The 144,179-nt window shown below is 37.2% G+C and overlaps 8 protein-coding genes, 2 long non-coding RNA genes, 1 other non-coding gene and 1 pseudogene across 12 annotated transcripts; 6 read left to right on the top strand and 6 right to left on the bottom strand.

Annotated features, from left to right (window-relative positions):
• The first annotated feature begins 23,476 nt into the window (after positions 1–23,476).
• Positions 23,477–24,208, top strand: LOC130466159 (uncharacterized). Its single transcript, XR_008926175.1, has 3 exons — positions 23,477–23,645; positions 23,819–23,863; positions 23,963–24,208. It is a non-coding gene; the product is annotated as an uncharacterized lncRNA (long non-coding RNA).
• A 2,193-nt stretch (positions 24,209–26,401) lies between these two features.
• On the bottom strand, positions 26,402–27,732 carry LOC130466158 (uncharacterized). Its single transcript, XR_008926174.1, has 3 exons — positions 27,232–27,732; positions 26,999–27,152; positions 26,402–26,894 (listed from the first exon to the last, which is right to left on the bottom strand). It is a non-coding gene; the product is annotated as an uncharacterized lncRNA (long non-coding RNA).
• Positions 27,733–27,994: 262 nt separating this feature from the next.
• Positions 27,995–30,756, top strand: LOC110804402 (probable aquaporin NIP-type). The gene is made up of 5 exons (XM_022009998.2): positions 27,995–28,354; positions 28,647–28,871; positions 29,327–29,524; positions 29,624–29,685; positions 30,423–30,756. Exons 1-5 carry the CDS (start codon positions 28,235–28,237, stop codon positions 30,640–30,642), a joined length of 825 nt encoding a protein of 274 aa, XP_021865690.1. The 5' UTR covers positions 27,995–28,234; the 3' UTR covers positions 30,643–30,756.
• Positions 30,757–35,545: 4,789 nt separating this feature from the next.
• LOC110804386 (putative disease resistance protein RGA3) lies at positions 35,546–41,569 on the bottom strand. The gene is made up of 3 exons (XM_022009984.2): positions 40,604–41,569; positions 37,154–40,066; positions 35,546–35,810 (listed from the first exon to the last, which is right to left on the bottom strand). Exons 1-2 carry the CDS (start codon positions 41,331–41,333, stop codon positions 37,176–37,178), a joined length of 3,621 nt encoding a protein of 1,206 aa, XP_021865676.1. The 5' UTR covers positions 41,334–41,569; the 3' UTR covers positions 35,546–35,810; positions 37,154–37,175.
• Positions 37,717–44,816, top strand: LOC110804381 (probable aquaporin NIP-type). 2 transcript variants are annotated; one of them, XM_056841135.1, is made up of 6 exons: positions 37,717–37,902; positions 42,821–42,959; positions 43,049–43,267; positions 43,385–43,582; positions 44,219–44,280; positions 44,374–44,816. In XM_056841135.1, exons 2-6 carry the CDS (start codon positions 42,849–42,851, stop codon positions 44,633–44,635), a joined length of 852 nt encoding a protein of 283 aa, XP_056697113.1. In that variant the 5' UTR covers positions 37,717–37,902; positions 42,821–42,848; the 3' UTR covers positions 44,636–44,816. The 2 variants fall into 2 exon arrangements, with proteins under 2 accessions (XP_056697113.1, XP_021865668.1); XM_022009976.2 differs by lacking the exon at positions 37,717–37,902 and having other exon boundaries at positions 41,666–42,959; positions 44,374–44,815.
• Positions 44,817–48,391: 3,575 nt separating this feature from the next.
• LOC110804380 (protease Do-like 7) lies at positions 48,392–77,340 on the top strand. Its single transcript, XM_022009975.2, has 24 exons — positions 48,392–48,877; positions 48,963–49,033; positions 56,325–56,459; positions 57,180–57,238; positions 59,680–59,716; positions 60,716–60,841; positions 61,578–61,667; positions 63,592–63,657; positions 63,751–63,807; positions 63,893–63,958; positions 64,425–64,532; positions 64,636–64,716; positions 65,541–65,590; positions 65,773–65,938; positions 69,856–70,374; positions 70,928–71,110; positions 71,187–71,292; positions 71,681–71,851; positions 72,028–72,107; positions 72,188–72,415; positions 73,831–74,046; positions 74,150–74,307; positions 74,563–74,674; positions 76,554–77,340. The coding sequence occupies exons 1-24, from the start codon at positions 48,589–48,591 to the stop codon at positions 76,728–76,730; spliced, it is 3,351 nt and encodes a 1,116-aa protein (XP_021865667.1). The 5' UTR covers positions 48,392–48,588; the 3' UTR covers positions 76,731–77,340.
• Positions 77,341–78,495: 1,155 nt separating this feature from the next.
• Positions 78,496–79,300, bottom strand: LOC130466157 (leucine-rich repeat extensin-like protein 3). The gene has a single exon (XM_056834857.1). The coding sequence runs from the start codon at positions 79,231–79,233 to the stop codon at positions 78,646–78,648; it is 588 nt and encodes a 195-aa protein (XP_056690835.1). The 5' UTR covers positions 79,234–79,300; the 3' UTR covers positions 78,496–78,645.
• A 5,341-nt stretch (positions 79,301–84,641) lies between these two features.
• LOC130466156 (uncharacterized) lies at positions 84,642–86,424 on the bottom strand. Its single transcript, XM_056834856.1, has 2 exons — positions 86,406–86,424; positions 84,642–86,305 (listed from the first exon to the last, which is right to left on the bottom strand). Exon 2 carries the CDS (start codon positions 85,970–85,972, stop codon positions 85,586–85,588), a length of 387 nt encoding a protein of 128 aa, XP_056690834.1. The 5' UTR covers positions 85,973–86,305; positions 86,406–86,424; the 3' UTR covers positions 84,642–85,585.
• Positions 86,425–88,334: 1,910 nt separating this feature from the next.
• LOC130465631 (uncharacterized) lies at positions 88,335–88,757 on the bottom strand. The gene has a single exon (XM_056834467.1). The coding sequence runs from the start codon at positions 88,755–88,757 to the stop codon at positions 88,335–88,337; it is 423 nt and encodes a 140-aa protein (XP_056690445.1).
• A 13,841-nt stretch (positions 88,758–102,598) lies between these two features.
• Positions 102,599–102,717, top strand: LOC130466458 (uncharacterized; annotated as a pseudogene).
• A 6,133-nt stretch (positions 102,718–108,850) lies between these two features.
• Positions 108,851–109,690, top strand: LOC110804390 (uncharacterized). The gene has a single exon (XM_022009987.2). It carries the CDS (start codon positions 109,052–109,054, stop codon positions 109,274–109,276), a length of 225 nt encoding a protein of 74 aa, XP_021865679.1. The 5' UTR covers positions 108,851–109,051; the 3' UTR covers positions 109,277–109,690.
• A 10,914-nt stretch (positions 109,691–120,604) lies between these two features.
• On the bottom strand, positions 120,605–120,711 carry LOC130466465 (small nucleolar RNA R71). The gene has a single exon (XR_008926690.1). It is a non-coding gene; the product is annotated as a small nucleolar RNA R71 (small nucleolar RNA).
• Positions 120,712–144,179: the final 23,468 nt, after the last annotated feature.

Raw genomic sequence — 144,179 nt, 5'->3', positions numbered from 1 at the left:
TAAAGAAATATACTTGACTTGAATTGAAAATGAAGATCTTGCTTTAAAAGTGCCTATTTGAAATGAATTTGAAAGCAAATTAAACTAAGCTAAAGATGTTGAAGTTAAACAAGAAAAACAAATAAAGTGGTAAAAGTGTGTCAAAACCTAGAAAATTTAGAAAATTCAGAAAAACTATATTACACACTCCAAACATGTGGGCTTTAGGGTAACGTTCTATTTATACAAGGGGGAACATATGCCCAAGAAGTGAGTTTAACCGTCAGATACGCACGGGGCTATGCAGATCTGCATAGCCTGTGCGGACGGGTCGTGCTGTTTTGCGAATGGTGGCAGAGCAGGTGTTGCACGGTCCATACGACACAATGTGTAACTGATTTGCACAGTCTGTGCCAATGTGCACGCGCGGTCTGTGCCACACTATTCTCCTTGGATGATGCAGGGTGAGTATAAGGGATGCACGGTCCGCGCAAGCACTAGAGGAAAAATCGGCATGTGCTTCCTTTCAAGTGCGGCTCATTTAATAAATTGGCAGCACTTGAGAGCACACAAAAAAAAAAAAAACATTTTCACAAGTGCGGGCTCATTTTAGAAAATTGGCAGCACTTAAGTTCAAGTGCGGGCTTTAAACTCAAGTGCGGGCTCATTAAAACGAGCCGCACAAAATTTCATGGTTTTTTTTTTATATTTCCATTTTCATTTCCTCGCTCCTCTCTTTCCCCTTCTCTGCTTCTTATCTTCTCTGGATCTTCTCTAACACGTCGCCCCTGCTCTTCCTCTGCGACGCATAACCTCTCCTCCTCCTTCTGCGTCGCTCTCCTTCTCTAACACGTCGTCGTCGCTCTTCCTCTCCTCCTCCTTCCGCGTCGCTCCTCTTTCCCCCACCGCCGCCGAGCTCTACCTTCTTCCAAATCGAACTAATTTAGGTTTGTTCTTCGATTTTTTTTTAATATTTTTGGCGATTCATATTTCTGTTATGTTGCTTTGCATTGAAAAAGTTCGATTCTAGTGTAATTATTGTTAATTTCTCTTAGTTTTTGATTTTTTTAGGTTTTTTTATTGTTTGAATTGTGATTGTGTTCACTGGTGATGTATGCAGGGTTCGGATTGTTTGATTTGGAATTTGTTGATGGTTTTGGATTTGAATGGATTTTGTTAGCTCATGAATTTTACCTAAATCATATTTAAATATTATGAATTATGAAATTTAGCATAGTGGCTGAGCTTGTTTGATTAAGTTATGTTATGTTGAATTTTGGTGATTTAATGGATGTAGGAAGTCTTCTATGTTGGAATTTGTCGAAAAAGCTTGTCTTATTTGTTTCACATTCAATGCTTGTTCATCTATATAATTGTTATCTTCATTCAGTTTAGTTTCCCTCTTTTCTGCAGGAAAAAGGTAAAATTTCTCCTCTATCCTTTTATTACTGTATTTATACAGTCCCTAGAGGATGCAGAGATCAGAGCAGCTTATGTTCGATCAGGTTGTCTTGTTCTTAACTACATGTCATCTAAAGTTTGTGATTGTTTCTTATGTGCACGATCTTCTAAAAACCTCATTCACTTCTGTTATAAAAGAATCTCAACAGGTAACAAGGTTGTTTTTGTTAGGTTATGATACATATGACAATTCATAAATCATGCGGAAACAACCATTAAGCCAGGAATACATATTATTTACACATAATCATTTAGCATAGTTTAGATGCATACTCTTTGTTGCGTGCCTTCCCTAGCTGCGCCCGAACCGAACAAGAACAAGTCTTTAGGACTCCAAGTGTCGTCCCTCCGTAGATAGTCCACAGCACGTCCGGATCCGCCTTAAAATTGAGCAACTAGAATCGCCCCTAAGGTACTATAAATTTTCGGCACTTTTGAGCAAGATGTGTGACTGAATTTTTCTCTCAAAAACTCACTTTGAATACTTGAATAACTCGTTATAAATTGTGAACCCAGGCCACATATTTATAGGGGTATGGAAAGAGAATTGGAATCCTATTAGGATACGAATTAATTAAATTAGAATTATAATAAAACTCTTATTTAATTAATTTATCAAATAGAATTAGGAATTTAATCATTAAACGAATTCTGCACGTTTTAGGTTTCGTATGCGAACACAAACACTTACGCGAGCATGACCCGCAAGCGTGCGCACAGCCCACATGGCCGCACGGCCCACGCGAGCTACAAGCCCACGCGAGCTGCAGCAATGCTCGCAGCCCACTGCTCGTAGCTGCGCGCGCTGCCACGGCCTGCTGGGCCTGGCCTTGCGCTGGGCCTGGCGTGGCCTTGGCTGTTCGTGTGGCGCGCTTGGCTTGTTGGGCGATGGCCTGGCTTCGTGCTGGGCCCTCGTCCGGCAGGCCTCGTCCGATGCTTATTCGTACGATACGCTTCCGATTAAATTCCCGATTCCGGAATATATTTCCGATACGAACAATATTTAATATTTTCGATTCCGGAATTAATTTCCGTTTCGAACAAATATTTAATATTTCCGTTTCCGGAATTATTTTCCGATTCCGATAATATTTCCGATTCTGACAATATTTCTGTTTCCGGCAATATTTCCGATTCCGGCAATATTTCCATTTCCGATAATATTTCCCGATACGTACCATGTTTCCGTTTCCGGCAACATCTACGACTTGGATAATATTTATATTTCCGATACGATCCATATTTCCGTTTCCGGCAATATCATCGTTTCCGGAGTATTCATTTCTTGCCTGTGACGATCTCAGCTCCCACTGAAACCAAGATCCGTCGATTCCGAATATCCATAGATGGAGTATTTAATGCCATTAAATACTTGATCCGTTTACGTACTATTTGTGTGACCCTACGGGTTCAGTCAAGAGTAAGCTGTGGATTAATATCATTAATTCCACTTGAACTGAAGCGGCCTCTAGCTAGGCATTCAGCTCACTTGATCTCACTGAATTATTAACTTGTTAATTAATACTGAACCGCATTTATTAGACTTAACATAGAATGCATACTTGGACCAAGGGCATTATTTCCTTCAGTCTCCCACTTGTCCTTAGGGACAAGTGTGCATTTCCTAATTCCTTTGTCGCTCGATGCTTGCTCTTGAACATAAGGTAAGAGTTGTCATCCTTATTATGTCCAGAGGTGTTCCTCGGTTTCAGAGTTCAACTGATCAAATAAACAGATAATCATAGCCTATGATTCATCCGAGCACGGCCATGCATTTCACAGTTTCTAGCTCTCCGAGTGGCCTTGTACAACTTTTAAGCATCTCATCCCGATTTATGGGAGGACAATCCCAATCTTGTGATCTTGAGATTAGACTTCGTTTGATAGGTGATTACCTGAGCGTTGCCTTTATAGCCTCCTTTTACGGTGCGACGGTTGGTCAACGTCAAAGCAACCAGTTCTCAAACAAGTAATCTAAAATCACTCAGGTATTCAGGATTTAGTGTCTAATAATTTTAATGAAATTTACTTATGATAGATTTTCATCTCTTACAGTAAAGTTTCATAGGTCTTGTCCGATACTAGTCTTCCCAAAGTAAGTATCTATGCAAATGATTATGACATTGCCATGTCCACATAGTACAAGAAACAGAACTACTGGTCATCTTGCATTCTAATCGTCTAACGTTTTCTATGCGTCCAATTTTATAGAAAACTCCGACTAGGGACCATTTTCAACCTTTGACATTCAAGTTCACTTGATAGACATTTCTTAGTCACAGGACTGGTCCTGACAGTCTATCTTGAATATATCGTCAAATTGAAGGGACTCATCATTTAATAAACCACAAATTAAATGGAAAAATGAATTCTTTTCATTTATTGTGAATGATTAACCAATAATGTTTTACAAAGATTTAAACTCTAAAACTTTAAAACATTAAACAGAGACATCAAAGCCATTCTCCAATATGCTTGATTCCCATAGCTGCAGTGTGCGAGTTGTGCTTCGCCTGCGGCAGAGGTTTAGTTAATGGATCTGATATGTTGTCATCAGTACCAATTTTGCTTATCTCGACTTCTTTTCTTTCAACGAACTCTCGTAGAAGGTGAAATCTACGAAGTACATGCTTGACTCTCTGGTGGTGTCTAGGCTCCTTTGCCTGTGCAATAGCTCCGTTATTATCACAATACAGGGCTATTGGTCCTTTAATGGAGGGGACTACACCGAGTTCACCTATGAACTTCCTTAGCCATATAGCTTCCTTTGCTGCTTCATGTGCAGCAATGTACTCCGCTTCAGTTGTAGAATCCGCAATGGTGCTTTGCTTAGCACTTTTCCAGCTTACTGCTCCTCCGTTGAGGCAGAAGACAAACCCAGACTGTGATCTGAAATCATCTTTGTCGGTTTGGGAACTTGCGTCCGTATAGCCTTTAACAATTAATTCATCATCTCCACCATAGACCAGGAAGTCATCTTTGTGCCTTTTCAGGTACTTCAGAATGTTCTTGGCAGCAGTCCAATGCGCCTCTCCTGGGTCTGACTGGTATCTGCTTGTAGCACTGAGTGCGTACGCAACATCCGGGCGTGTACATATCATAGCATACATTATTGAACCAATCAATGATGCATATGGAATCCCATTCATTCGTCTACGCTCATCAAGTGTTTTTGGGCACTGAGTCTTGCTTAGAGTCATTCCATGAGACATGGGTAGGTAGCCTCGCTTGGAGTCCGCCATCTTGAACCTATCAAGCACCTTATTGATATAAGTGCTTTGACTAAGTCCAATCATCTTTTTAGATCTATCTCTGTAAATCTTGATGCCCAATATGTACTGTGCTTCTCCTAGATCTTTCATCGAAAAACATTTCCCAAGCCAAATCTTGACAGAGTTCAACATAGGAATGTCATTTCCGATAAGTAATATGTCGTCGACATATAATACTAGGAAAGCAATTTTGCTCCCACTGACCTTCTTGTATACACAAGATTCGTCCGCGTTCTTGATGAAACCAAAGTCACTGACTGCTTCATCAAAACGTATATTCCAGCTCCTGGATGCCTGCTTCAATCCGTAGATTGACTTCTTTAGCTTGCATACCTTTTTAGCATTCTTTGGATCCTCAAAACCTTCAGGCTGTGTCATAAACACAATTTCTGTTAAAACGCCGTTTAAGAAAGCAGTTTTGACATCCATCTGCCATATTTCGTAATCGTAATATGCAGCGATTGCTAACATTATCCGAATAGACTTTAGCATTGCAACTGGTGAAAAGGTTTCATCGTAATCCACACCGTGGACTTGCCTGTAACCTTTTGCAACCAATCTAGCTTTGAAAACTTCAAGTTTCCCATCCTTCTCCTTTTTCAGTTTGAAAACCCATTTGCTTCCAATGGCTTGGTAGCCATCTGGCAAATCGACCAAATCCCATACTTGGTTTTCAGACATGGAGTCTAATTCAGATTGCATGGCTTCTTGCCACTGCTTGGAGCTAGGGCTCGTCATAGCTTGTTTGTAAGTCGCAGGTTCATCACTTTCAAGTAATAGAACGTCATAGCTCTCGTTCGTCAAAATACCTAAGTACGTTTCCGGTTGAGATCTATATCTTTGCGATCTACGCGGGGTAACATTTCTAGATTGACCATGATTCTCACCAGATTCTTCTAAAGATCTCTGAGCTTCATCCTGAATGTCATCTTGAGCATTCTCTAGAGTTTGTTGTTCGACTCGAATTTCTTCGAGGTCTACTTTTCTCCCACTTGTCATTTTGGAAATGTGATCTTTCTCCAAAAAGACACCATCTCGAGCAACAAACACCTTGTTCTCAGATGTATTGTAGAAGTAATACCCCTTTGTTTCCTTTGGATATCCCACAAGGATATATTTGTCAGATTTTGGATGAAGTTTGTCTGAAATTAATCGTTTGACGTATACTTCACATCCCCAAATCTTAAGAAAAGACACATTTGGAGGCTTTCCAAACCATAATTCGTATGGAGTCTTTTCGACAGCTTTAGACGGAGCTCTATTTATAGTGAGTGCAGCTGTATTTAGTGCATGTCCCCAAAATTCTAATGGAAGTTCGGCCTGACCCATCATTGACCTGACCATGTCTAGCAAGGTTCTGTTCCTCCGTTCCGACACACCGTTCCATTGTGGTGTTCCAGGAGGAGTCAATTCTGATAGAATTCCACATTCTTTCAGATGGTCATCAAATTCATAGCTCAGATATTCACTGCCTCTATCAGACCGCAGTGCCTTAATCTTCTTGCCTAATTGATTCTCTACTTCACTCTGAAATTCCTTGAATTTGTCAAAGGATTCAGACTTATGCTTCATTAGGTAGACATAACCATATCTACTGAAGTCATCAGTGAAAGTGATAAAGTAGCTGAAACCACCTCTAGCATTTGTACTCATTGGTCCACATACATCTGTATGGATTAAACCCAATAGTTCATTTGCTCTTTCTCCAACTTTAGAGAAAGGTTGCTTTGTCATTTTGCCAAGTAAACATGATTCGCATTTACCATAATCCTCTAAGTCAAATGGTTCTAGAATTCCTTCCTTTTGAAGTCTTTCTAAGCGTTTCAAGTTTATATGGCCTAATCGACAATGCCACAGATAGGTGAGATCTGAATCATCCTTTTTGGCCTTTTTGGCCTTTTTGGTATTTATGTTATATACTTGTTTGTCGTGATCTAATAAATAAAGTCCATTGACTAATCTAGCAGATCCATAAAACATCTCTTTAAAATAAAACGAACAACTATTGTCTTTTATTAAAAAGGAAAATCCCTTAGCATCTAAGCAAGAAACTGAAATGATGTTTTTAGTAAGACTTGGAACATGGAAACATTCTTCCAGTTCCAAAACTAGCCCGGAGGGCAACGACAAAAAGTAAGTTCCTACAGCTAATGCAGCAATCCGTGCTCCATTTCCCACTCGTAGATCAACTTCACCCTTGCTTAACTTTCTACTTCTTCTTAGTCCCTGTGGATTGGAACATAAGTGTGAGCCACAACCTGTATCTAATACCCAAGAAGTTGAATTAGCAAGTATACAGTCTATAACGAAAATACCTGAAGATGGAACGACTGTTCCGTTCTTCTGATCTTCCTTTAGCTTCAAGCAATCTCTCTTCCAATGCCCCTTCTTCTTGCAGTAGAAGCATTCGGATTCAGAAGTGGGTTGACTGACCTTCCTCTTTACAGATTTGGCGCCAGTTTTCTTAGTTGGGCTGGCCTTGTTGCCACCTTTCTTAGCATTCCTCTTCTTTCCAGATTTCTTGAACTTGCCCCCACGCACCATAAGCACATCCTGCTTATCACTTTTGAGCGTCTTTTAAGCGGTCTTCAGCATACCGTGAAGCTCAGTGAGCGTTTTGTCCAGACTATTCATACTGTAGTTCAGTTTGAACTGATCATACCCGCTATGAAGAGAATGGAGGATGGTGTCTATAGCCATTTCCTGAGAAAATTGCTGATCCAGCCGACTCATATTCTCAATGAGTCCAATCATTTTGAGAACATGTGGACTTACGGGCTCGCCTTTCTTAAGCTTGGTCTCAAGAATTTGCCTATGAGTCTCGAATCTTTCGACTCGAGCCAGATCTTGGAACATGTTCTTCAACTCACTGATGATTGTGAAAGCATCTGAGTTGATGAACGTTTTCTGCAGATCCGCACTCATGGTGGAGAGCATTAGACATTTCACATCCTTGTTGGCATCAATCCAACGATTGAGGGCTGCCTGAGTGACCCCGTCGCCTGCGGCTTCGGGCATCGCCTCATCTAGGACATACTCCTTTTCTTCCTGCATAAGAACTATTTGCAAGTTCCTTTGCCAGTCAAGGAAGTTTTTCCCGTTCAACTTCTCCTTTTCGAGAATTGATCGAATGTTGAATGAATTGTTGTTTGCCATATTAAAAACTACAATTGAAAAGAATAAACAAATAAATAACCATTCACAGTTTCTCTTAATAAACTTAAATTCTAGCATACATGCATAATTCAATGTTTATTAAGCATTTTATTCAAGTTATGTGTTCCGGCAGGTGTGAATAAAATGATTCCAAGATCCTAAAATCATTGAAGAACTAAGCACAGTTTGTCGACTTAATCCTAAAACATCTTAGGTAAGCAAAAGCCTTTTGCTAATAGTCTAGAAACTATTCTTGGTTGATAGGTACGTCTAAGAACTTATTAGGTAAACCTATCGATTTTGCCACGACATAAAAGGACTCCTTACTTATATCGTTGAGTTTCACCAAAACTAACATGTACTCACAATTATTTGTGTACCTTGCCCCTTTAGGACCAATAAGTAACACCTCGCTGAGCGAAAACTATTACTAGATTGATGTAAAGGATATCCAAGCAAGTGTATATTTTGGCATGGCACCTTTTAACTCAATTTTTAAGTTTGGAACTTAAGGCTCTTACTATGTTGGTTAGATTTTAAGTGAACTAAAATCCTTAATCATGCAACATAATCAAGCCACAATCTTATGCATAATTAAGACATATTTAAAGCAATTAATAACTTAAAGCATGCATAAGATAAATGTGATCTAGTATGGCCCGACTTCATCTTAAAGCTTTGACTTCAAAGTCCGTCTGTGTAATCCCCCGTAAATTTATAAATTTTATAATATATATTAACGTACATTATTTATATTTAAATAGAATTTATGAATTTTAAGTAATAAATATATAATTAACGTATATTTATTTTATTTTAATTACGTTCTAAATATTTAACGATTTTAGAACTTTATTATATATTTAATGTATATTTAATTTTATTTAAATATATCCTAAATATTTTAACGGTTTGTGCAATCAAGAATGATTTTAGAATTTTATGTTGAAAAGAATTTGAATTACGAAATACATTGGAATTTGGAAAATAATCATAACCGGTTTTGGATTCAAACAAACTCAATTCTAATTCCTAGCCCAAGTTGACAAAGCCCAAATAGATAAACCCAAAACTCCCCACACTTGTTGAGTTCACGTAAAACAAAAGAAACAAAAGCCAAAACCATTCCCTTTTCAATTTCACGTGGAAATCAAGCACCAAAAACCCTCAACCCTCATCCTCCCAATTTCGTGGAACCTGCTTCCTCTTCCTCCCTTTGCTCAGCCGCCAGCCGGCAGCCTCGCCGAACCACCGCCAGCTTCCTCTTCCGTTCGGTAATTTCGTCTTCCTCCCTCTCCCTCTTCTTCTTGCTTCTCCTTCATTCTTACTCTTCCCCTCTTTCTCACTTGCTGCTCTGTGTTCGAACCAGCAACCACCAGCCCAGCACCACCGCAGTCACCTTCGGCTCGTCGCTAACCTCTTTCCGCCACCCCTGCTCGCCGCCGCGAAACCCTATCGCCGACCAGCACGTTCTCTCTCCTCTCTGTTTCGTCACTACTCCACGCGGGCCATCACCACCTTCGGCAACCAGCCCAACCGCAACCTCCACCGCGCCCAGCCGCGTCTCCTAGCTCGCCACCACTGCCGTGCCTGCACCACCGCCGGCCAGCACTCTCCTTTATCTCCTTTTTGGTTATTTCTTAAACCCTAAGTTATTTAAATATTTTGATTTAAGTTATTGATTTTAATTTATGTTTCTTGAATTAAATTATTAATCTTTATAGCTAAATTATAATTTTCAGATTTGATATTGATATTGTAAATTAATTAATTTCAGTTTTGGTTGATTAATATGTGAGTTAAGGTTTTAAATTAGTTTAGTGATTTAATTCATGTTTATTGAATTTAAATTATAAGTTATTATGATTAAATTATATTTTCAGATTATATATTATGTTTAAATAATAAATTCAATTTTCAGATTATGCGATTGCATTGAAATAATGATTTTTAATTATTAAAGCATGAATTTTTAAGGTTTTAATAGTTTTAAAATCATGGTATGATGTTTGTGAGTTATTAAGGTTATTGTTTTTATGATTTTAAGCATATTAATTATGGTTTGGCGAAGTTGTAAACTATTTTATATTGCTGGAATTTTAAAAAGGGATGCTTTATTGGAGCTTATGATAATTGGTGATCATTAGTGTAGTAATCACTATTCTAGGAAGTTAATTAATTAAGTTTCGATTTTAGGGAATGTTCTAAACATGTTTAGGATGTGTTTAGAATACGTTAGTGTTGCTGTAAATTATTAGGAATTGATTTGGGTACGTTTCTTGATTATTTTAGGCGGAGAATTCTTTGTGGGTGACTTTTGAATTCGTTAAAGTGGCCTATCAGTTTTTTTACACAAGGTACGTACATACTTGTGTGCTTGGAATGTGTGTGATTTGTTGAAACCATATTGAAATGATTGATGAACTTCGTTATGTTGAAACGATTGAGGAACTTGGTTATGTTGAAATTGTTGATGAACTAGGTTATGTTGAAAGTGCATGTTTAATATTGTTGGATGGACATGTTAAGCATATATATTTCGTTATGAGAATTATAGCATGTTGGTATGGATGATTGATGCGAACATGTTGGTTGGGAACATTAGATTATTATACATATTGATTCAGATCGATTGTTCATTGTTCCCTTTTAGCTTTTCACTACTTTATAAGGGCCGAGGACCTTGTTTAGTAAGTTGAAACCTTATACCCATATAGAGGGGTTGATCAGTATTAAAGGAAAGGTTGAATTAATTGGAATAAGTCTTGTGTGACATCTCTGTGATCACTTGTTTAATTCAAAGATAAAAGAAGTTGTGTTTACTTGTTGAATATAATATTTATGTTTGATGAGTCATAACCAAGTATTAAAAGTTAAGTCATGTAAAGTGAAGCTGAGTAGCAATAGCTTTAGACTGTGCACGTCTAAAGTGACGGACAATCAGGAGTTGGGGTCATGGGTCGCCTATGGCTTTTCTGGGGCCGGATTGATCACCGGTTCTATTTTATTTAAAAGTCCCTCGATATCGCAGGTCATTGGGGTTTACGGAGTCGCGCCCGTACCTCGTCTTCCTTAGTGAAGAAGAAGAAGTTTCTAGTAGACAGCTCAGTCCATTGCCTATTTCAATTAAAATAATACTCTTGTTATAAAAGTCTAGTCCAGTCTAGCTTAGTCTAGTCAAGTGTGGTATTCAAATTAATATGTGTCGTTTGCCCTTACTTATATTTCATTAACATCATGTTAGGATTGTTCGTTTAATAGAATTATGTTAGGATTATTATTGTTTTAGTATGTAGTACTCAGCTTTGCTGATTGCGTGCTTTTGCTTGTGCATGTTGATCATGGCTATGCCTTATTGATCCTGTGATGACCCAATCTTTGGTGAGCAGTCTCTAAGGATCAATAAGCATTGTCCATCTGCAGGTTTGAAGATGTTGCATCATTGGGATCGGGAATAGAGAGCTTGTATTTAGTTTTGATTTGCTAAGTTGACTTGGGTTTGTTAATTGGGACTTTAAACTTGTCGAACTATTTATATTTCCTTATTTTCGTTGGTTGGTTGTTTTTATTTTCTCTAGTGATTCGGATACCATAAACCTGTAATCGATTATTTATAAACCTAAAGTTAGTTTTATGTTTTCCGCTGCAAAATTCTGAATAAGCCGTTACGTTTTCACACGGGCGATAATGCCTTGATAATTCTCTACGTTTTATATTAAAATGTTGTTTTAGAAAAGAGAGAATTGTCGGGGTGTTACAAAGTGGTATCTAGAAGCTAAGGTTTTATTTTAATAAATTTTTAGGCGCCTATTTAAAATAAATTTCTTAAAAATCGAGATTCTATGTATTATAGTGTTCAAAAATTGGTACTTTTTTTTGGGGGGCCGATTTCATTTTACCTTGTTTGAAAGTATATGATATTCCTTATTTACGTTCGAAATCAAATTATTTTTCCAAGTTAAAGTGATACTTTGGACATTTTTATTTTTCTTATTATTTATTATTCAAACAAATAAATAAAAATAATATGAATACATTTTTTTTTTAAGAAGTAGTTCAATTTTTTTTTAAAGTTGTTTCAAGAGTTAGAATTCGTTAATTAGGAAATATAAATCTTTTCGAATTAATAACTTTATTCTCGAATTTATTCGCTACGCATTTTCTTAACTTATTTCATTTTATTTATGTTATATTTTTATTTATGTTATTACTCTACGTTATAATTTTATTATATTTTCGTTCTTTTATTTCGTTATATAAATGATTCTAATGCTTTAGTTTATGAGAGATGGGTAGTATAAGAAGGGCATATAAGATAGAATTATATGTGCATTAGTAGCTAGTCAATGATAAGAAATTGATTGTTATGTATGTGCATGTGCTAATTGTTTAAGTGTTACATTTACAAGTGCATAAAGAATTGTTTGATTCCACCAAACTTATCGATTACTGAACCTTGTTTATGTTTTGGCTGGAAAATCGTTAGTGAGACCTTGAATTGTTTACTTCAGGAATAAAATGTTTCTTTCCAAGTATACCAATATAGGATCCTTCGAGAAACTTGATATAGAAACCCCAGATATTTACGTGAAGAAAATTGTGTTTGGATGTGAATATTATGCTAAAGTTCAAGGGCAACCTATCTTAATGAGAAAGGATATCATAGCAGCCACTATCATTAATTGCTTACCTAACAAATTTCCATACCTAGAACTCAAGGAAAAGTTTAAAGACATGCATTCTGATAATGGAACTCCAAACTTGGCTAAGTATGGGACTTGGGATGGTAGATGGAAATATGATTCAGAAATTCTGACCACCATTATTGAAGCGGCAGAAAGTGGGTTTAGAGACGGTAAAATCGTAGGAAGTCATGTTGGGGATTCAGTTACAGAAGAACCTATGGGAATTAGTGTAAATAATGACCTAGAGGAAAATGATGTAGCTGTGGAGAATGAGAATGTAGGTGTTGAGGCAGAGAATCCTAACCCAGCGGCTCATGAGCCAACCATTGAGATCTCTAGTGATTCGGATGCAGAGCTCGAAAGTGAACATGAGATGGCAAGTGAACCTAATCAAGATGAAGACATGGGTGAAGATGCAAACCCTGAGGAAGACCCCGATGAAGACCCTGAAGAAGAGTTCGATGATCTTGAGATCTAAATTTCACTCCGCAAGTTTCAGGAGCAATACATAGGCAAGAGGCCACAAATATTTTGAAGTCATAAATAGTTAATTACCTCTTTTATGTTTTAAAGAATAAGTAGCAAAGCTACAACTGTTTAAGGTTTAAGTTTATTGAAGTTTGAAATGTTCTTTATTATTTTCAAGGATGTAATAAACCTCTATGGAGTTAGCAATAAAAGTTAAAGTTTTCAAGGAAATGTTCTTTATTCTATTTTGAGGATTCCATAATACTCCAACCTCTAGGTAGTACGTCGTGGATTAATTGTTTGCATACTCAGTGTGAATTGTGGATCAATTCAATTGCCACAAAAAAATATTAAATGATTTGAGTACATAAAGGAAGTGAGGGTCAATCTAGATCCTCATTACCAATATGATTCAAAATGTTATGCCTTATGTGTAGTGTGTAAATGTCTTTCGTGAATTATTGAGGATGATTATTTTCCAATGATTATTGCATCTTGTAGACGATCGTTGCACCTTCGTAAACGATTGTCGTGCCTTCGTAAATGATGTGTATTAATGTGAACATTGTTGGTTGAGGCGATCTTTATGGTCAATTCAAGTATTAAATTGTATGGGATAACGTATAGGTGATGTTTCAAACCTAAAGTAGAATATACTAATTGCAGGTCGCGTTCTAGAATGGCCAACAACAATGATCTAGCTGCTGCGATTCGCCTCTTGGCGAAAAAGCTAACCCAGGAGAGAACTGAGCGCCCCGATTCTGCAGGGGAAATGTTTGAAAGACTTTATAAGGTTAAGCCACCGTATTTCAATGGGCAAGCAGACCCAACCTTCCTGGAAAACTGGATTAGGGAGTTTGAGAAACTATTTGAGGCTGTGAGTTGCCCTAGGAGTATGAGAGTAAGTCAAGCTGTCCTTTATCTGAAAGATGAGGCCGACCTTTGGTGGAAGGAAAATGGAAATAGACTAAGTGCTGTCGAGGGATTCAATTGGAATTCATTCATAGTTGCCTTGAGGGGGAAGTTTTATCCTCCTTTTATGAGAAAGCAGAAAGCGCAGGAGTTCATCAACCTTAGGATGGGGAATATGACTATTGCTGAATACTATAGCAAGTTTATAGCTTTATCGAGGTTTGCACCTGAGGTGGTAGCTACTGAGGAGCTAAAGGCTCAAAGGTTCGAGCAAGGGCTGACTGATGAAATTCAACTGGGATTAGGTGGGGAAACTTTTACATCCTTAGACATAGTGTATGGGAGAGCCGCTCATATTTATGGTCTGCAGTTTAGAAGGGACAAGAAAACTGTAATAATTGGGGAAAAGAGAAAAGATTTTAATGCTGGGGGTAACCAAGAAAACTTTAAAAGGAATAGAAATGGAAATGGGAATGGGAATGGAAATTTCCAGGGAAGAAACAATCAGGGGCACCACAACAACTCGAACCCATCTGAGAGAGTGCATCATTGCAAAATGTGCAGTAACAATCACCCTGGCAAGAACTGCAAAGGAGAATTAGTGACCTGCAACTATTGTCAACAAAGGGGACATAGGGAGTATGAGTGCTTCACTAAGCACAGAAAGGAACAAAATAGTAATGGAAGTGGAAACCAAGTGAGGTTTAACCAATCTGGAGGTCAAAATTCAAAGCCTAGAGGGGCACAAAGCAATCAAGAGAACTATAATAAGCCTGCAAATGATAACAACAACCCGAATAAGGCTCCAGGAAAGTTGTACATGATGAATCAGAATGAGGATGAACGATCTGCCGATATAGATTCTGGTACTTTTCTATTAACTCCGCACAAGTTAAGCATTATTTAATTCTGGTGACTTGTTCTTTTGTTTCGTCATCTGTGGTGAAAAGTCTAAAGTTAGTAGTTTTAATGAAATAGGAATTTTGAGAATAGAATTCGTCGAAAGAGAATTTTGGTTAGCTATTCCCGGATGTGAGTTACGAGGGCGTAACTCGTTTTCTTTAAGGGGGTAGAATGCGATAGAAATTCGCGCTTTTTACCTATTTTATGGCATTTTTATGCATTTGTATGCTTATTTTAGCAAATTTTACAAGTTTAGGCAAAGCAAATAGACTCTCCGCATAAGAAAAGGTGTTCATGAGTAACACAAACAGCTTTGAGTTGGCAAAAGAGTGCACATAGGTGGCACAAGTACTTCTCTAGTAAGAATAAGTTAAAAGCTTTTGGGGAAAATGTGGGAAATTTCGTGTCAAGTTTCGGGACGAAACTTCTTTTAAGAGGGGTAGATTGTAATCCCCCGTAAATTTATAAATTTTATAATATATATTAACGTACATTATTTATATTTAAATAGAATTTATGAATTTTAAGTAATAAATATATAATTAACGTATATTTATTTTATTTTAATTACGTTCTAAATATTTAACGATTTTAGAACTTTATTATATATTTAATGTATATTTAATTTTATTTAAATATATCCTAAATATTTTAACGGTTTGTGCAATCAAGAATGATCTTAGAATTTTATGTTGAAAAGAATTTGAATTACGAAATACATTGGAATTTGGAAAATAATCATAACCGGTTTTGGATTCAAACAAACTCAATTCTAATTCCTAGCCCAAGTTGACAAAGCCCAAATAGATAAACCCAAAACTCCCCACACTTGTTGAGTTCACGTAAAACAAAAGAAACAAAAGCCAAAACCATTCCCTTTTCAATTTCACGTGGAAATCAAGCACCAAAAACCCTCAACCCTCATCCTCCCAATTTCGTGGAACCTGCTTCCTCTTCCTCCCTTTGCTCAGCCGCCAGCCGGCAGCCTCGCCGAACCACCGCCAGCTTCCTCTTCCGTTCGGTAATTTCGTCTTCCTCCCTCTCCCTCTTCTTCTTGCTTCTCCTTCATTCTTACTCTTCCCCTCTTTCTCACTTGCTGCTCTGTGTTCGAACCAGCAACCACCAGCCCAGCACCACCGCAGTCACCTTCGGCTCGTCGCTAACCTCTTTCCGCCACCCCTGCTCGCCGCCGCGAAACCCTATCGCTGACCAGCACGTTCTCTCTCCTCTCTGTTTCGTCACTACTCCACGCGGGCCATCACCACCTTCGGCAACCAGCCCAACCGCAACCTCCACCGCGCCCAGCCGCGTCTCCTAGCTCGCCACCACTGCCGTGCCTGCACCACCGCCGGCCAGCACTCTCCTTTCTCTCCTTTTTGGTTATTTCTTAAACCCTAAGTTATTTAAATATTTTGATTTAAGTTATTGATTTTAATTTATGTTTCTTGAATTAAATTATTAATCTTTATAGCTAAATTATAATTTTCAGATTTGATATTGATATTGTAAATTAATTAATTTCAGTTTTGGTTGATTAATATGTGAGTTAAGGTTTTAAATTAGTTTAGTGATTTAATTCATGTTTATTGAATTTAAATTATAAGTTATTATGATTAAATTATATTTTCAGATTATATATTATGTTTAAATAATAAATTCAATTTTCAGATTATGCGATTGCATTGAAATAATGATTTTTAATTATTAAAGCATGAATTTTTAAGGTTTTAATAGTTTTAAAATCATGGTATGATGTTTGTGAGTTATTAAGGTTATTGTTTTTATGATTTTAAGCATATTAATTATGGTTTGGCGAAGTTGTAAACTATTTTATATTGCTGGAATTTTAAAAAGGGATGCTTTATTGGAGCTTATGATAATTGGTGATCATTAGTGTAGTAATCACTATTCTAGGAAGTTAATTAATTAAGTTTCGATGTTAGGGAATGTTCTAAACATGTTTAGGATGTGTTTAGAATACGTTAGTGTTGCTGTAAATTATTAGGAATTGATTTGGGTACGTTTCTTGATTATTTTAGGCGGAGAATTCTTTGTGGGTGACTTTTGAATTCGTTAAAGTGGCCTATCAGTTTGTTTACACAAGGTACGTACATACTTGTGTGCTTGGAATGTGTGTGATTTGTTGAAACCATATTGAAATGATTGATGAACTTCGTTATGTTGAAACGATTGAGGAACTTGGTTATGTTGAAATTGTTGATGAACTAGGTTATGTTGAAAGTGCATGTTTAATATTGTTGGATGGACATGTTAAGCATATATATTTCGTTATGAGAATTATAGCATGTTGGTATGGATGATTGATGCGAACATGTTGGTTGGGAACATTAGATTATTATACATATTGATTCAGATCGATGGTTCATTGTTCCCTTTTAGCTTTTCACTACTTTATAAGGGCCGAGGACCTTGTTTAGTAAGTTGAAACCTTATACCCATATAGAGGGGTTGATCAGTATTAAAGGAAAGGTTGAATTAATTGGAATAAGTCTTGTGTGACATCTCTGTGATCACTTGTTTAATTCAAAGATAAAAGAAGTTGTGTTTACTTGTTGAATATAATATTTATGTTTGATGAGTCATAACCAAGTATTAAAAGTTAAGTCATGTAAAGTGAAGCTGAGTAGCAATAGCTTTAGACTGTGCACGTCTAAAGTGACGGACAATCAGGAGTTGGGGTCATGGGTCGCCTATGGCTTTTCTGGGGCCGGATTGATCACCGGTTCTATTTTATTTAAAAGTCCCTCGATATCGCAGGTCATTGGGGTTTACGGAGTCGCGCCCGTACCTCGTCTTCCTTAGTGAAGAAGAAGAAGTTTCTAGTAGACAGCTCAGTCCATTGCCTATTTCAATTAAAATAATACTCTTGTTATAAAAGTCTAGTCCAGTCTAGCTTAGTCTAGTCAAGTGTGGTATTCAAATTAATATGTGTCGTTTGCCCTTACTTATATTTCATTAACATCATGTTAGGATTGTTCGTTTAATAGAATTATGTTAGGATTATTATTGTTTTAGTATGTAGTACTCAGCTTTGCTGATTGCGTGCTTTTGCTTGTGCATGTTGATCATGGCTATGCCTTATTGATCCTGTGATGACCCAATCTTTGGTGAGCAGTCTCTAAGGATCAATAAGCATTGTCCATCTGCAGGTTTGAAGATGTTGCATCATTGGGATCGGGAATAGAGAGCTTGTATTTAGTTTTGATTTGCTAAGTTGACTTGGGTTTGTTAATTGGGACTTTAAACTTGTCGAACTATTTATATTTCCTTATTTTCGTTGGTTGGTTGTTTTTATTTTCTCTAGTGATTCGGATACCATAAACCTGTAATCGATTATTTATAAACCTAAAGTTAGTTTTATGTTTTCCGCTGCAAAATTCTGAATAAGCCGTTACGTTTTCACACGGGCGATAATGCCTTGATAATTCTCTACGTTTTATATTAAAATGTTGTTTTAGAAAAGAGAGAATTGACACAAAAATCACTCGATTTGGATGAGTAACGAAGAAACTGCCGAAAAACTGCGTACGTATAATTAAATAAACGCAATTTGCAATTAATTAACAATTACGAAAATTAATCACCCCTTTTAATTCTTACAAATTTGTAATATTTAACCATGTTCATGCAATTTAGATTATGAAAATAATAAGAGGCTCTGATACCACTGTTAGGTTATGATACATATCACAATTCATAAATCATGCGGAAACAACCATTAAGCCAGGAATACATATTATTTACACATAATCATTTAGCATAGTTTAGATGCATACTCTTTGTTGCGTGCCTTCCCTAGCTGCGCCCGAACCGAACAAGAACAATTCTTTAGGACTCCAAGTGTCGTCCCTCCGTAGATAGTCCACAGCACGTCCGGATCCGCCATAAGATTGACCAACTAGAATCGCCCCTAAGGTACTATAAATTTTCGGCACTTTTGAGCAAGATGTGTGACTGAATTTTTCTCTCAAAAACTCACTTTGAATACTTGAATAACTCGTTATAAATTGTGAACCCAGGCCACATATTTATAGGGGTATGGAAAGAGAATTGGAATCCTATTAGGATACGAATTAATTAAATTAGAATTATAATAAAACTCTTATTTAATTAATTTATCAAATAGAATTAGGAATTTAATCATTAAACGAATTCTGCACGTTTTAGGTTTCGTATGCGAACACAAACACTTACGCGAGCATGACCCGCAAGCGTGCAGGCCATGCCCGCGCACAGCCCACACGGCCGCACGGCCCACGCGAGCTACAAGCCCACGCGAGCTGCAGCAATGCTCGCAGCCCACTACTCGTAGCTGCGCGCGCTGTGCGTGCTGCCACGGCCTGCTGGGCCTGGCCTTGCGCTGGGCCTGGCGTGGCCTTGGCTGTTCGTGTGGCGCGCTTGGCTTGCTGGGCGATGGCCTGGCTTCGTGCTGGGCCCTCGTCCGGCAGGCCTCGTCCGATGCTTATTCGTACGATACGCTTCCGATTAAATTCCCGATTCCGGAATATATTTCCGATACGAACAATATTTAATATTTTCGATTCCGGAATTAATTTCCGTTTCGAACAAATATTTAATATTTCCGTTTCCGGAATTATTTTCCGATTCCGATAATATTTCCGATTCTGACAATATTTCTGTTTCCGGCAATATTTCCGATTCCGGCAATATTTCCATTTCCGATAATATTTCCCGATACGTACCATGTTTCCGTTTCCGGCAACATCTACGACTTGGATAATATTTATATTTCCGATACGATCCATATTTCCGTTTCCGGCAATATCATCGTTTCCGGAGTATTCATTTCTTGCCTGTGACGATCTCAGCTCCCACTGAAACCAAGATCCGTCGATTCCGAATATCCATAGATGGAGTATTTATGCCATTAAATACTTGATCCGTTTACGTACTATTTGTGTGACCCTACGGGTTCAGTCAAGAGTAAGCTGTGGATTAATATCATTAATTCCACTTGAACTGAAGCGGCCTCTAGCTAGGCATTCAGCTCACTTGATCTCACTGAATTATTAACTTGTTAATTAATACTGAACCGCATTTATTAGACTTAACATAGAATGCATACTTGGACCAAGGGCATTATTTCCTTCAGTTTTTTCCTCAATGATTTATAAGATGGTTCAATATATTGATTTATTCGTATTCCTGGCACCGTACAAAAATATCATTCTTAGGTTATAATATAATAGTCTATAAAAAATACTGTAACAACTGCAGATTATTGTAGGATGGCATAAGGAAAGTGAAAGTGTTAAAGAGAAACTAATATTAATTTTCTTCCATGCTCCATGTCTACTGCTAGTGATTTAATGATGTTGCCTACTCCTTTTTTGGCACCCTCTTCACTTCTTAACCTCTATAAAGCGCATGTATTTCTTGGTAGGAATTTCTTTTTGCCTTCATTTTTTCTCTCCGGAAGAGGTATTGGTTGTTATAACTCTTATGGTTGATGAAAATATGCAATTAGGTTTCTTTTCTTAGGAAAATATGGGACAGCCGAACGGGAGGCTAGCTAAAAGACTCTTCGAATCATAAGCAGGCTGTTCTAATTAAAGCATAACTTATAAATTGCCTGTGTTCGAATAATTCTAGTCTTTGTAAAAGAATTTTCATATTTCAATTGCATATACTTCATTAAGAACTCTATAGATTTTGTTTTGGCCTCTGGTGGATATATTCATGAACTTTTTTTTATTTAATTGATTTTTAGGAGCAAACGGTAGGGGCCATGCTAATGGAAGCTCTTATGGCCAGGGATGATACTGTGATTAAAGCATTTCAGGGAGATTAACAAAGACACGATCCATTTCGTTAAATGTATGTACTTTTGATCCTTTACCCTAACTGATACAAGATGTGAAATCCCTTGAACAGTCAAGTTATCATATTAAAAAAGACAATAGAGCTAGTAGCTACTCGACGTCCAACACTCCAGCAGTCAACTTGATTATTCGAAACAAACAAATAATAGAGAATAGCTGGAGAATAGCTACTTTGAATCAACGTCCACTACCTGGAGAATAGCTGCTTTAAATTCAGTTGAGGAAACAGGATGTAAGTACTGCAAAATATTTGCTACAAACGTGGAAACATGTAAGACACAATCTGACTACCAACAACATGCTGAGTGAATTGACTGTGAATAAAGTAATTGGTGAATGTCTCTGCATTATGTGAATTTCGTATCAATAGGCAACTCACTTTTATTTTATTTAATTGCAGGTAACAGAAAACAGTTGCTCCTCTAGAACGGTTGAAAATTTTGTTGCAGGTGACTTCACATATGCTCCTGGCCTGCTACTGCTGCTGCTGCTTTGATCATAAGGTTTTCATCTTTGTAATCTTGAAATGCAGTATCAACTGTTTTTAACGAGTATTTATCAGTTCCATGCGTTTGGTAATCTTTGTTTTGTAAGACTTTTAGAACAAATTTCTATGCTGCCAGTCCCCTTTGTTATGTGTTTTGGACTGAGATAGAATTGTATAGTAGGCCAATTTACCCTATTATAACTTGTTTGTTGTTTTAATTGAAATCCATATTTTTGGATCTGTTATGGTATAGTATCCAGATTTACATATTTATAGTCGTAGACCTGAGTGTCCACAATTTATGTTTTTTTGATTTAGTAACATAAGTGTTATAGACAAGCAATGAATTCAGCTCTTCAATTATGCAGGAGAAACAAGAGAAACATGGTGAGAAACATGGTGATCAGTTGAAAAGTAAATGCACCGAAGGGTGCTCCCCGACTCATTGATTTGATTACAGTCAAGGATGCTAGATTAAAACTTGCATCTTCGAGGTAATGATTTGCTTTTCTTCTGATATGCTTCTTCTTCTTTTGATAAAACTAAGTATAACAAACATGTAAAGGGCTTAAAATAATTATTTAATTAGGTTCATTAGTTGAAAGTTGCGATCGAAATAAGACATTTTAGTAAAAATATGAACTACAATTAACAAACGAGCCTTAAATGTTCATAACTTGACCAATAGGGGATAATGAGTCTTAGAAACATTAAAATAAGCCTAATAAATATGTAAGGGGTTTAAAATACTCATTTAGGTTCATTAGTTGAAAGTTTGGAGCGAAATAAGTCATTTTAGTCAAAATGTGACCTAAAATGAACAAGCGAGCCTTAAATGTGCAAAACTTGACCTAAGTAGTTGAGAATGAGTCTTTAAAACATAAAACTAAATGTATTAAACATGTAAAGGGTTGAAAATACTTATTTAAGTTAATTAGTTGATAGTTGAGACCGAAATAAGCCATTTTATTCAAAATGTGACCTACAATGATCAAACGAGCCTTATATGTGCATAACTTGACCAAAGTAGGTAAGATTGAGCCTTTGAAAGATAAAAATAATTATAATAAACGTGTAAAGACCGTTCCCCTAACTACTCAACTTCTCTTCTTCTCTTCTCCTTTGCAGATATGGTGCACTCCTTAGCCTATAGACGTACTCGACTTGGTAGCTTCACTACAAAATAATCATTTTATAGAGACGAGAAATTCCGTCTCTATATAGTCCAACTCCGTCTCAGAATGATGCTTAGAGACGGATGTGAGACGAAAATAAGGTGTCTCTATAGAGGGCGTCTCAAAAAAAATTGAGACGAAATTTTTGCAAATCCATACAAACTTGAGACGGAATTTTCGAAACTCCATATACAATTCCATCTCAATTTTAATTTATAGACCAAATTTTAGTAACCCGTCTCAAGTTTGAGACATTATTGTATCCGTCTCAAAATCCATCTCTAATTGATGCATAATTTTGTAGTGCTTTCTACGTACTCTTGCTTCTCTTTCTTCATGTGAGTCTTCGTTGATGGTGATTAGGTGGGGAATGACTAGGCCGTGAAGCTACCGGCGTTGTAATACCCCATATTTTTTTTAATTATTTTATACTCCCTCCGTCCCGGAATACTCGACCCGGTTTGACCGGCACAGAGTTTAAGGGACTTAAATTGACTTATTTATTTTAATAGGTAGTAGTTGATAGTGGGGTATTATTTTAATGTAGTTAGTGGGAGGTGGGTTAAGAGGTGGGGTTGGGGAGAGTATGGGTTGAATTTTTAATTATTTTTTGTATGGAGTAGGGAGTAGGTGGGTTAATAGGGGTGGAGTGAGAAATAATATAATATTGTTAGAATATTTCCATTTTTAGAAACAGGTCAAGTATTAAGAGACGGCCCGATAAGGAAAACAGGTCAAGTATTCCGGGACGGAGGGAGTATTTTATAAATATAGTTTCAGTATTTATAAGTTGATTGAGCATTTTCAAATGATTTATATGATTATTAAATCATACGGAGTATAAATTATAAAAGATATTTGAATCGCATTTGTATTTATTAAATATATTTTATAAAAGATATGTTTTAAAAATTTCCTATAGATTTGTAAAAATGATGGAGAGTACGTCTAACTCTAAAAATGAAGAACAGCAACTTTTGGGTAGGACCGCCCTACGGGCGCGTGTAGAAAAGACCAACAGTGAAAACCACGCGCGCGTGGTCTTACGCGCTAATAAAACCAAATTCCAGTTCTCTCTCCTCATTTCTTTGTTAGCCTAAATGATACATTTCTCTCTCTTCTCTCCTCCATCTTGGTTCAAACTCCTCAAATCCTCCGCCTCCTCAATATCTTTGGCTTCCTCTCTCTCCTCAAAGTGGTTGTCTGGAAGCTTTGTCTCCGCCTTCAATGGAAGAGGTGCACCAGATTCCGAGGGGAGCTCCTCCTCGTCATTCCGTTTCAATGTAAGTCTTTCATCTTTCCTCGATTCTTCGATTCTTTTAGGTTTTTGATTCTTCAACTCTTTTAGTTTTTTTATTTTTCAAATTATTTTTGATTATTTTTTTGATTTATAATTTAGGCTTTTGTTGATTTTTTTCGATTTTAAATTTTCTGACTGGAAATTGCGATGGTGCAGCTAGATCGTGTTCTTCTTAGAACTACTCAATTGTGCTGAATTTAGGTATTTTTATTTTTGATTTGTCTCTGATTCGTTGCGTTGGTGGTGGTTTTTAATTTGAATTCGTTGATGAGTTGAATTTGATGTTGTCATTGTTTCTAGGATGGGGGATTTAGCGGCGGCGAGGAAGCCGGAGAGAGGAATGGAGTCGCATATGTATTTCAGTGGATTTCAAGAAATATGAAGTACTTCAGTAGTTTTTTTGTATAGATTTTGTTTTAGTTTTAGTTTTTTTATATTTAGTTATGAAATAAAGTGTTTTAGTTACATTGTTGCATTTTTTTTTGTTATAAGCAACAAATTATCAGCGTCTTTTGACATCAGTTTTCTGAATCTGTGAGATTTTATGTACCTTTGAAATTGATTTGAAGATCAAAGCAAGAAATTGATTTGTTTTTAAGCATCAACTTTGTTCATTGTGGCGTGTTGAGTTTGTGGAGTTGCATTGTTAAGCTTTTAGATGACATTTGACTTATGCTAAATCTTGAACCCTTATCTTGAGCAGTCGTGTTACCTTGATGACCGCACACTTGTAATTCACGTATTTGAGTAATTCTGATAGTATTAAAAAAATCCTATGTAACTAAAACTTCTAAAATCATAACTAATACTTCTAAAATCTTGACTAACAAATACTTTAATTGTTGGTTAACAAATACTTTCTTTATATCTGTAAACTTATTGGTTACATTGCTTAACTGATTAGTTCAATTGCTTAATTAATTGGTTACATAACTTAACTAATTAGTTTGAATGCTTAAATGATTGGTTTCTTTGATTAACTAAATGGTTCTAGTGCTTAACTAATTGGTTTCATTGCTTAACTAATTGAATTTCAGGCTTATCAAATATTTTCTTTATATCGGTAAACTTATTAGTTTCATTCTTTAACTAATTGGTTACAGTGTTTAACTAATTGGTTTCAGTTCTTAACTAATTGGTTTCATTGCTTAACTAACTTATTCCATTGTTTTAACTAAATCGTTCCTTTGCTTAACTAATTCGTTCCATTGCTAAACTAATTCGTTCCATTGCTTAACTAGTTGGATTTCAGGCTTAACTAATTAAATTTCAGGCTTAACTAATACTTTCTTTATACCGTAAACTTATTGGTTTCATTGCTTAACTAAATAGTTACAAAGCTTAACTAATTGATTCTAGTGCTTAACTAATTGGCCTCAATGCTTAACCAATTGGCTCCATTGCTTAACTAATTGGTTGTATTTCTTAACTAATTAGTTTCAGTGCTTAACTAATTGGTTTCATTTCTTAACTAATTGGTTTCGTTGCTTAACTAATTGGTTCCATTGCTAAACTAATTCGTTCCATTGCTTAACTAATTGGTTCCATTGCTAAACTAATTCGTTCCATTGCTTAACTAATTGGATTTAAGGCTTAACTAATTGGATTCCAGACTTAACTAATACTTTCTTTATAATGTAAACTTATTGGTTTCATTGCTTAACTAATTAGTTACAAAGCTTAACTAATTTATTCCAGTGTTTAACTAATTGGCCTCAATGCTTAACCAATTGGCTCCATTGCTTAACTAATTGGTTGTATTTCTTAACTAATTAGTTTCAGTGCTTAACTAATTGGTTCCATTGTTTTACTAATTGGTTGCATTGATTAACTAATTAGTTCCAGTGTTTAACTAATTGGTTTCTTTGTTTAACTAAAACGATTTCATTTTAACTACAACTTTTGAAATCTTAACTGAAACTTTAAAACATACACAGAGTAACAAATATTCAGAAAAGGTTAACTAAAACTATTTTAAGAAAAAAAAGTAAGAAAAATCTTAAACAAAACGAAATAATTCTTAACTAAACCTAAGAAAATCATAACAAAAACTCAGAAATTCTTAACTAAAATATAATTATTTTTAACTAAACTAAAAATGACTTCAATGCAAAAAATAACTAAATCATATGTTTCATTGCGTAACTAATTGGTCTCAGTGCTTAACTAATTGGTCCCAGTGCTTAACTAATTGGTTTCATTGCGTAACTAATTGGTCAAGTGCTCAACTAATTGATTTCATTGCGTAACTAATTGGTCCAATGCTTAACTAATTGAATTTAAAGCTTATCACATATTTTCTTTATATCTGAAAAATATTAATTTCAGTGCTTAACTAATTGATTCAAGTTCTTAACTAATTGAATTTAGTTAACTACTTAGTTACATTGATTAACTAATCATAACTAAACCTCATAAAACCTTGACTAAAACTTCTGAAATGATAACTAAAATTTGGAAAATAGTAACTAAACTCGAAAACATATAACTAAAACTAGAAAAATATTAATTAAAATTTAGAAAATCGTAACAAAAAATTACAAAATCATACCTAAAACTCAAAAAATCATAACTAGTACTAAAAAAATCTTAACTAATACTCAAAAAATCTTAACTAATACTCGAGAAATAATAACTACACCTTAGAAATTTAATCTTAACTAATACAAATTTAATCTTAACTAAAAAGCATTTATTCATAACTAAAACAAAAACAAAGTTATTCATAACTAGGAAGCCCAACACCAAAATACAAATTATAAAAATTGAGGTAAATACAAAAAAATAACTAAACAACTTTATATCTTAACTAAAATGGATTTTTTCTCAACTTAAAACAAAATTAAACATAGCTTACACGAAATTAACTAAAATTATTACATAAATCATTAACTAAATCTGGAGATGAACGAACGAAGAGGCTACCAAGCTGCCATCCTGAACTTCACCTCTGTCAAGGCATCTAAGGGACATCCAACAAAGCATCAGCAGCACTACTACATGTCTACATCATTGATTGTATAGTGCATCCAACAACAACATCATCATAACCTACCAACAACAACCACATAATCTTTCAAATATCAAACTTATTTCTGCAATTTGTTCAAACATTCGAACACCACCAACAACACCGCACAACCAACAGCAAGTCACATCCGCCACCGCCGCAACACCAACAAAATGGAGCTAGTTTGCACACTGTTTTTTCAGAAAGATGAGGAACTCAGGCCTGCGCTGCGAGATAACATCACATACATCAAAAATCAATCAAATTCTATCAACATTCCAAAACACAAACTTAAAAGTAAAAAACCTAACTAAATGAAGAATTACCTCAACAAGCAACCATATATCAACAAGAGCGAGTTGAATCGAACGACGACAGAGACGACGGAGACGACGGAGACGACGATTGACATGGTTGAGGAAATTATTTTCCGTGTCGCACCGCAAACGATCTTCTACCTCTATCACCACTGCTCGCTACCTACCAACCGAACACCACAAATCCAATAAGCTTAAAGTTTCAAAAAAATTTAAATAAAAAACCTAAAAGCAATAAAAACCTGAAGTTTCCGGCGGTTTGATTATGGAGGTGGCAAGGAGGCGCTGGCGGCTTCGAGTATCCTGAACTTCAAAACAATCGTCTCCGCTTCGGACTTGTCGACGAAAACCACCGTACCTGCAGCCGCTTTGACGGTAAATGACGATAATCCGACACGAGGCGCGGTGGAGGTCCGAAAATTAAGCCTGACGCCGCCGAAAGATCGGCAGTTCCACCATCGCCACCGATCCTTTTGTTACGGAGGAGAGAGGAGCAATTCTTCCTTTAGGAGAGAGAGAGGGGAAGAGAATTTAGGAGAGAGAAAGAAACGAATTAGGTTTTGGAAAATGAAATGAAAAAAAAACATAAATATTATATATATTTTTATTTTTTGATGCTGACGTCAGCATTTCACCTGGCAGCTTGTGTGGCAGTTAATGTGCCATTGAGGCGGTCTTTCCTGTAAGACCGTCTTTTACAAAAGTTTGTAAATGAAGCAAGATGGCAAATTGAGATTCTTTGAGCTTCAACATACATATCCAAGAAACCTACTCATCATATTAATCTCAAATCTCAGTATTGTAATTTTATAGAAATTAGCTAGACGTAACGCACAAGACTAACCTATAATTACTGGATAAAGTTGAAATAATGTTACGTGGATAATTGGATCTGACTGTTGATCCGATAAATATTCACTATTATCCGGATTCAATGGTAATAACATGAAAAAATAAGCAGTTATGGTTTTACTCCCTAATTAAACTCCACCCTTTTTTACATAGAAATAATTATACTAGATAATCTTCCTTTTTTTAATCAAACCATTCAATTACTATAAAAAAAAAAAAAAAAATCAAAGTCCTATTTGTTTTTTGGTAAATAAGGAAATAAATATTTCTTGGTATCGATATCAGGATATCATACCTATTCTGATTAATTTATAAAAGTTTATTAGTAAAAGTATACTCTTTGGTATATAAAAAAGAATTAGCAGTAATTTTTTGGTTGTATGTTGTTGAACAATGGCTAAGACAAATGAAATTTTTGAAGAAGAATTGAGGGTTGAAGAATGCAATGGAAAATCCTCCTCCAAAATTGGATCCTTTTGTTCTTCTCCATATGTGGTTTGTATCGCACAAAAGGTTAGTCAATTTTTATGAATTAATAATAATTTTTGTGTCATAATTCGACAAAAAAAAAAAAAAAAGATTATACACTTACATCAAATTCTTTTTTGAATGAGCCACAAAAGTCATGAATGTATTACAACAAATTTTAATCACATTTAAACTAGGCTTGTTGATTTATATCAAAATCTGTAAGAAACGTTTCAAAAATACTCCATAGGTTACTAGACTTTCTACATAATTAACATCATATTTTTTAAACAAATAATTGATCTAACATATTTTGTTTTAATTTGGGCTTGTATAGTTAATGGCTGAGGCGATGGGTACATACTTCATAATATTTGCTGGTTGTGGCTCTGTGGTGGTGAATAATTTATACGATGACATAGTCACATTTCCTGGAATATGTGTGACATGGGGTCTTATTGTTATGGTCATGGTTTACTCTCTTGGCCATATTTCCGGTGCTCACTTTAACCCTGCTGTCACTCTTACTTTTTCCATATTTCGCCACTTCCCTTACAAGGAGGTTAGTTCAATCTTATCTATTTCCACGTTTACGTGACCATTTGTTTTTTTTTTTTTTTTACTAATGGCCGTCAATTTATAAAGAGAAAGTTATTTAGTTACATTAGGGATCATTTTTAATAAGTAAAATAGTAGAGATCGACCGATGCTAACCGATCCTGCATTATCCTGCTCCGATCTTGTGAGATCCTGACCGATTTTCAGCACCAATGTAAGTGAAAAGTAGAATCTTCCGATCCTATTCTGGTCACATTAATCCTATACGATCCTACTGATCCTGCTACTATCTTAATCGATCCTGCTACGTTTCCCACCATCCCTGCGATCTGGAGCATTTTGCGAAAATTGGATTGTAGAACGATTGGATATAATTGGCGCATTACGTTATATGCTTGATAAACTATGAATCTATGATATTCTTTATAATCTAAGGGCGTTGATTAATGATTGTTATAGGTACCTCTTTACATGATTGCACAAATATTTGGATCACTATTGGCTAGTGGCACATTATGCGTCATGTTCGATGTTACTCCCAAGGCGTTCTTTGGGACAGTTCCTTCAGGCTCAAATGCACAATCTTTTGCAATGGAAATCATCATCTCCTTCTTGTTGATGTTCGTCATCTCAGGAGTTGCAACAGATTCTAGAGCAGTGAGTAAATCGCGTAAAAATAGCATTACTTGCTTCTTTTGAATGATTAACTTGGACAATTAAGGATCATAAAAAACATTTGTGTTGTCCTATTTATAGATTGGAGAAATGGCTGGAATCGCGGTTGGAATGACTATAGTGTTGAATGTTTTTGTTGCGGGGTAAGTTCATTTCTAATCACTTCTATACATTGACGTACGTCCTACTCCCCCGTCCCCTTAATACTCGCACCGTTTTGACTGCACACGTTTGCCAATGCACAACTTTGACCACAAATATCTTTAACTACATAAGGTTGCGACAACTAAAAGTTGTTATCATCACCCTATCTTTAACTACATAGGGTGATGATAAAGGTCACAAGTTGCGACAACTTAATCTTATGTGTCGCAGTTTAATTGACACACATAGGCGCCACATAGGCTATGCGTCATCACAATATTTTTACTACAAATGCAATATTTTTACTATGACATTATGTAAATAAGGTTGTCGATATAAAGAAGGAAACAAATTAGAATATTAAGATTTTCCTACTTTTTTTTTTGTAACATGTATAATAGGTTATAAAAGTTAAATATTTTAATTCCAATTTAAACCATGACACATAAGCATGCCATGTCATCATTGTGACACAGCTTAAAGGTCGCATGTTGTGACCTTTATCATTTTTGAACTAGATATTATAAAAACTTATAAAATATTAATATTTTGAAAATATATATTAAGATGAATCCAACAATATATTATATACTAACATTTATTTTCATATATTAGAAATAAAATAGGGTCAAAGTGAATTATGTGAATAGTGCAAAAAGTCAAAACGGTGCGAGTATCAAGGGACAGAGAAAGTATGTTTTTATCTTATTGAGGTATTGTAAATGAAACCTTACAGGCCTATTTCGGGTGCGTCAATGAACCCAGCTAGAAGCCTTGGACCTGCAGTTATGACTCAAAACTTCAAAGGACTATGGGTGTACTTAATAGGGCCACCAATTGGGACTATTGCTGGAGGATTTGCCTATAATCTTATCAGGTTCACCGACAAACCCCTTAAAGAGATAGCAATTAAAAGTTCAACGTTCCTCAGAAACCCATCGTCAATAAGGAAATGAAGGCTTTGATTTACCTTTTAGAATAGCTTTACATGATATTTGGTCCTTTTTTAGACAAATTTGTTTTGTATTATCAATCCTTAACGAAGGCTACCTAGGAGATTGTGTGGTTGATTAATACATCATACATGTAGCTTAAATAGTTAAAGTCGAAGTTAAATATACAAAGGCGTTAGTAGCAAATTAACCTCAAGACTTAACACTCATGTGCAAATTAGCCCCTCTACTTTTAATTAAAGCAAATTAACCCTATATCTTTTGTAATATGTGCAATTAACATCCAAATGAAATTTTCCGCCACATGTAACCTAATTTTTTTAGTTTAATCGGAATACCGCCATAATTTTTCAATATCACCGGAAAAAACTACTTTATACGGAGTACATACTTAATTACGTACATAAAATAAATCTACAAAAAAAAAATTTAGAAAAAAAACAGAAGCAGGCTAGCATAAATGTCTATGTTGACGAAGTATATTCACAGCATATTTCTTTTTGGCATGTAAGACGCTCATCCCCAAATTCCCATCCTCCCCCAAATTCCAAATTGATGTTAGCATGTCTATGGTGGAGGTGTAGAACTCCCACTTGTAGTGCCGTGGAGGAGAGAGTTAGAAGCTTAGCCACTTTGTATACGTGTATTATTTACGGGTATTCCGTATATGTTGTTTTCCGGTGAAATTTCGTGTATTCAGACTAAAAATGATCGGAAAACACGACTTTGGAGTTAAATTACACAATTTCCAAAGTTATGGGTTTAATTTGCTATAAAAATTGTAACAAATTTGGTTTCTCTTATCAGTTAGACAAACTCAGCAAATACATTTACCAAATAATTTACAAAAAATGGCCACTGTGACAACTAATTAAGTAATTAACTGCTAAAAAATAACCGTTAGCTTTAGTTTTTCCGAATAATACTTTAGTGTTTTTTACTATCATTGTAAATAATAGGCTCAACATTGTAAGTCACAAATCGCACGCTTCAAAAAGGTTTAGGGGCGTTTGGTTCACAAACTGGGATTGGGATGGAATCATAAATGATATTAAGGTGGTATGGTCTGGACCTTGATTCTTAATATCCTGTGTTTGATTCGAATTAGGGATGAGTTTTTTCTTTTTGTTTGATACCTAGAGTAAAGGTATGAGCCATACCCACCTAACCCTAGGTTTCTAAACCCCATACATTGGAGGAATGAGGTATGGGTTTAAAACTCTTAAAAACTCCAACCAAACACATAGTATGGGTTTAAACCATTATAAACTCATACCTCATACCTAGAAAGTAGAAACCACGAACCAAACACCCCTTTAAAGCTCATGGGTTCACTCTTGTTCTAGCTACTCGTACGACTCTCGCTTAAGACTATTCGTGGAACGTAGGACATACTCCAAAACTCTCTACATTCCATTTTTTCACATTGCTACAACCTTTAGTTTTAAGTTTTACTTCCCCGTCCCGGAATACTCGACCCGGTTTGACCGGCACAGAGTTTAAGTGACTTGAATTGACTTATTTAATTTAATAGGTAGTAGTTGATATTGGGGTATTATTTTAATGTAGTTAGTGGGAGGTGGGTTAAGAGATAGGGTTGGGGGAGAATAATGGTTGAATTTTTAATTATATTTTGTATGGAGTAGGGGTAGGTGGGTTAATAGGGGTTGAGTGAGAAATAATATAATATTGTTAGAATATTTCCATTTTTAGAAACAGGTCAAGTATTAAGGGACGACCCGATAAGGAAAACAGGTCAAGTATTCCGGGACGGAGGGAGTAACCATTAACTGATAGAGGTGTCAGACGTTGATCTGACCCGAAAAAATCACCTTTCGCGAACTCTAATTGAATAGGTTTGACTCGGGAAATCCAGGACTCAAACTCGATCTTAAGCGACTTGACTCTACCCGACATTCGTTTCAGCCGATCTGAACTCCACCCTTAACCAGTTTGAGCCGAACTTCACCTGTCACCGGCTGGATTCCATCCAAACTCCACCCGATAGTGGTTTGACCTGACAAGAACTCCAACAGACGCCGATTTGACCCGGTAAGTATCTGAGTTTACCCGATTTGGTTTAACACAAACTGTTATTTAACGACAATGATTTGACCCGATCTGATTTGACTCGAATTATTATCAAATAGTTCTCCTAATATTGAATCTAACCTATATCTGACCACTTAATTTTTCAACTTTTTTTTAATAACTCACATTCATGTATTTGTTTATTTTTACTTAAATTAATAACTTATTTTCCTTTTTTTTTTACCCAAAATGAAATATTTAATTGATGATCCAATTTCGCGAACCGCACTTTTCTTTACTTTTTAAGTACTTATAAGATTATAATTACTTAATTATATTCTATGTTCACTACTCATAAATGTAAATTTGCATATTTTATAATTACAATGTAACACAGGAGACCTTTTATTCGAATAATAACAAGCACACTTATTATTAAGGTGTCTATAAATACAAAAATGTTAGGAATTGTAACTTAATTTTATTGCGCTTGATGGATAACCATTTATTTGTTAAAGTCTTGTGAATATCTCCCACCAATGTCGATTACTAAATCTTTTGATAAATATATGAACCGTTATATTAATAGTTTAAATTTGACATATTAATGTGTTCTTCAAAAACTAAAGAACTCATTTTTTCAACAGAGATCTAAATCTAATTCCTCTTTCATTGATGTATTGTCTTTCACCATTACTCCATTAGAGTTAAAATAAAACTCCATCTCTTAGCTTTGCACTCTCTTTTTCCCGTATCTTATCTGTGTAACTGTGTTAATTGTAGCCTCCACTATAGATCTACTGGTGATATTCAACAATAAACCTTAAATCTTTACCACATTTACTCAAATTTTTGTTTGTGTTAATCGATTTAATTTATACGAAACTCATATAGAATTATAGACTAGTTGTCTAGTTTCACAGGATTAAGTTTTCCGGTTTGATTTTCTCTCTCCTCTCTTTTCTATATTTCGAAATGGAAGGATGGATACAATGATGGGATGCTATGTTTAGCTCTTATTTTGAAATTTTATCTTTTAAACTCTCATTGACAACCTCTCATTTCTCACCTAAGAGTATCTCCAATGGTTGTAGCTAGGGACTTGCTTGCAATTTTTAGAAATTCCAACCTACTAGCTTGACCATTGGAGTTGATATAATAAATTAGCTTGGCCAAGCAAATTAGCATATTTAAGCTAATTTGCTTGAAAAAACTTGGCCAATGAAATAATATTAAATTAAATTAAATTAAAATATTAATTGACAAATATGACTACATTAAATATCAAGCTAGTAGCTAACCACTAGGGTATTAACTAGCTAGAAAGGGAAATAGCTTGAAATATTATGTGGCATGACAAGCTAATTTAGAAATTAGCTTACCATTGTAGATGCTCTAATAGGTGGCTCTTATTTTTTTCTCAATCCTTAGAGCAACTCCAATGGTTATATTTAGGGACTTGTTTGCAATTTTCAAAACTTTCAAGCAAGTAGCTAAATTATTGGAGCAATTTTGTTAAATTAGCTAGACAAAATAAATTAGCTCTACCAAGCTAAGAGCAACTTCAATGATTATATTTAGGGACTTGCTTGCAATTTCCAAAACTTTCAAGCAAGTAGCTAAACCATTGGAGCATTGTTAAATTAGCTAGACAAAGCAAATTAGCTCTACCAAGCTAAGAGCATCTCCAATAGTAAGCTAATTTGACAAATAGCTTGTTATGCCACATAAGATCTCAAGCTATTTCATTGTCTAGCTAATTTATGCTTCAATGGCTAGCAAATAGCTTGATATTTAAATTGGTCATACTTGTTCCACTTGTCAATTATTTATTTTGCAAATTTGGAAGCTAGTTGTCAAGCAAATTAGCTTAAAAGCTTGGCTATGCTAATTTATTATCTTCACTCCAATGGTCTAGCTATTAGCTTGAAAGTTTTATAAATTTCAAGCTAGTCCCTAGCTACAACCATTGGAGATGCTCTAATTAGCTTGAAAAAACAACAACTACTTTTACCTAATTATTAGAGCATATTTAATGGTAAGTTAGTTCGACAATTAGCTTGTTATGCCACATAAGATTTCAAGCTATTTTATAATTTTTATTGTCTAGCTAATTTATGTTCCAATGGCTAGTAAATAGCTTGTTATTTAAATTGGTCCTATTTGTTCCACTTGTCAATTATTTATTTGCCAAATTTGGGAGCTAGTTGTCAAGCAAATTTAGCTTGTTTAAGCTAATTTGCTTGGCCAAGCTAATTGATTATCTTCACTCCAATGGTCTAGCTATTAACTTGAAACTTTTATAAATTTCAAGCTAGCCCCTAGCTACAACAATTGGAGATACTCTTAGGAATGTAAGCGTAAGAATAGAATAAAAAATTAAAAATAAAAGGTTAAACAAAAATCAAGTTACTTGCCAACTATTGGAGCATGTTCTAGCTAGAAAATGTTGTTGCTTAAAAAAATCGATGTGGTATACCAAGCTACAATGATATTAGCTAACCATTAAAGATGCTCTACTTAGCTTGGAAAAAACAACTACTCCCTCCGTCCTTTAATACTCGACCTGTTTTGACTTTTTGTAATATTCACATAATTCACTTTGACCCTATTTTATTTCTAGTATATGAAAACAAATGTTAGTATATAATATATTGTTGGTTTCATCTTAATATATATTTTTAAAATATTAATATTTTTAAAAGTTTTTATAATATGAAGTTAAAGAAATTGGTGGTCAAAGTTGTGCATTGCCAAGCGTGTCCGATCAAAACAGGTCGAGTATTAAGGGACAAAGGGAGTATTTTTTTTCCTAATTATTAGGAATGTAAACATAAGAATAGGATTAAAAAAACAAAAACAAAAATCAAGCTACTTACCAACCATTGGAGCATGTTAGCTAGAAAATAATGTTACTTGACAAATTAATGTGGCATACCAAACTACGGTGATATTAGCTAATCATTGGAGATGCTCTAAGAGCCCTTGGGACTCCCTTGGACAGTTGTTGGACTCCTTTTCATTCACTCACTCCCGGTCTTGACGAACGGAAAGCCAAGAACACCACTTCCTCTTCCCGCGCAAAGCCTAAAACACATAATGCTGATTGCTGACCAACTTCATGTCGGAACTAGAGAAATCTGGAATTTGCGGGACAATCAAGAGATTATTTTCAGCAATTAATTAAACGGTAAATTCACTTCTTACTTTGATGATCAAAGTTAGGTTTAATTATATTCTTAAATTTCTACGTGATTATGGTACTCTAAATTATGATTAGGGATTTTATTAACTGGTGATTGTGATAATTAATTTCAATTATCGTCTCGATTTTGTTTGTCTTTCAAATCAATCTTTTCCGTAGCAGCGAATGCAATTCTTTCAATATCAATTGATAGTTATTTTTGGAATTAGGTTTATCCGAATTTCATTTTTGCACCGATATTATCAATTAATTTCCCCCCTTTTTTCTCGTTGGTACCTTAAATTTGGTGCAGCTGTGATTTTATCTGTTCATGTCATGCAATGATGGTATTATAGCAGAAAGATGCAGAAAACAAATTGTGGTGTAAAGTTCTGTGAATTTGAATCAAATGCTGCAGCTAGACACTATTATGGTATTATTATATTTTTTGAGGGAAAACACTATTATGGTATTATAGCCAACCCCAATTTCTGTTTTTGGGGAAGATTAAACACTAGTCATAGCTCGTACGCTTGTTTTGAAAAATCTGCTTACTGATGAATCACTTCAAGTTTGTATTTCTGAGCTTTTTCCGGTGTCTTGTTACTCGAGGCATATTATGGTATCATATGTGGACTTGCAAAATTTAGGGATAAGTATAATGCCTCGGTGGGGATTGTGGAAAAATGATAATTGATAAATATTGATGCTATAAAGTTGTGCAAATATAACGCCTCGGTGGGGATTGTGTACTCCAAATCTCCAATATGCAAATAATCAGCACTTTGGTTTTGGTATCTATTCGGTCTTGGAATAAAGTTGCACATTTTGTTGGCATTCAAGGTTTACGAGGCTATTTGCTAAAACTGAAAACTGCTGTGCAAGTTTATGAGTATGATCAAACTCAGATGCCACTGTATGAACAGGGAACCATATTTTTCTATCAGTGAAGTGGTGACCTGATAAGTGGTAACCCTTCTTGTCTGAGTTTTTATCATTGAAAATTGTATGAAGAACAGTGCGGTATCTAAATGTTTAGTCGTTAAAGAAGTTGGTGGTTGACAATGTGTATGTATGACTCTTTTCATAGCTAAATTACCATGTCAGGCCTAAAGTAGAAGTCAAAAGTTCGAACTTAAAATCAATCCAACATGTACTTTATATGCGAAAATGTAGGTCTATTGTCATGTATAGCAGTTCCAAGTTGTTTTGAAGAAATCACAAGTCTTGAATACTTGGTATTACTCAAGTTTCTCGCTTTTATGGCAGATACAACGACAGAGAAGTAAAAAGTATTACCAGGAGTCCAGCAGGGTCAAACTTATGCAGATATTTCTTGGATTGTCTGTGAATTGACTCTAACGAGACGGATGTGGGAGATTTTGTCCCACTCGGGCCCATTGTCCTTTGCACATCTTTCCTGCAATAATGGGCAGGATTTTATAACAAGTGCTCTCAATCTAGTCATCCTCAGGATGACATCATGTGAAGGTAAATGAATCAAATTCTTGCACAACTTTAGCTCCAACTTCTGCAGCAATGAGAGGTTTCCAATCCATTCTGGTACTTGCTCTGTACTGTCATCGTTGATAATCCTCAACAATTTGAGTGCTGGAAATAGAAGTTGAGATGTGACGGAGCTTGTGGACTCAGTATCTAAGGACTTAAACCCTCCAATGGACAAAGAGTTGAGGCAAGGAAGGATTTGAAGCCCTCTTGGTAGGCAAGTCAGTTTTCCGCATCCATTAATCTCTATATCTTCAATATGAATCAGTTGGCTCAAATCCGGTATACCTTCCAAATTATGGCAATCACGTATGCACAGTTTCTTCAAAGAGAGGCAATCCCCCATGCTGGCTGGTATCTTTCTCAGCTCCGGACATTCAACAATGGACAAGCGAAGTAGGGAAGTAAGCTGGGTTCCCAGTCTGTCAGGCAAAGATTGCAGATCAGGACAACAACGTAAAGTCAATTCCTCAAGACTCTTGGAATCAATCAGCTCATCAGGTAGCCTGGATAACTCTGGTGCCTCATCGATATTGAGTGAGGTAAGTGCATTACTAATCCCACTTATAACATTGTACACTGCTGGACCTCTGATACTCTTAACCCATAAATGCCTTAGAGAAGGGAAGTTGGTTGGAGTCTGGACCAGTTTGTCACAGTGCTCAATCCTTAGCAATTCAAGCAAGGGAAAGGCTAATGTGGCAAGTGTAGTGACTGTTCCCAATACGCGACTTAGTGGGGGTTCCCAATTCGTTAAGTTTTCAAAGCTAACTATATTAAGTTTTCTCAAGGCTGGAAATAATGCTGGAGCTCGCTCTTCAGTATCATTACTAGAATGATAAAATTCATCCCCTATAGCTGCGACAGACCACATAGAGTACATAGACAGATCCCTAAGGCATGGTAGATGACCCAACACAGGGAGTTGTTGGCAGCTTCTGCAATATAGTAATTCAATATGCACCAGATTATTGAATGGTCTTGGGCCACTAGTTTCACTGAAAGTCATCATACTCATCATCCATGGAGGAAAATTTGGACCATCATAACCTGTTATCATGAGCAGTTTTAAATTTGGGGGTGGCTGAAGAGCATCTAGCACATCTAGGTGATTGTTAGCCCTTCCCCAGCCCCAAATTAGTTGCATCTCTGAAATGCCCAGTTTTTTGAAAATGCTAGCTTTCTCAGCTTCTCCCTTGTTCTTCACATGTTCAAGTCCAGAGATAGATAAGAGGCCATTAATGACACCCAAAGCTTCCAATTCACCAATTTCCCATCCGCTGCCTTCATTTAACTCAAGCATTGGTAGCGTCTGGAGTGCTTTTAACCGTTCAATCCCTCTAGGCAGGCACCATGAACGGGATGTAAGATGTAGGTGTCTTAAGTTGACTAACCTATACAACCTTTGAGGTAATTCCCTGAGCTTGTAACCGAAAACTCTAAGCGTTTGCAGATGGTAAAGGCTTGTAATTGACTCTGGAAGCATAACTATTGGATTATGTGACAGGTCAACATATCTTAAATGACTGAGCCTACCAATAGCAGGAGACACTTTCTTTAGACCAGTTGAAGCTAATTTTAGGACACGCAAGTTTTTGGTGTGCACCAAAAGATCCATAGGTAAGCTAATGGTAGAATGTAGAGTCCGTAACCATGCCATTTTTTCTGCTGGAGCTTCTGAGGTTATGACATCATCTTCGGGAAATATGGCTAGATGCCGACCACCAGAAGGATTACTGACCCTTTCTACCCCCTTCCAGATCATCCAATCATGTCTAGAGATGTAAAGAGCCATATCATGCACCAAATAATGCATTCGATATTCTGTAACTTCACCATCAAAAGAACGCCGTGTCTCTGCTTGTAAAAGCGAATTGTTAAACAGTATATCAACGTATTTTCCTCCAAGTTCCTCAGGTGTCAAGTTTCTTTCTTCTGATTGACAATGAAGGAAACCCTGAGCATTCCAGAGATTGATTAAATCTTCTCGATCTATGAGGACTTCCTTTGGATATATAGCACAATAAGCAAAACATTGTTTTAAAGAGGGAGAAGACAAATAGTTGAAACTCAGTAATAAGGATGGTAGGATATCATTGTTTTCTTGGGGAAGATTCCACATTGCGCTCTTTTCAATAGATTTCCATTCACACAGATCTGTCTTCGTTCGTAATAAGCCCCCTATGACATTTATTGCTAATGGCAACCCCTTGCAATTGTTCACTATCTTTCTCCCAATTTCCTCTAGTCCTGGGTCAAATGTTGCTATGCCTTTCGGGAAAGCCTTCTGAACAAAGAAAGCCCAGCTTTCTTCATCAGAGAGCCCCGTTAGCTGGTGCATATATCGGCTCTGTGTCATTCTTGCAATGTCTTTGTTGCGAGTTGTAACCAAAATCATGCTTCCTGTGGTACCTCTTATTCTTCTCAAGGAGTTCTTGAAAGAATTCCATTTGTTTTGATTTTGATCCCATACATCATCAAGCACAAGCAAGTATCGTTTGCCTTTTACAAGTTGTTGAACCCTTTCTATAATATCCTCTGTATTTGACAGTTCACATTTCCCTCCTGTAAGTTTTTCGAACATCACACACAAAACCCTCTTCACAGTGAAGTTATCAGATATGCAGATCCAAAACCTTTCTGTAAAATGTCCGGTAATTGCTTCATATTCATACAGTTGTCTCGCCAATGTTGTTTTACCAAGACCTGTTCCAAGAATCCAACGGATTATGTCATATTATGTCATATGTCCTGCTAAACCATGAAAAGTTTGGCTGTTATGTGTTTTGAAATATGTGGGCAACTAGCTTTTTTTTTTTTGAAATAGCTACCCACCTTTAGTAAGTGGGTTATTTGGGCAACTAGCTTATTTTGACCTATAGAGCCCTGTTCTTCTATTAAGTTACTAAATTGTCTTTGTCAAGTGATAAAGATCTAATAAATGTAGCAACGATGATAAGAATCATGAAATCTGTATGAAATTTGAAGACAACTCACAGTCTTACGCTACATTAAGCCTATTGATTTCCCTACATACTACACAACAAGGCTCCATTCTATTCGCTTTATTATTTTATCTGAAAAACACTTATTTTTTCTGAACTTATATTATCTGAACTTAACTGAACTTATCTAACTTATTTGTCTGAAATAAGTGAAAATAAGTCGAACAAAACAGAGACTAAGAAAACCAGGGGAGAAAGAATAATACAAGTTTGAGATCGATGAACATGTAGTCAGTACCTCCCATACCAACGATGGCAATGGTTGAGACCTCCTCGTCGTTGTTATGATCACAAAGCAAAGTTGTGAGCTCTTTTTTATCACGTTGCCTCCCTACAAATTCAAGCCTGTGTGCAACTGCTAATTCACGAACTTCATCCAAGCAGTTGTCGATGTTTCTCTTTATTATTCCTTTGTCACTAACTCCTCTTACATCATCAGCTGCCATCTCTGCTGGCCTAATACCAAGCTTTTTAGCATCCTTGTACAAGTCATCAAAAGACAGAAGAATATGTTTGACTTTTCTAGACATCCTAAAGCTGAAAGCCAAAGGATTAGAATCAGAGAGAGTTGAATAGTTACGGCATTTGATCTTGAATGATCGCTTCTTGAGCTTTATGAGAGCTAGTGCCTTCCTCCCTGGTCGATAATTGTTGTTGTTGCTCTTTAATTCCCATGAACTTGATCTCCTACGAAGAATTTCATAGGCATAATCATCCATTACATCATCTGCTAAGTAAGCCAAATTCATGACTTTTCTGAGCCAAGCATTCACAATTTGGCTATCTCCTCTATATTTTTTGTTCAACCTCTCATTGTCTTGGAGAAAAGCTTGGATGTAAGTGAATTCATCTCTCAACTTCTCGAACTGGTGCTTGATTCCCCAAGCTAGCTTTGCCTGCTCCACTGGACGTGTAACCACCAGCTTTGTTATTGCCTTAGCTGCCTCAACATAAAGAGCCTCCATCATCTTAGATTAATTATTAGTAGCTCGTTCACACCATAGATGATAGTTAGATCAAGAAAAGTGAACTTTTTAGTAGTATCTTTGTGTTATGGGTGATTAATTAGTAGGAGTAGTTTCAATGATGTAAGGTGGAGCTTGGAAGTTGAGAGAACAGGTGGGCCAAAGGCGGCTAAAGCATCCCTTACGACAAATTTCTACTTGTTTTGGGGAAATTTACACCAGTGATGGACAGACAAGTCAATTTATGTTGGCAAACTCTGAACAAGCTGACACAATTGTACAATACTTGTGACTAACTGACTAACTGAGTAGTTAACCCTTTGGTGACGTCATAATCAATTTTATAATTTTTCATTGATTTCTTGGTTGAAATGTGAAGCATTACTACTGACTTGATCTTATAGGAAAGACAAAGTTAATTGGTAGGAAGTAGAGAGATAAAGTTCAATCTCTGTAGTTCTGGTCTTGTAGAGTATGTAGAGTATGTAGATAGAGATAATATCATTTTCCAGATCCACAGTATTTGTCTTATGTTGATAGAGATAATATCTTCTTTTTTCTGATTAAGTGAGCTCAATCATTGAATGACCTTGACTCAATTCAAAATGAAGCTTTTATTTTTCTTCTCTTTGCTTCTTCATTGATAGATCAAAGTGAATAAAATTCAGTAGTAATTGTTGCGTTTGTGCTTTGATGTAGGTTTTCTAGCTTTGAAATGTTATTTTACTTGCATTTTTTTCTTTTGGCAAATTCTTTTACTTACATGTGATTGACTGCCCTGTTTAATTTATGCAAATTAAACCGATGTAAAAAAAAGCGAGTGACTGCTCTTTTGATTCAAATGGAAACGTAAAAGACCACACGAGAATTGTAAAGAGTGAATTTTTCAACTCGCAATTGCTAAATATTTTTTTTTTTGGTTCTGATTTTATTACGGAGTAATTTATTTTGTAAGGAAACTTCTCTATTAGGTGGGTATATAATTATATATTAATGAACTTTTTTTTGATGGGAGCAATGAAAACTCTTTTGCCACGCATAATAGTCCAAAGAAATTAAAAACAACTGCAAAAACTATTGAGTTTTTATACAATTGCAAATACTATAATATGCTTTGGTCAAACTCAACCCAAGATGAGTTTTTATAATAAATATTTACAACTTGCAACATGAGTATCCCAAAACAGCAATTTAATCCCTGTTTTAGTCTAATTCAAAACTCAAAACCAGCGGTTTTCATTAAACAGTTTTCCTTCATATGTATCATGACCATTAAGATAATGAAATCATATTGTTTTTATAATGGTTTTCAAGACTGCAGACTTCTGCCTAAACTCACCTTGAGTAGGTACAACGTACAATGGTACTAGTATAAATAAACACCACAAAAGTCACTTTTAGTAATATGTTTCATCACTTCAATTTTATATCACAAGTATCATTTCTTCTTTTGTACATTTGAAATATTAAACCATGTCATCAAAGGTTAGCCATGTGGAGGACGTGGAGCTCTCGAAAATGGAGGAAGGATCAGTCGGGGGCACAAGTAATCAACCCACCACCGGAGTGCCTACCAGTGTATCCTCTAGTTCAGGCTTCTCGATCATAGTTGCAACCACTTTGCAAAAGGTAAGCGCCCTTGAAATATTGCTACCCTTTCAAATTTGTTGGAACTAACCTTGTAAAAAAGCTAAGTTTTTCTAAATGATGTCATGCAGTTGTTAGCAGAGCTCATCGGAACATACCTCATAGTTTTCACAGGATGTGCAGCTATTATAGTGGAAAAGACCAAAGGCGAAGTGACGTATCCAGGAATTTGCCTCACTTGGGGATTAATTATTATGATTGTAGTTTACACTTTGGAGCATATTTCTTGCCATTTTAATCCATCAGTAACCATTACTTATGCTCTTCTCAGAGGGTTTCCCTGGAAACAGGTCAGTTATAACTGCCTCATCATTTTACAAATTACTAGGAATACAGGAAAATTGAAGTTAGGAATTCGATTTGCTTAATTACTGATGTTATGCATATATGTTTTTCTTGTATTGCAGGTTCCCTTTTACATTGGTGCTCAAATATTGGGCTCTATTCTAGCAAGTGGCACTCTATCTCTTTTGCTTGATGTACCTCCTGAGGCTTACTTTGGGAATCTTCCTTCCGGGTCAGATGCTCAATCTGTAGTTATGGAGATCATTATTTCCTTCATCCTCATGTTCGTCATTTTTGGCACTGCCTTCGATGAAAGAGCGGTTTGTTCCAAATCCTTATTAATAAAAAAAATCCCCTCCTTCAACTGCTTAAGCATATATATAAGGCCTCACGGGCATTGGGGTGGGTTGGTTCGTGCCAAGCTAGTTTTTGCATACTTGACTAGACCTGGTTATCAGGCGGGCGGGTCAGGGTCGGTGCGGGTCAAAAGAGGGTCGGGTATTGAAAGGGTCACTTTTAGCGGGTCGATAATGGGCGGGTCAAAAGCGGGTCGCGGGTCAATAGCGGGTCATTAGTGGGCGGGTCAATAAACGAGCAATGAAAAATGAAAAACAAAAGAGCCATGTGCAAGTACAAGTAAATACGAAGCTATACACGTAATTTTTTGTATCATTACTATTTTAATTTTCAAAATAATTGTAGTATAAGTTTGACCCTATAATGACCCTGTCCATTAAAGGCTCTGTCCAATAAGAGCCCTGCCCAATAAAAGCCCTATTAACTTGACCCTAACCCTATATCCATTGGACTACCCTGTCCAATAACCAGGTCCATACTTGACCCACAACGCAACCCACTTTCTAGCTTAATCAGGCTCGGGCAAACCCACCCCACCCCTATATAAATTAACATTGCAAAGTTTGTTGACACCCTTGTTTATTTTTTTGGTGTTACAGCATAACCAGTTTGCTGGGGTTGCCATTGGAATGACAGTGCTAATGAATGCATTGATTGCTGGGTAAGTTTCTATCAAATTGTTATGTTTTTTTCTCAAGTTTTATGCCAAAAGTGCCTCTAACTAACAAAAACAACCTAAATAAAAACATTGCAGGACAATTTCTGGAGCATCAATGAATCCTGCAAGAAGTATAGGACCAGCAGTAGTCATGCATATCTACCGAGGGCTTTGGATTTACGTTGTTGGTCCAACAATTGGGTGCATACTTGGTGGAATTGCCTATAACTCGATGCGATACATGGACCAATTCCCATCCAAGGTCACTAGCTGGAGCATCTCCTTTGATAAGAAGTTGATCAATTGGTTTAGTATTTTGAAGGGCAAATTCTTTGATGCATTCCACAAAGTTCATTAAAATTTTAGCACTCTAGCACCTTGTTTGGATTTTAACTTGTACAATTGTAATTTGTAAACATCCTTCATCATTCTTTACTCCTTCAGTTGGGTAAAAAATCCATGTACTGTGTATATTTACTTTTAACACGGATAATTAGTCACCTCTTATGCTAAGAATCACTTCAATTTTAATTATTGGTTTTAATATTGAAAGATTTGAACTCTTGGACTCAAGACGTATAAATTACAGAATTACTCTTTGTGATGGTGTTATGTGAAATAAAAATAAAAATATAAAGTACAATATATGATAAGATGTATGTTTTGGGGTACGGTTGGTGTATCAAATATGAATTTGACCTTCTCTTAAGCTTCTCAAAGGTGCACACGAGTGAAGATAAAAAACACTTAAATCAAGGTAAATATTGGTTAGTGTCATAATGGTATCAATTAATGACCCTTTATGTAACATTTGATAATAATTACTCACATACTTGGATGAATTATTCTAAAACTAATTTGTCTATCTCAATCTCCCGTTCTTCTTAGCAAGCGCTCTGCAAATTTGCCGAGTTAACCATTACAAAGGTCTCTAAATTTTCACTAAGTTTAGTCCATTAACTTTGAAATTGGCAGTTTAGTCCCTCAAAATGGATGGAATCGGCTACTTTTGTTTACGCCATTTGATTTTTCGTTAAATTGAATAAAATAATAATAAATTCGCAAAAAAAAAAAGGAAACTAATTTGCATGTGTATAAATGATTTAAAACAATTGTTTTTATTTATTTATTATTTCTTAGCCTTTTCAACTTACTTAGCCTTTTCACATGGTTTTCTCTCCATTTACACGTTTCAACTTTTCATATCCCCCCTTTCTAGTTTCTTCCACTCATTTTTTTGGCGGTTCTTTTTTTTTTTCCTGCTCCCAACCCTATTCCCCCCCCCCCTCCCTTTTTAACTTCCCTATTTCACATTCAGTTGTCTTTTTCTAACTTAATCACAAAAAATACAAGAGAATTTGAATTTTTCACTGGGTTTTCCTGCAAAAATGGCTGGAGCATCGTCATCAAAGCGACTTGCTTCTGATTGGGAAGGACCGCCAAAGAAGGAGCCCAAAGTGTCCAGATGGGATGATGGTACTTTCAATCATTCTCTTTGTCGAATCTTTCAATAAATTCGTTTTTTTAGTTGAAGCATGACTAAATTAATTAGGGCATTTTTCTTAAGTAATTTTTACCATAAAATTGGTGAATGCATGTTCTTGATAATGGTGCTTTTATATGTTAATTTAATCAATCGTGGCATGATTTTGCATAATTTAACATTTTCAGTAGGAATTAGCGTTTCGTCGGTTTTTACTTTCCAATTTTTAATTCGAATTGATGCATGCATGTTCTTGAAATTGATGTTTATATATGTTAACTTAAACAATTATTGTTTAATTTTGCTTAGTTTCAACTAAATCTGTAGTAATTAAGGTTTTTACTTAGTGTTTTTACTTAGTATTTTCACTTAAATTAAAGCTAAAGTTTGCTTGATATTGACTATGGGCTTTAATTTGACCTTAGGAGTCTTTGCTCTCAGGGATGCACACCCCATTTTCCATAATTAGGACATCCTTGTCAATGAGATTTTCCCCAAGTTGGACTGGGAGTCCCAAGCTGCAGTGCAGGTGGTTTGCAAGCAGTGACAAATGTGGTCGAAGCTCCGCTACTGCCTCCCATACCCGTACTCTCTAAGATGCTACCGTGGGTGGCTGCGTGAGTGGCTCATCATTGACCTCATTGAGAATAATGTTGGTCGTGACTTCCACGCATGGATTGACGAGGACATGACCGTCTACTTTGATGGTTTCCCCCTCCTTTTCAAGGAGGAGGTGGAGTAGTAGTTGTAGGTGAAGACCATGCAGGGGTGCGTCGTGGTGGCGCGGGTGGTGGTCCCTCTTTAATTTGTTGAAGCTTTCTGGTGATCAAGCTTGTTAAAGATTTTTTTTCTTCTTTTGTAGGACTAACTCAATCACACACTACTGTCATAGCAATGTAGGTTTTTGAAATTAGACAAATGTTGGTTTTTGCTTATGGTATTTGTCACTGTTATGACAATGTGTTATATTTAACCGTAGGTTTCTCCTATAATAGTTGACGGGGGTGTTTAATGTAAGGGAAGGAGCCTACCCTTTCGTGAATGTAACTGGATTGATTCAAATGATGATATGAAATGGTTTATTTTGGTTATCTCTATTGTAATATTCAAGCTTGCATTTGGTTCATTTGTTAAAGTTATGTTCTTTATTTGATATTGGTTTGTCTTGCATTGGTTTAACTGTGATCAGATGTGGATAGCAGTAGTTTCCCTAAATTTTATCCTAAAACTATCAACTTCAGCAGCAAGGCTTTGTTTATCTTACATTAACCCTAATATGACATTTGTTTGCCAAGCTGTGGGTTCTTGTTCATCAATCCATCTAAAAAATATGCAACCCCTTCTGTTCATTTCAACATCATAATCTGCACAAGCAATAAGCCTCCTTCTAGGATTTTCTTTTGTCCATGCCCTTTGAATGGACACTGTCAATCCACAGTAGCACCTCTTTGGGTGTGAATTATCACCACTGGTGAATAAAGACATAGTCCCGTTCATCATACTGCAAATCAAATACTATTTTAATTAGTAATTCCTAAGTGTGTTTAAGTATTGTTAAAATAAGCTAACTTAAATAAATTTACAAAAATGGTAGAAAATTACCTTTTTCTGGAGAAGGGTCAACTATGGTGAAGCAACAAAGAAGGAACACAAATACGATGATGGAAAAGATGGTTTTTTTTTTTTTTTTTTTGTGGAAGTGTTCAATTATTTTTGTGTACATGGACTGTTAAACACTGTTTTTTGAGAGCTCCAACGGCTAGTTTTTAGTAAAAAACTAACTTAAATGTATTTGCCTTTATTTTATTATTGTTTACAGGTAAAAGTAACTATTTTTTTTTGTCGTTTTCTGCCTTTTATTTTAATTTGCCTTTAAATTTAATGCATTTAAACGGACGTGAGTAACATAAGCAAAAAAAACAGTGGATTTCATGCAAACACAGGGAGTAAAGTGTCACTTTTCAAAGTACATGGACTAAACTGCCACTTTTGTCACTTGATGAAGTGGATGGCTCAACCACGCCCGGTGCCACGAAATGATTGAGAACCTTTGTTCACATCGTCCTTAGAATAAGGCTACGCTAGGGAAGCAAGTTAATTCCATCATTAACCAATTCCCACGTAAAGTATCAATTTCCAATCCCATTTAAAGTTACTCCTTAACGAAATTTCCTATTCCAAACAACCTCTTAACAAGAACTCAAATCTTCCCTCCAACACTTTTCTCTTTCATTATTTCTTAACTATATCAAGAAATAACGCTATCAAGTACTCATAATTTTTCATCATCTCGGTTCTAGGTGATCCTGGGACCGATTCTCATCCCCGCCTTTGTGGCTCATTCGCACCAAAAAAATAATTTTTCATCATCGGGTTACTCAAGTCGTTCCTAAAAATAAACACCCTCTTCCGTTACTTCAATGCTTCTTTCTTGTCAATAAAAAAAACTTTCTTAACATAAATTGTGTTATTTAATCATGGTAATGGTAATTATGTTGTTCAATCTTTTGGCCATTCAAGCTTTTATCGGTCTTTAATTAGTTATAGAGACCATTGGCGGGATACTCGCCGCTAAACCAAAAGACTTCGGTCAACTCTGTTTTACTTCAAACTATAAATATAAATTTGTTTATAAAGAAATCATCTTCCCCGAATTACACAACAAAATTATCATTTCGACTCTGTCAGACCGACTTTCTCAGTTCCCTCTCACTTTCCATCCACTCTTCATTTTCTCTCTCCTCTAAAACCCTAATTCCAAAATCCATACCAAACCATCTTAATTAGTCAATCAATTGATCAATTGATTGATCAAATTCATCAAAAGAATGGGAGATCACCTGGAACAATTAGATCCAGAGGTAGTTTCAGAAGGTTTAGAACCGTCAATTAAAGGAGAACTTTGCATGGAAATTGATCCCCCGGTTAGTGAAAACACTGCAACTGCTGAAGATTGGAGGAAAGCGCTGAACAAAGTTGTACCTGCTGTTCTTGTTCTGCGCACCACTGCTTGTCGCGCTTTTGATACTGAATCTGCTAGTGCTGGTTACGCTACCGGTTTCGTCGTAGATAAGCGTCGCGGAATTATTCTTACTAATCGCCATGTCGTTAAGCCAGGTAAAAGATAAACAAAACAATATTTATTTAATGGTGATCAAGTTTAATTTTGGCTGTAATTATTTTTGAAATTTTAATTATACAGGGCCAGTGGTGGCGGAGGCGACGTTTTTGAATCGGGAAGAGATTCCTGTTTATCCAGTATATAGAGATCCGGTGAGTGAACCTGTTGAGATTTTGCTTTTTTTAGATTCTTGTACTAAAGGTGACGAAGATTCTATTTGTTTTGGGGAATGTTATTTTTGTTGATTCTTGTGTGCGGGAATTTGGGAATTTGTTTGATTATGTTGTTGTATTTTTAACGGTTTTTTCATGAAATGCCCCCGAGGTTTGCAAAAACGCACCAAATACCCTCGTGTCTTTCGAATCACATAATATACCCCTATTTTTGCCTAAGTTTGCACCAAATACCCCTAATCCGACCTTCCGTTAGTCCTCCGTTAAGTCATGTTTATAATTCACAGAATGCCCCTATTTTTAAACTTATTGCACAATATACACCTATTTGTAAACTAAGTTTCACTAAATATCCAAACTGCTTTTTTTCTTTTCTTTTCTTTTCTCTCCATCCCTTCCTTCTCTTTTCCTGATCCATCTTCTCCGGTGCACTCCATTGTTCTACAACCGCCAACATAAGAATCAACGTGCAAACAATCAAATTCGAAATATCAATTACTTCCATTCACACTAATTGCCCACAAATTGGACTGAGATTGGAGAAACAAGAAGGGCGGACCCAGAGAAGAACATACGGGATTGAGCTACTTAAAACACAAAGGCTGCAATAATTAAACCACTTTATCAAAGATATTTAGATCAACAACACTTACAACAACATTTACAGAGAATTCCTTAACTAAGTGCTTCATACTATCTTAGTAGTAAGTCAGAAACCTTAGAATTAGAATTCGATTCTGGAAATCCACCACCATAAATCCATAATCAATGTCTGCTTCTACATTGACTCCCAATTTTCTTCAAACAGTCTCCACTCAATTTTACTCCCTCTCCCAATTCCGAATTCCCAACACCCTCAACTTCTCGAATTTCATTCAATTGCAAATCAAAATACCCAATTTCGTCAAAATCAGCTTCAATTATAACCCTAAATGCAGCACTTTTTGACCCTTTTGTGCTTCAAATTGCAGAAACTTTTGAAGACCCTCTCTCCTCTTCATCTTCTTCAACTCCCTTACCTTTGCAGAAACTAAGGGATTCGTCCTTCGAATCCCTTCTTTCTCTATTGCTCGTTGCACTTGAGTGGGTCAATGAATCGACGGTGCAACCGAGGATGTTGAACCCTGGGCCGAGATCGGCCTCCGCCGGCGACCAGAGAACGGAAATCGGACGCCGTCGGCTATCAGAGAGCAGGAGGAAGAACAACTTCGTTTTTTGCACCGCCGCGAAACTTCCGCACCACCGGAGAATCGACAACCTTCCCAATGCGGCCACCGGAGAACGACCACCCTCCGCGAAGCCAAGTCGACCACCATCAACATCTGATTTAAGTGATCCTCCGGATCACTGTCGGCGACCAGAGATCGGCCTCCGCCGGCGACCAGAGAGCGGAGATCGGACGTCGCCGGCGACCAGAGAGCAGGAGGATCTACCCAGAATTACTGGGTTTCGAGTAGGTTGAAGCTTGAAGAACAGGGGAGAGGAGAGAGAAATAGAAGAATATGAGATTTTTTTTTTTGAGTTTTTGTCAAAGGGAAGGTAAGTAAATGGGGTCATAACACAATTAAGGGCAAAATAGTAAAACTCCACTAACGGTAGACTAACGCCGTTAACTGTTAGGTGCATCTCATGAACAATACGGATAAATAGGGGTATATTATGTTAATGGAAACACGCGAGGGTATTTGGTGCGTTTTTGTAAACCTCGGGGGTATTTCATGAAAAAAATTTCAATGCATCTTAAGAAAGGAAGGGAAAAGAAAGGAAAAGAAGGGAAGAGAAAGAAAATATAAATGAAAACTTTTAATTTTCTCTTTCCTTAGTGAAACTTTTTTAAAGGAGCTTTCCTTCCAATCCCCTTATGATTATTTGTACCAAATACATAAAACATTATTTTTCCTTTCCTTTCTTTTCTTTTCCTTCCAATTTCTCCCAACCAAATAAAGCCTTAAGACTGTGATTTGGATGTTAAGTTGATTCTGTTATGTTACATTATTTTTGGAAGGGAATAGAGTAGTAAAAGCAAAATAAACCAGGAAATGCCCTTTCAATACCAAAACTAAGTTTAAGTTTCACAAATTCATGCTGTGAGTGGTCCGAGTGGATGATACTTCATACTTGAATTGCAAATGGTTAGCTGGTGTTTTCAGTCCTGAGAATTTATACTTATGTACTGATGAATGTGAATTTTCTGAACATGTTGGTTGATAATTGCTAGTCGTGTCACACAGGGTTCTGTTTTCTCTGTGATTTTTTATGGCCTAGAATTTTCATTGTGGAGGTATACCTGTGTTCTTTGCCCAATCCCTCCTGTTCATGCCGGCTTAACGAAGAGAAATGGATTATCTTTATTTGAGAAAATGTTCTCTAAAGTGGGGAGACTGCAATAATAGTTCCGAAAGGTCTTGCCGCACAAGGTGTACAATAAATTTATTGTACACCAACATAACTTTTACCCATTTTTTTGTAAACTTTTACCTAGTTTTTTTTTTGTAACTTTTAGTATGTTTTGATTAACTTTTATATCATGTAAAAAGTTGATAGATAAATATTTTAAGGGGTTAAATGATTAATTTTATGCGAAGTAAATTATTAGTGAATTTGAAGAAATAATTTTTATTAAAATGAAAAAAAAATTATTGCTACAAAATAGATAACTTTTAAGGGTAAATTTTAAGTATTTTGAGTTAACTTTTACTTCGGCGTACAATATTTATTTTACACTTGTAAATAAGAATTTTGTGTGATTGTTTTGTAGTTGTAACAAAGGGCTTTTGGGTTGGGGGTAATGAGATCTTACTCTTCTATCTAAAAGGATTTGCAAGCATAGCCTAGCCCGAGCCAAGGTTGTGCTCGGGAAAGTCTCATCTTAGAGTGACTTTTAGAAGGCTCAAGTGTGGTTTTTAAAAACCTGACTGAAGTAAAGCCTGGAGTTTACATTCTGAAGGTCTCATCTTAGCTTATTTTGTGCTCCCTTGTGGCTCTTTGAGGCGAGGCTTGAAAGTCATCAGTACAGTTATAGTCAAATCACGCCTCCACTAGATTTCAACTGTAAGCTTTTGAAGAGTACAATGCAATAGGACATGGTAAGAACTAAGAACTGAGGCGAGCCTTTGCAAGCATAGCCTGGCCAGAGCCAAGATTGTGCTTGGCAAAGTCTCATCTTGGAGTGATTTTTAGAAGGCCCGAGTGTGGCTATAAAAATCTGACTGAGATTTCGGTCTGATAGGTCCCATCTTAGCTGATTTTGAGCTTCCTTCTAGCCCTTTGAGGCAAGGTTGGAAAGTCATATGTACAGTTAAGTCGGTTATAGTCAAATCACGCCACCACTTGAGCTTTTATTTCAAGTGTAAAAGCTTTTGAAAATTACAATGTAATGGGACATGGTAAAAGTTGAGGTTTGCCTTTCATCCCACATCCTAGTTTTTACCTAAGTTGCACGGAAACGGGGGACGGGTACGGCTAAGGAAAACGGCAAAATCAAAATTGCAAAAAATGGGTACGGCGTGGATTCGGCAAAAAAAAAACCCAAAAATTTAGCTGAATTAAACATCCATGCATAAATAGTTCAAAGTTCAAAATAACAATAACACAACAACTAAATTTAATGCCTTAAAGTAGATAAAGCTAAGACAAAGCACATCAATCTTCAAGGAGCAACCCATTTTCTAAATCCGGCTCATCTAGTGAGAGTTCCGCAAACTCTAGATACCCAATATCCTCCAAGGAATCAATGGCATCTCCACCAACATCCCACATCTTTGTGTAAAGCTCCCAATATTCTTCGGAATTACTTGATAAAAGGCGAAGATTGTTATGGATGAAAACCAAATCTTGGGCACGACTTGGATTTAGCTTGTTCCTCCTAAGTGAGTGAATGAAGGCATATGTACTCCAATTTCGCTCACTACAAGATGATAAAGTAGGTTGCCCAAGCACTTTAAATGCCAAAGATTGGAGGTGAGGAGTTTGAGCTCCAAAGTTTGCCCACCAACTCTTAGGATCCATAGAATGCATCCTTGAGATACAAGTTAAATCCTCAAAAGGTCCACTCTTCATAGAGAATAAAGCATATTCATCCATCACTTTACCAACATCATCCTCAAGTGCAAATAATCTACGAAAGTACTTCATTCTCTCTCGAGATACTTCACCGTCTCTATGAGGAGCAACTCTAGATGGATCACCAAGTAGTCATTCATCACTATTGAACCTTCAATATTTTTAAAAAAAGAGTTACAGATTTGTGTATAAATATAATAAGATAAAAAATGTTAATCAAGGAGTGGGCTAGACAATGGAGAGGAGTGTTGCTTTTTGCCCAACGAGCTACCAAGATTTCATAAACCACATGATAAAAAGAACTAAACTCCGAATGAGGACGAAATTTTTTCTTGTATATCTCAAGCTTCACTTGTTCAATCATAGAATCCCACATCTCATACACTAAGTGAAGGCATGGTTTATCGGTGTCATAATGCCTAATCATGTCATAGATAGGCCTTGTGAAATCAACAATGTAAGCTAGTTTGTCCCACCGATCATCATTCACAATCTTCTCTTTCACAAAGTTTTGATAAGCTTAAATCTCTTAAACATCACAATAATGGAGGCAAAGCGAGTATCGGCCACGGAAAGCAACTTAAGAGGAGAAAACCTTTGGAAGATAGCCAATTATGTTGTGGTTCATGATGAAAATTTTAATTTGATTTGCATCCCCATGGATATCACTGATCCAACTACATTCTTCATAAGTTTCATGATTGTTATTCACATTCTTGCCGCGCAAATATTTTTCAAAGCAAGATTAAGGGTATGAACAACACATGGTGTCCAACAAATGTGAGGAAACTCACTCTCAATGAGCTCCCGAGCCTCTTTGCAATTTGATGCATTATCAGTTATGATTTGCACTACATTTTGATGACCTACTTCTTGAATGACTTCTTTCATGAGATTAGCAATGAAATACTTATCTTTCACTTCACCAAAACAATTCACAGCTTTAAGAAATATTGGAACATTACCAGAAGTAGCCATGAAATTAATGAGAGTTTTCTTGTTGGATCACTCCATCCATCAGTCACAATTGTCACCCCTTTTTCCCTCCAAGTTGATTTTAGTGGTGTCCTTAGCCTCTCTACATTAGCTTTTTCTTGCACGAGTAATGTAGTTCTAAGCTTATTGTAGCCAGGAGGGGGCAGGAGGTTACAAACCTGCTATATTATGAGTGGCAACATAAGTAAAGGACCTCGTATAGTGTGGATTACTAGCAAGATTAAATGGCAACCCTCCTGTGTAAAACATCCTTACAATTTCCTGATCCAATTGATCCCTAGTTTCTATACCAAAACATCTAGTAATTGATGATTTATCAGACTTCCTTTTCTTGAATGTAGCATCGGAGTCCAAATGGGAAAGAGATTCACTAGGCAGAGGAACTTCTCTATGGACCGAATCAAGTTTCTTATTCTCAAATTCCTCATCAAGTTTTTGCATTTCAAGTTTACCAACACAAGACACTTTCTTACAACATGCAATTCCTTAACCCTTAATTTGAAGCAAATGGGCCATAACTCTTGAATAACTAGATGTTCGGATTTCATTACAAAAATTACATCGATATCAGGCTGGAAACTTCTACAACAATCAACTATAGATATTCCATCACCACTTTTCCATGTTCCACCAACCGCCCCTTGTTTTTCAATTCTTGTTACAAACCTCCACAATGGAGGGGAACCCTCAGTTTGCAATGATTCCGCACCAATTGACCAACCACCCGTGCTACTACCAATATTAGTACTTTGTTGTTGAGATTGGGATGGGTCCATATTGTCCTAATAAAATGGAAAATAAACACATTCAACACAACATTTCAACACTCAACACAACACTTAAGTTAACTAAATAATTAACTTAATGCCTAAATAACAAAACCAAATAAAACAGAAAAACAAAACTAAACAGCCCAATAAAAATTAAAAATTCAAGATAAAATAGAAAAAGAAATTAAGAAACCGAAATTATATATTTATATGAAACAACATTCAATCGAGATAAATAAACTAGAAAAATATAAATATAAATCGAAGAAAACATAAAACAGTAAAAAGAAAAAGAAAAAGAAGAAGAGATCAAGAAAATCACCGGCGAGGAGTTATGACTTGCTGGTTGCTTCGATCGGCGAGGTGATACGGCCGGCAGCGGCGGCGGCTTCTGCAAACAACAAGTCGATCGGAGTTCGCTGGCTCGCTGAGTCGCTGGCCTCGCTGCAGCGCTGCTGCTCACTGCTCAGTTGCTACGAACGGCCGGACCGGTGGGCCGGTGGCGAGAAAGAAGACCGGAAGCGAGGGCACAACCGGCGGGCCGCGAAACGACGGGTGAGGGCTTCGAAGACTCTAAGAGAGGTGAGAGAGAAAGTGGGTTTGGAAAATAAAACCCTAAAATTTGAATTTGGGTCTTAAAACTTCAGTAATAGCTGTGGGTACGTGGTTTCTTTCCCAAAAGCGTACCTAAACCGTACCCACCCGCGTACCCAGCCGTACCTAAATTCAACCCGGGTACCCACATTTTGGATTCAGCCTAGGGACGTTTCCTGTGCGTACCTGTCCCGTACCCGTACCCAATACGGGAAACGGTACTTTCCAGGCGTACCCGGGCTTCATAGGGTTTTACCATTCAACACTCTTGGTGGAGTTGTCCGAGTATAATAGTGGTTTCACTCATTATAGTGTTAAGAGATAACAGTTAATAGTCATTTAAGTTACCTCAAAATAGATTCTACTTCGCATCCTTGAGACTCAAATTTCAGCGCGATGCTACTTAAGTGTAACCAGCCATATCTCGAACTTCCATGTTGCCTATAACCACTTGATTCCATTCACCCACATACGTCACATGAGTATTACATACCACATGGAATTATTTTAAAATTTATTAGCGATGAAATAAAGGGGAAGATTCATCCAAGGGTTCCATATGTTATCTAGAAGCTAAAATGCCCTTGATTGTTGTTTAAGTAAAAATACTTTAGTTGCTGATGGGATGCTAATAGTTGAGTTTTTGCCTTTTTTCTATTGCATATGTTTGCTTTAATTAACTGATTGATGGTGTTGCAACCTGTAGTTGATGATATTATTGAGGATGGAGATTCTTTTCATCATGTTTCATTACTACTTATTCCATTGTGGCTCTGGACAATGGGTGAGATTTTGCTGGTCTTGGTCACTTTGTTAGTAACATTTGTACCTTTGTTGTGTTGCTTCAGGTACATGATTTTGGATTCTTTCGGTATGACCCACAACAGATCCGGTTTTTGAGCTACGAAGAGATACCTCTTGCCCCCGAGGCAGCTTCTGTTGGGCTTGAAATCAGGGTTGTTGGCAATGATAGTGGAGAAAAGGTAGCTTCCTCTTATTCCTGATTTACTTCCTGTGTATGAACATTCAACTGCTGAAAATGTGCAAAGGTTGTTGTCTGTGTTTTGTCTTGCTAGCTTAATATAATTTCCTTTTTTTTTGCTAAGTTGTAAGTTGTAACATGGTTGCCTTTAGTCATCATAACGACCTAATGCTGTGATGATAGAGGTTCACCCTTTTACTTACCCAATACGTAAGTAAAGTTTGAAAACCCCCTTCTTTTTCTTTTTGCATATAACTCCCAATACCCTTTTGGAACCTGATTGCAACATCATTCCGTAGCTTGGGGTGTTTCTGTATGACATATCTGCTCAGTTATTGTCCCATGTTTAGTTGGCAGGGCAGAGTTAATGCCCACGGACACTCGGTGTCATGTGGCCAGTGTGCCCACGCACCTGTTAACTTTTATGATTGTCTCTTGGCCTTCATATGCATCCAATTACTAAGTGCATATACTAATATGTGTACCACCTTCATCCATCATGCCAGTAAGTGCTTTGTCACTCTTCTTATTAAATTAAAATTTAGAAATGCACTAAGTCAATGCATTACTAAAGAAGGTGAAAGATAGTAAAGCTCTGAAATTTTCCTTGTGAAGGGTTTGGGCTTATTTTCCATTACTTGTATATATCTAATTGGCAGGTAAAAACTGTTGCGTCTTTTAGTCTATCATGATTGAAGATGGTGTCATTACTCTCCTGCAGGTATCTATTTTGGCTGGAACTCTTGCACGTCTCGATAGAGATGCTCCTCACTACAAGAAGTATGTGGTAAATTATATTTCAGTCTATTGTTATTTCTTGTTCATGCTCTCTCATTATGTTGGTGATCAATTGAGGACTTAATACCCTTTGAGGGGATGGGGCGGAGGGTGGGTTTGACAGCATGAAGTGGTGCTAGCCGCCCCGTAATGCAAGCTTACATATCTCAAGTGGGGTATTTCTGAACTGTATAATGCCCTTGCAATCTGCTTCTTTTCCTTGTTAAGGAGGTAAATTGCTTGGTTGGCGACTTTGTGTCACCCTTCTTGGCAACCAAGTTTCCATACTCACGTGGAGGTAGGGTGATGTCACTGAGTGGACTAGTACTTACCAAGAATTTCATGCAATGGTGCATGATTCTTCTAATTTAAAATTTTTGCGAGGCGGTGAGATAGACAGTAGGAGTGAAGGTTATCTGGGAAGGAGATCCTTGTTGCATTTTGTGAAGGTTGAGCATCCTGTATATAGGTATCTTGTAGGAAAGTAGTGGGGAAGAGACCTGATGAGCTCTCTCTCAGGGGATGTTTGGTATCTCAATTTTTAGAGTTGGAAACGGATTCAGATAACTGTTTATGTTACAAGCTGTTTGGTTTGGAGTATACGGTAACCATTACCGTTATTTAGGGGTAATTGATTCCCCTACTTCGTTACTGCTCCAAAGGCCATGGTAACAATTACTGTTTCCCCTCAAATTCCTCCTTGCTCTCTCCCTCGCCTTCGTTCTTCTCTCATCCCTCTCTCCTTTGAGCTTACTCCAAAACTGAAACTATACTTGTCGTGCGGGCGAGGCACTATGTGACCTCCATAGCTGCACATGAGGCGGAGTTTGTTGGCGGTTGTTGCGGAGGATTGATGTGGTGGATTGGAGTTGATCGTTGAAGTCAGTTGCACGTGAGCGCCGGGAGGAGTCGATTTAGTCTGCATAGTTGCCGGTGGTGAGGAGGGTGGCGTGGTGGAGATGGGCGGAGGTGGTGAGTCAATGGTTTTATGGGTGGGTGGGCGGGCAAACTGGGTATAGGTGATAGATGAAAATGGGGAAAAGAAAGTGGGTTAGATCGATGCTTGCCTTCCTCTTAATGATTCCTCCAAAAAAAAAAAAAAAAATAAAATAAAAAACAATTGAATTCTATTTTTCCTTTATGTAAAAAGTGGGGCAGGTTTGATAAAAATCCGGTATTGGGATTTGGGGCTATAAAAACAGGGGGGAGTATTGTGGTTCTTCAAAGGTGTTACTACGTATTTGTTGTTAATTTGTAGTACTAGGTTTCAATTTATTACGGTTTCTTACTTTATATTGTTCATATATAGATGTAGAATACACTACAAAATATATTCATTTCCTTATTACTTACCAAACATTAAGTAAGGGAATCGTACATAAGTGATTCTTTTTCTATTATATACCAAACACCTAATAATGGAAATAGTTAATATCACTCTTTCCCCTTTTTATTTGTTTCCATTTCCACTCCCGTTCCAACTTTCATACCAAACACCCCCTCAATCTGCAAGCTTGATGAAGGATTGTGTTTTATTGTGAAATATCTTATATGGACTATTAGGAATGTATTTGCCTGATTCCGTTGCATCTTGAAGTTAATTTTAGTCAGTCCACACAGCAAATTATTGTACTCATTTCAACATTGTAACTATTGCTGGGTCAAAGTCTCAATGATATAAAGCTTACAATACCGCCATTGAGATGCATACTTGTTGATCAATTACTGAAGAGATCAGTGATAGCCTTGAAGCTATGAGAGCTACAAGTTCAAGTCTTCTAGAAAATTTAATATTGTTATTTTCAGAAGTCTTATGGTGATAGTCTTGGCTAAAAAGAGAATAGGAAAGACGAGTGTAGAAATAGCTACGGAGAAGATATGAAGTTCCCATTCTGTATTGGTTAATTGGCTGGAAGAAAAAATGTCTCTTTACACAAGTTCACATACAGAAGAACTGAAGTTTCTTCCAGTATTGGTTAAATTAGTGTGAAGAGAAACATGTATTCCATCATATTATTTGGTGATATAGGTATGACTGACATAAAAGACAGAAGTTCATAACAGTCTACTCAGCTGTGTCGTCTTAGAGGATGATATTATTTATGAACCTGAAACCTTACTTATAATATTGTTTGAGAAGAGAACATGGAAAAGAAGGTCAATTTATAAAAAGTTTTGATAGCTACTTTTCTTTTCTCATTGTATATTACGGGGAAGCAATTATGGTCATATATGTGGTAGGCGGTAAGCTTCTTAATATTTGTTGGGCTTAAAGTGGACACTTTGCACCATACATCATGTCTTTGCTGACTTGACTTGTACAAAAGTAATACTTCGTACTTAAATTGCACCCCCTCCCCTTCCCCCAAACTAAATAGATAGTTTCTGGTTGGAATTGGCTTGACGAGGTTGTGACTTGCTTTTTTTTTTTTTGGTGGATGCAGGGATGGCTACAATGATTTTAACACATTTTACATGCAAGTAAGTGGATCCTACTTAGTGTTTACAGAAGCTGCAATTGTTTTTCCTATAAGTTTGAAAAATACCATCGTATACCCATAGAAGTTGCTACATTTCTCCTGGATGGCTTTGGCTTTTTCGGTTCTAAAGCCTTCACAAAATTAGTCTTCTGGATGAACATGTTTAATAGAGCTATGAGACACAATAGGACAAATTTCCGACTTGAATAATATTGACTTAACAAATCAAATTATTCAAATGCTTCTTACTTCTTCTTATTTGTTGTGAAGTAGTGTGGCAGAAAGGCAGCTTAATGCCTTTCTAACAAGGGTTATATGGAACAGATATTCTGCAAATATGGCGTATGGTCTTGGGAATTTGGCCCAGAGTTAAAACAAGGTCGTTCCGATACATAAGGCTGTTCTGTAATGGATTTTGGGCTTTCCGTTCCATAGTTTGCGATTTAAATCACTCCACGACATCTGTTTAGACCGGTACTTTACCATATTTGCCATTGTAATCGGTTTAAAATTCTTGTGTTGATCCATTAGAATTCACATACAAGATTCAGTTACACTTTTAGTCTTCTAAATGTTTTAACACTTTATTTCTACACAAAATAGCTACAAAGGTTTTATAGAGTTTCTTTGAAGCTTTATAAAAAGGGAAAAATATATGTACTTGGCTATAATAAAGTATATATTCTGGAACTATTGGATTTCAGTGATAACATGGATATTTTCATTTTAAAAAAAAAACGTACTTCCATTTAGTCGAGTCAGGCCGTGATGTCCACGAAGCATGTTGTAACATCCACGATAATTGTTTTATTCTCTTGTACCACGCTCATTGCCCATGGCAGGTGAGAGTCTCAAATTTGAGGGTAGGGTTGGGTAATTGTTTAAGTCATAACACACATGTTTTCTTTTGCTAACGACTAATTAGAGATGCACCATGAAGTCTCAGTTCCCTGTGATAAGACAGTCACACCATGGTATTTCTGTTTCTTTGATGTTGCAGGCGGCTTCAGGGACTAAGGGTGGTTCTAGTGGTTCCCCTGTTATAGATTGGCAAGGAAGGGCAGTTGCGTTGAATGCTGGGAGCAAGTCATCCAGTGCGTCAGCATTTTTTTTACCCTTGGAACGAGTGAGTTATGTTGCAGTCACATGGCTCTATTTTCTTGCTATCCTATCAAAATTTCATAAGGGAGGTTTGAAATCTCTCAACAAGGATTATTCTTGCATGGGCCTGGTCCACAATAATATTAGTGTGGACCCAAAACCAATAGTTTTCTCTAGCACCTTTTTCACACACATATAGACCTTTATTGTTCATATAGTGACTGTAATATATTAAACACCAAAATTCTTAGACATAGTAACCATTTTTTGAATCATAGTAACCCTATGTTTTTTAAAAGTGAATTAAATCACATCATTCATGCACAAGATGTATCAACGACACCAAATTGATATTTTTTCATAATAATCCTAATAAACATGTCAAAATAAATTAGAAATAAATTGTTGACCTTTTTTTAAGGCATGGTCCACAATAAATTTAGTGTGGACCAAGTCCATTTAAGAATTGGTGCTCCAACAAAATGAGCATTTCTGGTCTGAATTGTTTTTGTTGGTTGGGGTACATTAAATGATTAGAAGGAAGCTGGAGCTAAATGCTTTTTAAGCCAATATGAGATTTAAGTGCATGTGGAACTATTGTTGAGAATGGAATGTATACATTCTGACAGTTCTTTAGCTATACTGACTTGATATCTACTCTGTGTCAAATTACTTGAGTTTATCCCTTTACTGCTATCTGCTATGTGAATAACTTGATTCCGCCCATCTAGTTTTAATTGTTGGTCTTTACAATTTTGCAGGTTGTCAGAGCACTAAGATACCTTCAGAATGGCAGGGATATGTCTGTAGATAAATGGCCAGCAGTTACCATCCCCCGTGGTACACTTCAGGTTTGTTAACAATTTTCCTGTTTAGGGTGATCTTATATACATGTCCAAATTTGTGTGTGAGACGCTGGGTGCGCTAGTGTATACTTCCTCCGTCTTTTAATACTCGCAACGTTTGTTAGTTTCACGCATGCCGATGCATAACTTTGATCATTTATATCTTAAATTCTCTTTATGCAAAAATTATAAAAAGTTGATATTTTGAAAATACACATTGAGACGAATCTAACAAGATCCCACATGACTATGTTTTATCTTATATAAAAAACACTACGAATAGTCAAAGTAGATTATATGAATAGTGGCAAAAGTCCAAACGTTGCGAGTATTAAAAGACAGAGGAAGTATGTTTTTAATGCTCTTTTTGTGAATATCAAGTTATCAACACCACTGATACACCCAAAAAGGATCATTCTGCATGCTGATTTGTCGGGGTAAAAGTGTTGGAAGCCTTACCATTGATACCTGATTCGCTAGTATGAGATTGGGTACGGTTTCGCAATTCGCTATCTAATTTGCGAAATTAGACCAATTTTTTACCATTTTCATTTTGTAATTTGCTTTTTCGGTTAGTGGGGTGATTAGAGAACTGTGTAACACTGAGCCTTACCACTGGCAATATAGAGGTTATATCAAATATATCTTGAAGATTCTCTATGAAAACTATTTTCGATGAAATGGTCAAGGATTCAAGGTAGTGAACTAATGTTACAATTAGAAGTATTGAAAAAGGTATACCTAAGTTGAAAACAAAGTAAATTAGTGTTAAGAATAATTAAAAATCGAAATAGAACACTAGTACTAAAACTAAGTAATAATGCTAGTGATTTTTCTCAAATAAAAAGGAGTGATAATGCCAGTGTTTCTACGATACACTCTGGAATAGGAATTTTATATGGGATGGCCTATGTTGAACTTATCCAAATCCAAATCTAGTCCAATTACTTTAGAGTCGGACATTTGAGATCAAATCCAGTCTTTTTCATCATTACTATTTATTTTTATGTGCCCATATCTAGTCCAATCCAATCCAATCCCATCTAAACTTATCGATTGGTGCTGCCTTTTCCTCTATAAAGTACAGATGTCTAATCCTCGTGTCTTCATAAATTGGCTAATCTTTTCTAATAAATCTTTCAAGTTCCAATCATTGTTCTTTTCTGAAACTTAAAAGCAAACTTTGAGTTTGCCTTTTCCTTAGTCATTCTATATTGTCTTCACGATTGTGTTGGAGATGTACTTTTATTTTGTTTTTATTTTTTATAATCTTTGAGAACCCAGCCAGTCTTCTACATTGTATCTCAGATCATGTCCTCCTCTAGCTTCCTCTTATCAAGTGAAGACCCTTCTGAATTGTGATCCCAGGCCAGGAAATTCTGTATTACATCTCATTCTGTCAAATTCGTAACGTACAGTGATATTGTGAACAGAACTTGAAGCAACATCTAAAGGGTTGATGCTTTTGAAGCACCATTATGGTCTTAATTGGCCAAATTTATCTCTGATAGAATCATAGAGTGTTACGTCATATGTTTTACTGGTTGATCTGGATACTGTCACCTACCTTAAAGTCTTGATTTCTTCTTTGTTCAGAGACTTTTGTATTCTAGTGTGTTTGTTAACCTACTAGGTGGTTGTGTACATGTGTTTGCGCGGCATCAACAGCTAGGACTCATAAAAAGGGTTTATGTACTTGGATCTTTCTTTAGATGATTGATTAACGAACTTCCTGAGATCTGACATGAAGCACTTAATGTAGGTTTGGACTCAGAAAATGGACGATAAAGATCTGGATTAAGCTACTACTATGCTGAATCTTATATTACTTATTCAGATACTTAAAGGCTTTTTTATCCTAGCTTAGCCTTGCTGTAGAATGTGTTACATGTGTTTCCTAGTTTTGATGAGATTTATTATTGTTTTGTAGATGACATTCGTTCACAAAGGTTTTGATGAGACATTTCGGCTTGGTCTTCAAAGAGATACAGAACTGGTATTTAGTAGATCCGAGTGTCTCTATCTTTCCTGTCTACTGGCATTTGCAAGTTATATAGATGCTAACTTTTTCCAATATCTAATTAAGTAGATGGTGCGGAATGCTTCTCCATCAGGAGAAACTGGAATGCTAGTTGTTGATTCAGTGGTAAGTATGATATCTTTTAGAAGTAAATCTGTGAGAAATCTTTAGAGCTAGTGTTTACATTAGTTGCACCAATTTCTGATTGCAGGTGCCAGGTGGACCAGCTTATAAGCATTTGGAAACTGGTGATGTTCTTGTTCGTATTAATGGTGAAGTAAGTCATTAAAATTCAGCATTTGGTTTATTTAATCATTGGATCTAGAGATTTTGAGTTACAGACTTCTGCATTGTCATTCATAGTTCTTTGACTGAAAAGGTTATCCACAATATTTCATTTCCGCAGATCTTTTTAGTTTTTACAGTTAGATTATAGCTTAGTACATTCTACTGGTGTTCTTTGGTTTAATGACTGATAGGACTTCCTTTTTCGTTATGACTTGACCGACAACTGTCTTACGTAGTGTGTTCTAGGTCCAAGTTCAATATCTCCATACATTATGGAAGCATGCCTGACAGCACGTAACTTAAAAATTTAAAAAAACTAGTAGCCTGCTTTTTCAAGTTGTCCCTTTCGTGTGATCATGTGTGTTTAGATGTTAATTTGGTGATTTATGCCAAGCATGTCATAGCTTGGCTTGCATCCAGTATAACTGACTCCAAAGTGATTAAATTCAATGCAGGTTATGACTCAGTTCCTCAAACTGGAAACTTTGTTAGATGATAGTGTAAGGCAGAAAATTATATTGGAGATAGAAAGAGGTGGCACTCCAATGACGGTAGACCTGATGGTGGGTTTTTCTCCATATTGATGTTTTTCATTGGCCTGTTTCTGAAAAATAAGTTAAAGACTATCTGTATATTACGGTTTCTCATATCAGTGTGGTTATCCAGGTTCAAGATTTGCACTCTGTTACCCCAGACCACTTTCTTGAAGTCAGTGGCGGTGTGATTCATTCTCTGTCCTATCAGCAGGTCCGTCCTCGCCCCCCCCCCCCCCCTTCCCGACTGCGCCTTTGCACATAGAAAATTGATTTATATTTTATTTTATTATGGTCCCTGATTATCGATCTATGCTTCTAAGAGCTTCTGTAACTGCAGCAAGAGTTTCGTTATTTAGGTTTTGGCACGGTGCATTTGATGTAGTGAATGACAAGTTTTACCTTTTGAATTCTGAGAAATTTCTTTGAGTATCAGTCATTTGTTTTTTGTCTCGCTGCTTCAGTAAAACTTTTTTCTGATTAGTTTACTACTATTTCAACTGCTACTTTGTGACCATTCTAGTATGTTCTCCTCTTTCTATTTCTCTCTTTCTCTCGCTGAATGTAAAACTAATTGCTTGGATGACATTTTGTTCTGACTTAGTTGAGTAGTTATGCAATGCAATTTAGTTTAGGTTAAGCTCTTCTGTTCTCATATTTCCTATTTGGTCTTTACTACCCTATAGCTTAATTTGGCCATCTGTGCAGCAATATCTAGATGATAGCTAACTGCTGTCAAATGATTTGGCACACCGAAAAATGATATTTTCTGCTTTTCTATGAGAGAACACAGTTCAATATTGATGTGGTAGTCTAAATATCTTACTTTTGAAGTGCTGGAAGTCAGAAATCATATATCATCATTGTTTCATTCACCGGTGCTGTAATGAAATACTTTTGGATGTCAGCAACAGTGTGAAATATGGGAACACTCTTTTTGTCATTGTCTCTTTCTGACTTGTGTGTCGCACTCTACTTTTCTCTTATTTTACTTTTTAATTCTGAAGCTTGCCTCTTAATCAGTAAAGTTCTTTGCAGGCTCGAAATTTCCGGTTTACCTGTGGCCTTGTTTATGTTGCAGAGCCTGGGTAAGCCTCTTTCATTTAATCTTCTTTTAGAATAAAAGATTGGTTAGTGTAGTATTGGCGGCATATGATCAAAATGATTGTCAGTATGTTGCATGGTTGTCCTTCATTCTCCGTCACCCATGTGATATAATAACTTGCTTTACGTGTATGATTAAGCTTTTTCACTTGTTTGTCACTGCTAGATACATGCTGTTTAGAGCTGGAGTGCCTCGCCATGCCATCATAAAAAAGTTTGCTGGACAGGAGATATCATGCCTTGATGAGTTGATTTCAGTCCTCTCTAAGTTATCTAGGGGTATACGCGTGCCACTGGAATATATAACTTATGTGGACCGGCATCGAAGGAAGGTAACTGCTTTATGTTAGCTATCTGTCTCCAAGTCTCCTAACTGCTATTTATGAATTCAATATTTGTCTTGATGCTTGATAGTTATTATTTGTTTTACAATTCATACTTTTCTATTATGTTTCCAAGTGTCACATGTTGATTTTTTATTACGGGAACTTGATATTTTTTTCCATGGGCTGATTGCTTCTAGGATAAGTGGATAACCCATCTCATATTGTAGTGTAAGACAGTTTCCAATATCATCCTACAAGCAATCGTCCTACAAAATGGATTTAGTTGTAAAGGACCATTATGTATTGGTTGGATACGTTTGATATAGTGCCAATTCCGCCAATGCATGGCTGATTAGCATATTAGGCGGCAGTGTGGCACTGCAATGGTTTCCGCAATTGCAATCTTATCTGCTGCTGATATTTGGATTCATATCCCCATCTTTGAAATGATTTGCCAGAGCCAAAAAGAGAAAATTGTTTGTTAACACATCTGAAATTGAGTTTGTTGGATGTTGATCTGTTTTGGAATAGGGGTGAAACGAGCTGATATCAATCTTGGAGTTGCTCGGCTCCTGACGCTTGCATCCGAGGTTTTTCTATCGTAAATATTCTAATTCAACTCACCTTTAAACTCAACTTGCGTTCAAAAATTATAACCTCTTACTCCAATTTCCGTTCTTTTAAAGCCTTTTCTGCTTTCCGTTTTGGACCGTTCTTGAAGTTTTTCCCACTTTTACTTTATTCCTTATTTGGTAATATTTCTCCCCTTCCTATCCGCTCTTTTCCCCACTTGTTAGATCCACTTAATTCCACTGTCTTACAACCACATTCTCTCTCCTACTTTTATTTTTGTTAAAAAAAAGGCCCAATTTCATACTTCCTCTCCTTATTCTAGAACAAGAGGAGTGTATGTTAATTTATTTTGCTTTCTCTATTGAGCTTTGCACCATTTTTATTTATTTTTTAATATTTCAAGTTAGATGTTAAAATATACTTCTATAGAATAAAATAGTCAAAAATATTTTGAGTATGTCATGAGCTTCTGGAGTCTATCTTAGTTATGCTCTGGTAAGCCCTGCTTGAATAGTTCAAGAGTCAAAAGGTGTGTAGAAATACAACCATGCCTTTTTCAAGTTGTCTTAAACACTCCCTCTGCCACCTTTTAATTGCCCCATTGTGGTTTTGTTACTTTTTTAATTTTTGGTTAGGTGAAGTTGGTGAGAGAATAAATTGGAGGGACCAAATGTATTGAATGTGAGAGTAAAGTGTTGGTCCCTCTTTCACTTATAATATGGGAAAACAAAAAGAGATGGAGGGAGTTTCACTTTTCAAAGGTGCTTTCTTTATTGGTTACTCCCAGCTTTTTATTGGATCCTGATTTTCTTTTGAGATATTTGCTCACGGGAAAGAAATACCAAATTTTGTTAAATACATGTTTCTCACTCCACCACATACAAAGGCTTGCTTAAAGATTCTTTCTCCTGGTGTGGAACATGGATGCGTATTTTGATTGACAATACCTTTATGAGCATTTTTTAAATTTGGATGTAAATATGTATCACTTGCTTTGCTACTCGTAGCAGGGGCTTCCGCTTATTTATCATACTCCGTACATTTGTTTTTATTGAAATTACACATTGTTGAAAATGCGTAATGCACTAATACCTCTCTAGTCCCTGTCAATCTCGACTAGTTTTAGGGTCTTAGAGGTCACACTCAGTACATTTGGACCTCCATAAATGCAAGTTTGCAAGCAACAGCCAGCAGGATCCATACTTGATCTTTTGGTATTGTTGTTGTACATAGAATTTCGCATTCTGCTTCTTATCCTAGAAAGGGGCGCTGAAATCGTATGAGGCAGAAACTCGTCTTACATACGGTTCGAAGGCCAAGCCCCGCCCCAACATTATTTGGTGATTAGTTGATGTGCAAACCAGTTTAAGGCAACTAATGAAGAATTATCGGGATAAGAAGAAGGATTTACATATGGTTTTCACTGATTTGGAGAAGGCGTGTGATAAGGTACCAAGGGAAATTCTTTGGTGGGCATTAAGTAGGAAAGAAATTTCGAGGAAGTATATTGATATCATCAAGGACATATATGAGGGAGTTAGTACGAGTGTGAGAACTAGTGTTGGTAAGACCGAAGAATTCCCCATTACGATTGGAGTGCATCAAGGTTCCGCACTTAGCCCGTTTCTTTTTGCTATAGTCATGGACGAATTTACGAGGTCAATTCAAGATGGTATACTCTGGTGCATGATGTTTGCAGATGATATTGTGTTGATTGATGAAACAAAAGGAGTGGAAAGTAAGTTGGAGTTATGGAGACAAACTTTGGAATCTCGGGGTTTTAGGCTGAGTGGAAACAAGACGGAATATATGGGGTGTAAGTTTAGTGGAGTCCAAGATATAGAGACAGGGGCGATAACCTTAGATGGGAAAATTGTCCAAGGCTCTGAAATGTCCCGTTAATTAGGATCTATTATCTAAAAGGATGGAGAATTGGATGGCGATGTGGCCCATAGAATAAAAGCAGGCTGGTTGAAGTGGAAGGTGTCACGGGGTTCCTATGTGATTCAGGCATGCCCCAAAGATTGAAGGGAAAATTTTACCGCACGACAATTCGACCGACTTTGTTATACGGCACGGAATGCTGGGCAGTGAAACATTGTCACGTGCACAAGATGAATGTGGCGGAGATGCGCATGTTACGTTGGATGTGTGGGCATACAAGAACGGATCGTATGAGGAATGAGATTATTAGGAAGAAAGTAGGGGTTGCACCGATTGAGTTTAAGATGATGGAAAATCGTTTAAGATGGTTTGGACATGTAAGCAGAAGATTAGGTGATGTCCCGGTTAGGAGGATAGAAGGGTGGCAAAGTGATAGAATTGCAAGGGGTAGGGGAAGACCTAAGAAAATTTGGAGGAAGGTGATTGAGCACGATATGAGCTTTCTTGGGATTGAGGAAAATATGGCGTTGGATAGAACATAGTGGAGGGAGAGAACATACATTGATGACTTCATTTGACTTATACAACTTCCATTTTTCTGTTTCTTTCTATTTTTTATTTTTCTTTTTTATTTTCTTTTTTAAAATTCTTTTAATGTTACATGCTATTTGAAATGTATTTATTTTACGTATTCGTTTATTTTTAACTTTACCTATTTTTATTATCTCTTACAATATTTTTTCTATAATATATATATATATATATATATATATATTTTTCTCTTATCTTACTTTCATTAATTCCATTTTCTTTTCCTTGTTTTTTTTTCTTTTTTTACTTCCTGCTCCTTTCTGGTTTGATTGGTGACAATGACGATCTCCTATGACGATTCATGTTAGCCGACCCTAAATCATTTTGGGACTAAGGCTTTGTTGTTGTTGTTGTTGTTGTTGTTGTTGTTGTTGTTGTTGTTGTTGTTGTTGTTGTTGTTGTTGTTGTTGTTGTAGTAGTTGATGTGCAAACCCAAAGAGTACTGAAGCAGAGCATGTGGGTTTTTTTTATTCTTACTGCAAGGAAATATCTATTTGGCTATGTAGTATGTACTGTCAGGTGGGAAATCAAATGCTGGTTTTCTCCAAATTATAGAATTGATTATTGTAACTCTGTAAGCTTACCCTGCAAATACACTCCGTTTTGCTGGACCTTCTTTCTTCCTTGATAAAAGTGACTGAGAAATCTTTGTTTACTATTGTACTCCATTTCTTGTTATGCATTTTTTCTTAATATTTAGATTTTCTTAGTCGCAAACATGGCTTTCATTGTTGGTCTCCCCTCTCCCTTGTTTCTTCCCCGTATGCAGCTGCTTACAAAATTGAGATAGCCTCCCTGACAGAGTTGTTCGATTTTTGTTTTCATTAGAACATTGTCCATTACTTATGTTCTGTTTTGTTTTGTTTTTGATGCAGTCCGTTTTGGTTACTGTAGATCGACATGAATGGTATGCCTTTCCTCGAATATATACGCGTGATGATAGTACTGGTTTATGGATAGTGAAGCCTGCCTTACCGTCAGAGTCTCCACTGCTATCATCTGGTATCAATCACGTCAATGGTGGTGCTAGCAATGAAGCAGTGACATCAGATATCAGAGGGGTTTGTGTAATGGATTATACTCATCAAGAAAATCACCAAAAACTGGCTGATGGTGCTGCTATCATGGAGACTAATAGTGATCATGCTTCTGAAGATGCAAACTCTCGAGATGAATCTGATACTGGAAGCAAGAAGCGAAAGGTGGAAGAATGTTCATCTGCTGATGGTATTGCTAATACTGATAGTTCTTTGTGTGAACCTAGAGAAGAAAGCTTGGGGGACTCAGGAATTTTGAAAAATGCTACCCCAAGGGATTGTCAAGGTGCTATAGCTGCTGTATCTAATTCTTCAGTTGCTGAACGTGTTATAGAGCCAACCCTTGTTATGTTTGAGGTAAATATATGTGATAATTGTCCAATTGGATCTTTTATGTGGATGATGTTAATGTTGTCGGATTATTCTACTGTTTGTCATCAGCAATAGCAGTTTCTTTTCTTTTCATGTTCAACCACCTTTCCTTCATTTATTCTTCTATTTTTTCTTCAAGTCGTACCCACTAGACCACTAGTTGATGTCTTTATTAGTAGACGGTGGTGGCCTTGAAGGAGATGTGATTTATAGAAATACACGATGGGAAGGTGGGGCTTGCATATTTTACATTGTTCTTTTTATCCACCTAAATTTTCCTAGATATAGTCTCTTTAGTTTGTAGTTATTTTCTCGGTTGTTAGCTTTTTTATTGACTTTTCCCAAAAATTGTCCCAACTCTTTTTTTATTTTACTTTGAGATATCCCTTCACTTTCAGGAATTAAGGTTGTCAAGGTTTTGATTGCAAGTCCTTGCAATTCATATAGATAATCTAAAAAATGGTCTTGTTTTGTTATCTAATATATGAAGTATTTTCTAGGCGCATGATATCACTTGCATCTACCTTGTGATTTTCAGGTTCATGTGCCGCCTTCATGTATGCTTGATGGTGTACATTCCCAACATTTCTTTGGAACAGGCGTTGTTATTTATCATTCGCAGAACATGGGTTTGGTTGTAGTTGACAAGAACACAGTTGCAATATCTGCATCTGATATCATGCTATCCTTTGCCGCATTTCCTATTGAAATTCCAGGGGAGGTACTAAGTTGCTAATACCACCCATATTTTGAGGGCACTACAACTTCTGTTGCTATAATTTTGCATTATTTTGTAGGTAGTTTTTCTACACCCTGTACACAACTACGCTCTTGTTGCATATGACCCTGCTGCTCTTGGTGCTGCTGGTGCAGCAGTAGTTCGTGCAGCTGAGCTACTTCCAGGTTAGTTTGCAGCATGATTATATTAGTCTCATTTCACTCCTGTGTTGTAAATTTTCCTTCTCTACATCAGACATGTTTAGTTTAAACATTGTGGGAGAAGTAGTTGAGTTTTGATCTGTCGGATTCACTTGGTCCCAAATTATCCATGTCATTGATTCCTAGAAATTAGTTTGTGGTTTGTGCATCAGTCATTTCTGGTTGTTGCTTTCAAATTCTGGACATATTGCCTTTCATTCAAGAAGTGGATGATGCATGGTGGCTATTGAATGCTATGTTGCATGTGCATGCAGAGGATTCAAATTTTTGAAAAGCGTCTGCATGCCTAGTTGGTGCTTTTTCTGTAAGTACTGTCCCAGTGCATGAAGTATCATTTTTTTGGTTTGGTCAGAACCTGCATTGCGTCGAGGAGATGCTGTATATCTTGTTGGGTTGAGCAGAAGTCTTCAGGCTACCTCACGAAAATCCATTGTCACCAATCCATGTGCTGCATTAAATATCGGATCAGCTGACTGTCCACGATATAGAGCCATGAACATGGAGGTTATTGAGCTTGACACAGGTAAATTGGTTGCCCCAGGTTTTTAATGCCTCCTCCTCCTCATCCCCTATCCCTCCTAAAAAATTACTGAAAAGGGAGAAAAGGTAAAAAAGTATCAAGGACGGATTAAAGGGTTAATATTCTTTTGCCACGTTTGACATTATGAATTTTTGCAATTAACTTGTCTTTTTACCCAGATTTTGGCAGTACATTTTCTGGTGTCTTGACTGATGATCACGGTAGGGTTCAAGCAATATGGGGGAGCTTTTCAACTCAGGTTTCGCTCTCACTTTTGCTACTTGAATATGCATAGCATGGCTGACGGCTGAAGCTGACATTCCATATTTTCATTTGCAGTTGAAATATGGTGGAAGTTCATCGGAGGACCATCAATTTGTCAGAGGTATACCAATTTATACCATCAGTCAAGTCCTTGACAAAATTTTGTCTGGTGCAAACGGCCCACCTCTTCTTATAAATGGCATTAAAAGGCCTATGCCACTTGTTAGAATACTGGAGGTGGAACTCTATCCCACCTTACTATCAAAGGCAAGGAGTTTTGGCCTGAGCAATGATTGGATCCAAGTATGTTTCTCTCTTATGTTATGTTCTTTTCCAAATCCTTTTGTACTCCCTCCGTCCCTTTTTATTCTTTACGTTTGGTATCATGCACGCGAATTTAGGCAGAATAAAAAGGTTTTGATTCCTTTTTTGAATTAAATACTAAAATATATGATTTTTTCATTAATTAAATGAGGTGAGTGGAGTGAAGGAATGTGGAATGGTGACGTGAAATCAATGTTTGAGTATTTTATTAAATTTGGACATCTTTTTGTGGAACATAAATAGGAAATATTCTAAATGTAAAGAATAAAAGGGGACGCATATACGTAAAGAATAAAAAGGGACAGTAAATCAGGGATGGCTTGTTTATCTCTTTGGGCGAATTTGGTCTATCTGATATGGAAAAATATACAGTTTTGAACAGTCCTTTGGCATGACATGCGGGCTGTCCATTGTTTTCTTGAACTTTACTGTTTGCTGCTCGGAACATGCAAACAGTCTTTTGTTTACTTGTTTTGTTTATCCTTTCTCCCGTATCCTGGATAGGGTAGTAGCCTCTTTATAAGTATTGGGATTTGGGGTTATGGCTTTATGCTGATTTAGATGTTGACAGACTTGACACGTTTACTCATCATTTTACGGACCTGACAGCCTGTTTGGTAAGTGGTCATGATTCACAAATCACTGGAATGGTAATAAATTTGTGTTTAAGTTTGTAGCGAAATTCCATGTTCATTACCATGGTGCAATGAAACTTCCTCCGCAAACGTGTGATTTTCTTCATAAATTTCCATCACTATTCAATATCAACTCTAAAGGGGTAATAGATGGGAATGAAAATTTGTGAAGAAAATGAGGTGTATAGGGATGGGCGCACATTACCCTAAATGATGGCGTGATATTTTCTTCACTAAATGACGTACTTCGTATAACTTACCAAGTTACCGTTACCATTTATTACCATCTATCAAATAGGTTGTAGAGGAAACATGGTGGCTGACACTGTACAGTTGTAGTAAACATACTTTGCTAGCTTTTGGAATCTGTATTTTTCTATGGTCGTCTTCTGATATTCTAGGTCCCATTTGGTGGTGATTGCTATTGTTGTTGTTACTATGCAACTGAACGTGAGTACTGAGTGAAGTGTTTTTCTTTTTTATACTCGTATAAAAAAGTGAAAGATGTAATGAGTTTTGAATGATGTTTTGGAATGCATAGGATATTTCTGGTTGTTAATTTTGTAATTTCTGTAGATGAATAGATCCCTCCTAACAGTGGCGCTCTCTTGTTCTTTACTGATCACATATTTTCTTGTTTTCTCTACTTCTTTTTGTGTGGTAAAAGTAAGAAATTTTAAATTACCAAAGTAAATGCTTTCTGAATTAGGAAACTGATCCCCCCCCCCCCCCCCCCCCCTCCTTTTTTACTTCCATCAGGCTCTTGTGAAGAAAGACCCTTTGAGGCGTCAAGTGTTGCGTGTCAAAGGTTGTTTGGCTGGATCAAAAGCTGAAAACATTTTGGAACAAGGTGACATGGTTTTGGCAATCAATAAAGAGCCCGTGACATGCTTTCGCGACATAGAAAACGCTTGTCAAGATTTAGACAAGCATGATAAAAATAATGGAACGCTCCAGATGACTATCTTCCGACAGGTTAGTTATTGGAATTAATAACTTATTATGATTAATATCCCTTGTATGATAGTAATGTAGATGCTGTTCTCTTATTTAATTTGGAATCTGGATGGTCCTGCAGGGGCGTGAATTGGAAGTAATAGTAGGAACTGATATTAGAGATGGTATTGGTACAGTTCGTGTTGTAAATTGGTGCGGGTGCATAGTTCAGGATCCTCATCCAGCAGTACGAGCTCTTGGGTTTCTTCCTGAAGAAGGCCATGGTGTTTTTGTTGCAAGGTATTGCCGGTGACAGTTTTGTTGGTAGAATTCAGCATTTTCTTTTGATTTGATGAAATTATCTAGTCTGGCTATGTAGGGCTGGTAAGTTCTCAATTTTCTACTGTAAACTAAACCATGACAATCTGGTTATGGTTGGGTGTCTTTTCCTTGGGTGTTATGAGCACCAAATAATTTTTTTTTGGTTCTTGAGGCTGATATTTTCAAAATTTCTTGTAATCTTGAGAAATTAAAGGTTATCTTGTTATTTTGCAGGTGGTGTCATGGCAGTCCAGCTCATAGATATGGTTTGTATGCTCTTCAATGGATAGTAGAAATGAATGGAAAACCTACACCCGATCTGGATGCTTTTGTTAGTGTTGCTAAGGTATACCAACTTTTTATTTTAAAATTTTTGTCTTAACAGTTAATGTTGATTACATTATGAACATGTGAACGTTCATCATCTTCTTTTAAATATTACAATGCAAAAGAACCAGAGAAATCAAGATATCAGGAATGTTGTGAATATAAGTTTTTTTGGTTTCAAAAGATGTCGATGTAGTTGCTGAGTTCCTGTAAGATTCCGTGTGGAGGTTGACTAGTTTGATTAAAATCTTAGGAAGCAATATTTTATTCTTCAATTTCAGATGGTTGAACACAAACTGACGTACACTGGTGGTGTGCCTCCTTTGACTTTGGGACTCTTAGTTAGAGCTGGAACCCAACCCAATAACAAAGGTCTGGGTCAAGATTTTCAACCCGTTAATCAAATGGGTCAACCCGACCCGTTTAATTGAATGGGTTGGGTCGGGTTGAAATTTTCTATCCGAAAGCAACCCGCCTAACCCATATAACTAATCGGGTCAGGTCATCCCGCGCAACCCGTATAAAGTTTAACTTTGGGTCTTTTTAGCTTATATTATAAATATGAATAAAATAAACTAACACCTAGTAGGCGTACCTACCCTGCTCTCTCAATATCTATCTTCTCTACCTCATCCCTAAGATTCTTAACTTGTATTTGTTCTCTACAAAGTACAAACGTATTCCCTACATCAACAAATAAAGCATCGGATCTAGGGTCATTTCCTGAATAACAATGAAGGAAGACGGGAAGAAGTAAATAATGATCCCCTTCTTAGCCTCTGAGTGTCGCCTCTTCTTAGATTTGGGTGACCAATTTTACTCGTTTGACTTTGTCTCAATCATTCGTTAAAAATAATTACTGCTGAATTATTTCACCAACTATTCAAGATTCAAGCAATGATGTAGTATAGATGTCAGACATTTTAAAGATTTTATTTCTCATTTTTTTTCTTCAACGTTGAATTATTATTATTTATTATTTGAGGTTTTGATTCCCGAAAAATACATATTGGAGTATTAGTTTTTGCCACAAGATTTGCCTCAAAAAATTCACTTTAGTCTTAAAGTCAAGTCGATTTACACTAGGAAAAAAAATAAAAAACCTTAAACGGGTCAACAGGTCAACCCATTTATAAACAGGTTGGGTTCAGAATCTCAGCCCGTTTAAGTAAACGGGTCGGGTTGGGTTTGGAAATTCTCAACCCGTTTATTAATAGGTCTACCTGATTCCAACACAACCCATTGCCAGCTCAGATGCCTGTGGTCGCTTTTTCTACATTTTATTTATCTCCACAACTTTGAGAGAGCAACTTACATATGTGATCTGGTAATGTATTCTCTTCTTTAACAAGTATACTTCAAAGCTAAAAAGGGTTATTGGTACTGCGGTTCTGCCTTTACAACGTGCCTCGTGATTGCTTTCTTCAGGTCTCAAAGAGGGCAGGGGTGTGGCGAACCTGTTTTATGTAGCTTTACTCCTATAATCCCCTTCCTTACAAAGTATTAATCATCTTGTTAGCTTGTAGACATGTGGTTTTCCTTCACTTGATAAAACCTGCCCATGTTATCAAGTTTTAAGTGCTGTAGAAGGTGTCTTTTCACCTAGAGTCAAAGGAAATAGCAGATTACTGGGCGAAAAAGCTGCAGAAGAAGGGTGCATTAGTAGCATGGGTATAGTTTGGAGGAGTTTAGAGCTTCATATGTTTACTGGCTGTACTGAGTCAATCTGTCCAAACAAACAGTTGAGACATAAGAATAACAAAGAAAATAACCTATCCCAAGAAATAACAAAGAGGATTTAGCGTTTGTATTTAAGTTTCTAATTTAAGTTTTGTTAGGAATCCCTCCCCTTCACAAAGCAGCGCATTAATGTGATTCTTGCCTTTTTCAATGAGCAGGAATTAGTGCATGGAGATTATGCACGTGTGAAGACAGTCCACTTGAATGGGAAGCCCCGTGTCTTAACATTGAAGCAAGATTTGCATTACTGGCCAACTTGGGAGCTAAGGTTTGATTCAAACACCGCACTGTGGTATAGGAATACAATTAAGGCATTAGATACTGTTGTGGCATGAATGGTTCCATCAGCCAAGTTCGTTTTGTAAGTGAAGTCCAGAGTTTGCGAACCCTTTGATGGTACATACCTCATTGAGCATTGTTTTCGGAGCTGCTTCAAGATGATTACACATTTACACTGCACTGAACATTTCTGAGATTGATCATGCAGTTCAATTTCTTTTCATTATTGAGGGGCAGCTTGTTTAAACAAGGAGGAGGAGGCCTTTAAAGGATTATTCATGATCTTGCATGTTTGGATAGATGCAAAATTGATCTATGTAGAAGGGATGTGAATTTTCTAGATGTTATAATTGAAATTTTATGCAAGGGACGTACATCGATACATGAATTTCTTCAACGTAACGGAGGTGGCTAAGTATGTAGGTATCTCTATTGTTGTCTTGAAAGAACTCTATTGAAACTTATGTTGAAGTCCTCTTATGTGCGCCTTTTTTTTTGTCCTGCTTCATACTTGTATTGTATTGTATTGTATTACAATAATATCCCCTCTGATTCATGCTTGGTATTGGTATTGTAGAATACTTTTTTATCCAAACAGCTAATTATGGAAAATTATGTATACCATATTTTGGTAATAGTATGAGACTGAGGTTCGCTTCTTCTTAATGTAACTTTTAGCCCTTAGTTAGAATATAACTCACAAAAGGCTTCCATAACCTCCAGTTTCATTTCTTATCGTCATGTTTCCTCGAACTTTGTTGCTGGTAGGTTCTCCGTTACTCATATTGGAACTGAACCTATCTATAGCATTATTGGAATCGGAGTATTGAACTTGGTATAAGTCTTGGTGGGTGGTATCTAAGACCTCGGCTAAGCCCCCCAACCATGTCGTAGCTCTGTATCAAGTGTTCCACAACCTCCACTGTGGTAGAGGGAAAAGCATGGCAAGTGGGTGAGGCTGACCATGACAAGGAATAGACCCCCTATAAAAAAAAAACTTGTATAGGCGAAAAAAGAAGTTTTGGCAAGGCAACACTCTTTTGATTTTGTAAATTGTGATCCATTCTTTCCTATCTTAGATTGATGGGAATGTGCTGATCCAACGGAGTACATTGGTGTAAAAGGATGTATTGTTCACAACTTGAAGAATACGCAAAATCTTTTGCTGTAAAAGATAGACACTTCAGCTAACAAAGCTACTTTTTCTACTACAAAAATTTATGAAATTTTAAAAATTAAATTTGAACTGGGTTGACTAACATTAAATATGTGATCATGCGGACCTCTAAAAACTTGTACACCGTTGTTGAGACGAGAGGGTTACAGTGAAGTATGCCTTTTCAAATATTTCTTTGATTTGAATAACAAATTGTTCTTTTTTGTGTATACAATTACGTACTCCGTAGTATTTTTTTATGGATTCAACATGCTAATCGTGAGCAAGAAAATGAATACATATAAATATGCAAATCAAGTAGCAACTTTTTTTGTGTGTTAATTTTGAGGGTGTTTGGCTAAAAAAAATATGCAAAGAGTTGTGAAATGGCCTTTCGATATCTTGAGGGTTGTGCTAAAGTTGAATTATAGGAATTAAAGATTTGGCAAGCTCAGAGAGTGTAAGTGTGAGTGTGTGACTGCCCTCTCCAAGCTTTTCCTGCTAGATTAATTGTTAGATATGAGCGATTTGTTGGTTTTAAATGCGTTTCTTTGATCATCGATAAATTCAGCCATATGTTTGAAAAAAGTCAATAAAATTTCATGTTTAGAAAATTTATGAATGTGATAATGAACACACATTTTATGATCACACGAGTGAATAAATTGTGTAAATTAAAGTGATAACCATATATTGATCAACTTCATTCATCTCTTTATCAAGTACATTTGAAAAGCTAGAAAAAAGAATGGAACTAATTACATAACTTTTAACTTTTCCCTCACTTAAGCTTGACTCAAAGTGTGATCCTTTGATCATCTCCAACCAAGAAGAGGAATTGATGATGAAGATAACAACAAAACCACCCATAAACTACCGAGTAACCGAAACCGGTTCATGTTTGCTGATGAATCTTGAGGTGAACGTGGTGGATTCTTGTAGTAATAAGGGAAGTAAGGCACAATTGGGTTAGGAGGGGGAGGAGCATTACCATAAGGGAACATTGATCCACTAGGAGGAGGGTAATTATAACCATAACTTGGTGTGTACCCTGATGATGATGGTGGTGGTGGGGAGTAGTATTGTGCCGGCGTAGACGGTGGTGGTGGCGACGAATATTCGTAGCTGGGTGTCGCTGGCGGTGGCGGCGATGAATAGTCGTAGGTGGGGGTCGATGGCGGCGATGGTGGTGGTGGACAATTTGAGGTGGTGGGTGTGGGGGTTTTAGGTGGTGGAAGGACCGGTGTCGGTGTAGACCACCCTATAGGTGGTGGAAGACAAGGATATGGGCACACATAAGGGGCTTCTTGTAATGACTTTTGTGGAAATAGTGTTAATGTTAATAAGATGATTAAAAAGTAAAGAGATGTATGGGAAAAGAAATATGACCTCTTGTTAGTCATATTGTGTGAAGAATAATAAGATTGAATGGTAAGGAAAAGAAGGAATATAAGTAGTAGATAGAAGTTGGTGGTAATGAGGAAAGAGAGGAAGTGAAAGCCGCCTAAGCTATAAGGGAAGGTGGTGGACCATTTGTGTAGGGTACCCCGGAGAAGATAGGACATTATGTGGGTGGAAGATATTAATTACTATAATTAATTTGGAAACTTTGAAAGCAATGTTGAAATAATAATTGAGTGGTTTTTTGTCAAAACTTTTTTGTAAATTAGGATAGCTTTTACTTTTTTTATTTTCTCCTCTCTTTTTACTTTCTTTTATATGTTCTTTTTAAAAGTGAGGATAAATATTTTATAGTGAAATTGTGGACCTTGTGGTAACTACTAACTTTTTTTAGGGATCGGTATCTAATACTACCTTTGTTTCGCAATACTTGCATCATTTCTTTTTTCACGTATCTTAAGATGCTTCTTTGAACATTAATATTTCTAATTGCGTATAAGTAAAATTTATTAAAAAAAAATGATATTTGAAATCCTTACATTGATACGAATATAACAATATCTCACTTGACTATTTGTTTTTACATAATGTGAAAGAAAAATTGTCAAATACTCAAAGTTAGTTAATGAATAGTGTCCAAAAGAAAAATGATGCATCTATTGCGAAACAGAGGAAGTAACTACTGTACTACATAGTATCTAGTGGTTACTAATTTACTCTGTTAAAATGTTAATGCAATGAAATAGTTTCGTCGTTAGTAATGTAAAATTAAATGGAACTTGTTATGCTACATACTTCATACACAACTTCTGAATATTGATAAGCTTAGGGGTGTTCATCGGTCCAAACCCGGACCGGACCGGACCGAAGACCGAAATTTGATAATTTGAGACCTAAAGATCGGACCGATTATGCTTGGACCGAACTCGGACCGGACCGATAAAATCTGTCCAAAACCCGGACCGGACCGATTTGGACCGGTTGTAGACCTTTTTCTATTTATTTTTTATTTTTCTAAAAATTATGGTAAAAAGAAAAAATATATATAAAAAAATCAATTTTTTAAGGCCTTTTTTGGAAGCTAAAATAAAACATATCACAATATAATAATATTTACAACATATTAAAGGAGAGAATTAACTTTTTAAGTATTTTATATTATATTTTATTAAGAAAAAATCGGTCCGGTCCAAAATCGGGTTTTGGACCGGACCAGACCGGACCGGACCGAAGACCGAAAATTGATATTTCTTGACCCGATGACCGGACCGATTATCTTCGGTCCGGTCTGATCCGGTCTGGGTCGGTCCGGTCAGGTCCATTTTTTCGGTCCGGACCAATTTTTGCACACCCCTAGATAAGCTAGCTAGCAATAACTATAATTTCTAAACGATATAGAGAACTCAAGTTGAATTTTTTTGACATAATTGTGTATCGTTTAGTATGTGAAATTGTGAATGTGTGAATGTGTGAATGTGTGAATGTGAATTATCAACATGTACATAGTTGCTTACCTGTTTTATTAGAATGTTTCTTTTAGATGGATTTTAGTTACGTTATTTTTAAGTGTCTTTTAATTATAGTAAAAAATTTCTTTTTATATTGATCATATTATTAGGTAATAAAATAATGATAGTTACTTTATAATAACATTTTCTGTCTCATTGTATTGAGGGAGTAATTTAAGAGAGGTGTTAGTTCTGAACTTCTAATTATAATTAATTAATTATAAAATGACTTTCTTCAACAGGTTTATTAAGTATGTCCTCAATGCATGTTCTAAGGGCTTGCATTATCGTTAATTAAGCATTTGAGGACAAGAGTAAGTTATAAAAAATGAAAGTAGCAACAAGAAAGTAGAGAGAAAGACAGAAGAAATGAAAGGGACTTTCTTGGAGGTATCTTATTATGGCCAATAGGATTGAGATAAAGCAACTCTATGATTACTTTTAAGACTATTATTGAGTTATTATTGGTGAGTTGGTTTTTATTTTTTTAAAATGTCGTTATAAAGCATAGCACTAATATTCCATTTTTAATCCACTTTTAAAGTTTTAATTAATCTTCCTGTCAAAAAATAAAAAAGTTTTAATTAATCTTAAGCTTGTTGAGGTTTGAGGGGAGTAAAAATTACTACACGTACTTGTGTAGTTATGTGAGCAAAAATAGACCAAATGCTCGTTTTATCTTTCTCTAAAAAAAAGAGTAAAAGTAGTCGAAATTATCCTTGTTGTATATTTTGTTAACTGTAGTCATAGTATATACAAATTGGCTCATCCCTAATACATTGCCCTTATAATAAAAAATGATTACCAGAGATCACAAATTTACTCTAACATAAAAATTTGCTCACACTATTTATGTTTCTTGTCAATTCCATTCAACTCAACTCGTAACACACTTTTAGTACGGGGACAAACGATAAGGGACTGAGAAACTGAGTGAGTATGTATTAAGAAGAAAACTCAAGATAAATGATGTTTTCTTCGTTTTTAATTCTACCGCATTAATTTTGTACACTACTTACATACTTACTGTTGATCTTATATAATTAGGTATTTTGTAATTTTGTAACTTAGCAGCCAAATGACTCAAAGTTAAAACCCATTTATTATTATGTCCCATGTTGAAAGAGTAATATAAATACCATTGTTAAACAAAGAACCAAAAAAAAAAAATTAAAATTGCGGCGTTGCAAATTTGCGATTAGCGGGACACAAACTTGAAAAATGCAATAATAAAAAGTAGTTATTGTGGGCCTGTGTCAGACGAATGGGGCCTTGAAACCGTAGATCTTCCTAGGGGAATGGGCCTTATTCTTCGGCCCCAACTTATGGATTTTTTTGTTTCTGACAGATGCTGGCTGCTCTCCAACCTTGACTACTGTATGGGAAGTACATGTGCATTTCCGGCAAACATTCACACCATTGGCCATTCTTAATAATCCATTTCTGAATAATTACATAAGTATAACTATCATAATTGTCAATCGCGGTTTTAGTCTAATTATCCATCTTTATTCTATAAGGTAATTCCTAAAATCATTCCAATAAATGATTTTTTTTATTTCCCTTACGAATAGTTTACAACTAGTATAACACCCGTGCGATGCACGATTTGAAAATCATAATATCAAATTTGTAGAAAATATATTATACATAGGGGATTTTCTTACACCAATACAATATTGTATTTACTTAGTAGTGACTCTCATGCAGAGATTTTATGTTTATTATCCTTATCTTTCAAATCATAATATCAAATTTGTAGAAAATATATCATACATAGGGGATTTTATGCAGAGATTTTATGTATTAATATACATAGTAATTTAATCATTACAATATGATGGAAAAATTAACCAATAAATTAATTAATCAATGAGGTTTTGAATAATATTTTTTCCATTTGCATTTCTCCTTCTTTGTTTCCCCCCTAAATGTGTTGTTAAGTACTCCTTCCGTTCCATAATATTTTCCGATTTTTCATTATGTGCGGTCTCATATGCACTACTTTGACCATACATTATGAAACGGAGGAAATATAGAAGAAGATTCAATAAAAAAAAAATAACGTCTTATTTAAACGTTTGACTTTCAGTAAATGGTCATACGTAGCTCCTATAATAAAATGATCCAATTCCGGGTATTAAAAACTAAATATTTTTATATATTTTAAAAAAACATTTGAAAAAATGCTTATAAATTATAGAGTAGGTCAATCGTTACCACCATTGTGGCTTTGACCCATCATTTTTGTGCATGTCTATTTTAAATTTTTATAGGAATTTAATATTTTACTACATTAATAGAAATTAGTAAATTATATGATGAAAGTGGTTTTATTCAATTCATCATCCGCTAGGGGAATAAAATATAAAAGTATTCTTGTCATAACACTCGTCTTATTTGTACGGGTCGTACTCATCTTTTTTTTCCACCCGAATTACGTACCACCTTAGTATCTTACCCATAAACCTTATTTTTTTTTCAATTTTTATAATAATTTGATATTTTATTACGTTAATTAAAAATGAGAAAACTATACATTGGAAGTAAATTTATTATTTGTATCAACGGTGGTCGGAACATATTTAAAATTATTCTTGTCATACACACCCGCTTATGTACTAACAAATCCTAACACACATCTTCATTCTACTCATTTTTAACCCACACGAATAAACACTTTAGTATGTATAACTTGCCAATAAACTTGATAAAATGTCTTACCCTCCCGACTTGTACTTGAATATCCCAAACGGAAGTCTTCTTACCCGTAAATAAGCCCTACTCGAACGAACTCACTTTTTTCATTCCTAAATAACAATCGGTTTACTTTATCCAAGCACCAACTTTGACCTTAGTTAGGTCGTTCATAAAATACACTCATACGTAGTAAAAACAATATCATATACCAGTTGTTTCGTATTAAGAATTAATTTATAAAATAATACTCAGTAAATCTTTTATATAATTTTTCTCTGAATATATTGATATGAACGATCAAAGTTAAATCTTGAAAAGTGACACTACTAAGGACTATGTATATATTCTGCTTTCGAGCATTTTGACATATAATATTTTTAGTATTACACTTGTTATAAAGTCAAGAAAATACTTAATACTTACAATAAAATGTTCAAGGATTTGGGGCAAGTTAGTGGGTGTGTGGGACATGTCGCGTGTAACCCCAACCCATATCCTCCGATCCTTACCATGGTACATATAAAATGTATCTTGATTTCACCACCAACTTATTATATATGAAGCAATTTTTTTAAAAATATATATATATATATATATATATATATATATATATATATATATATATATATATATATATGTTTTGATCTCTATGTATTTAATTTCACGTTGAAATTAAGGATTTTTTTAGAATAATATGTTCTCTTTTAAAAAAAAGTACGGAAAAAAAAGTTTATAATACAAATTTTTGTAGTGTTCCGATACCAACGGTCACACTTCCTTTTCAAAAAGACGTGTTACATACACATAATATACAATTTACCCTGTATATATAAATGGAGTTCCATGTGGAACAAGTAACCCATTTTATATAGCCTTAAAAACCCAAGCCCTTGGGAAATACGCAACCATCGTGTTGTTTAATTATGACGGTTAACCACTCGTTAAATTAGCAACCTATTCTAAGGTATCATACAATTAGGATATGTCTTTGTTCTCTTTATCTTATTTTTATTGCTTATTAGATTAGACCACTAAAATTAGACTAGATCAGACTAGATAAAACAAAAAATACTAACAGAAATCATCACCATATCAAACCATACCAGACCAAAAACTAAAAAAAGCAGACCATATTAGTTGAAGAGAACAAAGCCATATTCATGTCATTCTCTACGTACACGGCTACACGCGCACAAAAAAAAAACGGATATTTCATGAAATACCCCCGAGGTTTAAGTTAATTCACCAGGTACCCTCGTTGTTTCAGTAATCTACCAGGTACCCCTCAGGTTTCATTTTCTCGCATGACTTAACCCTGCCGTTAAGTGGCCGTTAGAAACTTTTTTTTCACCAGGTACCCTCGTAATTATTTCACCAGGTACCCCTGAGGTTTTTTAGATTTTCACCAGGTGCCCTTGTGCTTTATGGTAATTTCACCAGATACCCCTGCTCACCAACGGCTAGTTTTTTTAAAAAAAACTAGCCGTTGGTAATCCTTCTCTATTTAAAGGGGGAGCCGCTGCAACTCTTCACTACAAATTTCTGTTCTTCCCCTTAACCAACTCATATTTTTCCTAATTCCCAACTCACCTTCAAATGAGCTCATATTCTCAATCCCAATCTTCTTCTACAACGTATGAATCCTCATACGTTTTAGTTCCAAACAAAACATGCAACATATGTGGGAAAAAATTTGCAATAAGAAGTTCTGAAACAATGAAAAATCCTCAAAGACTATATTACAAGTGTGACTTATGTGACAACTTCAAGTGGTGCAAGGGAAGCATTGAGCAACCACTGCCAATCAGAAACAACAGAGGTAGCACAAAGGAAGGAGAAATTGAAGAAAACAGAAGCTTGGATGAAGAAATTCACCAAATGAAGAAGAAACTCAAGCAGCAAAAGAAATTAATGCATGGAACTATCAAAATTGGCATTGTAATGTTTTTTATTCTAGTATTTGTAATGAGAAAGTGAATGATGACATTTCATCAATAATATGATATTTCATTTCCGAATTAAGTAGCTTTACAAAAGTGTGCCCCCGACACGCAAAAACTTTAAGTGTAGCTCTACAAAAACTTGCTCCCATTGGCAAAAGATATACATGATAAGTTTAGCAAAAAGTTATGCATAAATCACAAAATCAAGTACGCTTCCTTTTTCCCTTACTTGATGCATTACGTTGTTGCTGTGAACTGGAAGCACCTTGATCTCCCCCTTGCTGTGAACCAGCTACACCAGAACCAGCTGCACCAGCTGCACCAGCAGAACCAAAAGCACCACCACCAGCAGCAGCAGCAGCAGCAGCAGCAGCCTTCTTTTGCTTTGCAGTGGCCCCACCTCTGCATGTCCTTGCATTGTGTCCCACCTCCTTGCACTTACCACACCTCACAGTGCTATTTCTCTTTCCCCTTTTTGGATCATGTTTACCTCTTTTTCTCAGGTTAGGGGGTCTACCTGATGCCCTCTTCATGGGTGGTGGGAGGATAATAGGAAGGTCAAAAGAAAGCCATTGGGTTGGGTCAGGCATGGGGTGTATGTGCTCTGAGTAAGTTAACTTGTATGCTTGCCCTTTGAAGTAGTGAGACACAAAATCAGTAGCCTCAAGTCTTTGGTGGTAAATAACCCTAAGGCCATGTCTGCAAGGTATGCCAGATATTTGCCATACTCCACAACCACAAGTCCTTGCATCAAACTTAATAGGGTATTTGACAGCCCCCTCTTTCACTTCATATTCCCCTCCCCCAGCAATTGTTACAGAACAAAACCTGGTGAAACTACCCGTTGGTGAGCAGGGGTATCTGGTGAAATTACCATAAAGCACAAGGGCACCTGGTGAAAATCTAAAAAACCTCAGGGGTACCTGGTGAAATAAATTACGAGGGTACCTGGTGAAAAAAAGTTTCTAACGGCCACTTAACGGCAAGGTTAAATCATGCGAGAAAATGAAACCTGAGGGGTACCTGGTAGATTACTGAAACAACGAGGGTACCTGGTGAATTAACTTAAACCTCGGGGGTATTTCATGAAATATCCGAAAAAAAAATTAAAGAAGAAAACATAGTCAATAGACTTAAAGTCTTTAAACTTGTATCGATTGATGCTCTTCCATGGGGTGTGGGAGGGAGAGGGCCGAGGTGATGACCATATTCCGCGTAAAATGCAATATATAACTCCCTAATAGACTTAAAGTCTTTAAACTTGTACGGAGTATTCCCAAAGCGTTACCTTAGAGCAAGATTAAGGGGGTTTTGTTTTAAGATTTTCTTCAATTGCCATGTCATCATTTCATTAATATAAAATAATTAAATTATTGTTAAGACTCCTTAAGATTTAATCAAACTTAGCTCTTCACCCATTAAATCATTTAAGACTTGTAAATTTATGCACAATATCATTTTATTATTTAATTTAACTCACATACCAAGTCTTAAGTTGAGTCTTAGTTTTTCAAGACTCAATTTAAGACTTTGATAAGACTCGTCCACTTCAATGCTACAATTTCTATGTGTGTGATCTTAAGACTGATGAGTCATATGCCACATCAGCACAACTCAAGTCTTAAAACTTGGGGCTGATCATGCTCTTATATATATATATTCACCTGTGCTAAAAAATGTTTCAATTATAAACAATATAACAATATATTGACTTAATAGCAATTATGAAAATTTACTCCTTTTTATTTTCCTTTTCTTAAAGATATACGTATTATGATACAAAGTAATAGTAATACTATACCTTAAATTAGGGGTTTTTTTATTCGACGTCCTCAATCGCTAAAAACGCCCGCGTATTTATGATAAAATGACGTTTTTACCCTTTTAAAGAAAATTACCCACATCTCCATTCATCCTTCCCCTTCACGTTTTTTAAACTTTTTTTTGAATCGAAATTAATGTACAAACAAATAAAAAATTTAAACTACAATTTTTAAATAAATACTTCTAACAATTTTATTTATTTTATTTCAATTATATTAATTATTTTAATTATGAAATTCAGTAATTATTCAATACTTTTTTTTGGCAACACTTTTTAAAATATTCGAAATTAAAAACGAAATAATAAACTATTTATTTTCATTTTTATTACATTCTTTTTTATCTAGCACGAAAGAAAATGAATTAAAAAAAATTATTTTTTAAAAAAACACAAGGGCCGCCGGGAATTGGCGGCCCGGACCATGGTTGGTCCACCTGGAATTGGCGACCCGAACCATGGTTGGTCCACCCGGAATTGGCGGCCGAACCATGGTTGGTCCACCTGGAATTGGCGGCACGGACCATGGTTGGTCCACCCGGAATTGGCGGCCCAGCCACGGTTCGGGCCGCCAATTCCGGGTGGACCAACCATGGTTCGGATCGCCAATTCCGGGTGGACCAACCATGGTCCGGGGCGCCAATTCCGGGTGGCTCTTGTGTTTTTTTTAAAAAATGATTTTTTTTTTCTCGTCGGGTAAAAACGAATGTAATAATAAAAACAATAGTTTATTATTTCGGATATTTAAAAAAGTGTTGCCAAAAAAGAATTGAATAAATACTGAATTTCTTAATTAAAATAATTAATATAATTGAAAAAAAAATTGTTAGAATTTCTTGTTTAAAAAATGTATTTGTTTATATATTAATTTTGATTAAAAAAAAGTTAAAAAATGTGAAGGTGGAAGGGTGAAGGGGGAGGGGGTAATTTTCTTTAAAGGGTAAAATGGTCCTTTCACCATAAATACGAGGGCGTTTTTAGCGATTGAGGACGTCGAATAGCGATACACTATATTAGGCGCATACCCAACAAAAATAAAAAAGATAAAGAAAACTTTGGTAGTAATTATAATTTCAAAGTAGATTACATGATACTCAAACGCCAATGCTAGATAAAATGATTGTTGCTTATCATGTAAGCATGATCACTTCCAATAGTGCAACTATAACAAACATTACAAAACCACTTTGAAGTCTTGGACCACTTGAGTCATATGTCGTATACCCTGTCACGTATAAATTGCCGCCCGGAGTGTTGTAGTATTCTGGCGGCGGAGGTGGTGGCGCTTGTTGACTCATGCAGGGGTAGCATGGAGGCTCCTTTGGAGGTGGCGGTGGCGGGTTACATGGTGGAGGTGGTGGTGGGGGACATGGTGGGAGTGGTGGAGGCGGTGGCGGAGGAAGGATTTCGGGGCAAGTGTCACACTTGATGCTTGGGTTAGGTAACGGTGGTGTTGAGTTGATATCCAATTCCTCGGTGGCTTTGCATGAAATTGTGAATAAAAAGAGGAGTGCAAAAAAAGGGATGTGCATATTTTGGAGGATTGAAGTCATGTTTGTTTCACATAGGGAAGTTGAAAATGAGGAGGTGTTTGATAGGATGTTGTAACGTCTCAAAATATATAGTACGTGTAATTCAAGTCAAGTTTTATTGGTCATAAATTAATGTTCGTTTATGTATTTGGTAATCTTTTGGCTTTTCTTGGGGGTAGAGAGAAATTTGCATACATAGGACTGATAGGAGGTGGATGTTTCTTACGGAGTAGAAAAATATATATAGAAACGAGTATTGGATTTTATATTTTCACTTATTTCGTAAAAATAAGTTCAGATAATTTCATGTAAGATAAGTTTATAAAAAATAACTAATAGGTTGGTACCCAAGACCTGCATGATCGAATCTCGTCTATATCATTTGTCGCCTTGTTCTTTATGGCTCTCTATATACCCAAAAAAAAAATTATGATATAAGTTTAGGTACATAAGTTTCGTAATGCTTATATATACCAACAAGAAAAAGATGATAAAACAAAGTCTTCATTGAATTCACTAGTGATTTTGCTGACTTTTAGTCAAGTAATTAAGATTTTATTGTAATCAACTCTTCGTTGGGTCAACGATACATCCTACCTAATAACACTAATTAGTAATTAGGGAGAAGCAAATAAATAAAACATGCTTTTGCAGCGTGTGGTTCGTCAATGCTTGTATGGAAGGGTGACTTGGAGTCAAGTACTTATCTGTGGATTAAAAATTTATAATGGTATGACCGTATGGTGGTTAATTAAGTTGGCCATTTCATCTTAATAAAGCTACTTACATGTTAGAAAGACACCATATAACTAATGACGCGTCAGAATTGAAGAGACTTTTCTTGGTCATTACATGATCATTTCATTCATTTGAAGAGAATATTACGGCGTACTTAGTTTATAAACTGATGGCTTGTACATAGTAGAATGTTTAAACTTTTTACTGATATTAAATCTTGTTAGAACATGTATATTTACATACACAATCATGTGATTGATTGTGTAAATATTTTGTAATTACGTTTACCTAAATTAGCTTACTGTTGAAGGTTGTATATATACGCTATTCTAACAAATCTCTCAAAAGGTATAGTTCTTTTTCTCTAAATGGGATAAATTAAAGTAGCATATGATTTAGTCACCAAATAATGCTACGTACTATGTGTAAGTTTAATTAAATTTTAATCAACCTTATAATCTCTAGAACAATTTAGGCAGAGAAATTATAGTTGGACTTGCTTCCACGACAATCAAACTATGTCTTCTTGCCAAAGAATGCTTGCCACCCAACAATTTATTTTTGATTTTTTATTTTTACGTAAAACCTTAACAACTCTTTTTTTTTTTTTAGAGAATTAGAATAGAATCCACCTTTTCTCCCACCACCACTTCCACAACTTTTCTTCTTCATGAAGCACAATACAAAATTATTCCCCACTTTCTTTAAATTTTCTTTCATATTTTTGTTACGATAAATTTATACACTAGATATACCTAGAGTTAAGTATATACGAGGTAACACTACAAGAATTTGTACTTTAACGACAACTTAATTACGACGGGTCAAAAATCCCGTCGTAAAAGGCTTTTGCGACAGGGCTAACAACCGAACAATGACGGGAATAATCGTCGCAAATGTCTTTTATGACGGGTTTACGATGGATTTACGACGGGATTTCTATTAACGACGGCCCCTTTTATGACGGGTTCGCGACAGGAAATCTCGTCGTTAATCAACGATTATTGGCCTTTCGCGACGGGATTTCCCGTCGTCAATAGTACAATTTCTTGTAGTGTAATTAAAGGTATAACAAACTCCTAAAGAAAAAAATCTGGAATTAAATTTCATTAGGAAAATTTCATTATAGAAGAGAGCTACATGATCAATTAATATAAAAATTAAAGTTACAAAATTCGATCACCAATTGATTAAATTAAATTTAACTAATTAACAAAGTGGATGATCAGAATTTAGACCACTAGAAATCAGAGATTTTAATCCCAACATCAATTTCCTAAAAAGAATCTACACTTACCCATCACATAATTAATTGTATTTTATCATAAAAATGTGATCCCTTCAAACAATACAACTCCTACAAAAAACATCATGACAAGAGTCATAGCAATCTTAGCTCTTGTACCACTTGAGTAGTTATACTCTGTCACGTATAGATTATTATTATTGCCCGAATAGTAGAACCTTGGTGGCGGCGGCGGCTTGGTCATGCAAGGAATACACGGAGGCTCCTTTGGCGGTGGTGGTGGCGACGGTGGTGGTGGGCATGGTGGAGGTGGAGGTGGAGGACATTCAATGATTGGCGGAGGCGGAGGTGGTGGTGGCAATGGCGGCGGTGCGAGTGGTTCGGCAGGACAAGTGTCACAAGGGCAAGTGTCACACTTTATGCTAGGGTCTTGAGGGATTGGTGAGTCAATCTCTTGTGCTTTTTGGCAAGAAATCGAAATTAATAAGATGAAAAGTAGAAGAAGATGATTGTGGAGTTTTTGATGGATTGAAAACATGATTTTTGGTGCATTCAAAATGGAAGAGAGAGAAAGTTTTGTGATTGTTAGAGTAAAGTGGTGTGTGTACGTAAATGGAAGAAGATGCATAGAAGGGTGTGTTTAGGTCAAGTTATATGTGTAATATAATGGTCATATGGTTAGGTGGACTTTTGGCTTTTTGAGGAGAGAATTTCCAAAAGTGATATGATTGTGGGATGGAAGGTTCTTTTTCTTTCTTTTGGTTCGTTTATGTTCTACGCGTAGTATATGACTAATTATTGTGACTCTTGTGTGTGGATTACAAATTAATTACTAGATAGTTCAAGAAGAATCGTGTCTTGGTTTAATATAGTAAGAGTTGGATATTCAATTCTACAGTAACTAACAACATATACTTCATATGATATACCTTGTAGTCTTGTAGGTCTGTGTAGTAAGAAGTTCGTTGTTGTGCGCCTACATGACAATTCAAGCTAACATTTGTCGACTTGTGATGGATATGCACCCCTACGTGCAAATTAATGTGTTGCATTTAAAGAACCATCTTAATTAACCACTTAGATGCATTTGTTAATTTAGCTGTTGTATCATAGAAGATACGCGGGAGAATTAGAGCCTACATTTAGGAACTATTTACATAACGACCTGGTGGTCGGACTCTATTATCTCCTACATCGTATCACATAATTGTGCACAAAACAGTTAGCTAGAATCCTTGTAATTGGTTTATGTTTTTTAATAGGTTATGCATAAAGCCATGTTATGTTGTATTTGTACACATCTTTACGAGTGATGAAATGATTGTGAATAATTGACAAAAACAATGGCAATGTACTATTGACTTATTGTCATTGACCATAAATATGAATTTTCATTAACTGAAAAATGAAAAGTGGAAAAGAAAGTGGGAATTTGGAGGTGATCAAATTATTCATATAGGAAAGCCATGTGAAGTGATTCCATCCCATGAATGAACACAGCATTATTCTTGACTTCAACTTTCACAATTATACATGGTCGGCAAGATGTTGCACCTCATTATGGGGTCATCATTGAAAAATTAACTGCTCACCTTTTTAATTTATTAGTTTACATTTAGCACAAAAGATCGTTGAAACTTCTTTTTATTTAGCAGGTCATATGTCATGTTATTAATCGATCTGCTACCTAGCTGGGATAATAATATAATATTAGACATCAGTAATGTTGCTCGATGCTGAATTTTGTCGTAAATTTTGAACTAATAGGTACTGTACTACATAATACACTAATACTCCGTAGGAAACATTAGTTAAAAACTTAGATTTATTTCCTTTTTGAGCAATAAATAGGATTTGTATTTGGTTTACTATATAGGGTGATAGTTAGGAATTATAAAATGGTGATGGAAGCTTGAATTACATTGATTAATTAAGAATTGATTTCCATGTTAGTGATTGAGGTAATAATTAATATAATAATGTGTAATGGGAACATCAAACATGACATGATAGACTTTGGCTTATTTAGGAGGCATAGAATTGAAAATCAAATGATGAGTGGACTCTAATACTCCGTATTATTTATCCATGTGACTGGGATCACAGAAAGTTTGATGCTGGCATTATTCTTACTAAACTTAATTTGACAGACTTCAACTTGTACAATTACAAATTTACAACCAAGACTCATTGGTATCAAGTTATATTTTCGCTGCAAATGAGTTACAGGGATAATATAATTACTACTATAAATGAGAAAGAGAAAATTAAACATATAATTATATGACTTATCGTAAACAAATATTCAGTTTTAATCACTAGGACAGAACTCCATTGATGTTTACTAGCATCAAGTTAACTACCTGCACGTCCTTAGTGTTATATTATTACCTTTTATCCGTTCTGATTTTATGGTTACCTTACAACATTACATTATTACTAAAGTTTGTGGGACTAGTATAATTGCATGAACAACATTACATACACATAATTGAAGTTTGTTTAGTGACTACATGGCTAAGAGGTCATGCAAGCTTGCTAGGAAGTTGAAGTAAGAAAGAAGCCTTTGGTGACACAAAAAGGTTTTAATTTTGGCACTGAAAACAGAATCAAATGCTTCACTTTTGGTAGTTGCAGAACATATGTATAGATAGATAAGGAATTTCAATTCTTAGCCATTACTTATTTCCTTTTGACACTTATATATGAACTTTCCGAGTTATGCCAGAACTTCAGCATATATTCCTTCCTTCCCTTTATTTATTTTCTCTATCTATTTTATGTTGCCACTAATGATGGAGCCAGAATTTTTAAATCGGGGTGTCGATATATTTGAATTGAGGTGTCCACATGTTAGTAAAACAGTTACTTAGTCCGTATTAATTTTATGAGAGTAAAAATGATAAGAACTTTAAGAAACGAATGTAATATGTACAAGTATGTTGTATAAAATTTTCTGAGAGTAAAGATGATAGTTATAAAGTCAACTTTATTGAGTCCGATATCTCAACCAATGATTAAAATATACACGAAAAATCTCAATGCTATCCTGTTAGAGATGATCGATAGTAATTTCATCTTATCAAACATGAATTAGCTTGATCAGCTATCATTACATACGCTATGTAGACGTATATAGCTTTAAACTACCATTAAATATGTAAATGAATACAGAGTAGTTGATATCAATGATAATATGTTTTTTCTATGTCAATTTCTAAGATTTTACATAATTTTTTTTTCTATGAATTGGTATTTGATTTCCAAGTTGGTTAAACAATGTGGTGGTTCACCAAATACGAAATATTGGTGTTGAAAATTGAGCATTTTACAGCTAGACATAAGTCATGGATGATGGGCCACTGGCCCACTAGATAGCTTGCCGAATCCGAAGATTCCATTAAATCATCCATCTTTATTCTTTAAGAAAGCAATACCTATATATTGCAAATTTGCAATTAGCTTTAATAGTAGTATCTGTATAAGTGTATAACACCCTTTAGTTGATTCATACTACCTTTGAATGCATTCCTCTTATTTTAGCATGTTTTCGTTTTGTTTCTATATCTATATTCTAGTTTAATCATCCTTTTAATGTTTATTAGTACTCAAATAGACAAATGATCTGGAAAGCCAGAAATTCCCTTGAAGTTCCTCTTTGTTTTTCAAGGGCCTTCCCTTGATGTTTGTAAACATTTGATTGTTTATTAATGAAAATCCTTACTTGCTTGCCAAAAAAATAAATACACAAATGACTTTAATAAGGTAGAAAATATGACTTATTACTTTTTTCCATGTACGCATATCTTATCTGAACATACCTGTTGTGAGGGGGACGAAAAGGACGAGGCTCTTTTCCTAAGAAATAGCTCGAACGCGGTTATTGTGATACGCAAATAAAGTCGAAACCCATGCGAACGTATTTGACCACAACAGCCTTATGTTCCCTTGTGATCCTTGTTGTGGAGATCGGTCAATGTACATCCGCAGAGTAGGGATTGAGAGTTCGGGGGACATTTACTAATACGGGGAATACCCTACATTAGCCCATGCGACGGTCCTTACTAGTTCAATGCAATGACGAAAGGGACATGTGTTAGGCTACATTACTAATGAACTGATTTTAATGCACAAATATTAACTAACGACGTCAAAATAGTGATTTAGATTAATTTAAGGGGCTTAACAATAATCAGATTTGACCAGAGATTATCTTATTAGGCGTGATCAATGTAGCAGATTTTTATGAACAGTTTTATAGGGTGGAGAAAGCGATAAAATAGGTATTTTTGCAATTTACAATGTTGCTTAAGCTATATTGCGGTTCTGATGAACACTGACCACTTATCCTTGCTAGATTTCCTTTTCTGCTTTGAACTTCTTGGTAACTAACTGGTTGCTCCTGATTTCTGGTGCGATTTCTTAGAGTTTTCCCTTAGATTTCTCAGTTTTGGCTAAAGAATTGATTATCACTTTGGCAGTAAATGGGCCGATTTAGGTGTTTATACGGACAGAGGTCTGCTTAACAAGAGTTTGGTACCGATTTCCAGAATTCAGAGGTTTGTATTTATAATGTAACTGACCGAATAAAGATAGACGTTTAAAGAGATTGAGTTTAAATAGAACTAAAACACTAGCTCTAGATATTTCTCGCGCTAGCCTGACCAGCGCAAGAAATAAATCACGCTGGTAAGGATGCGTCAGATTTGTCAGTTGTTGATTCAGCGACAGCTTATTCTGAAATTCTATCAGTGTCGTGATTTGGTGAGAAGCAAACTGTAGCGCGAGACTGTAGTGGCTCTGGGTTGGTTGCGCTAGAAATAAACGGAGCTTATGTGCCACGTGCTAGAAATACCTATCGCAAATAAATTCTATCCACGCGTTTTTCTAGATCCTTTCAGTTTGTTACGGATTCTATCTCTTTCACGGTTTTATCTCTTCTACTATACTAGTTGGAGTACAACTCTTATCTTTTCTAAGGATTAATTATAGTGCAATATAATCTCTTTGAATATCATCATGTACGGTTGCTATATCTGGTAGTTGTTAAGCATAACAGTTAATATAAGTGGCAGTTACTATAAATGGAAATGTGGATTTCGGGATCACTTCAGTCAGTCGTAGGATGTTCGTTGCGTACTTAGGAAAGTGTTGGCAAGTAGTATTATTTCATCATCCAACTCACCTCTTCGGGCCATGGGTCAAATGTAGGCGTCTACAGTTAATTAGCCCCTACTTTGATTGAGTCTGATTAAGAAGATGATCAAATTATTGACGAGGTGCGTCTTAGAAATCCGGTCTTTAGTAGACCAAACTTATGTGAGGGTCTCACGAGTCCCCGAGTGATAACATTTGACTTAAGGGTCATCACTAGAAATGTCAACAGTCCTCCTTACGAGTCATTGGAGATCTGCTAACCTAAACCTAAACCTAAACCTTCTCACAGACTCATTGAAGATGTTCAGATGGTGAATGGAATTGGGTGGCTAGACTTGATTAACATACTAGAAAGTTCAGATGATAAGGAATGCTTGATAAATCTGAGTGGGAAACTAAGTACTCGGAAGTTTGGGTAGCCAATTCAAAGGTAGTTTCTTTTATTCTTGACTAAGTAGTGAGCTAGAATAGGTTACTCTAAAATATGAGCGATTAGAAATTGGATTATCATGATCGTCTCGAGATTTAATCCAAATAAAAAATCGAGTAGGTGTCAAACTTGTATTTTGGGCAATAATTCCGTGGCTATTAGTCAAGTGAGAGTTATAGTGCTCTCATTGTCTAGAATTTACTTTTGTATACATTAAGATCTAGGTGATTTGAATGAAAACGGAATGTGATAATCGCTTATAAATTAAGAATGTTAATTTTTTAATTTCGATGTATGGTATGACTCAATAATCCTTTTATATAGTGAATTCTATCTATAACAACGTACCAATTATTTTGAATATTCCACAACGCTATTTCGGACGGCTCGGGCTCGAAGGTTGGACATGGGCTTGACTCATAACACAAAAACAGATTTTAGTGAAACTTTTGTACTACAATGGCTATAACTTTCAATCTGCTAACTATTTTTGGCTGAAACTGACTCTGGATGATGGACTAAGGTTAGACAAGAGATTGGTAGTTAATAGGCCTCACAGTTCTTAAGAAAACTTCTTTTATGATCGTTTTAGTGTTTTTACTTTTGGCTATAAGGGTTTGACTTAAGTTACAGGATGAGAATTATGGGAACTATCCTAGGTTTAAGTGGACTCTAGGGGAAACACTCTTAGGGGGCGTTTGGTTGGGCATTTTGGAATGGGTTGGAACGGAGGTAGAATTCATTCCATCCTTTTTATTGTTTGGTTTGAGCTTTTTGGTATGGAGTCTCATATCAAAGGGGTTCTAATTCCACCCCACCACCCTAAAATCTCATACCCACCTCACACCCTAAGATTCAAATTTCATTCCACCCAAGTTACAAATCCTTAATTCACAAAAAAAAAGGCTACAGAGTTTAACGGCGCACACCTCTGACTCTGGCACCGAAGACCTTCCATCTTCTCTGGTGGCAGATTCTTGTTGAATTTTTTTTATTCTTTTTGTATTTTTTCATGGTTTGTGATGATTATTTTTCCTCCTTACATTGTTGGATGGATTACTTTTGGAGTTTTGGATATATATATATATGGGGTTGCATTGTTGTTAGTGATGAGATTTATTTTTGGATTTAAGACTGAAATGGGGTTTCATGGTTTTTCCCCCTTTCTCTGCAACTGATTTCCTATATTAGTTTTTTGGAAATTGATTTACTACTCGTATTTTGTCTTAGTTCTTGAATTATTATCCGCAAATATGCAATACAGTATATGCAAGTTTAATTTGTGACAATTCTCTGAATTTGTTTGAACTGGTTTACAATTTTTTTTTATTGTTTTATCTTTTCGTCTCTATTCTATTGTTCAAGTTTGACGATTGCAGATGCCATTCTAAAAAACCAAACAATATGGTTAGGATATAGAACCCATTTCACAATCAAACCAAACAGTTCCAGATTGGAATGGAAAATAGAATTCATACCACCCTTGTATGAGATTCCATACCAACCCATTCCACTCTAATGAACTAAACGACTCCTAAGTGTGTGAAGACTCTCTAGGAGGTAATTCTAGGTGAATGGTGACTCTACAGGTAAATTACTTTACTTGGTTTGGACTTTAGGGAATAATTATGGTGAAGACTCTATGTGGACTTAGGATTTAATAGACATGATGGACTCAAGGGGTGACTTACATAAGGGTGACAGATCCGGCTAGGATTGTTGACTCTACTTGACTTGACTTTTGCCTCAAATATTATTAAGCGGCTATAATGAGTAATTTGGTATAAATGCATTTTTTAACCGACTTTCGAAAATAGACCCTTTTTTGAAAATATTTCTTTTAGTGAACGTCAAAGGTTACTTTAGCATGAACTGTATTAGGCCGGACATTAGTCTTATTAGAAAGCTAATAGCTACTTACGAATCGTTTTTAGGCATTAAGTACGAATAGAAGTCATTGGCGTGAACTGAACCGGAGTGCGCCCGAAATAATCAGCGTTGTGGTGAACAGTGTTAATATGTTTCTAGCGCCAGCATGTTGAGCTTGGTTTTTTCCAGCGCCTGCAGGCTGTTATGCGTCTTATTCGTGCAATTTGTTTGTTTTATTGTTTTGGTCAATCGGACTTTCTCGTAGCTTATTTTTATTGGTTTAGGCCCTTTGTGTGAGTGTATGTGCACTCAAACATTCAACATTCCGGCACAAAAATGTAATTTGCGCGTACTGGCTTTTGGGATTAACTTGCAAATGCTATGTAGGTTGGTGTTCATGACCATATTTGATTGAACTTAATTTCGTGAAAATACATTCGGTGCATTTTCGAATATGCACTTTTAGGTGGGTATTTTCAGCAAAACTTACGCAATGCTTAAAGCAGATTCGTATTTAGTCTTTTGAATTAGTCACACAAATATCAAACGTAATTAATTTTTGACTTCTAAACACACATAATTAATTGCATGAAATAGGCAGAGCATGCGCAAGAACCTTCTAGCGCTTAGACAGTGCATCGTTGTTCTTTTATAACGCAAGGCAGGCAGGCGATGTATATTTCTGGCGCCTAAATGCTTTTTGTCACTTTGTAATATCAATGCAGAGACCGTTTGAATATGCATGTTCGCACTGCAAATTTCTTGAGCTCAAATTTGTAGCGTCATCCTGGCAGGCGCTGAAAATTTCTTGCGCTTGTCCGGGTTTGCGGAATACGTAATTTTGGTCGTTAGATTCGTATCTTTTATTGTTTTTTTAATATTTTAAGCACTTTTTATTGACCTTATTAAAGTTGTTGACCCTAAACTATGTGTCTGGTTGGTTAGTTTCACATAGCACATAAGATTTCTACACGAACCTAGCAACAAGCATGGATTTAAGTATAATACACACTTAGTTTATGTTGAATCTCTAAAGGTTTATAGGCTAAGTGTCAATGGTACCAAACATATAGTCAATTCCAAGCAGGCCCACGATCGAGGTAGACAAGTTGATGAGCGAATTTTACCGTAAAAGGCCTATCTGATATGAGGTGGAGTGGAACATACCAAAATCGGACCCAGTAGATAAGTGATTTGGTTTGGGATAGGCGGACTACATTGCGAACATTACGAGTCAAAAACATATGAAGCATATGCACCCCCCGTGGTGATTGGGTGTCCTTATTCCCAACTTCCGAGATGAAACTTGCAGGGAAGCCAAGAACAGTAAGCGATTAATTATGTCGCGATCGTAATGTTACATTGAATATTTCAAGTCGTCCCAACTTAATAAGGAAATAAATGTGGCGCATCGTCCGATTTATTTCATGGGCTTCGTCGGCGCATTACTTGCCAAAAATATTTCAAAATTGTCCCCAGTGGAGTCCCCATTGTAAGGGGGGGGGGTCGAAATGGACGAGTCTCTTTTCCTAAGAAATAACTTGAATCGATTGTCCTCGTGGATATGGAAATCATATTAAGTAGAACATGACTAATTGTGGGCATAGCCTCTTTTTACTAGATAGTGATGTCACCATGGGCATTGAGGAAAACTGAAATAATCTGGTTATTGTGATACGCAAGTAAAGCCAAAGCCCATGCGGACGTATTTGACCACAACGACCTTAGGTTCCCTTGTGATCCCTGATGTGGAGATCGCTCAATGCACATCCGCAGAGTAGGGATTGAGGGTTCTAGGGTCATTTACTAATACTAGGAGTGCCCAACATTAGCCCATGTGGAGGTCCTTACTAGTTCAACGCAACGACGAAAGGGACATGCATTAGGCTACATTACTAATGAGTTGATTTTAATGCACATATATTAACTACGACGTCAAAGTAGTGATTTATATTGATTTAAGGGGCTTAACAATAATCATATTTGTCTAGAGATTATTAGGCGTGATCAATATAGCAGATTTATATGAACATATTGGCGAAAGCAATAAAAAAAAGGTATTTTTGTAGTTTAGCTTAAGCTATATTACGGTTCCCGAGAACACTAACCATTTTTCCTTGCTAGATTTCCTTTTCTGCTTTGAACTTCCTGGTAACTGACAGGCTGCTCCTGATTTCTAGTGCGATTTCTCCGAGTTTCCCCTTAGATTTCTCAGTTTTGGCTAAAGAATTGATTATAACTTTTGAAGTAAATGGATTGATTTAGGTATTTATACGGACATAGGTCTGCTTAACAAAAGTCAATATGACAGAGCTATTACGAATACTAGACAGGTATAAAGCTTCGGTTAATACTCAAGCTTAAGGATTTTGGTGAATAATTGGTACCGATTTCCGAAATCCGGAGGCTTGTATTTATAGTGTAACTGGACGAATAAAGATGGTCGTTTGAAGAGATAGAGTTTTAATAAAACCGAAACACCAACGCTAGATATTTCTAGCCCTAGCCTGACCGGCGCTGGAAACAAATAGCGATGGTAAGGATGCGTCAGGTTTATCAGTTACTGAGTCAGCAACAACTCATTCTTGATTTTTATCCGTGTCGTGATTGGGTGAGAACCAAACTGTAGCGCCAGACTGTAGTGGCGCTGGGTTGGCTGGGCTAAATAAACGTCGCTTATGTACCACACGTTAGAAATAACTGCCGCTGGTAAATTCTATCCACGCATTTTTCTAGATCCTTCCGTTTTGTTCCGTATTCTATTTCTGTCACAGTTTTATCTCTTCTACGATACTAGTTGGAGTTCAATTCTATCTTCTCCAATGATTAATTGTAGTGCAATATAATCTCTTTGAATATCTATCTTGTACGGTTGATATAGTTGATAGTTGTTAAGCATAGCAGTTACTATAGGCAGTTACTAAAAATGGAAATGTGGATTTGGGGATCACGTCAGTTGGTCGTAGGATGTTCGTTGCGTACTTAGAAAAGTGTTAACAAGTAGTGTTCGCTTTCATCATCGAACTCACCGCTTCGGGCCAGGGGTCAAATGTAGGCGTCTACACCTGTATTTTTTTTTCTTTTAGGTTAAAGGTTTACCACGATATATTGTCTAGGTTTTAATTCTAAGCATTTAAATCTAGTGACATAGGTCCAAAATCAGCTGAAGTAAACTCATTAAAAGCGAGAAAAGTTATTGTTCACATAATTGATACTCAGAGACTTGGAGTACATAAATTTCAAGGAAATTACTCCAGGCATATAATCCCAATTCATAATTGCGGTGGAGTCGATCGTAATAAAATGAACATCTAGGATCAACAATTGGTCTCACATAACAAGACAAGTTAACTTCCAAGAAATTCACTCATCCCAATTCTACTCACATCCAAACACGTTTAGGTGTGGAGTTTTTTTTACGTTAGAGTCATATAAGGTCCATAAAAAAGGGGTACACCGTACACGTACACGTACACCTTGATACATCTCAACAGGGCTATGAGAAAGATGTTGTCTATTTTGAACGCTAACCCCATTCCAATTTCAAATACATTAAACATTTGGGCTCGGCCCAATATTAAATATGGGCCTTTGGTCAAAAAGAAATATGGGCCTTATAAGTACACGGTTAAAACTTAAACAATTGTCCAATTAGTTACATAGTATAATCAATAAATTAAGATATGGTTATTCAACGGCAACAAGATATTTCGAGAAGTGGAACCAAGAATCAAGGAGAAAGTGCCACGTTAACAAGATAAATCTCCCACTATCAGACACGTGGCACCGCCTCAAAATAAAACCTCTAAAATATCAATCCAAAAACCCAGAAAAACAAAATAAATCAAAAACCTCCATTTAAAAAAAGAACGGTTTGTTCATCTTTCCAAATCTATAAAAACCATGTTGCGTTTAGCACATAATCTCACAATCTTTAGAAAAATCACAATCATAATCTACCTCTTTTACGAATTCCTCGTACCTTCTATTGCAAGATACTTTTAATCCATTTTTATTATTTTTTTTTTATTTAATTTGCTTCAAGGATAGATGCCAATGGTGGGGGTGCCAATATGTGTTGAGTGTGGGACCAGGAGCAACCCTTGTAGGTGCAAGATAGTGGGTCCCACAGTCGGGTTCTTAGCGTTTGTGGTGGCGGCGGTGGTGGAGTGGCCGGTGGGGATGTTGGTGTACCCGTTTAAGCACAGGAAAGGCCGTAAGATCATGGGTCATCCTGTTTCTGTAGTTTATCCTAAAGTTAACAATGCTATTCCTATTTGATACCCCAGTTGCTTCCTTTTTACAGTAATATGGAATTATGTTTATGTTTTGATTACTTAGTAAATAAATGTACTAAGTTATGCTTTCCTTTTTATTCTATCTTATCTAAATTGTATGGAGTAGTTTAGTTGTTGATTAACAATAAATGTTTATACCAGTACTAATGCACCGGATCCCATCAGAACTCCGCAGTTAAGCGTGCTTGGGCGAGAGTAGTACTAGGATGGGTGACCTCCGAGGAAGTCCTCGTGTTGCACCCTTTTTTTAGAGCTCATCTACTTAGATGGTGACAAATAGCGCTCAAAATCTCCCCCTTCTCATTAATCTCCAATCATATATATAGTACAATGTAATTAACCTAGTAAGGCTAAATCAGTAACTTAACATACTTAACATATTTATCGCTTTACAATATTAACACTAATAATACTCCGTTACTCCGTAACATCCCCTCAAGGTGGAGCATGAAGATCTCGAATGCCCATCTTGTCAAGGAAAAACTCAGACTGCGCGTTCCCAACGCTTTGGTAAAAATATCCGCCAATTGTACCTTTGTTGAGACGTACGACGGACAAATAATCCCGTCTTTAATTGCATCACGAATAAAATGACAGTCTGCCTCAATGTGTTTCGTTCTCTCATGAAAAACAGGATTCTGTGCAATATGTAATGCAGATTGACTATCACAAAATAAGTCCACACCTTTCCTGTGCGATACTCCCAGATCACTAAGTAGTTGCTTCAACCACTTTAACTCACACGTCAATGCCGCCATCGAACGATATTCTGCCTCTGCAGACGAACGAGAAACCGTATGTTGTTTCTTGGTTTTCCAGGAAACTGGAGATAATCCAAGCAACACAAACCAACCAGTCAACGAACGACGAGTTAGTGGACAACTCGCCCAATCTGAATCACACCACCCTTCCAACTGCAACACACTATCAGAACGAAGAAGTATCCCTTGACCCGGACACTTCTTTAAGTACCGTACAACCCGCAAAGCTGCCTCCCAATGTTCCTCTTTCGGCGCTTGCATAAACTGTGACAAAATATGAACAGAATACGCCAGATCAGGCCTTGTAACAGCCAAATAAATCAGACGTCCCACCAGACGTCTATATTTTTCTCCGTCCACCAACTCCTTCCCATCTGCCAAAGCAAGTTTATGATTCTGCTCCATCTAAAAATCAACAGGTTTCGCTCCTAACAATCCAGACTCCGAAATAATATCCAAAGCATATTTTCTCTGACAAACATAAAACCCAAGACTACTACGAGCCACCTCAAGTCCAAGAAAGTATTTCAAAGCACCCAGATCCTTCATTTTAAAACATTCACTCAAATATGCTTTAAAACTTTCCAACGCAAATGTATTATTTCCAGCAATAATCATATCGTCGACGTAAATAAGTACACTTAGTTGGAACGTACCTTTGGAGAGAGTAAACAAAGAGTAATCTGATTGTGATTGTCGAAATCCATAAGACATCAAGGCCGTAGACAATTTCGCAAACCAACAACGGGGAGCCTGCTTTAATCCGTACAATGACTTTCTCATCCTGCACACTTTATCACAGTTATTCTTTTGAAATCCGGGGGGAATTTTCATATAAATCTCTTCCTCTAAGTCTCCATGTAAGAATGCATTATGGACATCCATCTGGTGAACCACCCAATTTTTAACAGCTGCAACTGCCAAGAAAGTACGAACAGTTGCCATTTTTGCCACAGGGGCAAAAGTTTCATTATAATCCAACCCCTCCTCCTGATGATTACCCAAAAAAACCAACCTCGCTTTCAGACGCAACAGATTTCCATCTTCGTCTCGTTTCTCAGTATACACCCATTTGCTTTCAAGTGCTTTCTTTCCTGCTGGCAGACTTTCTAATGTCCAAGTGCCTTGCTCCTCAAGAGCATCAATCTCAGCAGCCATTGCTTGTCTCCACCCTTCATGTAGCATAGCCTGTTTAAATGTTTTAGGTGTCTTTTCTGCCTGCAAAGCTGCAATAAAATTTCTGTGTTTGGGCGAAAAATGTTCATAATTAACAAAATATGTGATAGGATAAGGAGTACCTGAGGAAGGTGAAGCCGTAGATGAATTATCAGAAGAACTATATTTTTTCCGTATCGTATGCATCACGTACTCTCGCAGCTTCGTCGACTGAAATTTCTCACGTTTCCCCCTTCCCAACTCCTGACCCGTATCCACGCCCTCATCCTCACGCTGCCCGTGCAAGGCAGTCGCAGCAGCATTCCCTTGTGCTGGCACTGCAGTAGCAGGAGCAGTACTCGCATCACCACTCGCCTGCTCTCCCCTCATCTCGCTGCCCAGCAGCGCACTTCCCTGCATCGCCTCACTACTCAGCAACACACTGCCCTGCAGCGCATCACTCTGCGCCTCGTCTAGCGCCTGCTGCAGCGCCTCTTGTGCCTCATGCGCTCCCTGCAGCGCCTCATCCTGTGCCCCATCGCCTGGCCCACGCTGCACACTCTCACACGCCTGCGCTCCCTCATCTCGCAACACACTGCCCAGCTCACTCCCCAGACCCTCACTCAAAGATCCCAACACAGACCCATCACTCACATCCAACGTCCAATGATCAACCTCATCCATCCCTGCACCTAAATTCTCATTTCCATTGTTGTGAGACTTCCCCATCAATGACTCATTGAACGTTTCAGCATACGGGAACACTTTTTCATGAAATTTCACATCACGGGAAACAAAATATTAATGTGTCTCTAGATCATACAGTTGTCAACCCTTTTGCCCAAAAGGATAACCCAAGAACACACATTTCCGACCTCTCGACTCAAACTTGTCACCCTTACTACGTTGTTTATATGCATAACATAAACAACCAAATACACGAATAGGAACATACGACGGAGGTTTGCCGAACAACATTTCATAAGGAGTTTTATTATCAAGAAGCGGTGTGGGAGTACGATTTATTAAATAACAAGCTGTCAGGACACATTCTCCCCAAAACTTTTTAGGCAAATTCCCTTGAAAACGTAACGCCCTCCCAACATTCAAAATATGTTGATGTTTACGCTCAACCCTCCCATTTTGTTGAGGAGTACCAACACACGAAGTTTCAAACAACATGCCATGTTTAAAGAAATGTCCTTGCAAACAATTAAACTCCGTACCATTATCACTTCGAACAACTTTAATAAACTGATTAAATTGACGCTTAACCATAGCAACAAAATTAAGAAACATCGACTCAACCTCAGTTTTATTGCTAAGTAAATAAATCCAAACGCCTCTTGAAAAATCGTCAACAATTGTTAAAAAATATTTCGCTCCACAAGACGATGGTGTCTTGTAGGGTCCCCAGATTTTCTTTGGTACTCCTTTAGGGGTACTCTTTCGTATCTTAAACAATAAATGTTTATTAGTGCTGAAATACATAAATGTCAGAAATGTGGCAATGTTGTAGGTTTGTAGCCCATCGCCTTATAATGTACGCCGTAGTTTCTGTTGGTATTACTTATTCACTCTTGGTTCCTTCATTAATGAACAACAAATGATTACACATTCACAAATGACTTTATTAATGGTGTGATGTACTCATTCCGTTAAAACGATGTTTCTAATTCTACTTCTAACGTTTTTAGTACATACGGAGTATTATTTTATTATGTATAATTTGTATTTGTGCAAAAATTATAAAATTTGATATTATAAAAGTATTTATCAAGACGAATTAAACATGATCTCGTGTTGATATTATGTATATGTTGAAAATAATTGATATTATGTATATGTTAGAAAATAATTTAGAAGATTTTGTTCAATTTGATTTGTAAATAGTGTTGATTTTTTAAATGAACACATTGTCATAGAATGAATGGAGAAACTTTTTATGTACCTCTATGTTCTTAGAGCATACTCCGTATTTATCAAAAATCAATAAAAAACAATAAAATAGGTTGAAAGATGAGAGAGAAAGGAAGAGAGGGAGTGTGAAGGCATTTAAGAAATGATGTTGACGTGAAGGTGGATGTTTCTTTCTTTTATTCTACCTTATTATTCGTGATGATTGAATTTTGTTCCTTGTTCCTCAATTGAATGTCCTTTATGTAAATATCATTCATAAATAATCGAGGGGATTGCCTTCGTAAATAATTGTTGCAGTTTTGTAAATGATTGTTATTTTTTTTTTTTATGAATTATGGTTGTTGAGGTGATATTACGTTGCTAGGATACTATTAAGTGAAGTTTCGAACCTAAAATAGAATATATTAATTTTAGGTCGCGCTCTAGGATGACCAACAAGAATGACCTAGCTGCTGCTATTCGCCTCTTGGCGGAAAAGCTAACCCAGGAAAGAACTGTGCACCCTGATTCTGCAGGGGACATGTTTGAAAGGCTTGCGAAAGTTAAGCCACCATACTTCAAGGGGCAAGCAGATCCGACCTTCCTAGAAAACTAGATTAGGGAGTTCGAAAAATGCTTTGGGGCGGTAAACTGTCCTGGAAATATGAAAGTAGGTCAAATTGTCCTTTACCTGAAAGATGAGGCCGATCTGTGGTGGAGAGAGGATGGAACTAGGCTAAGTGCTACTGAGGGGTTTAATTGGGACTCATTTATAGTTGCATTGAGGGGAAAGTTTTATCCTCCTTTTATGAGAAAGCCAAAAGCACAGGAATTCATAATCCTTGGGATGAGTAGTATGACAATCGCTGAATACTATAGCAAGTTTATAGCGTTGTCGAGGTTTACACCTGAGGTTGTAGCTACGGAGGAGCTAAAGGCTCAGAGGTTTGAGCAAGGGTTGACCGATGAGATCTAGCTGGGGTTAGGTTCGAAGCCTGTAGGGTCGCAAAATCTTGAATTAATGATGGGAAAGATATGATGCTGGAGAATAGGAATACTCAGATTGATAAGTTGGTAAGTGTGAAGGCCCCAAAAATGTTAAGATTGGTTTACTTGAAGAGTTAGGGAAAGTTCCTGGCATTTCAAGTGTCAATGCTCTTTCTTTGTGTGTTAAAATGACTGAAGATGAGATTGTGATTTTTCGGGATTTGGCTGATGATGATGAGAAATATGATTTCCTATCCATGATTTTTAAAAAAATCTTAAGAGGTTGTTATGGTTGATGATTTTGATCTTAGACATTGGGTTTGTAATTAATTTGACTTTGAGATTGTGTCATTTTTGGTGTCTCTTTTAGTATATAGTAATAGAGGTTGTTATGGTTGATGATTTTGATCTTAAGAGGTTCTTATGGTTGATGGTTTTGATCTTAGACATTGGGTTTGTAATTAATTTGACTTTGAGATTGTGTCATTTCTGGTGTCTCTTTTAGTATATAGCAATAGAGGTTGTTATGGTTGATGATTTTGATCTTAAGAGGTTCTTATGGTTGATGGTTTTGATCTTAGACATTGGGTTTGTAATTAATTTGACTTTGAGATCGTGCCATCTTGGACTTGTTTGACATTTGAGTACTTTATTTGGTAATGTAGTTTTATTTTTACTATTGTGTTTGGTTAATATAATGTTATGCACATGAATATTGATTTATTTTTCCAGCTGGTTACACAGGAATATTATGACAGGAATATATTATGTCATAAAGGAATATTGTTCTTCACAACAACTGTTTTACCCATACCAAACCCGGTTTTTTTTAAGCCCATAATTTATTACCCTCTTACCAAATCCATGGGATTTCTATGCCCAGTAAATATTTCTCCCAAGATTAATACTCAAGTAACTGTTGCAGGCTAATCATTACCCCCTTAGCCATTACACTAATCCAAACGGGTCCTAAATGGTAAGTTTTCTACTTATTTTCTATATCTACCTCTTTATAGGACTACTTTGCTAACCCATGTGCATTATTTACACCTAGTTTTTAATAAAGTGATTTTTTTTTATGGGGCAATAAAAAAAGGACGGAATAAATACGTATTATTTTAAAATGTGATTAGGTAGAAGAAGAACTCGGGTAGTTCGGTTCTGATTCGGGTCCAAGATTGTCTACTTTTACTCTTACCGATTACTCCGTACATCATACATTTCAACAGTGTTAAAATGTTGGGGCTGAGCCCATCATTTTAAGTTGGGCCGTTTGGCAGCTTCAACATTACCAATATACCTTATGTCGATAGTGGACCACGTCGACCACTCCTTTTCCTTTTATCTTTTCTTTTATCTGTGGAAGTATGTCGGCCAGTTTAAAGAAACTTTATTAAAATGACCAACTTAGTGCAAATACGCCGTCTGATTTATTCTCTCAAATAATATTATTCAACCAAGGAGAAAGTGACACGTTAACAATTTAAAGCAACAGTCATAAGACACCTGGCACCACGTCTTTGAAAATATCCAAAATGATATCTCATCCTACTTTATAATTATGTTTTTTGAGGGAATATCTCAAGATTCTCAACCTATAAATCAAATTTCGATTAACTAATAATCTCATAATTTTCAGAAAATCACTCTGATAAATTCTCTTTCTATACAAAAATCTTATACCTTCTATTGCAAGATACGCACACCAAGTGTTCGATCATTTGCTTGAGAGAAAGAAAAAAAGGGAAAAAGATTAAAGTTCCGATCGTAAAAGAATGACAGGGGCGCCGTTATGTGTACAATGTGGGACCAGAGACAACCCTTGCCGGTGCAAGTTTGTGGGTCCTACACTGGGTTTCTTGGCGTTTGTAGTGACGGCGATTGTGGAATGGCCGGTGGGGGCGGTGGTCTACATATGTAATCACTCCAAAGGTCGTAGGATCATGGGTCATCCTCTTACTACTGTTTATCCTAAAGTTGCCAATGCTATTCCCATTTAATTTGTTGTGGCCTTGTGGGAATTGGAGAGTGTCTCCATTCTCAAAGGGTAAATAGCAAATGGCAAATGACAAATGACAAATGACAAATGGCGTAGATTGGATATGATCCCAACTTTCGAGTATTTGGGCCCAATTAAGATTCTATGTTCTTAACCAACTAAGCTAGTTAGTTGGCCGTTTGTTGATTTAATTAGTAAATGTATTTCTTGTTTGTTGTACAGCTTGAACTTGTCGTTGGAAAAAAAAAGTAGCAAGTTTCTAAGTGTGCTTATCCTTTGTTGGATATTTTTATTTGGATTACTCCTAATCGTGTTACACCTATGAATGTTTGACTCTAAAAGCGTGTGAATGTAGTGAAAAGTGACAATGAAATACAACACAACAAGACGAGTTGTACGTAGACGTTTCGTTTTTCCTTTTGAATAGTTCTAAATAATACTCCGTATGTTACATTTTTGTATCGGGTTATTACAAGGTTAATCAACTTGTAAATTTGACTTTGCCAAAAAGAAACTTGTAAATTTGATGGATGACTCGGCTTACTCCGCTTTTATCAATTTGTGATAGGATGAAATCGTGCAACTTTTGCAAAGCTTGAATATGCTAGTCTTAATTGGCAAATAAAGTTTTGTCCTTGGAGGCTAAATCTTGAGTTGGTCAATAACTCAATAGTTTGAGGCTTTGAGCCAATAAGAAGTGCCAAACAAAATTGATCACTTCAGCCTAATAGTGCTGTCATACTGTTGTATGCCCTACTGCCCTAGATCCAAAATTGGGTTAAAATTAGACCTGTCAAAAATCGACCCGACCAGAAAACCGACCAGAAACCGGCCCGAAAATACTGGGTCCTGAGCCCGTAACCCGATTTTATCCGAACCCGAGTAACCCGAAAAGTAATGGGTCAAAACCCGACCGAACCCGTTTTGGATCCGACGATTGAAAATCGTTGTATTTATAGTAATAAATGAGATTATAAGAAAATTTAAGCATAATAAACACGTTGTTTTTACTATTATTGTGTGTAATATGATTTTAATTTGGATTATACGTCATTTTATGGTTGAATTTGACTTAATATAAACTTGTGTAGGAAAATTTGTTAATTTATGCCAATATTTTGTATATTTATCACCTAAATTAATGAAAATATAATGTGCGTTTTAAAATCTCTCAACCCGTTGGGTCGACCCGAACCCGAAAGTTCTGGGTCTTGAACAAGCATTTGTAAACCAGAACCCGAAAGAGACCGACCCGATCTAACCCGAACCCAAAAATAATTTTTTACAACCCGACCCGACCGACCCGTTTGACAGGTCTAGTCAGAATCCATTGTAAAAATAGAGTAATAGACAAATAGTTTAACAAGCCCAATTATACAATTATATAATCTCCTTTAAGCAATCCTGATTATTATTATTTTTTATTTTTGACAGCATTTATTATTATTGTTATTAACGGTTTCAAATCCAAGATGAAGTCATACAATCGGTTGTATCGTCGTGCTCACGGCACAACCAAGTTACTAAGGCTATTTCGTTGCTCATACACCCTCAACGAAAGGCATCTATCTACTTGCGTAAATTATATCACATATCAAATTATCAACCAATAAAAATATTTATGGGTAATAAGATGAGCAACTAACAAGATGAGGTACCACAAGTCCACAACACACTTGATAGGTACCAAACAAAACGACACCCTTTGGTAATCTCTTTGAGGTCTACCCTTAAGTCAACTAGGGTCGTGTGACGAGTAAACCACGCCAATCTCGACAATGACTTATGCTACTTTTATTCAAGGGAGCGTTTTAATTTTAACGGATTGTTGAGCCTGTTTAAATAACAAACAATTATGTAATGGTTGTTTATTTGTCAAAGTGTTAATTTTATTGAGCGCTTGTGATTTTAGTGAGGATATATGATTTGTATTAGTACGGAGTACTCAATTATAGTTCTTCCTTCATTATGTCCAAAATTAATATTTTAAATTTACGTACAAATGGTGAAAGTGTTACCATATTAGCATGGGCATAGCCGGGGGGTTGGGACTTGGGATAGGCCATACCCCCAACTGTGAATAATTACTAAATATTGCAGTATTTTTTTTTGTGTTAGCATCTGGTTCACCCTTAGGGCTAATCCGAATTCGGGGCGAGTTTCGGGTGGATAGGTTCCGGTCCCCTCTCAATTGTTATTGCGGGGATCGAACATGGGTCCTCCCTCCTACCAAGTTCAGCCCCAATCACCACAAAACCAAGGGACAATTAGTAAATATTGCAGTAATTAACACAAAACATACGAAATACGGAGTATGTTGCTGAAATGGTAAATGTCTCCTTCTGGACAATTTCTTCTGTCATTTATTGTTGTTATACTTTTAAAAAAAAAATGTTCTACTCAATTCTTTGCTTGGCCAACTTTAACAACTTATTGTAAAGGTAAAAAACAAGATAAAGAGTATATTTTGAGAAGGAGATATGTTTTTTTATTCTCGAAGGGATTTGAAAATACATTTCGTGGAACACATTTCGGCCCCCCATTAAAACTTTCTAGCTATTCTCCTGCGCAATTGCGTTTTAGTTATTCTAGTTACAATGGCATTACAAATTACAAATGTAGCTTCAAAAGTACGAGTACTGTTTATATAGAGGCGACAAGTACAAAATCTATAAAGACAACCAATGACTTTGTATATATATATGACTACTGAATTTTGCATTAATAAAAATATAATTATAACATTACCAAAAGTTTACCAAAGCTACATTGGGCCTTAGTAGCTATTACATAAAGGTTACTTAAAACATAAGTAAGAAATAATTGCTTCTCCTTCTAGAAGGCCTTGGTTGCTGAAAGCCCGTGAGATATAATTGTTATGGAGTAGTAAATAAGGAAAATTATAGGAACACCTTCAGTAATTTAAGTGTATGGTCTAGAAATATAAAGTAAGAAGCGTGAGTTCGTAGACTAAAACTCAGTCAGTCAAACAACAACCAGTATAAAGTATAAACCCCCCCCCCCCCCCCCCCCCCCCCTATACTCACGCCACTCTTAGTCCAATTCTATGCCTCTTATTTCTCTTCTTTCACCTTATATAAACTCAAATAACAACTACCACATTTCTAAAAAATCTTCCAAAATAATAAAATTATACCATCTTCATCAAAAAATATAATTTCCCAACCATGGCAAGGCCTCTTCCAACCCTTCCAATCCACATAATTCCCACTACATACATAGTTTTCGCGGTTATGATAATCGTTTGCATATTTTCTCTTGTAACCTTTTTATGTGCATCTCACAATAAGGAGGAAAAAGAGGAGGCTTTCTCTAGGAAAAAGCTTAGTATTAGTAGGAAAAACTTGCTTGAAAGCTTGTCAAAGGCTAATAGTATAAGCAGTAAGGCTTTGTTGAAGATTGTTTCGTGGCGAAAACAAGTTCAACATGGAGATGATGATGAAAAGAATGATTACTATGGTGGTTTCAATCAGATAAATAATAATAATAATAATAATCATGATGATTATGTTGTTGTTAATGATTATGGTTTTCAAAGGGAGGATGCAGTTTGGAAGAAAACCATTATTAAGGGGGAGAAATGTAAACCATTTGATTTTTCTGGCAAGATTGAGTACGATTCTGAGGGTAATCTTTTGCCTGATAATTCTGTTTTTCATGATAATAACAACACAATTAACTCCAATAAAGAGGTGGTTGTCTCTTAATTACTCAATTTTGAGTGACTATTACATAGTGGTGATGATTTTAGTTGTACCACCCGGTTCACCTTTAGAGCGAGTTCTGAGTTTATAGGTTTCCGTTCCCTCCCAATTGTTGTTGATGGGGATCGAACATGAGTCCTTCCTACCAAGTTCAGCCTCAATCACCACTGAACCAACAGGCAATTGGTGGTGATGATTTTAACTGTGTTAGTTATTTTTCATGTTTTTTGTGGGTGTGGTAGTGGTACATGTTAGTATGTTACACGTATGCCCTGACCTTGCCCACCTACCTATTGTACATAGCCGATAAACCATGTCATCTCCCCACTCGATCTTAGACTCTAGTCCGTCTAATAGTTAGAAAACTATGTGTACTTTTCTTTTTTCTTTTTTCTTTTGATACAATGGTGAGTGCATGAAGATTTTATGTTAAGAGAGGTTTTACATATCTCAATTATGGTTGTGTTTATTGTAACGATAATTTTTGTGTAAGACCGTATTACCGGAAAAACCACTTTAATTGCTTAACTAATTGAGTCAATTGCTTAACTAATTGAGCCAATTGCTTAACAAATTAGTTTTAGTGCTTAACTAACTAGTTCTATTGTTTAACTAGTTAGTTATAGTGCTGAACTAATTAGTTCCAGTACTTAACTAATTGATTTCATTGCTTAACTTATATGACACAAATGTAGTTTTTTTTGTAAGATCGCCTTATATAAAAGTTTGTATTATTGTAATTTTGTTTGTGGATTTTGTACATATACGGAGTAGAATTTTCGACAAAAATAATAAAACAAGATTATATTGTTTTCTTAGCTAGTCAATTGTGCACCATATATCAATAGTTGGAATTTAGTGTACATTAGTACAAGGTTACTTTTTGCATTTGACCATTCAAAGCCTTTCTTTCACTTAGAAAAAATCTCCACTTACTTCATACTCTCCCGCATATTTTTAGGAGTCACAATTTTATCTTTGATAACTTTTATACATACTATTACTCTTTAATTGTTTATTATTTTTAACTTTTTATGAGTCCACCTAAATCGTAAATAATTTTATTTTTGTTAACTTTTACAAGCACTTGTTTTTTTTTATATTCTTTATTGTCAACTATCCACTTGCACCCCACTTGAATCATTATTATAATCAAAATCAACTATTTCCTCCGTCTCCTTTTGTTCTTTACGTTTTTCTTTTTGGGTGTCCCAAAATGTTCTTTAATTTCTTTTTATATTATCATATAAATACTTTAGTGTTCTATCAAAATTTGAGTCAAATGATTATTTTAATCAATTAAATTCAATGGGTCATTTAATCTCTCACACTTTTTCATTGGGATATTAAATTTTTTTCATTTTCACAATATCAGAATTTTGATAAAAGTGAAAACATTATAACTAAACGTAATTTTCCTTGTTTAAATACAAAAATAGAAGAATCTCAATGCATATTATTTAGTCGTTAAAGCACAAGAAAAATACCAAGCGTAAAGAATAAAAAGAGATGGAGTAAGTATGTTTCATTAATACTTGTGCCGGTCAACACGTGACTTCTAAAAAACGGAGGGAGTAGACGCATATAGTAGTTGTCATTTGTTATCCACTGTTAAGAGAATTTTCAAATGTTGGGCACTTTAATAAATTAGTTAAGAGTGTGTTATATCCAACTTATTTCGACTTCTTCTAAACAAAATAAGTTTCGACAAAATCATTCGAATAGAATAAAGCTAGCCTAAAAGGCTAAAACCTCACACTTCCTTCCACGAGTGCTTTGTGCTACTTAACTAAACGTTTGAACTGATAATTTGTATTTTTGGGTGCGTTCTATATATATTCACATGTTTTTCACTTATATGAACTCATTTGAACTTATCTAACCTTATCAAAACTTATTAAAACTTATTTTAGTAATTATACGTCGATAATTCTTATGTATGAGTTTATCTGAACTTATTAATCATAAAGTTAGTGAAAAAGCCGAAAAATAGTGTCTTAATTAGTGTTAACAATATACTTCCTCCGGGTTTTTTTACTTGCAAAAACTGTAAGCGAGTGCTAGGTGTGTGCGCGCATTAATAAACCATACAATTAGCTAAGCTAAAATAATGATTCATGTGGACAAAAAAAAAGAAAAAACAGCCTTTGTGGTTTATAAATTATAAGCATGATTCTCAAAGAGAATATTATTTCACTTGGAGCCAATAGAATTAGGACAAAGACCAATCTCTATTCTAAAATCTGAAGTGAAAAATGAGTAACATTAATAGGAGTTAACTGAACCAACTGAGGTTGGCATGAGTAATTAAGGGTCACTTGGTCCTTAATTAAGGTCTCGAGTTCGAGCCTTGGATAGTTGGATATGAAAAAAATCTCAATTGGAAGGGATGTTGCCATCGAAATACTCATACAAACTCCCATAAAAATTAAACCACTCGCGAAAGGCGGTGAAAACTTCTCATAGTAGAACCAAAAAAATAAATTAATACTCCGTAGGAGTTACTGAGTTAGTGGTGAATTAATAATAACAGGCCCAATGCCTACTAATTAATTAAGTTAAATGGCCCAAATAAGAAGTCGATAACCATAAAATAAGTAACTCATTTACAACTTTGTTTATTAAAGCCCAAAAAGAGAAAATAAGTACTCCGTAAGTCATTTACAACTTCGATTAAAATAAAATATATATATATATATATATATATATATATATATATATATATATTGTTTTGGTAAAATAGAAATTTTATTACCAAGATGAAATAAAACAAGTAATAACCAAACAACGAAACAACTCCCACAATGAAGGTGCACAAACCGCAACCTTGAAACAACAACCCAAAAACAAAACAACAAAGAACAACAACAAACCAACAGCAACAGCAACAGCAAAACGAACGCTGCACCCAGAACGAGGAGCTGGAACAGACCACCAGTAACCAAAGGCACCAGACCTGAACCGCAGCATACCCCTGTACCTGACCAGCACCTGCCAACCTAACCAGACCAGCAAAGCAGCCTGCACCAGATAGTCCAACAGCCTACCAAGGACAGCAGGGCATAACTACAGCTAGCAGAGAACCCTCACCAACAACCAAAGCATATAAAGATCAAGACTCACAACAACACAAAACAAAGCACAACCAGACTACAGCAACAGCACAAACAGCAACGCAACACAGAAGGCAACAGGGAAACCAGGATGAATGTTAAGATATGTTAAGATATTAGATATTATTCTGTGAATATTCTGTAGAGTCCTAACTATGGTAAGTTACCTAATGTGTACCTAGGGTTTAGGTAACTGAGTTGTACTATATATACGTGTGTTATTAATGAGAATGATACGAGATTACACAATATTTGACATGGTATCAAGAGCTTAGGGAGATCCTAAGGACCTTTTACAAAAATCATTCCCTGCCGGTGGGTTAGAAAATACAACCCACCGGCGGGATTCGAAGAGTTCCGCTGTGAATATGGTTGAAGAAAGTAGGAGTATTGTGGGGTTGGTACGTGAATTAATAATTCACATCAACATTGATGTTAATTATTTTTTTTGATATTTTAGAGTATGGGTTAGTGCATGAAGACTTTCGCTGATCTGATTTGAGTGTGGATCTGAGTTTGGTTTTGCTTCGAAAAACCAATGAAGATTTGAGAGCTTGATTTTGCTCCGAAAAACCAATGACGGATTGAGCATGATTTTGCTCAAGAGAAGCCGGAAGGCGTTCCCGTTATATTGAGATAATTGGTGAGTTCGAAAAGAAGGGCGTTCTCATCAAGAGAAAAAAAACCCTAGATTTTTTTTCCGCAATTTGAGCAATTTGAGCCTAGGTTAAAAACCCTAGATTTTTTTTCCGCAAGAAATTTGAGAGAGTGTAGCCGAGTATTGAGAACAGCGACTTTCTTCGCTTGTTGAGTATTGAGATCAGGAGTTAACAATTCCTTAAGTATCACCATGAGTTCCGATGAGGAGGCACCACCAAAGGTCATCGCCGCCGCCGTCGACCTAGACTACTATCTCGGGTCAGGCGACGGCCCCGGTATTGTTATCACCCCTGTGAAACTAAGAGGAGCATCGAACTACGATGAATGGGCCAAAGCCGTTCGTCGCTCGATGATTTCAAAATTCAAATTTGGATTTCTTGACGGTTCTGTGAAGGAACCCATTATGGACGAGACGAAGATGAAACATTGGATTGCGGTCAATTCGATGGTGGTGTCTTGGATCACAAACACCATTGACGAGAGTTTGCGTTCGAATCTGGAGGACTTTGATATTGCTCACGAGTTGTGGAGTCATTTGAGGACGCGGTACTGCGTCGTGTCGGGCACCAGGGTCTGCCATATTAAGATGGCTCTGAGTGGTTGCAAGCAGGGCACGTCTGAGGGCGTCATGGAGTACTATGGCCGCTTGTCGAAGGTATGGAAGGAGTACGTACAGTATGCACGAGTTCCCAGGTGTGTATGTGCGGGTTGTACGTGTAATATAGCGAAGCAGGTGGGGGACATTCACGATGAAGATCGTCTGCACTATTTCCTAATTGGCCTGGATGATCACTATGAAGCCATTCGTGCACAACTGTTAGCACGATCGCCGTTGCCAGGACTCGACGAGGCGTACCAGACGGTTATGAATACCGAGACCATGCGCGCCAAGGCTGCGAGAGGTCCGGAGAGTGTCATGGCGTTCAAGGTCGAGACTAAGGCTCGGTCGAGGTCGGGAGATGTCAGTGGCAGATTTTGTGGTCATTGCAATCGTGAGGGTCATGAGGAAGAAACTTGTTATCAGCTGATTGGATTTCCTGAATGGTGGGATGAGAAGAAACGAGGTGGACGAGGGCCTGGTCGAGGAGGCAAGACGTCGATTAGAGGAGGCAGAGTAGCTCGTGGGGCAGCGTCGTCGACCAGTGGTGTCGCTCGTGCCAATGCCGCGAGCAATGCCACAGGAGGGGCGACAACCACTGTGACGAGTGGAGACGGATCGCAGGGTGCAGTGACGACAACCAATCATGAGCTTGTTGGGGTGACGAAGGAGCAAGTCCAGCAAATAGTTGACATCTTGTCACGACCTTCAAACAAGTTGCAAGGTAATCTTGATTTACGATGGATTGTTGACAGTGGGGCATCACGTCATGTGACGGGTGATATTTCAATCCTGAGAAATATCAAGACATCAAGAAATCAACAGGTTGTGTTGCCGGACGGTCAACCTGCAAATTCAAACCAATATGGTTCGGTGGTCTTGGAGGATGGTTTCGTGCTTGATAATGTTCTATTTGTGCCTAAATTGAACTGCAATTTAATTTCTGTAACTCAATTAAGTGACGAATTACATTGTGCTGCTCAATTTACTAACAAAATGTGTGTTCTTCAGGACCGCTCGACGAGGATGGTGATTGGCGTAGGTGATCGACAGGAAGGACTATATTTTTTCCGTGGGGCTCCAAAGGTTCGTGTGCTAGCAGTGGAGTGCGTGGTCGATGATATATGCGTTTTATATAGAATTTTTGCCCCCGTCCCTTAGTACTTTTATGTATCAAACGTGCTCTTAGGAGCCGTTTCTAGTACTAATGTGTGTTATTGAGTGTGCCTTGAGTTTCAGGTTTGATTATGAGAAATTGGTCGTTTTAGACCCGTTTCATTGTTGATCAAGGCCACTATATGAGTCCGAGAAGTTCGGGACCTCCATCGTCGACTTTCGGGAGCCTGAGATGCTTATGGTTGAGCCCTGGGAGTTAGACTTGGTGACACGGGCGAGATACATTGAAGATTGCAAATCGCCCTGGAAGCTGAGGGCGAAATGCAACCATCGGGCGGAAGTATAAGCAAGCCAAGTTCATCAACGCGCGCCCGATCGGGCGCAGCTCGCCCGATCCGGATCGGGCGGTCAATCTGGAGGTCTTGTGGAGATTTCGCAACCCGCCCGATCGGGCGGATTTTGGCCCGATCGGGCCGACTATCGAGTGATTAGCCCGATCGGGCGAAGCGTCGCCCGATCGGGCGACGCCAACCTCCAGCAGTTTTTCGCGTTTTTAATTCCGTTTTTAAGCCTTATTTTGGCAAAAACTATATAAGCAAACTTGTTTTATTTTTGACGAACATCTTATTTTTCCAGCACAAAACCCTTAGTTTATTTTTCTAAGTTTTATTTTTCTCTCTACATCAATTCAAACACTTAGTTTATTTTCAATCAAAGAAAAATCGAAGCTTTCATTTGCCATTGTCCTTCAATTAGGTATTATTCCTTATTTCAATTCTTTGTTTAAGCTTTAATTATGTTTTCAATCATGCCAGTTGCTTTGCTTATTGTTAATATGTGTGAGTAGTTGATTTTCTAGGGTTTTGGGAATCCATGAACGAATGTGAAAGGATGATTAATTGTTGTTGATTGTTGGTTTAGCTGTTAATTCCTATTGATTGCCCTTATTTACTTTGCAATTAGATTTGCGCAGGTTTGATTGTATTAGTTTCGCAATATCAAATTAAGATTCGAGAGATGCAATTTGATGTTTAGGCTTGTTTCAATAGGTAGAATTGGGATTAATACGTAGCGAGAGCCCGTTAATTCTAAGTCTATGATTAGTATCGATTCGAGAGAGCATGCTGGTCTAATTAACTGTTATATTGATTGTTATCGATTGTTGTCGTCTTGGAATGTTGTTCATCGGTGAACCTATGCCCTAGACCTTTTAATATCTGATTTCTTCCTATTTTATTATCGTCCTAGTTATATTATACAAATCAATCCATATTCTTGTTACCAGTAGTCTAGATTAATAATTTAATAGTAGAAAGAACATTGTTTCCCTGTGGATACGATCCCTGCTTCCCTTGCTATATTTTTAGTTGGTGAACGTTAGGTTTATCTTTGATAGGAGTGCGATTTAGCCTGTCAAATTTTGGCGCCGTTGCCGGGGAAACGGTTTTATTTTCTGTTGTTGATTGATTATCCTAGACTATTGTTTGTTACTACTCAAGGAACTCGCGTTCCTTGAGACCGGATCTCACATTGTTTTGTAGTCTTTGTCTATGCCAAGGACCGTAGGTACTAGTAATCTGACTCCATTCGATCCTGAGCCCGAAAGAACCTTTCGTAGACGAAGAACTTTCATTGCACAGTGTGGGAATTACTCTGATTCTGATCATAATATTGGCGATCTTTTTCCTTCAGATACAGATTCAGTTTCAGAGATAGAGATGGGTGACGAAAATCTGATACCGCCACCTACCCCAAGGCTTACGGACTATTCTAAGCCAAGTCTGTCCGTACTACCAAAGGCGATCATGCCTTCTATTGCAGCTGAGACCTTCAAGATTGAGCCCGCATTGATTAACATGATCGAGAGACGCCAGTACGGTGGGGAACCAGGTGAAGATCCGAATCTTCACATTCAGTCCTTTATCCAATATTGCTCCACCATCAAGCAAAAGGGATTGACTCCGGAGCAGACTATGGAGATACTTTTCCCGTTCTCTTTGAGTGGGAAAGCTAAACTGTGGATTAATGGGTTGAATCGGGCGGCTTTGAAAATCAATAATTGGGAATCCTTGGCTCTTGCTTTTTATGTTAAATATTTTCCACCTGAGAAAACGGCTCGTCTGAGGGGTCAGATATTAGGTATCTCACAACAAGCGGATGAGAGTTTGTTCGAGGTTTGGGAGAGATTCAAGGATTTGCAAAGAGAATGCCCGCACCATGGTTTGGAAGATTGGTTCTTGATTCAGCAGTTTTATAATGGTCTGGGCAATGAGTCTAGATGTTTGTTGGATTCAGCTGCCAGTGGGAGGTTCATGCAACTTGAGGTGCCTAGAGCTATGGAGGTGATTGAGGAGATAGCCATTCACAATGCCCAGTATGGAAATCCTAGAGGTCTATCTAAGAGGGGTGGTAAGCATGATTTAAATTCTATTGAACAATTAACTGCCCAATTGACTGCTTTACATTATAAATTCGATAATATGCAAGCGGCCAATGCTCAATCTGCCCAACCTGTTAGTGTAGCTGCTATGAGTGCCCAACCTACTACTATTTGTGAAAGTTGTGGAATGTCTGGTCATTATGCACAGGAATGTAGAAGCTCTATTGAACAATGTAATGCTTTTCAATCCTACAAACAAAACAACCCATTCTCCAACTCTTACAATGAGGGCTACAAAAATAACCCTCTGCTTTCCTACAGAAGCAACAACATCCAAAACCCTCACCAAGTTCAACATCCACCACCACAACCATATCAACCCCCACACCAACAATCTTACCAACCCCGAAACAACTACAACCAACAGTCTAGTGGGCCACCTGGGTTCTCTAGACAACACACATCACCCCCACAACCACAACCTCAAGCCACACAGCCTGACCCTATGCTAGTAGAGATGAGAAACATGATGCTACAAATGCAAAAATCTCTAAGTGAAAAGGATGCAAAAATCGATGCTCTTACTGCTCATAACAAGATCATTGATACACAGCTGGCACAGATGGCTACTACTATTGCAGGGAGGCCACCAGGCCAACTTCCTTCACAGCCCGAAAATAGGGAGTCTGCTAATGCAATTACATTGAGGAGTGGTAGGGATTATGATGGTCCTTCTATGCCGGTTGAGGTTGATTCCGGGGTGTCTGCTAGTGATCTGGTCAGTGAGGAAATCCCGAAGATAGTTATGGGTGAAAAGGAACCAGCTGAAAAGATAGTCAATGAAAATGAGGCTACAACTGCGGTTAAGAAGGGAGCGGATATACAAGTACCACCTATTGCACTCCCCTTCCCAAACCGACAACTCAAGAATAAGCTAGACAAGCAGTTTGGCAGATTCTTGGAAGTGGTCAAAAATTTGCAGGTAACGGTTCCTTTTACTGAGTTAATTTTACAAGTTCCTGCTTATGCTAAATTCATGAAGGATATTTTGACCAGAAAACGTGCCTTTTGTGAGGTAGAGACTGTAGCTTTCACTGAGGAATGTAGTGCTTATTTGCAAAACAAGTCTCCACCTAAACTTAAGGACCCCGGGAGTTTTTCCATCCCATGTAACATTGGCACCGTATTTATTGATAAAGCTTTATGTGATCTAGGTGCTAGTGTGTCTGTCATGCCTTTGTCTGTCTGTACTAAACTGAATATGGGTGAGCTTAAGGTTACCAATATCACTCTACAAATGGCCGACCGTTCTGTCAAATACCCCTTAGGTGTTTTAGAGGACGTCCCTGTTAGAGTAGGTAAATTCTATATACCTGTGGACTTTGTAGTATTAGACATGCAGGAGGATTCTCAAATTCCCATAATCTTGGGTAGGCCCTTCCTTCATACGGCGGGGGCGGTAATTGATGTTAAAAGTGGGAAATTGACATTGTCTGTTGGGGATGATAAGGTGACCTTTAATCTGAATAGTGCCTTAAAAAGTCCCATGCTAGAGGAGGAACAATGCTATCGCATAGATGTAGTCGATTTTATTACTCGTGATAACGTCTCCCAAGTTCTCGAAAGAGACCCTTTGGAGGCAGTGCTTTGTTGTGAGTCTTCTGCAGGTGATAGCAGTTCTTGGAGTGCTGATGTGGATGCTCTGGAATTGGCTCTTAATGGTGGAGAATCTGAGCCGGAGGGCATCAAATTGAAGAGGTTAGTTCGGCCGGTTTGTTCTGTTAAAGAGGTAAAGAAACCCGAACTTAAACCTCTTCCTGCTAACCTTAAGTATGCGTTTTTAGATAATGAACAACTTTGCCCTGTGATCGTCAGTACTGCACTTGATGCAGGCCAGCTATCCCAACTTCTTATTGTGTTGAAAAGGCACAAAAAGGCCATCGGGTACAGTATTGATGATTTAAAGGGTATTAGCCCTGACTTTTGTATGCATAGGATACATCTAGATGAAAATCATAAACCATGCATTCAGCCCCAGCGTCGTTTGAACCCTGTCATGCAAGATGTTGTAAAAGCTGAAGTTATGAAATTGCTTGATGCGGGTATAGTGTATGCTGTGTCTGATTCTAAGTGGGTGAGTCCCGTTCAGGTAGTGCCTAAGAAAGGGGGGACAACTGTGGTGAGAAATGAAAAAAATGAGTTGATACCAACTAGGGTAGTCACAGGTTGGCGCATGTGCATTGATTATAGGCGTCTTAATGTTGCTACTAAAAAGGACCATTTTCCCCTTCCCTTCATTGATCAAATGTTAGAAAGGTTAGCCTGTCACAAGTTTTTCTGTTATCTGGATGGTTATTCTGGTTTCTTTCAAATTCCCATACATCCGGACGACCAGGAAAAGACCACCTTCACCTGCCCCTATGGTACCTTTGCATATCGTAGGATGCCTTTTGGTCTGTGTAATGCGCCTGCTACTTTCCAACGTTGCATGATGAGTATTTTTTCTGATTTTATTGAGTCTATCATGGAAGTGTTTATGGATGATTTTAGCGTCTATGGTACTTCTTTTGATTCTTGCTTGCTAAATCTGACTAAAGTTTTGAAAAGATGCGAAGAGTGCAATTTAGTCTTGAACTGGGAAAAGTGTCATTTCATGGTTACTGAAGGGGTGGTTTTGGGACATTTGATATCTGATAAGGGCATTCAGGTGGATCGAGCTAAGGTCCAAGTGATTGAACAATTACCCCCTCCAGTTAATGTGAAGGGTGTTAGGAGTTTTCTTGGTCATGCGGGGTTTTACCGCCGCTTTATCAAGGATTTCTCTAAAATTGTTAAACCACTTACCCAGCTCCTTCTCAAGGACGCCCCGTTTGTGTTTACTGATGCTTGTCTTGAAGCCTTTGACAGGATTAAACAGGCACTGATTTCGGCTCCCATCATCCGTTCTCCCGAATGGGATATTCCGTTTGAGATAATGTGTGATGCAAGTGATTATGCAGTTGGGGCAGTGCTGGGTCAGAGAAAGGAGAAGGTTTTACATGCCATCTATTATGCAAGTAAGACCTTGGATGAAGCTCAAGTTAATTATGCAACTACTGAGAAAGAGCTTCTAGCTATAGTCTATGCCTTGGATAAATTCCGCACCTATCTGATTGGATCCAAGGTGATAGTCTATACTGACCATGCGGCCCTTAAATATCTGCTCTCTAAGAAGGAAGCCAAGCCTAGGCTTATTCGATGGATATTACTGCTACAGGAGTTCGATCTAGAGATCCGCGACAAGAAAGGAGCTGAGAATGTGGTTGCAGATCACTTGTCGAGATTGAGGTATGACGATGGTAAGGGATCTACACCGATTGATGATTCATTTCCGGATGATCATTTACTTGCACTTGCCAATCAGTCACCATGGTTCGCAGATTTTGCTAACTACATTGTAGGTAGAATCCTTCCGGCCGATCTTTCTTATCAACAGAAGAAGAAATTCCTACATGATGTCCGGTTTTACTTTTGGGACGATCCTTACTTGTTTCGTGAGACTGCTGAAGGGTTATACAAGCGTTGTATTCCAGAATGGGAAGTTCAAGGTGTTATCAGTAGGTGTCATTCTTCACCTTATGGTGGCCACCATGGACCGTCGAAAACAAACGCTAAGCTGTCGCAATGTGGCTTTTACTGGCCTACTATGTTCAAAGATGCACAGGCTTTTATTATGGCTTGTGATGCGTGCCAGAGGGCCGGCACTATTTCGAGGAGGTATGAGATGCCACAGAACGGGATCCTTGAGGTTGAGATTTTCGATGTGTGGGGAATTGATTATATGGGACCATTCCCATCGTCCAAGGGTAACTTGTATATCCTTGTTGCTGTAGATTATGTGTCAAAATGGGTGGAAGCCGTTGCCTCACCTACTAACGATGCTAAGACAGTCATCTCCCTGTTCAAGAAGATCATTTTTCCTAGATTTGGGGTTCCGCGCGCTTTGATCAGTGATGGAGGGTCACACTTTCATGAGAAGCATCTGGATGCGCTCCTGCGCAAGTATGGAGTTTATCACCGCACTGGACTAGCCTACCACCCTCAGACGAGTGGTCAAGTTGAGGTCTCCAACCGAGAGATCAAATCTATCCTTGAGAAAGTGGTGGCAAAGTCTAGGAAGGATTGGAGCGATAAGCTAGATGATACTCTATGGGCATACAGAACCGCCTTTAAGACACCTATTGGTACCTCCCCGTATCGGTTGGTGTATGGCAAGGCGTGTCACCTACCAGTAGAAATGGAGTACAAGGCTTATTGGGCAATCAAACAGCTCAACATGGATGCAAAGCTAGCCGGTGAGAAGCGGTTACTTCAATTATGTGAGCTCGATGAATTCCGACTACAAGCCTATGATAGTGCCCGGATTTACAAGGAAAAGACCAAGAAGTGGCACGACAATCACATTTTGCATAGAGAGTTCGCGGTGGGCGACAAGGTTCTACTTTTTAACTCTAGGCTTAAGTTATTTCCTGGAAAACTTAAATCTAGGTGGTCTGGGCCGTTCACTGTGATTATGGTAAGCAAGTTTGGGTCTGTTGAAGTAGAGAATGGGAATGGTGAACGATTCAAGGTCAACGGGCAACGTCTGAAGTTGTACCATGATGGGGCTACTGTAGGAGTGGTTGAGGTCCATCACCTCCATCCCTCCGCCTCATAAGCTGCATATTCAAGGTAACAAGGTCGAGCGGGACCTAGAAATAAACCAGCGCTTTGCGGGAGGCAGCCCGTATTTTATCGCTTTAAGTAGTATAAGTTTGATTTTTGTCATTTTCCATTCTATTTTTGTGAGTTTAGTTAGTATTTCCATACCTAAGTGTGTTTAAGTATTGGTGAGGCGAGAAAAGGGCATTACGCTGTTTGGGTGTTTAATAATGTGCAGGCCTAAAGCTCCAAGTTCGAGAAAGTGAAATTACGCACAAGGCCAAGCACGCTGCAAATCGCCCGATCCGTATCGGGCGAGGTGCGCCCGATCGGGCGCGCACGGATGAATTTCTTGCAGTTTATTTCCGCCCGATCGGGCGCAGCATGCCCGATCGGGCGATCCAGCGAGTGGAATGCCCGATCGGGCGAAATAATTTTGCCCGATCGGGCGCTTTGGCGAGTGGAATGCCCGATCGGGCGAAATTATTTTGCCCGATCGGGCGGTTGATGAAATTTTCGAGGAAAAGTCAAGGATGATTCTGGGCAGGGGAAAGTCAAGAAAATAAGCTTTCGCAAATCGCCCGATTCGGATCGGGCGTGGTGCGCCCGATCGGGCGCGCACGCATGAAAAGAAAAGGATCGCATCCCGCCCGATCGGGCGGAATTTCGCCCGATCGGGCGAGACGCGATTTCAGCGATAAACTCACGTTTTCCCCAATCTTTCTTCACTTCCTCTTCATCTTCAACCTAACTTTCTCTCACTCCTCCATTAAACCCCAACTTCCAAAAACTTCAAACCACCATATCTCCCTCAAATCTCCACCAAATTCAACAATTCTTTCATCAAAATCATCCTCTCATCATCCTCTACAACCTACACCTAATCGATTTAAGTTTTCACTCATCCCCACAAAATCCCCAAATTCACCCAAAAAACTCAAAAAGCTCAAAAATTCAGATTTTTCATCAATGGCAAATAGACCACAAAGAAAATGCACGAGGGTACCAAGAAATCAACATGAGGCTTCCACAAGCCGAGCTCGGGAACCGACACCACCACCTCCACCACCGCAATTCGAGCCCGACACGGATTTTCCGGATGTCATCTTTATTACGGAGGAGCAACGAGCACGATTCATGCACCTCAAATTGAGGGAGGTAATCCCTACTCGCTTTATATGTCAAAAATCATTGCATGAAATGGGAATTGAGCGTGATGTAAAACGTGTTTTTGTTGGTGTTGGTATGAGTAGCATGTATGGTATGCTCCGTCTCACATTTAGGCGGTTGACTCTAGAATTTTTGAGTAGTTTTAATATTCGTAGGGATGGTTATCGAACCGTGTCATCGGTTCAATTTCGTGTCATGAACCGAACCTACACCATGAGCTTATCTGATTTTGGTAGAATTTTTGGATTGTCTACCACATATAGTAGGAAACCCAAGGAGACTCACAATAACTGTACCATGTGGGGAAAGCTTACGGGCAATGATAATCCCGGGAGTATGCAACATTTGCATGCTTCCAAGATTCAACACCCGGTACCCATTGTCTTTTACAGGTTCCTAGGATTTACTATCTTTGGTAGGGATGAGACCCAGAACATTAGAAGTACGGAGCTAGAGATCCTAGGTGGCTACGTTTCCGAAGGAGAGGAGAGCTACAAAATGAACCTTGCACATCACATGGCCTCTCAATTTTACTCCATAGCCACCTCCACACATACTACCAAGATTACCATTGGTGGGTTGATCACCCACATAGCCATGGCCACGGCCAATTTTACTGAGGCTAACCAGATCCCAGTTCTGGGTAGCAACTTGCTTGATTTGGCTTATTTTGCTGGACTCCGTAGGCTGCAGGGGGAGCACGGGTTATTTAGGCCGGGAGCCATGTACTGGATTTTCGAGGGAAACAGGCTTTTCACCTTGCCTGACCCTCAGGGCCGCACTAGTTTCAGACCCGGTCAGGCTCATTATCTATTTGTTGGATTTGAGCGAGAGCCTCAGCCTGACCCCCAGCCTCAGCCTGACCCTCAGCCAGAGCCCCATCAGTACCAGCCAGAGCCTCGCACCTACTTCAGGAGGGGGCGTCGAGACACGGGGAGGCCCCAGAGTGGCCCGGTAGTTCATGAGGATCAGGGGTCCATTGATGAGAGGTTGAGCAGACTTGAGCTCGGGTTCCGGGAGTTCGCAGCTGATCACCAGAGGACCATGTTCCCATTTTATGATCAGTATGCCAGGCAGGGCTATATTGCCCCAGATTACGAGCACCCTACCTGGTTTACCTATCCCGCGGAGGGATATGGAGCTCCGGGTTCTATGGGCACCTTCACACCCACCCAGTACGGAGGGTGGGGAGCGGGTCCTAGTGGACATGCTGGCCGAGATGATGGTGATGATGCTGGTAATGATGGCCAAGGCCATCAGTGATGCCGAGATGATGTTGATGATGAGGTTCGATACCCTTGAGCCAATGAGGACATTGTCTGATTTGGTTTGGGGGGGGTTTCACACTACTTGTACATTGTAGGTATGTCTTTCTTTTAGTATTGCATTTCTTTATTTTGGTGTGTTTATTTTGGTGTGTTTAATGCATTCTAGATTAGTTTATTGCTTTGAAAAAAAAAAAAAAAAAAAAAAAAAAAAAAAAAAAAAAAAAAAAAAAATATATACAAAAATACGTTCCGATGAATACAAAACCATGCTTCCCTGTGCCCCTTGATTGTAAACTGTTTTGATTCTTGGTTTTTGATGACGAGCATTGTTGATTTGTTAACCATGATTTGAGATCCGATTACTTTGATGCCTTGACTTGAGTCAACTCTGACCAACTACTTGTGGACTTGGTGCTTGACTAGTTGACTTGGTTAGGATGTGTGATAGCTTCCTGGTGTGCCATTGATTTTGAGTATTGGTTTGCAACTATTAGTAATGTTTTATGACTCATATACATGCACGTTGTGGAGGACGAAGGCATTTTTCTATTTAGGTAGCCTTCAGATGAAATTAGATACGTTTGTTCCCTCTTGTTCTACCCATGTTGTGCCTGTGCCATTTATTCGGTGACTAACCACATTACAAGCCCGTAAATTCCCCATTGGTTACTAGTCCCAAGCCTAGCTTGGGGGAGCTAATAGTAGTGAGGTGAGGGAGTTGCAGTGTGGTATATTTTGAGCATATCGAGTATTGAAAAGGGAAATTCTTCTTATCATGATTGTTGTTGAAAAAAAAAAATGAATGAGATGAGGAGAATAAAAGAAAAAAAAAAAAAAAATCGTGTGAAGGTTCCAAAAAAAAAAAAAAAAAAAAAAAAAAAAAAAAAAAAAAAAAAAAAAAAAAAAAAAAGAAGAAGAAAAAGAAGGAAAGGTCGTTATTCTCAAGAAATTTCAAAGCATTGTTTCACTCAAGTATTGTAATTTCTTATCCTTATGAGTGATTGATTTTAATTGTGAAAGAAAGGCTAGAAAATATAGTGTGGTTTGTTTGTTGTTTCATCATGTGTTGAGTGGGAAGTTGTGGTTGTGGTCATCATTTGTGGTTGACCATGGTTTTGCTAGGATTTATGCTCCCCAAAGCCAAGGCTTTAAGCTCACATTTTTCCCAAATTTACCGCACCCTTACCTAAGCCTAACATTACAAGCTTGAAAGACCTTCCGACCTTTGTGCATAGAGTTGTATTAATGTGAAAGTAGTTGTTTATCAATGCAAGTTATGACATGACACATTTCGAGTCGACTATTAGGTTGAGTGTATGTTTTTCTAGACACACGAGTGTTGTGAGTTTGGGAGGGCATTGTTCACTCATATGTTGGGAGGAGAGCGAACGGGTACATCTTTTATCCGCCACATAAATGAGTGACGAGTATGTGAGCACTAGTCTTGAATTCCAATGTGCATTTTTGGTTCGCTTTGCGTGACGATTGTTAAGGCGGATTAGCGGTTGGATGGATTTGATTGGTTGACATTGATGCATGCTTGTTGGATTTTGCCTTGAATCGTATCCATTGTTTTAAGATGTGTTTGGGGTGAAGTTGATTTATGTATTCATCGATGATTTCTTTGCTTAGGGGCAAGCAAAGATCTAGCTTGGGGGAGTTTGATATATGCGTTTTATATAGAATTTTTGCCCCCGTCCCTTAGTACTTTTATGTATCAAACGTGCTCTTAGGAGCCGTTTCTAGTACTAATGTGTGTTATTGAGTGTGCCTTGAGTTTCAGGTTTGATTATGAGAAATTGGTCGTTTTAGACCCGTTTCATTGTTGATCAAGGCCACTATATGAGTCCGAGAAGTTCGGGACCTCCATCGTCGACTTTCGGGAGCCTGAGATGCTTATGGTTGAGCCCCGGGAGTTAGACTTGGTGACACGGGCGAGATACATTGAAGATTGCAAATCGCCCTGGAAGCTGAGGGCGAAATGCAACCATCGGGCGGAAGTATAAGCAAGCCAAGTTCATCAACGCGCGCCCGATCGGGCGCAGCTCGCCCGATCCGGATCGGGCGGTCAATCTGGAGGTCTTGTGGAGATTTCGCAACCCGCCCGATCGGGCGGATTTTGGCCCGATCGGGCCGACTATCGAGTGATTAGCCCGATCGGGCGAAGCGTCGCCCGATCGGGCGACGCCAACCTCCAGCAGTTTTTCGCGTTTTTAATTCCGTTTTTAAGCCTTATTTTGGCAAAAACTATATAAGCAAACTTGTTTTATTTTTGACGAACATCTTATTTTTCCAGCACAAAACCCTTAGTTTATTTTTCTAAGTTTTATTTTTCTCTCTACATCAATTCAAACACTTAGTTTATTTTCAATCAAAGAAAAATCGAAGCTTTCATTTGCCATTGTCCTTCAATTAGGTATTATTCCTTATTTCAATTCTTTGTTTAAGCTTTAATTATGTTTTCAATCATGCCAGTTGCTTTGCTTATTGTTAATATGTGTGAGTAGTTGATTTTCTAGGGTTTTGGGAATCCATGAACGAATGTGAAAGGATGATTAATTGTTGTTGATTGTTGGTTTAGCTGTTAATTCCTATTGATTGCCCTTATTTACTTTGCAATTAGATTTGCGCAGGTTTGATTGTATTAGTTTCGCAATATCAAATTAAGATTCGAGAGATGCAATTTGATGTTTAGGCTTGTTTCAATAGGTAGAATTGGGATTAATACGTAGCGAGAGCCCGTTAATTCTAAGTCTATGATTAGTATCGATTCGAGAGAGCATGCTGGTCTAATTAACTGTTATATTGATTGTTATCGATTGTTGTCGTCTTGGAATGTTGTTCATCGGTGAACCTATGCCCTAGACCTTTTAATATCTGATTTCTTCCTATTTTATTATCGTCCTAGTTATATTATACAAATCAATCCATATTCTTGTTACCAGTAGTCTAGATTAATAATTTAATAGTAGAAAGAACATTGTTTCCCTGTGGATACGATCCCTGCTTCCCTTGCTATATTTTTAGTTGGTGAACGTTAGGTTTATCTTTGATAGGAGTGCGATTTAGCCTGTCAGTCGACTTGTGGCATCAACGGATGGGGCATCCGTCGGAAAAAGTGTCACTAGTAGAAAAACATTTATTTGAGGCGTCACTTTTATATTCATTTGCTGCGTTTTTGGCGTAGCCGCAAATGGAGGGGCCGCAAATCAATGGGTATTCATTTGCGGCGTATGATAACGCTGCTAATAAATGATTTATTTGCGGCGTTTTTTGTTTAAACGCCTCAAAGCAATCATCTTTTTTCCACATTATTGTGTGGAAAACGCCTCAAATCAATGATTTTTTTTGGGCTATTTAAACAAAAAACGCCTCAAATTAACAAAAAAAATTAAAATAAATAAATTAAATGCAATACTAGCTATACCACGATCAACAAAGCTAGCATACCACAATATAACTTCCATTAACACCATGCCACTATCATATACTACAAGCCATTGCCACCAATGCTATAACTAAATCTAATACATATTCCAATTGTTTTGAAAACAGAAAGAATATTACAACTACAATAAACCTAATTTATGTACGTACAACAAAAAAGAAATGGCAATTTCATCTCCTTGTTTTGTTGCAATCATATATTCACTTAGAATTTACACAACACAAATACTCTATGTTGTTCTTCAGCTTCATACGGTATTTGGATAGAAGTTATAGCGGGAGGCCGCAGTATCAGAAACTAGCCTTACATTTGTATTCCCATAAGACTCATTATTTTGACCTTGTTTTTCTTAGAGTGCATTATCATCTATCTGAATGGTATGATTTCTGCGATGACGAGATTTACCAACTGCTCTTGCTCTCTGCAAATCTGCAATACCATTGTCTTATTAACTAAAAATAAAAGATGTCATACTCCAGCTTGACAACACTTAAGAGAACAAATCAAAAAAATGGAACGAGCTTCAGAATCCTTGAGAAGAAAACAACATTGTTACTTGTTGAGGTTCTTTTCTAAGAGAAGTGAATGAGACTTTAATAAGACCATGCACATAAGGAACAATCACCAACATTATATGACACAAAGTTCCAAACGAGACTTGATCGAACACAAGCAAACTGCATACTCTATGAGTTTTATTAACAAGATTATCAGAGAAGAAACTTTGCCCCTTTCCTACAGGAAAGGAGGAAAGATTAATTTAAAAGAGGAAACTATTACATTACAAACACAAGAGGTTTTGAATCAAACGAATAAGACGTGGAGAATCTTATGTGCAATTTTTATGAGACAAGACCAGTTGCGGATGTTGTATATTAAGACACATACACCCTAGTTGAATTAATCCAAAAGTCATTACCTATTATTCACATGGGCTATGTAGAGCCATACATGCATCTAGTAACAGTAGAGGCACTTATTGCTGTTAGAAGCAAGCATATAAATAAACCAAAGACATCACTCATCCAAATAATTTAACATATTTACATCCAATATCTCATCATATCTTATAGTAAATTCTCTAGTTAGAATAAAAACAACAAGATAGAAGCTGGAAAAATGAAGGGATTGGTGGTTTAGATTATTTTACCACACTGTAGTTGAAAAGAGTTGCAGATGTTGAGCTACCTCTCAATGATTTACCGATTCTGTTTAGTCGGTCTTGTAGACTCCTAATTCGTGCATTAAGCACCGTAGCTCAAAACATGGTGTAGTACACCCTGTGTTAAGAGATATATCACCAATATTACTATTACATAGGACTCTACTACTCTAATGCATAAAAAAGCTGGGAAATGCTGAAAGAACTAGACATAAAACTTTATTTCTAACCATTTTTGTACAACAACAAGAGTAATTAAATGAGTTAACATAATTAGTGCATCAATGAAAATAAGCAGCAAAATTAAACAACAAAAACAAAGGAACAAAAAACCTAGTTTCCCAAGAGATTAAGAATCAGAAACTAAGGGCACAAAAAAGAGAGTCTATAAGGGACACTCTGGTTAGCAAAATTGAGATTTTTTTTCAATCCATTTAATCAAACTAAAGAGCATAATCCACTCAAAAGTTTCTATTATTGAAGCTCCACTAACTAAAAAATAAAGGGTTAAAATTACCAATCACAAACGCATGTCAACTGACACAATAACTTAACCTAACTCAAACTAGATCTAGCAAAACTGACTTCAATCACAAATATCAGGAATCTAAGTGGTATTAGCGTGAAGAGCCTTCTACACGTCTAGCCTATTGTAGGACCTCTCAACACACATTTTGGTACATGGATCATACCAAGATAACTTTCTGAATATCCGACAGGCCAGAAAAAAGGGCATCAGCATCCAGACATCAGACATATATTGATCTGATTAATACTCCGTAATACAAGAGACTAATACTCAAGCATACATGATGAGGCAAATTCATGCTCCTACGTGTTGAACAAGCAGCAAAACCGTCAGAATTATTACAAGGTGGTGCATAAATGTTGTATTGGTCAATATTGTCGAACTATTTATCCATGGCATAAGAATATAATGTTTCAAATTTCAACTCAGTATCATCAATTACACACATACCAATGAATCAAAATTCTTATTAAACTAACAACCCTATCAAACATCAAACCATATTTAATAAAAAAAAAACATTTATGCCGCAGTCATTGGCACAGGTAATGAACAAATTAGAAGTTTTCATCATTCCAACTACACAAAGTAATTATGCAGTACTTGTTTTGGATTTCAATACAATTTTGGCAGTATATTGTATATTAACACAGAGACAATTTATAATGGACATCAAAGATGCGTTCAATTTGAAAATTCACCTTCTGAATTGTCTTTTTAGCACTTCAGGTTGCAATAGTCTCCCTGATTTCTGCACTCATTTCAAACCAAACCCAAAAAATTAAATAACCAATTAAACAATTGAAGAAAAAATTAGATTTTTAGCAAGTGAAAAGACTTCATACCGGAATTAAACTTAAGTTTCTTCTCAAATTTGCTCGGCTTTCTACGAAAATTCAGACCTAGACATCAATTTCGCAGAATAAATTATCTATATCAATGGAAAATTTACAATACGTGTTTGGGGAAGAAATTATCTGAAGTTTTTTTAATGCCATTTTGAAGGTTTTTCTTAGCGAATAATTTAACCTGATAATGAAGCATTTTCTTTTACAATAGAGACTACCACAATTTTGTCCAAAACAAAAGAACAATGACAACTAAAACCCTAGAAATTAAAACCCAGAATTATAAGTAAAAATAATTGAAAGAAAAATAATTCGAACACTAGAAATCAAAACCCTGAATTACAAGTAAAAATAATTCGATAATTCAGACATAATTTATATAAATTAAGAGAATGAAAAGACGGGGCCAAAGTAATTGAAAGAAAAATACGGCAAGGAGAAGAAGGATTAAGTGGGAGTGTTACTTACCTAAGTAAGAACGGCGGTGGTGGAGATGAGATTGAAGGGCAGACGGTGGCGGTGGAGATCAATCTCAAGTTCATTTTTGTCGCCAAACGATGGTGAAGAAAGTTTGGAGGTTCAAAGTTTGGAGGAGGAAGAAAAAGGATTTTGTAATTTTGCAGCGAGGGGAGAGGGGGAATTGGAGGAGATAGTGTGGTGGTTGTCTGGTGCGGGGACGGTGGACGAAGGGAGTGAAGAGGGCGGCGAAAAGGTAGTGAAGAAGAGGGTTTGGGAGATGAAAGAAGGGATATTGAATCAGAAAATATAAGACCTAGGTTTTGTTTTCCCAAACAAAAGCTAACAAGTTTTAGGCGTTTAGGAAAGTAACGCCGCAGATTAATGCTTAATATTGGTTCGAGGCGTTTTCTTTAAAACTAACGCCGTCAATTAATGGTCATAAACACCTAATTGCTAATACACGATATTATTTTGAGGCGTATGCAAAATAACGCCGCAAAGACATAGCCGCTAATAAATGTTTTTCTACTAGTGTGTTGCAGTTACTTCCTCAAGTGAGTCATAAGATTAGGAAGAATAAAACAATTTGTGATGTATGTCCGCGGGCGAGACAATGTAGGGAGAGTTTTCCAGTTAGTGTTAGTCGTGCTAGTCGCACATTTGAATTGGTTCATCTTGATTTATGGGGACCCTACAAGACTCCCTCGTCTTGTGGGGCAAAGTATTTTTTTACCATTGTTGACGATTATTCTAGAGGTGTGTGGATTTATTTACTGAGTAATAAAATGGAAGTTGCATCGACATTTCTTAATTTTGTTGCCATGATTAAGTGTCAGTTTAATAGATCCCTTCGAGTAGTACGCAGTGATAATGGTACTGAATTCAATTGCTTACAAAATTATTTTCGTCAACATGGGATTCTGTTTGAGTCGTCGTGTGTTGGGACGCCTCAACAAAATGGGAGAGTCGAGAGAAAACACCAACATATTTTGAATGTTGGGAGGGCGTTACGTTTTCAAGGAAATCTTCCAATAAAATTTTGGGGGGAATGTATTTTGGCCGCCTGTTACTTGATAAACCGTACACCTACCCCGATCCTTGACAATAAAACACCTTATGAGATGTTGTTTGGTAAACCACCATCGTATGTGCCTATCCGCGTGTTTGGGTGTCTGTGTTATGCATATAATCTCCGGTGTAAAGGGGATAAGTTTGAGTCTCGGAGTCGCCGATGTGTGTTTTTGGGTTATCCGTTTGGCAGGAAGGGATGGCAACTTTATGATCTAGAGACACATGAGTTCTTCGTCTCACGGGATGTCAAGTTTCATGAAGGGACGTTTCCTTTTGTAGATGAATCGGATGTGTTGCCACTGGTGCATGATGGTCATGGGGGGCTTGACCATTGGAGTTTGGATGAGAGTGGGACTACGGGTCCTGAGACCGTGTCGTCGCGTGCAGGTGATACTGCTGGGGTGTCGCCGCCTACAGGTGATACTGAGGGAGTATTGTCGCATCCGGGAGCTGATGAGGGGGTGTCATTGACCAGTGGCGACGACAGGGGAGTGTCGTCGCCTGGGAGGGAGGAACAACAACATGAAACTCCTAGTCGAGTGGATTCAGACGTCGTCTCCTCACAGACAGGTGTAGAGGAGACGACGGGTAGTGACGAGAGTGAGACAAGGCAGTGTGTGGAGGATACGGAGTTAGGAAGGGGGAAGCGTGCGAAGTTTCCGTCGACAAAGCTGAAAGACTGTGTGATACATACAATACGGGAAAAATATAGTACTTCCGACAAAACACCTACGGCGTCATCACTCTCAGGTACTCCTTATCCTATCACATATTTTGTTAATTATGAGCGTTTTTCGTCAAAGCACAGGCATTATATAGCAGCATTTCAAGAAGGGCAAGTTCCTAAGAGTTTTAAACAAGCGATGCAGCATGAGGGGTGGCGTCAGGCAATGGCTGCTGAAATCGACGCGTTGGAGGAACAGGGGACATGGACGTTGGAAAATTTACCGGAAGGGAAGAAAGCACTGGGGAGTAAATGGGTGTATACTGAGAAGCGTGATGAGGATGGGAATTTGTTGAGACTGAAGGCTCGATTGGTATGTTTAGGGAATCATCAGGAGGAAGGGTTGGATTATAATGAGACATTTGCTCCCGTCGCGAAGATGGCGACAATTCGAACTTTCCTAGCTGTCGCAGCTGTCAAACAGTGGGACGTGCATCAGATGGACGTCCACAATGCGTTCTTGCACGGTGACTTGGAGGAAGAGATCTATATGAAGATTCCTCCTGGATTCCAGAAGAATCACTTTGACAAAGTGTGTCGAATGAGAAAGTCGTTGTATGGGTTGAAACAAGCACCTAGATGTTGGTTCCAGAAGTTGTCGACGGCATTGACGCACTATGGATTTCGACAGTCGCTGTCCGATTATTCTCTCTTTACTCTGTCTAAAGGTACGTTGCAGCTGAGTGTGCTCATTTATGTGGACGACATGATTATCGCAGGCAATAACAAGTTTGCGCTTGAGAGTTTTAAGGCATACTTGAAGGAGTGTTTTAAAATGAAAGACCTCGGGGCTCTGAAGTACTTCCTTGGGTTAGAGGTGGCACGAAGTAGTCAAGGGTTCTATGTATGTCAGAGAAAATATGCCCTCGACATCATCTCCGAGGCCGGATTGTTGGGAGCAAAGCCTGTGGACTTTCCCATGGAACAGAATCATAGGTTGGCATTGGCAGACGGGCCAGACCTGTCGGACGGTGAGCAGTATAGGCGTCTGATCGGACGTCTGGTTTATTTGGCTGTCACGCGACCAGACGTTGCCTACTCTGTACATGTCCTATCTCAATTTATGCAAGCACCAAAGGAGGCACATTGGGAAGCAGCTTTGCGAGTAGTGAGATATTTGAAGAAGTGTCCGGGTCAAGGTATACTACTTCGGTCGGACAGTGCGTTGCAGTTGGAGGGGTGGTGCGACTCGGATTGGCCAGGGTGTCCAATGACGCGTCGGTCGGTGACTGGATGGTTTGTGTCACTTGGTATGTCGCCAGTTTCTTGGAAGACCAAGAAACAGCATACTGTTTCTCGGTCGTCTGCTGAGGCAGAATATCGATCGATGGCAGCTCTGACGTGTGAGTTGAAGTGGTTGAAACAACTACTACGCGACTTGGGGGTGACACACGACCAAGGCATGAGGATGTATTGCGACAGTCAGTCTGCGTTACATATTGCACAGAATCCGGTGTTCCATGAAAGGACAAAACACATCGAGTCAGATTGTCATTTCATTCGAGATGCAATCAAGGAAGGGATCATCAGTCCGTCGTACGTGTCGACGAAGGTTCAGTTAGCAGATATCTTCACCAAAGCGTTGGGGAAGGCGCAATTTGAGTTTTTTTTGAACAAGATGGGCATTCGAGATCTACATGCTCCACCTTGAGGGGGGATGTTAAGATATGTTAAGATATTAGATATTATTCTGTGAATATTCTGTAGAGTCCTAACTATGGTAAGTTACCTAATGTGTACCTAGGGTTTAGGTAACTGAGTTGTACTATATATACGTGTGTTATTAATGAGAATGATACGAGATTACACAATATTTGACAATGAACACTAAGGAACAAGACCAGCAAGAGTAGCCTGTTGAAAACACCTGAGGTAAGACAGAAATTGAATCTGCCTTAGAACCTGAGAACCGTCCTGCTTGATATTCTGGAACCTTCTTTGGTTCCTCTCCTTCCAAATCAGATAAACAGAAACACAGAGCACCAACCGATAAAGCTGATGATGACCAGCATTCTTGTTAAAATGTTGAACCATAAACTGTAATTCATACTGCCAGTGACCAGGGTCTGCTGCCAAATAGAACTAGTAAACTCACATTGAAAAAACAGATGAGATGAAGTCTCATTCTCTTTATTGCAAAATGTGCACAACGGAATATTGAAATATATTGTACGCAGTATGAATCGAGAAATTTAAATAGTTTTACTAAAAATTAGTCAATGATATCGGCTTTAAATTCCGTCACAACTTAGTTTCGGGATGTATTGGGGATATTTGTACTCATGCAGGGATTGTTGTGCAAAAGGAGGTGTCTTTAGGATTTCTGTCCGGAGAAGGGAATCTATGTCCCTCGGACCTTCTTGTTTATTCTTGGGACAGAGGAAAAATGTATGCTTGGATGTCACAGGTGTCTCTCCTTTCACCGGGCCTGATGTCGAGGCTTTTGTCCCTGGGGCCATTGTCTCTAAAGCTGTTGCAAGAAAGAAAAAAAAATGAAGCGAAGTGCGTAGATAACGGGTATAGTTTTATTACTTTTTCCTTCTTAACTTTTGAAGAACTGGGGAGTGATGCCCTCGAGTTTATGTCTAGGGTCACACGGGCTGCTTAGAGTAACGTGGTCAGTGCTAATATTCGTTCTTTTCTTTTTCAACGGTTATGTTTTGCTTTGAATAAGAGTGTCGGGGCACAGTTGGTTGTTAGGCTCCCATCCAACTCTGTGTAATCAATTTTATAATAATAATAATAATAATAATAATAATAATAATAATAATAATAATAACTACTCCGTATTTGTAAATTTTTTGACTTTGTTGGAATTTGATTTAAAGAAATAATAATAATAATAATAATAATAATAATAATAATAATAATAATAATAATAATAATAATCCCTCGGTTCTTAAATATTAGTCCCTTTTTGACTTTTTAGTCCGTTTCAACTCAATACTTAAACGTAAATATCTCCAAATACGTACGTTATAGAAATATAAAAATTTTATATTGTTAAACTACACATTTAGATGAACAAAATAAGATCACATGAATATATTTTGAAATACGTATTGGAAAGAAATTAGAAGATCCACTTCAATTATAAATAGTGCCAAGATTTCAAATATAATCAAGAACGGAGGTAGTAGTAGTAGAAGTGGTAGTAGTAGTAGTAGTAATAATAATAATAATAATAATAATAATAATAATAATAATAATAATAATAATAATAGTAATAATAATAATATTAAAATAGTAATAATAACTAATAATGGGAAACAGCGAGATTGCTTGCGAGGGTTCGAAGAGAGAACCTCCTTCGTCGCCATGGCAAACACGCGCAAGCAAGCTCAAAAACACAACAATGGTGGAAGCAAGTCAAAGAATAAGACAACTAAAGTGCAACAGAAGGGCCGACCTAATCCTAAGCTTGACAAGGGTACATCAATGGCAGATTCCGATGATGTTTCCGAACACTCGATAAACCCAGAAAATCAATCGGACGATTTCAATCAAATATTAACCCCAAAATCAAGCTTAAGAGATTTGCAACAACAATCACAAATCAGAGGAGACTTTAATGCGTGGCTAAGTGGATTACACAGTGGTAAGGATGTTCGTACCCATTTTTCACATTCAAATATTGGCGGGAATACTCTGTTTCAATCTATGAATGATGATGATAATCTGTCTCAACATAATGCTGTGATTCTTGATGACAATGTTGTTAATACTGTATCTAGTACCCAAACCCCCATAGTCCAGATTGAATTTGATGATATTAAAGATGAAATTGCTTACTGGGAATCAGCTGTTGTTTGCTATGTGATTGGGGCTAACCCACCCCAGAATGTTATGGAGGGCTATGTGCGCAGAATCTGGGGGAAGTATAGGGTAGATAAGGTTGCACAGGTGGGAAGGGGTATCTACATGGTACGCTTTACAACAATGGAGAATTGCTCCAAGGTGTTGCAGGGGGGATACCAATTTTTTGATTCCAAACCACTAGTGGTGAAACCTTGGTCTGCTGATGTTAATTTTAGCAAAGATCCTGTTAAGAAACTGCCTATTTGGATTCAGTTGCATGGTTTGGATGTTAAGTACTGGGGGGAGAAAAGCCTAGGCAAGATTGTGAGCCAACTTGGATCATTGATCAAAGTTGATCAAGCCACAAAAAATAGGGACAAACTGATGTTTGCCAGAGTCATGATTGAGGTGCAGATTGATCAAGAATTCCCTAATGTGATCCATTTCAGGAATGAAATAGGCATTATGGTTAGCCAGCAGGTTAACTATGATTGGTTACCAATTACATGTTCTGTATGCAAGGGGATGGGCCACACTCATGATCATTGTAGCAAGAAACAAACTGGAAATGCTAGGAAAATTTGGGTAAAGAAAGCAACTCAACCAGTCACTGCACCTGTGCCACCTCCTGTGCCACTAGGAGATGGTTTTGTTCAAGCCACTAAGTTCAGCAAGACAATCAGCAGACAATTGAAACCAGTGGTCACTGCAAACTCATTCCAAACATTATCTGATTCCGATACTGAGGTTGTTCATGAAGAAAAGGAGGTGTTGTTAAGCACTGTGAGTCCATCAGACAGGGGGGTGACATCCCCTTTGTCTAATGGATAGAATTCTTTGCTGGAATGTCAGGGGGTTGAACAAACACTCAAAACAGATTAATGTGAGACAACTGATCCAATCTCACAACATTAAATTGTTTAGCCTCCTGGAAACAAGGGTTAAAGCACCAAGAATGGGTGATTTGTATCTCACAGTTTGCCCAAACTGGTGCTTTACCACCAATCTAAGTTGTCATTATAATGGTAGGATTATTCTTGCCTGGGACCCTGATGTGTTCAAAATGGATATCATCCATATGGGAAGTCAGTTGATCCACACATACATCACTGTAAGAAGCTCCGATAAGGGGTTTTTTTGTTCATTCATTTATGGTTTCAACACTCCTGCTGAGAGAGAACCTTTATGGTCCACCTTGTCTTCTTTTGCCTCCCTTAACCAGCATGCATGGTTGATTATGGGAGATTTCAATTCCATCATGGAAATGGAGGACAGAATTGGCTCACCTGTGAGGTTGGCTGATATCAAACCAATGAGGAACTGCATGGCCACTTGCAAACTCTCACAAGTCAAGACAGTTGGAAGGCATTTCACTTGGAATAACAAGCAGGAAGGGGAGGCTAGGGTTTTCTCCAGAATAGATAGAGTGTTGTCCAATACTGCTTGGGATGACATGTTTGCTACTGCTGAAGCAATGTATCTGCCTGAAGGGACCTATGATCATTGCCCTATGATATTGAATACCTTCACTACCAATCAGTCAAAGAAACCCTTCAGGTTTTATAACATGTGGACTTCATCTCCTGACTTTCTTCCACTGGTGGAAAGACACTGGCACAGGTTTGTCTATGGATGCCACATGTTTAGAATCACTCAGAAACTCAAATGGATCAAACAGGATCTAAGGGTCCTGAATAAATCTGGTTATAGTAATCTTGAAGCAACCAAAACTCAACTGCAACACCAACTTGCTGCTATTCAAAACAAGCTCCATAATGACCCTACCAATTTCACTCTAGCAACAGAAGAAAAAACAATTGCTGCTGCATACAGAACTGCAAATGAGAACCATCTTTCTTTCCTTCACCAAATTTCTAAAGCTCACTGGCTTCAACAAGGTGATGAGAATAGCAGAGCTTTCCACCAGAGTATCAGACAGAGAAGAAAACACAACAACATCCACTCTATTCAGAATTCCACTGGTGAATGGGTGAATTCAGTGGAAAAAGTTCAGGAAGCCTTTATGGATTTTTACAGAAACTTATTTGAGGCAAGAATGGATACTAGATCTCCTATCAAGAAGGCAATCATGGATAGAGGGCCAAGACTGACTGAGGATCATGTTAATATGTTGAATTGCAATTTCTCCATGGAGGATATTAAAAGAGTGTTAGATGATATCCCAAGCACTAAGGCACCAGGATTGGATGGGTTCAATAGTCACTTTTTTAAATGCACTTGGGATCTCATTAAGAATGATATGCATGCTGCCATTAATGATTTCTTCAGAACTGGAAAAATGTTGAAGGAGATTAATGTGACTTCCATCACTTTGATCCCCAAAGTCAGTGTCCCTTCTTCAGTTGGTGATTTTAGACCCATAGCATGTTGTTCAGTGCTTTACAAATGCATTTCTAAGCTTCTTTGTGGGAAGCTAGGTGGAGTTCTCCCTGACATTATCTCCCATAACCAAGGAGCATTTGTTTCTGGCAGATCCATTCTTCACAATGTTCTTGTGTGTCAAGACATTGTCAAGATCTATAGGAAAGGGCAACAGCAGGCTAACTGTCTTATGAAGCTGGATCTTAAAAAGGCTTATGATACTGTTGAGTGGGATTTCATTGAGGAGATTATGCTTGATCTTGGTTTCCCTAGCCATTTTGTTAAACTCATTATGACTTGCCTCACCACCACTCAGTATTCCATCTTGATTAATGGTACCCCTTCTGCATTGATTCATCCTAGAAGAGGGTTAAGACAAGGGGACCCCTTGTCTCCCTTGCTCTTCACCCTATGCATGGAGTACTTTTCAAGGGCTATGCAAACAGTAGGTGAACACCCCTCTTTCAAGTTTCATTCCAGGTGTAGACCTATGAAACTTAATCATTTATGCTTTGCTGATGACCTCCTCATGTTCTGTAAAGGAGAAAAGGAAACAGTTCAACTCATGATGGATGGGTTTGGTGTGTTTTCTAACACCACTGGACTCATGGTTAACCCTCACAAGTCTTCCCTGTACTGCTGTGGAATTCCAGATCATCAACTCCCCTCTTTTACTGAGTTGACTGGTTTTGGCATGGGTTCTCTCCCATTCAAATATCTGGGTGTTCCTGTCTCCCCTCTGAAGTTGAAAGCTAGTGACTGTGATTCTCTCATTGTTAAAATGACCTCCAAAATAAAAACTTGGAGTTCAAGACATCTTTCCTTTGCTGGGAGAGCTCTATTGGTTAATACTGTGCTTATGAGTGTGACTGTCTATTGGTCACAAATGTTTATTTTCCCCAAAACTGTCCTGAAAAGAATCAACTCCATTTGCAGATCCTTCCTTTGGTATGGGAACTATGATGATTCCAGACCCGGCCCTGTGGCATGGGATAAACTTTGTCTTCCAAAAAATCAGGGTGGTTTGGGATTCAGAAATCTGCTCCTGTGGAACCAAGCTGCAGTGGGAAAACTAGCATGGGCTATTTCTAGAAAACAAGACAATTTATGGGTGAAATGGATTCATTCTGTTTATGTGAAAAATAAGAATTGGGATGACTTCATTGCCCCTACTGCAGCAAGCTGGGTGGTGAAGTATGTTTGCTTGGTGAAGAACAGTTGCAACACTCTTTTGCATTCTCACCAGTGGCTGAGAACATCTAAGTACTCTATCAAAGAAACCTACACTACTCTATGTCATCAAACTGATAAGGTTCATTGGCAACAATATGTGTGGAACAGACTTTCTGTGCCAAAACACAGATTCATTCTTTGGCTTACTATGCTTGATAGACTGAAAACAAAAGACAGGTTGTATAAGTTAATGGTAGGGTCTGATGACCTTTGCCCCCTTTGTGGTACACATTCAGAAACAGCAAACCATCTCTTCTTTGATTGCCATTTCAGTGTCAACTGTAAGAACCAGATTATGAGTTGGCTGGGTTTCCAACACAGCAGGAATTCTGTTGCTATCCTCCTCAAACATATTCAAAGATATGCCAAGAGCAAGGTACAGAAGACAGTTATGTACACAGCTGTAGCTGGCCTAGTTTATCACATCTGGAAAGCTAGGAACTCAGCTGTTTGGAGAGCTCAAGTACCAGTGATTAAGAGCACTGTCAAAATCATCCAAACTGAAGTTAAGAGTAGAGTGACAAACTTGCTTAGTCAGAA

Source organism: Spinacia oleracea, chromosome 1 (genome assembly GCF_020520425.1).
Source record: "Spinacia oleracea cultivar Varoflay chromosome 1, BTI_SOV_V1, whole genome shotgun sequence".
In the NCBI taxonomy this organism is placed as follows: Eukaryota; Viridiplantae; Streptophyta; class Magnoliopsida; order Caryophyllales; family Amaranthaceae; genus Spinacia; species Spinacia oleracea.
This window is presented reverse-complemented; position numbering and strand designations above follow the sequence as displayed.

Coding starts and splice junctions, on each gene's coding strand:
- LOC110804402 (XM_022009998.2), top strand. CDS start 28,235: ATGGCTAAGACAAATGAAATTTTTGAAGAAGAATTGAGGGTTGAAGAA. Junction 28,872..29,326: donor GCCACTTCCCTTACAAGGAG/GTTAGTTCAATC, acceptor TGATTGTTATAG/GTACCTCTTTACATGATTGC. Junction 29,525..29,623: donor TTGCAACAGATTCTAGAGCA/GTGAGTAAATCG, acceptor TCCTATTTATAG/ATTGGAGAAATGGCTGGAAT.
- LOC110804386 (XM_022009984.2), bottom strand. CDS start 41,333: ATGATGGAGGCTCTTTATGTTGAGGCAGCTAAGGCAATAACAAAGCTG. Junction 40,067..40,603: donor TGCCATCGTTGGTATGGGAG/GTACTGACTACA, acceptor TTCTTGGAACAG/GTCTTGGTAAAACAACATTG.
- LOC110804381 (XM_022009976.2), top strand. CDS start 42,804: ATGTCATCAAAGGTTAGCCATGTGGAGGACGTGGAGCTCTCGAAAATG. Junction 43,268..43,384: donor GAGGGTTTCCCTGGAAACAG/GTCAGTTATAAC, acceptor CTTGTATTGCAG/GTTCCCTTTTACATTGGTGC. Junction 43,583..44,218: donor CTGCCTTCGATGAAAGAGCG/GTTTGTTCCAAA, acceptor TTGGTGTTACAG/CATAACCAGTTTGCTGGGGT.
- LOC110804380 (XM_022009975.2), top strand. CDS start 48,589: ATGGGAGATCACCTGGAACAATTAGATCCAGAGGTAGTTTCAGAAGGT. Junction 57,239..59,679: donor GATGCTCCTCACTACAAGAA/GTATGTGGTAAA, acceptor TGGTGGATGCAG/GGATGGCTACAATGATTTTA. Junction 74,308..74,562: donor CATGGTGTTTTTGTTGCAAG/GTATTGCCGGTG, acceptor GTTATTTTGCAG/GTGGTGTCATGGCAGTCCAG.
- LOC130466157 (XM_056834857.1), bottom strand. CDS start 79,233: ATGACTAACAAGAGGTCATATTTCTTTTCCCATACATCTCTTTACTTT.
- LOC130466156 (XM_056834856.1), bottom strand. CDS start 85,972: ATGCCTGACCCAACCCAATGGCTTTCTTTTGACCTTCCTATTATCCTC.
- LOC130465631 (XM_056834467.1), bottom strand. CDS start 88,757: ATGACTTCAATCCTCCAAAATATGCACATCCCTTTTTTTGCACTCCTC.
- LOC110804390 (XM_022009987.2), top strand. CDS start 109,052: ATGACAGGGGCGCCGTTATGTGTACAATGTGGGACCAGAGACAACCCT.